The sequence below is a fragment of the Sitophilus oryzae genome, unplaced genomic scaffold (genome assembly GCF_002938485.1).
Source record: "Sitophilus oryzae breed Bouriz unplaced genomic scaffold, Soryzae_2.0 scaffold_1720_pilon_pilon, whole genome shotgun sequence".
NCBI classification, from domain to species: domain Eukaryota; kingdom Metazoa; phylum Arthropoda; class Insecta; order Coleoptera; family Curculionidae; genus Sitophilus; species Sitophilus oryzae.
Window position 1 is genome coordinate 855,995 of NW_022146414.1, and position 142,196 is coordinate 998,190.

Below are 142,196 nucleotides of genomic sequence, written 5' to 3' on the forward strand. Positions count from 1 at the left end.
TTTCTCGGCTGTCGGTAAACTGACACGAATCAAAAGAGCTCGTAGTGCGGCGTAGTCAACTTCGGAATTACTCCCATCAGACGCTACGCTATTTGTTTACGTGCTTTTTTGTTTTAGCGGCGCGCTCCTCTACGCGATGCTCTACTACGGGAAATATTTGTCATTGGACGCATTTTTACAAATAACGTAGCGTGTGGGAAGGTGGCCGAAGCCGCAGTACATAATTCGAATGTTTGCACATTCGCCAAATACACGTAGTGTCTGGGACCGGCTTCTGAGTTTTACTGCACTACATAAGACTTGTTTGAAAATTGGGGAAAAATTCAGTATTCTTTTTAAAGAACTAATCATGATAAAACCAAATTCTATGATTATTTTAGAATGACGTGTTATGGTGACTACCCCGTCGGTGGTGAAAGTACTCCGGCGTACTCCGTAGTAAAAATACACACGATGGTTCGCGCAGATGGTCCGCTCATTTCACATTGAGCACTAACAGCACTAAAATTTGGCAAATATATTATGTAACGATTTTTCTATGAATAACTTTTCATATTTTATCACGTAAATCACGGAAATAAAATCCACTCTGATCGTTTGATTTATAGCAAAAAAAACGGAAAGCATAAAAATGCTGAAAAAATGAGGAAATTAACTGACCAAAGGGGTCCAAATATAATTTGTAATGAAAAATGGAAAGGGGTTTTCACCAGGGTTGGAAAAAATAGTAATTTATTACCTACGTAACTTTTTGTTGTTGCACTTTTTTACATCTCAGTTTTCCTTCATCTTAAATCGGATAAAAAATATATAATAAATTATATTACAATTTACTACATTTATTTACGACGTTTTAACTATATTGTAAATGCAATAACAGAAAAATTTGTGGACCTACCTAAGTAAAAAAGAGAAATTTGCTTTTTTACTATGTATGAAATAAATAAATATTTTAATTATAATACATTAAAAATAGTAATTACTACACACTTACTGAAATTAAACACAAAAATGGTTTAAAAAACGTTTGAAGATAAGGTAGATTAACTAGGATTGGATAAATATATTTTAACATTTATTAGAAATAAATTGAAAAATATGGTTATCCAACCCTGGTTAATTTACCTTATCTTCAAACGCTTTTTGAGCGATTTTTGTGTTTTATTTTTAAATAAAACTGCACACCATCTAGTACGCGTACATGTAATAAAATTTACATAGCTTTTTAAACGAAAATTAGCTATCCCACCGGACCGCTTAAGCGTACATTATCCCGACCATGAGTAAAAACAACCCTTAAAATTACAAACCAAAAGTAAACGCGACGGAATTCTCTACATACACATACGTGCGAATAGTTTTTTTTTAGATTTTTTGCGTACTGTTATGTCGAATTAAATGATTAGTTGGCTCTGGTTTTAAATATAAGTGCGATTTTTTAATTTTCTAATTTGTTCTAAGCTGTGATTGGTTAAATAAATTCGTATAGTAATAATGCTACAGAAAAGTCAGTAATTGTGGGTTCAAAACTAGTGCCGTTTAGGAAAGGAATAGAGATTTATTCTTAGTTTTAAAACACTAAAATATGTATATTATCGTTAAATATTTCAGTTCCATAAGAATAAGCTAAAGCTAGATATTATAAACGTATTTCTCTGTAATCCGGCTTTTACTTATAAATACACACGCGAATACATATTTATCGTCCCTGATGCCAGCCGACCTAGAAATAAATCCTCTACGTTACCTAGACAACAAACCGCAGCAGAGCGCCCATTCTTGCAGCTCTTCTTGCCTTTTACCATTAGAACACGATAACCTAAATAGAATAGCAAATATTTAGTCGATGGATTACAGCCGGGGAACCTTTTATAATAACATCTAGGCCTTCTCTGCCTGAATCCATCCACGTTCCACACCCATTTACTGCAACAGTTTCTCATCTTTAAATTACATTTCGCTTTGTAATCAACCATTTCCAGAGCAATACAGTTACACACAAGAACAAAGGAATATTTAGCCATGGAGTTTACGTATTCGATTGTGTGTACGAGTTTGGACGAATTGGAGTTATTCGTCTATCGGTAAATTATGAGACAAAGAGATTTGCATAGCTGGTGGTGGGAGTAAATTTTCGTGTAGCGATTGAGAATTATGCGATTTAGTCGTTTCATTAAATGATAATTATTTATAAAATTCGTTCTGTTAAACTAGATTTACCTTCTCTGAACGTAGAAAACGGTAATTCTGTATTTATTTTAACTTACACAACATTTCGGTTGAACCGTTAAATATTTCAGTTCAATAAGAATAAGCTAAAGCTAGATATTATAAACGTATTTCTCTGTAATCCGGCTTTTACTTATAAATATGCACGCCAATACATATCGTCCCTGATGCCAGCTGACCCAGAAATAAATCCTCCACGTTACCTAGACAACAAACCGCAGCAGAGCGCCCATTCTTGCAGCTCTTCTTGCCTTTTACCATTAGAACACGATAACCTAAATAGAATAGCAAATATTTAGTCGGTGGATTACAGCCGGGGAACCTTTTATAATAACATCTAGGCTTCTCTGCCTGAATCCATCCACGTTTCCCACCCATTTACTGCAACAGTTTCTCATCTTTAAATTACATTTTACTTTGTAATCAACCATTTCCAGAGAAATACAGTTGCACACAAGAACAAAGGAATATTTAGCCATGGAGTTTACGTATTCGATTGTGTGTACGAGTTTGGATGAATTGGAGTTATTCGTCGATCGGTAAATTATGAGACAAAGAGACTTGCATAGCTGGTGGTGGGAGTAAATTTTCGTGTAGCGATTGAGAATTATGCGATTTAGTCGTTTCATTAAATGATAATTATTTATAAAATTCGTTCTGTTAAACTAGTTTTACCTTTTCTAAACGTAGAAGACAATAATTCTGTATTTATTTTAACTTACACAACATTTCCGGTTCAATCGTTAAATGTTTCAGTTCAATAAGAATAAGCTAAAGCTAAATATTATAAACGTATTTCTCTGTAATCCGGCTTTTACTTATAAATATGCACGCCAATACATATCGTCCCTGGTGCCAGCTGAGCCAGAAATAAATCCTCCACGTTACCTAGACAACAAACCGCAGCAGAGCGCCCATTCTTGCAGCTCTTCTTGCCTTTTATCATTAGAACACGATAACCTAAATAGAATAGCAAATATTTAGTCGGTGGATGGCGCTTAGAGAACATTTTATAATAACATCTAGGCTCCTCGGCCTGAATCCCTCCACGTTCCCCATCCATTTACTGCAACAGCTTCTCATCTTTAAATTACATATCGCTTTGTAATCAACCATTTCCAGAGCAATACAGTTACACACAAGAACAAAGGAATATTTAGCCATGGCGTTTACGTATTCGATTGTGTGCATAGAGTTTGGATGAATTGGAGTTATTCGTCTACCGGTAAATTATGAGACAAAGAGACTTGCATAGCTGGGGTGGGAGTAAATTTTCGTGTAGCGATTGTAAATTATGTTATTTAGCCATTCTATTAAATCATATTTCGTTTATGAAATTGGTTCTATTAAACTAGTATTACCTTCTTTGAATGCTAAAGACAAAATGAGCCAAGTTGAGCACAGCCGTTCTATCTTTTTTTCAAAGCAATTCACTGCACTTTTGACTCCTTGTAACTTCGTTGTGAATAAAGCAAAAATCGTAGTTTTAGTGATCAAAATGACAGGAACTGTGTTATACACTTCTACTCTATATAGCAATATTGTTAAGACTTCAATTTAGACCAATTTGGGTTTATATCAAATTGGGAAAATCATAATTACAGTAAACTAATTTGATATAGGCACAAGGGATCAGTTACATGTGAAGACTTTAGACGTATTAGTCTTATGAGTCATGCACTTAAAACGTTCCTCAGAATAATTCACCGAAGGATCTATAATAAATGTGAAGAAATGAGCGTAGAGGTGCAGTTTGGATTTATTAAGGGACTCGGAACTAGAAGACGTTGTTTTTGCTAAAGCTTTTGGTGTAGAAATGTTACGACCAACGACAGGATGTTTTCATTGTTTTATTATATTTTACCAAACCAAACCATACCAAAGGGCATTCAGATAATGTCAAGTATGATTTACTTTTGGCCCTAAGTAGATGGGAAAGATATCCAAATCATAAAATAACCATATTGGAATCAGACAGCCGAAGTGAAGATGAATGACACAGTCTCGACCGAAGCCTTTGAAGTAACCAAAGGAGTACGGCAAGGATACATTTAACATCTATTGTTAGAAATTAATTATTATTTTTATTATTGAAAATGAGTCCAGGGGTATTAAGGTCAATGGAAAGCCCATTAATAATATCAGATATGCGGACGATACTGTTTTATTGACCTCCAAGAAATATCTTCATGAACTGCTAAATAAAATAAATAATGTGGGACAACAGTCCAGGCTACGTATTAACACTTCAAAAACAAAGACCATGGTGATTAGTAGACAAATATAAAATGTTAATTTCACTGTAAGCGGCGAGATCATTCATCAGGTGGATAGGTTTAAGTATCTCGGCTCTGTTGTCAATAACAAATGGGACTGCGACGCGACTAGGAAATTAAAATTTGAATCGGCATGGCCAAAACAATAATTCGAAGGCTTCAGAATATCCTCCTACAACAGCGCTTACCATTAACCTCCATCTAAAAGCTCAAACGCACTGACGACCAGGTCGCTGCTACCTCTAAAACCATTAAATAAAATGATACAACGCGCAATAACGACCTGGCCGTTGGCTGGTCTCTGCGACCAATAGACTGCACTAAAATATTATTATTTTCTGCCACTTGTTGCCGGTTTTCTTCCAAATTAATAATTTTTCAGATAAAATCCATCAAATTCAATGCAAAATATTTTATTTTCTATAAGATATAGTGTATATATATAATACCTGTTATTATACTTTCGAGTTTCGATGTTAAAAAATAAAAAAATCATATTTAAAGTTTCTTTTTGATCTGCCCTGTAGAATCTTTTTTTTTGTTCCTCTACAATGTGTGAAAATTGTACTAATTACTCCATTGTAATTACCATTAACATTTTAAATGCATTATTTAATATTAGAACATTTAATAAGTTCATGAATAGGAACTTCGCTTTTTAGTTAACTCGGATATTTCAAAATTTCTGAAAACAATATTTTCTAATTGAAGAGTGGAAATACCAAATGGGGTAAGTGCCAAATTTTTCAATATTAAGTTATTACTATTGTGATGGAATATTTTAGAGCAGACAACAAACCTAGCTTGTTAAAAGTTTGTCATGTGTTTCCGCCCTTCAATTGTTTTTTTTTTCAGAAGATCGTAAAAACTGTTTAGAATGAAGGACCCGTTTCTCTGGGAAAAACTAAATATTTTTCTGTTGGGTTTAAAATCCCACGTCCATAAATTAATATAATACTTGCTTTGAAACAGCTAGAAACGACTAGCATCAATCATTAAAGCTGTAAAACCCTAAATTTTAACTTCGAGATTATATAAGCAAAACCCCTAGAAAGCAATAAAACACCTAAGACGACACTCTTCTCACGATAGACCTCCCACGGGCCAATACAAACAGATTTTGGATAAAAACAAGTAGAATCGTTAATTTAAATATTAAAGTAAAGTTCACGTAATGATATTCTGAAAGTTAATGACTGTCCTCCTTTTTTTATCCAAAATATCCAAAATTATGTGAAATAAATAAACATATAAGATAAAACAGCGAAATCTAATGAAATCAAATTATAAATGTGATTTGTTTGGTTTTTAAGGACAGACCTTAAAATATACTTTAGTTAGGGTTAGATTTAATCATGTGTAATTGTGTTTACGGTAATTATAATATTTACACGGATATTAGTAATAATTTGGAAATAATGTAGAAATGGTCATAATAACGACATCTGTGACAAGTAAGGCAAACTAGACCGGGAACGACAGGGTAGTTGAGGTTTTCTCAGACCAATCAGACGGTTCCTGAAAAGCGAACCCGAAGAGGATTTGAGAATGGCTCGGCTTTTGGTGGTTCCCTATTCTTTTTACCCGCCCATTTTAAAGATTTCGAGGTTTAGGAAAATAGTTTTTTGGATCAGTTCGGTACTGACTTTTAAACTAGACGGTCGAATTTACTCCGTGTAGATCTTATATTATCCAGTGGTTTCTTTTTAATAATTTTAGTAAGTTTTCGATTTAAAGATTTTCTTAAATATTCAATTCTCAAGTTAGGAAATTTTAAAAATTTCATCTATAAAGATTTTTAATTTATTATTTTGATTTTCCTTAATATATTTTATTAACGATTTAAGACTTTCTGTTTGTTCTAAAGGCTTTAGTAAAAGTTAGATATCATCACACAAATGATTATTTTGCAATTGTTCTTTTTATTAAATTCTAATTTAAATCCAATTGTTCAGTTAATATTATTTTTGACATATTAATTTTCTGACAACGAAAATTCTAAGAGAGATTTGAATTGTATGCTTATTTTAGATAATTTAGATTAGACTAATAAGAAGAATATTTTGTATTTTTAATTTTATCACTTCTGAATTTTAATATCGTTCATTAATTTTTTTTGATTAAATTTCTTTCCTTTTTTTATATATTTCATTAATTATAAATGTCTTGTTAAATCTTTTTTTTTATTTCTATTTATTTATTTCTTTATATTAAATATAGTTAGGTGTTGTGAAAAATCGGCATTTTATTTCTTAATCTCACCTTTTCACTAAAATATGAAGCTGATTAAAAAAACACTTCGACAGGTTCTTGTTGTTGATGAAATGCTGACGGATGTTGACGTAATAAGGTAAGTGGCAATAGAGTTTATAGTAACTGAATTTAGGAAGAGCCCTTACCATAAAAGTGCGATACCTCAATTTCTATTTTTAGCTGGTTATATTTTGTTTTTATATGTAAACGATAAACTATATTTACGCTCTGGAAAGTCGGTGCCATCATTAATCCAAGTTCTGCCTACCGCTCAATAAATTATTTTAATTGTGATAATTATACAGGGTAAGTTTCCTACGATGTTCTCTATGGGTATCTCGGAAACTACTGGATATAGAGAGTCGGTTAAATGGCGCAAGAATTGCAGTTTTGTGGGGTCATAAATATGCGCCTTCCAGATTTTTGAAAAAGTTCATGGCTTACTAGATATTTCAAAAAAAACAAATTTCGGCTATTTTAAAAATTGTCCCTAATTCCATTATAAGCTATTTTAGACAAAAGGTTTTCAGATAAAATTTGTAGATAATCACATCCTTAATGAGATTGTGTCCTCCGTTTTTTTTCTAAAGCCTGTCATTTTTGATATATGACACAAACATATGTTTTTTTAAATGGAAACCATAGTTGGCCATGACTTTATAAAAAGCGCCATTTTTTAAGCTTTTCAGCGATATAAGCTATAATATGTTTTCTTCGAAAAATTATCGAGTTATAGCCAATTCTTATCATTTTTAAATAATTTCACTTAGTTAGCCGTGGAAACAAGTTTAATCTTAAATCTTAAATCTTTGCTCTCATAAATGTCAAGCTGCCAAATCCAAACTTTGTAAATTAAAATAAAAAAAAATTGTAAATATGAATTTTCCAAATGATGAAAAGCGTGTAAGATTATTGGTTCAACTTTTCTTGACCATACATTTTCGAGAATACGTGAATGCATGTTATGTTTTTTAGAGAACGATTTTCAAGACTTGTTAGAAAAATTAAATTTAGTTATAGCCAATTCTTATCTTTCTTGACTAATTTCACTTAGATTACATAGCATTCTGATTGATTTATAACTTATAAAATGATTTATAACTTATAAAAAGTCAGAATATATTACTAAACAGTTCTTTAGAATTTACATTGCACAAACTAAAACTTAAAAAAATATCACTGAAGTCACTGCATACACTTTAAGTTATTTTAGAAAATGTTCAAAAATCCGCCATTGTTTTGAGTTACATCTTTTTAAAACTGAATTATTACCTATTCTCACAGAAGAACCGGTGGACTTAATTAAACTTCTCTCGTACCGCCACTTCGTTCTTCTGTAAACCTTATTATTAACCATACCGCATAAAAAATCCAAAAAGGATAGGTCAGGTGATCGAGGAGGCCCATGCAATTAGTCCACCTCTTCCTATCCCTGAGTTTATATTATTATGATATAAATAATTGTTAACATTTCTTTCATTATGGGGGGAGGGTCATAATGAAAGTCATGTTGGAAACACTCTATTGATGCGCGAGTATCTACACGCTTTTCTTCGTTTAAAAAATTCATATTTACAATTTTTGTTTATTTTAATTTACAAAGTTTGGATGCGACAGCTTCACATTTCTGAGAGCAACGGCGATTGATCTTGTTTCCATGGCTAACTAAGTGAAATTGTTTAAAATGATAAGAATTGGCTATAACTCAGTAAGTTTTCGAAGAAAACATATTATCGCTCATATCGCTAAAAAGCTTAAAAAATGGCGCTTTTTATGAAGTCATGGCCAACTATGGTTTCCATATAAAAAAATATATGTTTGTGTCATATGTAAAAATGACAGGCTTTAGAAAAAAAGGAAGACACGATCTCATTAAGGATGTGATTATCTACAACTTTTATCTGAAAACTTTTTGTCTAAAATAGCTTATAATGGAACTAGGGACAATTTTTAAAATAGCCGAAATTTGTTTTTTTCGAAATATCTAGTAAGCCATGAACTTTTTCAAAAATCTGAAAGACGCATATTTATGACCCCACGAAACTGCAGTTCTTTCCCCATTTAACCGACTCTCTATCTCAAGTAGTTTCTGAGATACCCATAGAGAACATCGTAGGAAACTCACCCTGTATAAAGGCCACGCTACCATGATAACGGACAAAATCTTGAAAGTTTTGTCACACTATAACTTGCATTTTTAATGAATTTTCTATCGTCAAAAATAACACAATTATACTCAGTAAAAATGGGTCAAAATAGAATGAAAACACTGTACAAAATTCCACTTAACACAAAATTGTGTAACTTCTCCCTAACATTTTGAGTTATTTATCGTGTGCCCCTGCTTGTTTTGTTTACCCCAGTAATAGATTGTACTCCCTTTTATCTTGAAGCGACAACGGTTTTTGTCAGGCCGAAGAAAAAGGTCTCAATAGACGCTGAATTTCGTTGAATTTTAAAGTTCAATCAAGTTTTAGAGCTTTATATATAAATTTCTTTTGTTCCTCTTTAGCCTGTCCTATATATATCCTTGTTAAACGATTGATTTAACTTTGTAAACATTGTTAGGTTTAAGAAGAATGGAGAATGATGAATGCACATGTGCATGTGAACTCCCAAACTTGATGCGTCTTCTAAAAAAATATAATTGAAACTTTATATTTTTTTTGTTAATTTTATTTATTCCAAAATAAAATAACAATAAAATACAATTCGTTATAATCACAGTCAATATACTAATCTGGCGTTAGGGCTTTAACCAATCTATTACTCTTTAAGAGTCTATTACGCTGTACTTTGGGGTCGCTCTCAGGGGTCGGGTATACACATGTGGCAAAATTTCATTAGCAATAGGAGCTTTTCAATGCGATAAAAAAAGATGGTAAGCCTGCAAAATACACTGCAGTACAACAGAGACGGATAAAGTGTCTTTTCCCTACCATTGTATAGGGGAAGTGATCATAGAAGTGTGATACGACGAGAGAGCTTCTGCGTGAGGGGGCGGGTCTTTAAGACGCTTGTGTGGGGGCTACCAGCTACTAATAGAATAGAATGGAAAAAATAGAAAGACGAAGGACAGTGTTGCCATTCTGTTAAATCAAAATTATGTTGGCTTATCCTAAATCCCGAATCTTCTAATCCCATTATCTTGCCTACTTAATGAAATATTAAATAAAGTACAAAACAATTTTAAGAATGTTTTCTCTAGGCACATAACAACTTCTTTCTAAAACAAAAAGTAACATGCAGAACTTTGAAATAATTTCTAAAATAGCAAGTGCAATTCTATGAAATGGCAATACTGTACGATCTTCCTTCCAGTCGCCCCGACATCGACCAGTCTGTCGGCGGCGGCTGTTGCCGGGTTTGTTAGATTATAATTCCATACGAGAACAAAATTCTCGGTAGATCTTCAACAAAAATCAAAAGTACAGAAACAAAATAAAATATAATATTTAAGTCCAAAATTAGCATTCCTATGTGTCGTAATACTTGATCACTCAAATAAAATACAAATATAGCAAATATAACAAGAATTAGAAATAGGTAGGTATATTATATTCAGTGCGAGATTCTGAATCATACGTTCTACTCGCCTGGGGTAGTTTTGTTTTAAGGTTCGACATTTCGTGGTTTAGAGGTTTGGTAATTTCAAGGCCACGCTTTTGATTAGAAAATTTTGAGGTTTGGATATGAGAATGGGATGGGACAGTGATTTCCCAGTATGGTCTTGGGAGATAAGCTATAAGGCTCGCGTGGGCAGGGGCACGTCCCTGCGTGACATTAAGGAAGTGGCAGGTAAACGGTGGTTAAATATAGCACAAAACAAGGAGTCATGGAAAAGGATAGGAGAGACCTATATCCAGGAGTGGATGAATCCGGGTTGAGGTAGTGGTATATTATTTAATATTAAAAAAAATATATTGAATTAAACAATATTAATATATGAATAAAAACTATAACATGTAGGGATAGCAGTCCCTTTTTACCTTTGTACACATTTTGATCAGTGATATCTAAAATTAATTTAATTTCAATGGGAAAGCTGTAGCAACTCTCAACTCTTTTTTCATATTAATATATTTTTTTGACAGGAAAAGCACTAAAATATTTATTCGTATTCAGTTTGTTTCTTAACTTAGATTTTGTTTTATGTTTATATTTTTTTTGGGGAAAATATGGGTTTAACTTTAGTAGATGAATGAAACAAAATCTTTTCAAAAGATATCAACTTCTTCGGGCATATCGCCAATACCGCGCCTAATAAAGAGTAATAAGGATTTGTAGGAATATATTTGTCACTCTGCAACTAGACAGAACGATGACCTATGATTACTAAATAAAATTTAATAAACAATAATAAAGTCAGATTAGACTAAAGATGCAGTTGAACATATTGTTAGATTTTTGTTTAAATCGGTAGATCGGTAGCTTACAGACGAAACCGGTAGACCTGGCAACTCTGTGATGGACTGAGGTGATGGCGTTTTGCGGAGGCGCGGGAAGGGAAATAAAATAATGGCGATAAAGGGCAGGTGGATGGGTATCATAGGTGGATGGGAGTCCAAATGCGGCGGAATTTCCAAAATTTGTTATCTTATTGGAGTTTGTCTAACTCGACAGTCGTAGTGGAAGTGGAAACGGGGAAGTTGTTGTCCATCTCTGTATAAGCTTAGACTTTTTATAGGCGTTTCATTCCAATGCATGTAATTCCTATGCCTAGATATCCTATTACCGAACCTGTATATTATATTTCAGAAGTCTGCCTAAGACTTAGCCCAATCCTGTAGTGTTAAGCCACACACAAATTTCAAACACACGTGCTTTGATTAAGGCTTGATTAAGGTTCGCAGAGCTTCAGCATTTGCCATAAAATAGAGAGCAATTTGTTATTAAACCATATAAATTACATATCACTATAATCACAAAACTTCAATCTATTTCCATATTGTAACGGAATTTTAAATTATGTCTTTATTTTCGAGAAAATTTAGTCCAAATATAAGGTATATTTTGTTGATGTTTTACCATCAAAATCTTAAAAAATAAAGAAGTTATCTAACAATGTGTCACAATACGAATAGAGTATAATCCTTTATCTTTAATTTCCTTCTTCATTTGTGGTAAAAATACCTAGCCAGTGTTACATAAACCGTTAATTGCCGAAGGCTTATTTTACTACTTTTTCGGACTAGTGAAATGGACTTTTAAACTAAACTCGATAACTAACTAACTCTAACTTTGAGGTCACTGCTCATTTGTTATATTAGATCTAATTGATTAAACCTTTGTCACCGCACTTTTTGTTTCCTGAAACAATCTAGCAATGTTCGAGGTATTAGGCTGGCCTGTGTGCTCATGTAATCGGTGCACATGCAGCTTGCTATTTGGAATTATAAGCGTCGGATTGGAACTTCTGATGCCACGACTTACAAAAGTGACATTAACGCGCAGTACTTAAAGACAATAAATTTTAATAGACTAAATTTTTTGTTTAAAAAAAATAAGATTCTTTAATTTACTTAGACTGGTGATTTTATAGCCCAAAAAAGTCATTTTTGGGCGTGACAATTTAATTTTTTAATAAAATTTTAAAAGCGTAGTGATACTAAAAAATTTAATAGAAATTTACGATGTTTTTTACGAGATGCGTATCATAATTTTAAATATTATGTTTTATGTTATATCATTAAATGCATTACTAGAAAAACGTACATAAGAAAAACTGAATTAATATGCAATTTGCAATTGAATAAAAACCTGCAATATCTATCTAAATTTGGCACAATTCCTGTAATATTATTTAATGTACAAGGTGTCCCGTTTTCGTGTGTTTTATGGGCTTTTTCGTTTATGAGTGAAATAGTTGCGGTTTTCGCAACACTTCTTTGTTTTGTTGTTTGCTTTCATATTGTTACGGATTCCGTGGGTCCACTAATTTAAACTCACGATAAAATACTTAACGAATTTATTTTCTCACTTTATACACAATTACTAACTTATAACACACAACAAACTAACTATTTATAAGATTCCTTCACCAAATTGTCCGATTTTCAATTTCCACGCGGTATATTCAAATTTCAAAAACTGTCTCAGTTGTCGATGGCTCCGGCTTATATACTCTATTGACTGCTTCTCGAAATTTCCCCAATTCTCGGAAAGCGTACTTCTTCATACCAGACAATTCCATTGTCTGATTCCCTTACTTCTCGACTTGACTAAAAGATGGCGCCTGAAAAAGTCTTTTAATTTCTGGCGGATACGTTGCGGTTGTGCAGGCAACCAGTAATACATTTTTAATTTCTGGCGGATACGCCATTTTTCTTGACAATATCTTGGTTATCTTACAACTCATCGAAAAACTGTGTTCTGTAGAGTTTTTGACATAAGATCCATTGGCATATCTAGTTTTTTTGCTGGGAACTGTCATTTTCAAAATATGACTCAAACTTATGTTTTTTAAATGAGACCCTGGATATTTATTTTTTATATTATTTGTCTTGTTGTGAGCTTTCTAAAAATATAATATACTGTATCATCGGAGGGCAGTCGTGGATAAGGTATTTTACTAGAGAGAAAACTAATCAATAACAATAAACAAAAAAATATAGATATTGGGCGCCAGGCATGTACAGAGAAAGAAAACACAGTTGTATATTACTTAAAACTAATGACTATATTTATTCATGATGTTCTTTGCTGGTACATGACATTGTAAAGTTCTAGTAAATATATAGTGGTTATATGTTAAAGAAAGTGGTGTTAAGAATTGTACTAAATATCTATGAAAACAACTATGATAAAATACAAGACATGTAAAGTTTAACAGAATATATGAAATGTAGCATTACTTGAATTAATTTGATATATTTTATATGATGTTAAATCGAAGATGTTACAACCCGTAGATTCTAGAGTCTATGTTTGGTTATTCATCTGTTAAAATAGTGCAATAATAATATCTATGAAAGTAATACCATTACAAGACGTAATGTAATGAAACCTAAGATCTAAATCATATTTTAAATATTAAATCGCCATGAATGTTCTTAACAATCTAACCACTAAGCATAGTCTGTACAATATTACTTAAGATGTACGTTATTGTTTAAGACTGAAAATGTTTTAAATGTTAAATGTAAAACTAGAACTTAAATCTACACTTAGCTGTTCTTTACGTAATCTTGCTTCAAACAGTAACAGCGTGAGGTGGGCTCGCATCTCTGTACTCGGTCATCCAATACAACAAAAGGGGCCAGAATGAGGACACCATGAATTGGAACAGCCGTCACTACTAACTAGCTTATAGATGGGAACGAAGCAGCATGGGGCTCAAGCTACATCCAGGCTGGGGCACTTTATATGTAAGAAAAATCATTCCTACTGGGGACACTCGTCCACAGGACATCCATACATAGGATAATGGTACAAGAGAACACTACCCGTACCTTGGACCATAACTTAGGACCCTAAAAATACGAAACTCTTGTTTAAAATCAAACAAGGTCTAATAAACAAAATGAACCTACCTCGAATTACTTCCGAGGGCTCACTAAATAATAAAGAACCTGTCCTTTCTTCCATGTGACATTCTGGAGGACAAAAGAGAAGGAACGCCAACATGCCAGCAAAATACAAATACAAGTTAGGTTGGGGCATCCGTAACTCTACCCTAAAAATACGCAGTAATAATAACGAATCAAAAAAGATAATATCTCATTTTTACCTGTAGCTTCGAAATAGCAGCTGATTCAAATTATACAGCAAGATTTTTATAATTGCAGTTTCTCGAAGCAAGGATTTTTTGATGGTGACAGTAGGACGATCAAAGCCAAAGTGAAGTTAAGCACGGAGAGGCGCCTTGAAGCGATGTTGACAGCGCTCCACAGAACAGTGAAACGATAGCAGGGTTGCTGACTAGAGAACGTAAAAATTACGCTAAGCGCGTCAAATAAACTATCCGGCCTGAACGAGAGGGAATCCGGTGATGATAGGCCAGACATCATATATTACATATAAAAAAGACATGTAACGAACTAAAAACGTTACAATACTTTAATAAGTATTATGATAATTCATAAATACTTATTTTCATAAATAAGATAAAAATATACATTATTTTACTTTTTTGTTATAAATTAACTTAGTTTAAAAGAATATTATTTAATTACAATTTAACCAGATAATTTTCCCTTCCTTATAACACACTATCAATCAGAGTTATTGATATTTTTGGTGGTACCTCTACTTATAAACAAGATTTTTTACCCTATAAAATGTACGAAAATGGGACACCTTGTACTATCCTAGAATTTTTCTTAAAGAAGCTGAAGTATGACTTATTGAAAATTTTCCACAATTCAGCTTATATAAAACATTTTCGTATCATACAAAAGTGATTCTTTCACAAAAAAACTGAATAAAAAAATAGCGTCGAGAAAGCCTGATGAAATATGCCGGCCTAACGCCGCACGACACTGACAAATTGGCAGACTTCGGCAGTCTAATAAGCGCCGCTGCAGCATAGAGAAATTGAATAAAAATGGCGTATAACATTGGATAAGCCTCCGTGATTTGTTGCTTTACTTTATTTAGCAACATGAATTTATAACCGAGACCTTATTATGCACTTAGCATATTTCTATTGCGCATTAAAGGGATTTTTACGTCTTGAAGGAACTATATACAGGGTGATGCTGCTACGAAAAAACTTTGCTGTTCGAATTAAAACTGACTTTTTAATTCGAACCGCGATCCTCGGGCGTATTACTGTCAATTATGCATCAATGCCATAGAACAACAGCACGATAGAGTTTCCAGACATTTACCCGTCCCTCCACTCGCCTCATCTAACGTCGCTTAACTTCCGTGATCTATTGGGAACCGATCTATGGTCATAAAGGTCCATTGGACACTCGCCAAGTCGGTAGACCATTATATCGTCCTATTGCTGCCAAAAGTCACTAACTAACATTTTTCCGAACAACCAAATTCAATCACTAACTATGTTTTGAATCGGAGAATCGATTGCAAATATTATTAACTACGATTTCTGGCTATTTATGTTTTATTTTAATACCGAATAGTTACTAACTATAACATCTTTATGCAATGCAATTCATCTTTAGACGCATTTTTCTCGGAAGTAATAAAAAGGAAGTTAGTGACTTTTGGCAGCAATGGAACGATATGGTTTATGACCGCGGTTTAAATTCCGCGTAAACAATGTAGATAATAGCAGTTAAAACAGATATTAAAAGTCAATATAAAATATATTCAGAGTCGTATTTTGAAAAGACAAAACGTCCATGCAGACCATGTATGGTCTAAGCAGCACAATATAAAATGGTAGAAAGCCTGGATTACCCACAAGGAATCTCACTAGGAAAAAACCAACAATATGGGATTTGATAGCTGAAGATGTAGCAATCCAAGTACGGAGATATACAGGGTGAATCTTAAATAAGTGCAAATATTTTAGGGGTAGTATATTATAGTATATACCCCAGTTTTTTTTTTTAATTTTTAGTTAAGAAACCTAATATCGTCATAATATGGCAACATAGATAGTACATTAAATTTACAAGAATGCAAATCTAGAAAAGATCTAGTGGTTTTCAAAATTTAAACAAAAATATTTTTTTTTACATTTTGAAAGTAAAATATGTCGGTTATTTTGGACCTACTTGAAATACGGTAAAGAGAAAATATGTTTCTTTTATCGAGATCTACCAGCCCTGAAAATATATGCACTTATTTAAGACTTACCTTATATACAGGGTGGTCCGAACTATATTCCGGAAACTTCGGCAACATGTTCTTTAGGTAAAAATAAGTAAAAAAGTTCGCATAAATGTATGTCTTAAAATGCTTACTTTCAGAAATACAGGGTGCAGAAGTTTCATTTTTAATTCAATTTTTCCTAAATAATTTCTGAAGTGACGTCAATATTTGGATGAAAATTGGTGTCTGGAAGTTTTTTGATATGAGAAATTTGATTTTGGTGTCAATATGACTCCTACTGGTAGAGGGCGCCACATACATGTATTTTAACTGTTTTGAAGCGTATAACTTTTTGCCCGTACCTGTATAAAAGTACCGAGTGAAAAAATATACATCTCTGTGACTTTTTACGTAAAAAATATATCTTTGTAAAAATCGCTATGAGCAACCGTTCTTAAGATATTTAGAATGGAAATTGACAATACATATTATTATTGACGATAAACACGTTGAGTAGATAGTTGAACTGAAATAATAAATTTAGGAAATTTTTATTTTTTTTTAAATTAATCATAAATTTTTCTGGAAAAAATGCTGATAAAACAGTTTCTGTTGAACTTTTGGCACAAAAACATTTCAAATTTATGATTTCAGTCTAATAACTATTTAGTCAACATGTTAATTTATGTCAATGATGACCGGTATTGATAATTTCGATTCCAAATATCTCGAAAACCATTACTCGTACCGATTTTTACCAAGAGACCTTTTTCACGTAAAAAACGTCGTAAATGTATATTTTTTTACTCAGTAGTTTTATACAGGTACGGACGAAAAGTTATTATATGTAGGTGGCGCCCTCTACTAGTAGGAGTCATATTGTCATCAAAATCAAATTTCTCCTGTCCAGATACTAATTTTCATCTAAATATTGACGTTACTTCAGAACTTATTTGGAAAAAATCGAAATAAAAATGAAACTTCTATACCATGTATCTCCGAAACTAAGCATTTTAGGACATACATTTATACAAACTTTTTTACTTATTTTTATCTGCAGAATATGCCGCCAAAGTTTCCGGAATACAGTTCGGACCACCCTGTATACAATAAGCCAACCACTTATCAAACGTATCAATGCTAGCGTCATCGAATGACAACTTCAAGTATGACTGCTCCCTTTGACTGCTCCCAACTCATTTAGGAGTATTATTTGGTATTATATTTTAAATGATAATATAATAAGATCTGTTGTTTTAAGATTTAGTATTGTTTACACTTACTTAAAAAAGGTCAGTAATACATTTGACTGAAATGTTGGCGTAAGTTATTTAAGTAAAGTCAATGGAAATTCAAAATCCTTTTTCAATTAGACTTAATTTTATAAATTTGTAAAAGAAATAATAAAATAAACGTTATATTGAATAAATATCTCTAATTTTCTCATAGAAAATGGACGAAAAAGTAAGCGAAAATATGTTTATACAAGAGAAAAATAATTCGTAATTTAGAACGTGCTATTGTGATTTGTGTGCGGATTTTCACCTCTCGTAAAGTACGGCTATCTCATTATATTTTATAGTTCTCTTCACGCTTCTAAGCTCCCTTTCCGCTGGTTCATACGGTCTGAATATAAAAATACTTAAAATGAGCGATAAATTTTAATATCTGCGAGGCAATATATTTATAAGATTTTCCCAGAAAATAAATAGTATTTGTGGTTACTCTTTCTTTCCATTATGTACCTACCCAAGAATTTTTTTATTATTTTATACTATACCGAGTGTTTCTTAATAGTGACTCACCCCTAAAACTTTTTTATTTTTCCAGATAAAAAAGCGAGATTTGGTGTGTTAGAGTAGAATGAGTACCCTGGTGGGGGGGGGGGTTAATCATTAAATATCTATTGTGTCCCCTTTCCTCGAGTAATATATCTGATACAGGGTACAGGAATAGAAGACTGGTTGCAGATATAGAAAGGGGACAAACAAAATAGGCCTTACAGGTCGCACTGTTTCCTGCATAGAACGACCCTTTAATATTGAGTAAAAAAAATTTAATTGAATATTAAAATTTCACTTCCATTTTCGTTTCTATCTTCCAAAAAAAGGAAGACTAATGTTCCAAATCAACGTTTTGTATTTGGGATATGATAGCATCAGCTTGCTTAATTTAGTAACTGAAAAAATATATTCACATAAATATAAATTTCACAGCATATAATTTGGTTATTTTGAGAAAATCGATATAATTCAATAAATCAGTTTTTAAAGTTATTTACAAAAAAAAATACCTTGCGTAGACTCAAGACTGTATTTTTGATAGAAAGCATTAAATTTGAAAACAAATTTTATTCCTGCATACCGAAACATGAAATATAACTCGTATTCTGGTATTCGAGAGACATAGAGACAAGGAATGCGGATTTCCTATGGCTTAAATCCAAAACAAATTGGCATTGTTTATATCATTTATAACAGGGTAAAGTAAAATATAGAAATAAAGCGGTATAGGAAAAAAACATATGAAAGACATGGGAAACTTAAAATATTGATATTTTATAATTTTAGAAAATTCCTATTTTATTTTCATTTTTATTATAAAACAGAAGAGAAAAAAAACATAATATTTGAAAATTCAAAAATAAATCTTAGCAATATGACAGTTACAAAAGATTCGTCTGTATATATACAGAGAGGTAGAAAGAAAAAGGTTGTTTAACAAAAGCACCATTCTCAATATTTATTTATTTTGCCATGTTCTGCCTTGGTAAATACCATTTTCTTCAAATAAACATGATGAAAGATTTTTTCATTGATATATTTGTCAATATAATGTACGATAAGACAAATAAGAAGTTCTTTGTGCCATTTTTTATTGAAAACTTTCTTTTCAATTTGTTTTTTCAATCATTTATGTTATCGAAAAATACATAATATATGTATTAATAATAATAATTAATACATAATTCTTACTGCTGTTATAACACTTAACTGCTGTTATAGAAATTTAATTCTACGCTGTGTTTGTCATAATGTGGATCAACCTGCTCTCATTACCGGTTTCGGAGCCCTACTCCATCATCAGGTGAGCTTGGGCAGATCCACAAAATGACAACCACAGCGCAGAGATAGTTAATTCCGACTTGTCGGAAAGTATCGGTTAGATATTAAGTACCGAACGGGAGATAGCGGCCTGCGTGCAATGGTAGTACTTTCGTACCACCGAGGCGCAACTATCAATAGTAAAAGGATGGTAAAAGGCTTTTTTTCAGGCAAGCCAAATTATAAAATAGAAAACAAATTTCTTGCAGTATAGGTATATAATAAAATTATATAAGGATTCTTGCCACTTAACTGCTGTTATAGAAATTTAATTCTACGCTGTGTTTGTCATAATGTGGATCAACCTGCCCTAACTACCGGTTTCGGAGCCCTGCTCCATCATCAGGTGAGCTTGGGCAGATCCACAAAATGACAACCACAACGCTGTGGTTGACAACAAAATGAGTTTGTGTGGTTGATAACAAAATGACAACAAAATGATTTTGGTGTGGTTGACAACAAAAATGTGGTTGACAACAAAATGAAAACCACAACTATCTCTGCGCTTTGGTTGTTATTTTGTGGATCTGTCCAAGCTCACCTGATGATGGAGTAGGGCTCCGAAACCAGTAGTGAGAGCAGGTTGATCCACATTATGACAAACACAGCGTAAAATTAAATTTCTATAACAGCAGTTAAGTGGCAAGAATCCTTATATAATTTTATTATATACCTATACTGCAAGAAATTTGTTTTCTATTTAGAATTATTAACATAATATATGTATTTTTCAATTAAATAAATATAGAATCTCCATATGACATCAAATTTTAGTCTTTATTTCCTCCATAGACTGTCACACTGACTGACGAAAAAATACTATCTGAAACTTATCTAGAAAGAGTACTCGTATAATTTCTCATTGGTCAAAAAACTTTTCACTTTTGACAATATTTAAAATAAAAAAAGATAATTTTTGATTTATATTTGTATTTTTCTATATGTTTAGTCACATTGAAAGCATTCTTTATAGAAAAAAACTTATTTGGGTCTAGCAAGTTCCATGATTCTCCTTGACGCTTGATACGTCAAGGCGCTAGGGCTGACTTTAGTAATAGACTTACTCAAGTCACTCGTAGGGTCTCTATCGATCTTCTTAGGCACCACGTGCTTTGGTTTAGCTAAGCTCTGTATTCTTTTTGAAGCTAGAAAAACAACCATCAATATCATTCAAAAATCACAATAAAGGCCTGTTCTGGCGAGTCGATTTTAGTTGAACGATGTCTATTGATCAAGCAAGATAGTTTTTGATTTAAGTTGATCAATTTCAGTTGAATCGAAAAAGTTTGATACATTCAAAACTTATCGATCAATAAATGCGCGATAAATAGGTGAATTTCAGCCAAGCTGAAATGCATTTAACCCGTGTGCACATAGTCAATCGTGTTCTGTGTTCTGAGTAATCGATGCCTCTACTTTTACATATTTCTCTTTGAGCTTTTAGAGCTAAATTATTATACCTTTGTATTTTATATGTGGTTTCTTCTCAATTAATTCTCTAGAAAACTCTTCATCAAGATTTACTCGGTGTTTTGGTTCAGCCAGTTGGTTGATACGGTCAGAATCTGCTACTGGAACAGTTCTTTTCTAAAAAAAAAAGAGTTATTTTAATCTTTAGGCCAACTACTATATGAACAGTTTGATAAAGTGATCAAAATAAAAATAATTTTTCAAAAATACCATAATCGAAAAAAAACGGCGTCAAAGACGATTGGTGAATGACTTCTTCTTCTTTACGTGCCGTCTCTTTCATGGCGATCACATTGGCAAAATCTTCACGATTCTCGACTTTCCTTATGAGTTCTTCAAAAGTTAGGTGAGTCCAATTTCTGATGTTTCTCAACCAAGATAGTTTCTTCTTGCCGAAACCTCTTTTTCCTTCATTTTTACCCTTAACTATTAATTGTACGACGTGGTATTTTTCATTCCTCAATATATGCCCTAAGTACGATGTTTTTCTTATTTTTATTATATTGAGCAATTCTCTTTCTCTGCCTATTCTGTTATAAACTTCGGTATTTGTGATACGGACTGTCCATGGAATTTTAAGCATTCCTCGATATATCCATGTTTCGAACGATTCGAGGCAATTCATCTCGATGAACTTTCAGTGTCCATCTTTCTGCTCCGTATAATAGGATTGACCAAGCATAACACCTGACGAGCCTAGTTCTTAACTCAAGGTCCAGTCTGGGATTCTGGAAAACGTTCATTTTTAAAAATGCATTTCTCGCTTGTTCTATTCTGGTTTTTATTTCCACGTCGTTGTTCAAGGCGTTAACTATCCAGGACCCCAAATATTTGAACTTGTAGACCTGTTCTAAGGTATAGCCCTCTATTTTAAATGAATGACAATCGATGATAATTTTGGAGAGGTTGAGCTCTATAAGCTATTTACTGAAAATCGATATAAAACTTGTCAAAAGAGAGTTAACACTAATTATAGAAAGTTTATAAAAGGATACACAGATCTACTTCTAAAAAAAATATTTTTTTTCTCGAATTTTAAATTCCAAAAAATCATTTTTGCTCTATATAAAAATAAAGTACAACCTTCTTAAGGCTTTAACTGGTAGTAAGCTCCATTAAAAATACACAAAGGTATGGGCCAAGTAAATAATGTCTAAGGCTTGACCTCGCTAAAATTATCATCGATTTTCATTCCTCAGACATCTTTGACGCCATTTTTTTTTCGATCATATGGTATTATATATTTTGTATTTCTTGAAACGCCGCTGAAAGTAAAGTCTACAAAATGTCTACAAAATAAAAGTTCTTTTTTGTAACACCTCTGAAACTATGAAATATGTACTGAAGTTAAAAAAGATTCAGTCTTACCTTTAGAGGATTTTTCTGAAATGTTCTCTCCATTGGGGCTAAAAATACTAAAAATTTCGATTTGATTCAAACATACGTCAAAATCATAATCTTCTTGACAGTTAAGTATTTCATAAGCCTGATTTCTTCTAATTCTCTATACCTGCACATATACCAACATAATTCATTATAAATAAAAAGAAATTAAGGATTTTTTATATAAACATATCGAATATTTAACAGTTTAATTTTTTTAATGTAATTTCAGGTAAAACAATGAAAGGTATTCAACAATCCCTACGTCAAAAAATTCAAAATTTCAAAATTTCTTTTTCGTCAACACATCTCAAAATTCTCCGTTCGGCAAAACCAACATTTTCAACATGCAGCAACACCCACCGGACAATGAGTTCGTCCACGTGGACATCTCAGTTTCACCAGTACCACCACCCGTTTCCGCTGCGCCCAGCGGTCCGAAAATACCGCCCAAACTCTTGGCCATAATGAAGAAATACAAGTACAACTGGAGACTGGATCAGTTGGCGAAACCCAAGATGCCGATCAGGAAGTATGTTCCTCGAGAGATAGGTCTGATTAAAGCAGGAAAGATACCGCTGAAAAGGTTGAGCGATGAGATCCAGTATTATTCAGATCAAATATCCAGACCACCCTTAAGGTAAATATGACTTAAAATATTTAGTGATTTATGTATTCGTAAGACCAAGACTTTTTTGGTCTTGATCTTGGTCTTGGTTTTGCAGTCAGAGCTGCAAGCTTACAGAAAACTTAAGTCTTTTTTTGATTTAAATCATTTTAATTACTTATATCATTTGAAAAGAAGTATAAAAAAGACTCTTGGTCTTGGTCTCAACGTTTATATTAAGTTAAATAGTGACACGTGTACGGGGTGGGTCAAATTCGACGCTTTTAAATGGAAACACCCTTTTCTATGGGAGATAGACAAAAACTAATATCGGTGTCTGGAGCTCAATTTTTGTCAAAAACATGATGGTGAAAACCGCATATCGATATCTGTTACCGTTTCGGAGTTACGGGGTGTTTTTCAAAAATATGCATTTTTAACAAATCGCTGTAACTTTTTTGCTATGGAAAATTTTGCATTTTTATGAAAACATTTCCAAAGCACCTTTTTACGTAGAATTCAATGGTTTAAGTATAATTTTTTTAAAATTAATAATTTAAGAATTATAAATAGAAAATTTGATTTTTTATATGGGACACCCTGTATATTTTTAATTTACTGAAAGAATTTAAAATTACCTTTCCAAAAATATAACACACTTGATATGTTGCTCGATTCCTCTTCGAGATATAGGGTATATAAAAATTCGCCCGCTTTAAATAAGTAGGCTTTGAATGGCACCGGCTGTAATGCAAAAAAATTCTAGCTGAGCATCAATTAAAACGAAAATAATATTTGCTATGAGAGATGCAGAATTTTATAACAATTTAAAATATATTTAATCAACATCAACACATTTAAAATATATATGATAACAATAAAAATAAATAGCAAATCAAGACATGAGAATTTGCTACAGGTGTTCGACATATCGACCGTCTTCTGTTATGGACAGACGGGGCCCTTTTTGGACATTTCTTCATTAACTCAGTGGGGGTGAAAGATACCCTCTCTAAGTAACTGCTAAGTATTTCTAATTCTTGTCTAGATTATACGGAAGAATAAGGAACCTTTATTCTTCCGCAAATATATCCATAGGATTAGATCCATGGGCACTAAGTCAGGCGGCCTCGACGGCCAGCGGCTGGGATCTTGGTTAGCTATTCAATTATTCTTGAAATTGGCTGCAAAAATTTGCTGATAACAGCGTTCTGAGGCGGTGCGTCGTCTTGCTGGAAAAATATGTTTTCGAGTTCCATTAAGGACATATCATCAATAAGGGGTCCAAAGCCTACTAGTTAAAAGTGGCAAACTTTTAAAAATTCTGTATTTTGAAGGGGATTATAACAAAATATCAAGTGTGCTATATTTTTGGAAAGGTAATTTTAAATTCTTTTCAGTTAATTAAAAATATAGAGGGTGTCCCAAATAAAAAATCAATTTTTCTGTTGATAACTCTTAAATTATTAATGTTAAAAAAATTATACTTAAACCATTAAATTCTACGTAAAAAGGTGCTTTGGAAATGTTTTCATAGAATTACAAAATTTTCAATAGCACAACAGTTACAGCGATTTGTTAAAAATGCACATTTCTGAAAAACACCACGTAACTCCGAAACTGTAACAGATATTGATGTGCGGTTTGCACCATCATGTTTTTGATGAAAATTGTGCTCCAGACACCGATCGTCTATCTCCTATAGAAAAGGGTGTTTCCATTTAAAAGCGTCGAATTTGACCCACCCTGTACACAGTGACACAAATACAATAAAAGTCCATCAACTCACACGTTCATAGACCGAGACTTTCAGTCTTTATATACCTACTTCTTTTTAATTTAAACCAGGTCTCTTTGAGAATAATGGACGCTTTTTTTAAATTTAGGAAAAAGAAGAAAAAAAAAATTTCAAGAAAAGTAATAAAAAATGTCTATACCTATGTGGCGGATTCATCTCTCCAAAAAAATCCTTTATGGGTATTTCGCCACTGCACTGCAAGAAAAATCTACAAAATAAAATAGTTATTTTTTGTAAACACTTCTGGCGTTAAACCTAAACGGACACTGCTTGTCAGAAGTTATGTTTACAGTAATAAAAATTTGCCTAACAAAGAAAAAAATGCTTAACGTTTGGTGTCCGTTTAGGTTTAACGCAGACAGCAACTCTCTGTATACGGTCAACGTTGGTATATCTGCACTGCTTGTCTGTGAAAAGAAAAAAAATTCGTGATATTTCTCTATACCAAAGACATTATAAATATAGACCGAACATCTCATTAATAAATACTCGTTGGTAGTGTATCAAACATTCCAATGTGTCAAACAAGGACAGAAGAGACAGAGAAGTCTAAAATTTCCGGCAACTAGGCGCATTTGGATTGTTCTAATGGCCAGTGGCGTATCGTTTTTTGGAACGAATTTAATTAGTAAAGTAAAAGTAAAGTAATTAGTAAAGTGTTTACTCCATATTAATATACTACATTAACACCTTTTCGTCAGATGAGTTTTGTTATAAGATCTAATATAATAATATAATTAATATCCCACATATACTTATGTTGAAACGTCAGTAGGTAGTTTTCGAAAATCGCTCCAACGTCGATTTTCAATTTAAACTTTCAGTTAATTCTATATAAACTTTCAGTTACTTTTGAACATTTATAGGGTGACTCAGGCTTCCAAAACAGTTCTATATTAGGTTTGTGGTTGGTGACTTTTCTTTCAATTTTTTTTCAGAATATGGAGGCAATGATAAAGCACATTTTAGACATTTTTGTAAACATAGGTGGCCGGAACATATTTTCAAACTGAAGTTGTAGATTTGCCATTAAATTTCCATTCCAGAAATACCTAGGGTTGCCACCTGTCCTTTTTTGAAAAGGACAGTCCTGTTTTGGAATAACTTGTCCTTTTGACCTTTTTTGACTTAAAAGGTCATTTTTATTTACGTATTTTCCCTGAGAAAATTACCTACAGGAAACAGAAATATTAATTTCGTCCAAATTTAATTAGAGATGTTATAAAACTTATAAATAATTTTTTCTTGTTTAGAATAGGCAACATTATTTAGAACTTCCCGTTTAATCTCAAATGATAATTTAGGTTTTAGTTTTACCTTTTTTGATCTTAAAAATAACTTTTTAAAATTAGTAATTAGTAACTAATTTAGTTAGTTCGCAATCGATAGCTTCCTGTAAAGTACTGTGTAATAGTAGTAATAACTTCCTATACCTAAAATCAATATTTAATGAGAAAATTGTGTTTTTTTTGAAAATATAAGATAAGATTTGACTTTCGGTCTTCTTCTTGTATTATGATGGCTCTGATACGAGGCAATTACCTTTTAGTTCTCAATAGAAAGCATTTATCATCAAAAGCATCAAATCTGTGTGCTACAGTATGGGATTTCTGTCGCATAATAATGAATATTACGTTTATGTACAAATCCATTACTTTTAAAGTAGTTTCATTAGAAAATCAAATTTTAGTTAAATTGGGACATTAACTAAAATTTGATTTTCTGATGAAGCTTGATTTTCTGTATTAAGCATATGTATAGCGGTTTGAATCACCCTGTATGTTGACAAAAATATTTTGAAAATGTGCGTTACAATGGCCCCCATCTTATGTAAAAAATTGAAATAAAAATTACAAACCAAAAACGTAATAGGTAAAAAGCTTTTTTGGAGGCCTGGGTCACTCTGTATATAGGTTTGACGAACTGTAAATAATTCTTTGGCTACTAGTTTTATACATAACTAGTAGCCAAAGAATTATTTACAGTTCGTCCCATTCTAAAAAAAAAGGTAAACACACCGTACAAATAACTCTAGGAAGAGGTATTTGTACGGTGGTAAAAAATTGTTTAAACGAGGCCGAAGGGGCAGATATAATAATGCAATAAAATGTAAAAAAGGGCGGGTAAACACCTTTGTTTATTTGTTGAGCAAAATTCCTTTAGAATATCGTATATAATGACCAAAATATGACGCAATTTTAAGAAAAAAACATGTCACTTTCTGGCTTATAATAAAGTTTCAAATGCAACGCTTATATTCAAATTTGTTATGATCTACAACACCTACACAGTAGTAATTGAGACGAATTATAATTCAATTACCGGCTACTACGTTCTTGTTTTAATAGCTCAAAATTCAACAAATATAATTAGAAATTATTTTAATTGTGAGAGGCTCCCTTGTGGGACGCCTATGTACGGCGATTACGGCGCGGCGGAAACAATACCTACCTGTGAAAAGACAAATTTAATTTGAGCTTATTTTTCCACACATTTGACACTGTCGTACCATATTGAAAATTCAGATTCAAAAGTACGTTAAACAAAAGCAAAAACTACTGAAAAACAGTGAAAAGTTCACTTCGGACTTGATTCCGACTTCAAACACATCGTAAGCTAAACGTAGTACGATAAAACGGACCAAAGGCCGTCGCGAGGGGTGGTGGGACGGACGGCTCATTTCAATCTGGAAGACTAGCAGCGACGTTGCCAATAGTTCTAGACGTTTCAGCACATTAAACAGTAAACATGTCCTTTAACAGTAACGCATATATCCTCTGGTTAATAACATATTATTACTTATGCTTCTTTAAAAATAAACTATTAATTTAATTAAGAAATTGGGATTTATTGATATCCGGTGAAGGTTTTAAAGTCACCTTTTCTGCAAATCAAACTAAGTAGATAGGCGCAAATTTGAGATGTGGCAATGTCGCCTTCTCTATCTCAGTTGGTTTTTACAGTACGTAATCAACCTCCGATTGTTTGATCGGGTTAAAATGCAAAATGTGATATCTGTTCTTCCTAAATCTATGCTCTATACCTAATATCGATGTTATGTTTTTTTAAATGTAAGTGTGTTATGTGTTTTAAAAGAAAAAAAGGGATAATATATACCACTTCCCTCTATACCATCCGTGTATTAATGGATATGACTAAGAAAGTCCAGATTTAAATTGTCCTGAAGATGCAAATAAATTTTGCGAAACGTCGACAAATTTAAAACAAAGGACTTCTGTTGATTTCTTTCGGTCCTAATCCAATTAAAAAAAAACACATTATATATTAATGGATCGACAACAATAAAAATTAGATTTAGTAATATTAACATTTAAAAAAAGTACTTAAATTGAATTCTGTTTTTCTTGACTTGAGGGTAATTATATTGATTTAAGTCATTTTACTAACTTAACCCATTAACGCCCAGCGTCCTCATTTGAGGACAGCTGATATAGGTGGGGATAGCTTCAACACCGTCGAAAAAAACAACAATAATTTCACGGGGAATGTTAGTGCCAGTCATAACATGATTCTAAGGGCATTTTACGAAGTCCTGTAGTTAGGTATTTGGACTAAAATATCGTCAAATTTGTTGAATTTTTTTGTCACTTTGGTTCACGTGTGGTGGATTTTTTTTATAAAACAAAGGTATGTATTAGAATTTAATTTTTCTTGTAGTTAAATTGTTAGGTTTTGTGAATATAATACGTAAGAAAGCATTAGAGACATGATTTATGTACAGGGTGTAACCAAATTCTACTCTCCTCAAATGAGGACGCTAGGCGGTAGTATGTATAAAATTTGATTATTTCCTATTATTGTTCTAACTAGACTTTAGGTATTGTTGATGACAAAAAACAAATGTTATTCACAGATATTCTGATTTTGTTTAGAATTATGTCTAGAAAGGCCTTCAAGACTTTAGAAGATGCTGTTGAGTATTTATATTCAGAGCATATTGATGCTGATTGCCCCCAGAAGTCGAAGAATTGAGCGATGAAGATGATAAACGAACGAATTAGTGCTAGAAACAATACGATATGCTAGAACACAGAAAAATAAATTCGAGTTATCAACAAATAAGGAAGAGATTTCAAGTACATCAAAAACAATTATACCAGATGAAATAAAGTTTGACGGGAGAAACCACTCCATTGGCAAAAGGGAAATACAAAGATGTCAAATGATCAATTGCAAAGGAAAACCACGAACATTTTGGCAAAAATGTAATATAACGCTTTGCATGCCTGCTTGTTTTAACGACTTTCACTTACTTTTTTACAAAAATGTAGCTTATAAACTCTTATTTTTATATAGATTAAAATAAACATACAAAAACTTTTCTTGTTTTTATTTATATCATATTATCCCAGCGTCCTCAAACGAGGACAGCAGTTTTTTGAAAAACTTGATAACTTATTTTCATAAAAATATTTTTCTACGTTAATTTACATAACAAGAACTAGGAATCTCTAAAAAAAATAGTCAATTTCGAAAAAAAAATAATTTGGCCGTTAATGGGTTAACTTGCAGATCATCATGATTTAAGTCAAAAATATACACTTAAGTCATAAAAACGACTTAAATAACGTTGTATTAATTTATATCTTCACAAAAATTACTTGAAAATTGACTTGAAATAAAAGGACTTAAGTCAAGGACTTTAAACTTATTCATTTCAATTTAGTGTTGAATTTGACTTAAGACTTAAATCATTTTAATTTTAGAAATGACTTAAGACTTGAGTCTTTTTAAAACAGACTTGTTGCAGCTCTGTTTACTACTACTAGTTCAACTCACACATTTTTAGAAATTTGAGCCTTTTTGATGGACTTTATCCCTGCGCATGTTCACATATTCATTCTCCCTAATACTTATATATCCCATGTATTACACAAGTTGTCAAAGAATATCGAAACAAAGAAAAGTTGTGCGATTTTTTCTATATATAAACAAAATGTTTTTCTCATTACAGGAGTCTATACTGTAACAAGCACTACTTCGAAAACATCAGCAAAAACTACAAGAAAAAAATTACTAAGAACATTAATAAAGCCTGGGATTCGATTTATAATTATTACAAGAAAAAGGAAAGAGACAGGAAGCTCAGGTAATAGAGTTTAATGTAATAATGCATTAAAAAAATTAAGAAAGGTTTGTTTTACAATATATACAGTATGAAATAAAAAATTTGTTATTACTCATGTCAAAACAAAAAGTTGTCATTGACTTCTTATACGTTCATAAATCATTATAAGTTACGAAAAATCAACTAAATAGTTTTATGTTTAGGTTATTAAGAAAACAGGCTACAGGTAAAGAGAAAAAGCGTGAACTGGACATGAAAAGACATGATGAACTTGCCAAGCCTAAAGCTCTCTTCAAACCGGAACCTATCAAACCCGTAAGTAAATCTATCCGGAAAATGTCAATAAATAAGTTCAATTCGATATTTTTTATTTTTTAGAAAAAGCCACCACAAATATTCTCGAATTATGGCCGGTTGGACACATTGGCAACTCCAAGACCTTGTATCATGCAAACGCCCAAATCTCTGGAGGTAAATATTCGTTTTTTTAGGATTTTGTAAAGTACGTCTACTCGATCTGTGTCATAATACATCGATGCGGTGACGATATTGAAGTGTGATTAATTTACTACAAAACACATTGGAATAAGGAGCAATATACAGGGTGTCCCAGGCTGAGCGTGCATTAGAAGTTTCTAGAGAACCACAATATCTAGATCGGAGATTTTTTGCAACAAGATCTATCGATTAAAAATATTTTCAATATGGCGGCATTTCCGGAAATACCGAAAGTTGACAAGAACTTTCTTATTTTAAATGGATGCCCCCATTTTTTATTACATACTTAAATTCTATGTAAAATTCTACGAATGTTAAACACTCTATACCTAACACTAACCGTTTTTGAGAAAAAAAAATATTTAAAATTTTTGGACGAAAAAACTACCTGTCAAAAAAATGTGTATAGCCTAAAAGTCAAATTTAGTGATTACCACAGCCACTGTGACCTAAAGAGAAGACATTTGGCTATCTATTTCAAAAATTAAATTTTTCAAATGACATATAATAATGGCGGTAGCTGTCATAGAATAGAGCGATTAAAAAATTATCTTAAACCATTTTTTTCAAATGGAAACCCACTTTTTGTATTTCACTAATGAAAGGGTTTTTCAATTCGTTACTTTTTGAATATATGTTCCTATACCTAAAATAAATCGTTTTTAAGTTATTTAAGATTTAATTTGAAAACGTATATTTTTCTTGATTTTATCTAGCTTCCTTTGACATTAAGTGTCAAACGGTCAGACGATTTATTTCCATCTGTCAGAAAACAAATTATTTGAATTTCCTATATTATAAATACTAAATACTGCCTGCCTTAAGAGTTTAAAAAGTGTGTTTATAAAAATATATCTCGTATTTTCGCTCTTTAGTGATATCTAATAGTTGATATTATCCTTATATTATTAATAATATTCCGTATAATCGAAAAAAACCGCGTAAAGTTGGTTCGGAACTGATGATGCTCTTTCAACAAAGCGTCACAATATGACATGGCCAGATCTATTGTTTTACATCACTTGACGTTTAAAGTCATAGGCTACTGGTTAAAATCAAGAAAAATATACGCTTTAAAACTAAATCTTAAATAACTTAAAATCGATTTATTTTAGGTATAATATATATATATATATATATATATATATATATATATATATATATATATATATATATATATATATATATATATATATATATATATATATAAAGTGAATGAAGTGAAGTGAATGAAGTGAAGAAGAATAGGGAAAGGTTAAGGGCAGTTCAAAGGCGATTGGCGCTGCGAATATGTCGAGGGTACCGCACTATATCAGCAGATGCGGCAGAAGTAATTAGTTGCATGATACCGATAGATCTTCTAATACAAGAGAGGATGCAGAGAAAGGCGTGTCCGGATAGATCGCGAGAGTATAACCGGGAAAAAATACTGAACACATGGAGCGACAGATGGAAACACAATGTAGACGGGAAAGCGCAGTGGACAAGACAACTTATACCACATATAAGAAACTGGATAGACCGGAGCCATGGAGAAGTTACCTACGCTATGACACAATGTTTATCAGGACACGGATGCTTCAAGAATTACTTATATAAAATGAAACTTACCGATAGTCCAAAATGCATCTACGGTGACCACGATAACGACACAGCAGAGCACACAATCCTGGAATGCAAAAGGTGGACCTATGAAAGAAATAAATTAATGGAGAGTCTAAATACAGAGAAACTAACTTACACTAACTTGGTTCCAACGATGCTTAAGTCAAATGAGAACTGGAAAGCAGTCCGGGAATATATGGAGGCGCTGATATCTGCAAAGGAAAACGAAGCCAAAAGGTTTGGAAAGTAAAAAAAAAGAAGAATAATTTGAGTGTACTTACCATACTGCTCTAGTACTGCTTTGTACTTACCACACTCGCTAGTGTCCAACTTTGACTGAAGTGCTCAATTACCTGTAACATCACAATAAAACTGCCTCCCCCAGAAGTAATGCCGAAAGGTAGTTCCTTGGGGAGATACTCAAAGCGGTTTGTGGAGGTTTTTTAGTCGGTAAGGTACCTCAACCACCCCGACAGTACCACTTACGGTCTCTGGTTTGCAGATTTTTCCCCCAAAAAAAAAAAATAGTGAAAAAGTAACGAATTGAAAAGCCTTTTCACTAGTGAAATAGAAAAGTGGGTTTCCATTTGAAAAAAATGATTTATGATAATTTTTTAATCGCTCAATTCTATGACTACTGCGACCATTATTATATGACATTCGAACAGTTTAATTTTTGAAATAGATAGCCAGATGTTTTCATTTTATGGCACAGTGGCTGTGGTAATTATTAAATTTGACGTTTAGGCTATACACATATTTTTGACAGGTAGTTTTTTTCGTTCAAAAATTTTAAATAATTTTTTTCAAAAACGGTGAATGTCAGATATAGAGTGTTTAATATCAAAATTCATAAAATTTTACAGAGAATTTAAGTATGTAATAAAAAATGAGGGCACCGATTTAAAATAAGAAAGTTACTGTCAACTTCCGGTATTTCCGGAAGTGCCGCCATACTGAAAATACTTTTAATCGATAGATCTCGTTGTAAAACTATGAAATCTGCGAGCTAGATGTTGTAGTTCTCTAGAAACTTCTAATGCACGCTCAACCTGAGATATCCTGTATTATGTAGATCACTACCTATATACAAGCGGCAGAGAGTTCACGTGGACTTGACGAGTATGTCACCGCAAAACACACTCCGCCCACTAATTACATTGGTTACTTACAAATTTGTCAAATTTTTATTGACGGGACGCATCGTCTAATATTTTACGAGAAAGATCGATTAAAATGGTAGTAGACTGAGCTTGGAGAACAGTGCAGTCGTTATCGGTAAAATAGTTGTGTGATTTTATTAATTTTTTATTGTTTTTCTTCTCAATTTTTTAATTTTTATAAGTATTATGTCTCATTCGCGTGGAAAAACGTTGAAAAAATAAAATCGATTAGGTATTTTTGAAATTTTTGTATAAGTAATGTTATGTAAAGTATTTATTGCACGCCCATGTATTTCTTGCTAACAAAGAATTTCGTTTTCCCCTTTACGAATGTCCCTAGCTACAGAACGGATTGACGTACTCCTTTTTATATCTTATATACATATACAAGATTATACTGAATTTCTTTAAACAGGTTAACCCGGCAGCTCTGACGTATGAAGCCACAGAAACTGTCATACGTTTAGCCAAACTTCCACCAAGACTTCTAAATCTACCGAAACCACTCGAACCAGGCAAAGTTAAGAAGAGTGCTCTTAGATACAATGGTAATACATAAAATAATATTTTGAAAAAAAATAACTCAGACATCCATTGTTGTTTATAATATATAGTATACATACACGGTCGGTAAAGCTTGCCTTATGGTACCGATATTCGTGTGAACGAAGAGTACAGTCAATGTGTTCAGTATAATAAGATGTACCGAACTAAGAGAGAAGAGCAAGTTATCTCTAGCAGTCAACCGCCATAGCGATTCACTGCTACACATGTAAATACCGACCCAAGACTCTCTGTTGCCGACACTGTATAATATTTAGTACTCTCTCTTATTAAATAACTGGATTTTTTTCTAGCTACACCAAGAATTATAGAAATAGCTATGCCCAAACAGCGTAGCGATAAGTCAAAGGAAGACGAAGATTTTGATCCGTTTGCTATATCTAAGAAGGCTTTGACCTACAAACCAACTCCAAGAATAATAGAAATGGCCAAGCCTAAAGAAAGAGACTAAGATTTGTGTTGCTGCATACTTATACAAAAAAATATAATAAGACAAAAAAGTGTGTTAAAATGTTAAGAAAAAATGTAACTGATGAAATAAAAGAAGTACGTTTTAGTTTATTGTTTATATTTTATTTCAAAAACTATTAAAACTTAAGCTAAATATTCAGTAAAATTATTATATCATCACTAAATGTAATGTAATGTCTATAGAAGCATCGTTGACCGTTACGTCACATATTAGACAGTTAAAGTACGGCACAAAATCAGACGTTTATCTTGAGTAAAGTGACCAGAAAAAAATACACTGAGAGGGAAAAGAAAAATCAAGCCTACCAGGTTATTATTGAAAAGTTCAAGGACAAACGTTTACCGAAAAGAATTATCGAACCCTAATCGAACCTTAATAATTCATAATTCTATTCATTCGGATGCTTGAGATGAAGATATTTATAAACCCTCTCTATGAATGTTTTAATTTAGTAAATTTTCTGAACAATAAAGACACCCCAAAAAATTCTAGTAGAGTCGTAGTGAAGACATTTAACTTGCCTTTATTTAACTTATTTAAATAAATAACAAAAACTAACCATAACAGTGTTTTCTCCATGATGATATGACAAAATACAAAACACTGACTGACAAGTCGTTGTAATACAGACATAGTTTAGTCTGTACGTTTCATCTGCAATGTTTTGTCGACGCAAGCAAATCGTACGATAAGTCGTTGCGTGTGGACCTCGCTATAGATAGATAATGATGACGTAACGTTAAACGATCGTTGTACATATTATACCTTACATTTTTTTAAAACGCTATAGACTTTTCGAGTTCATATATTACGTGTGTTATGAAAGAATTAAATAAAATAAAAAAGACAATGGCATTTTAAAATATAGTATTTATTAAGTGTCTTTCAATCACTCTAATAAAACTAAGACTAAAATTTCAGTACAATAATTATTATGTCAAGCAAATTTTATATTTTTTTGTTGCTTTGTTTTAGAAATACCTTCGCTCAATCAAATATTAAAAAATATAAATGATATTTATTTTTCACGTAAAAAATAGTGTCGATATTTTAAAAAAAAACTTAATTGACATAAAACAGCTTCAAAAAAGGGATCAGAATTTAAATTTTAGGGTCTGAGGATTTCAAATTGACCAGTTCTTCTGACAATTCCCATAATTTCTTGGCTTTGGACATATCCATAGCTGCTCTACTTAAAGTAGTTTCCTTGCAGTCCATAAAATATTTTCCAGTTACGTTTTGGAGGTCCTCCGAACATGCCAGATATACACTCGTTTGACAACCTACAAAAATATAGTATTTTTAAAGATAAATGATAATACCTTTTAACTCAGATAAATCGTATAAATAGACAAAGTAATACCTAAAGAAGATATCAACGCGTAACATAAATATGTGATAAAAAACACAAAAATATTTGTGAAACAATTAAAATTTTCAATTTTTATTTGGCACGGCACTGGCCAAATATATTTCATATCAATTAAATTTTTAGTTACGTTATCGAAAGCGCGATTTTTAAATTCATTGTTGCCAACCATGGCCATATTCGGCGCCGTGTTGAGTAACTGGAATTTAAATTTCCCGCTGGATATTCAGGTGGTAGCTCTGCTGTAAAAAATGTCAAGTTGCCGCATTTATTTATTTATTTCCTGACATTGTCATTCGTTTTGAGACTTTAGATTTGTATTACGAGTTTCTGGTTTAAATAAATAGTGTTGTGATACGTATTTAAGCTTGAAAATATTTACTAGGAGACCTTGCAGTTTTTAGAACATATTTTACTGCGAACTATACAAGATAGCTTAAGAGCTGTAAAAAATCATCGCAAATTTTTATTAGAATATTTTGAACGGGAAAGCGGTAGTAATGGCACTTTATGTCCCTTAAGTCCTGTTAAGGAGGTGAATTTTGTTGATGTAAATAATAACTGTTTATATATTTATAATTAATTTTTGTTTCCTAAAATATTTTGATTAAAAGAAAATATATTGTTAAGGTGTATGTGGCACTAAACTGTATTGCTGGCTGCCTACGTGTCAAGAAACATGGCGAATTTACCAAAAAGTGAAAGACGTTTTTGTTGAAGGTCGTCATCTCTTTGCTAAGTGCAAAAGCGAATCGGGCAGCGGTGGAATTTTCCAGTAGGAAGTAGAACGCTCTCGGAGAGAGGTTCGAGAAACAGTCAGTAGAGTATATAAGTCCGCGTAATAGGCAATGGACGGTTTTGAAGTTTGAATATACCACAGAATATACCGCGTTTTAAATTATTACGAATCGGACAATTTGGTGAAGGTATCGTGAGTTTAAATTAGTGGACCCACGCAATCCGTAACAATATAAAAGTGGGCAACGCTGTGCCGGTCAAGCTTAATTACACGACTAAAAGTTTATTTGGTATAAACTGTAGCTTTGGTGTCAACTGGTAACAATTTGGTTTCTGGTGTTATATTTATCGGTTCTTGTATTTTTTTAGCTAAAGATTTAAATAAATGATAGTTACCTTGGACTGGAGTCTTGAAGAACAACTTAATAATCAACTTCATAGGCCAGTTTAACGGTACGGGTACGTTCCTCCAAATGCCAGAATCAATCATACCAGGATGTAGACAATTCGTTGTTATTCCAGATCCTTCCAACCTTCTAGCCAGCTCATTGCTGAAGTAAATATTCGCGTACTTGGACACGTAGTATAAGTATGGTGGAAACCACGAGCTTGAAGGGTTCAGGTTGTTCAAGTTTACTGAGGCCAAACGATACAGCTCTGAGGCCACGATCACTATTCTCGATGGTGCAGATCTTTTCAGCAAATCTAGATAAAATAATATATTTTTTAAGCTTGCTTCATCTACGTAACCGTAGGTAGAGCTGAAAGCAAAGTAAGGTTCTATATAAAATAAAATAATATACAGAAGCGTAAAAAGATCTTTTAGCCCCTACAAGTGTGCTAATTTCTGCATTAAGTTCATCAGGCCGAAGGAAAGAGCCATACGACGACCGACATCCTACTACAATGACGAAAAGACAGTGGGATACATGTTCTTCTTTAGAAAAATATTCCAGTTATAACCCATATGCACGTCCCTGGTGAATCTTAATTTACTTATGTACTCTTTAAATACTAAAATGTATAACATTTACAGTACCTTTTCCACAGCTTTTACGCTTAAAATTTCATTTCAATCACTAAAAGCACTTCGAAGGAAAGTATAACAAATAGAAAATAAATGAAGATTTTAACCCCCTATAGCTTCGAAACAAAGAAAAATTGGACCCTGATATAAAAAATAAATTTTATTTTTACGTGGGGAATCTTCCACGAAAGATGGCACATATTTTCTGAAACATGTATATAAAATAGCTTTAAAGCAACTAAAATAACACAAAATAATCGCAGAAAAGCCTATCAAATTTGCAAAAATTAAAATGAAATTTAAACGTGTCAAATGAAACGTCAAAAAATGCAAAATAATGGCGACTCATGGCGTCGTCGCGTCGATTGAGATTGAGACTCTTAATACAAAAGTATAAAAATAGTATAAGAGTGTTATACAGGGTAGTCCGAACTGTATTCCAGAAACTGCGGCAGCATATTCTGCAGATAAAAATAAGTAAAAAAGTTCGTATAAATGTACATATGTCCTAAAATGCTTAGTTTCGGAGATACAGGGTGTAGAAGTTTTATTTTTATTTCGATTTATTCTAAATAATTTCTGAAGTAACGTCAATATTTGGATCAAAATTGGTGTCTTGGAGTTTTTTGACATGAGAAATTTGATTTTGATGTCAATATGAATCCTACTAGTAGAGGGCGTTTTGAAGTAGTAGTTTTGAAGCGTTATAAATGTTTATCCCTACCTGTATAAAACTACCGAGCGAAGAAATATACATCTCTGTGACTTTTTACGTAAAAAATATCTGTTTGTAAAAATCGCTACGAGCAACCGTTCTTAAGATATTTAGAATAGAAATTTAATAGTCAATACATGTCATTATTGACGAAAAATAAACACGTTGAGTAGATAGTTATTTCACTGAAATAATAAATTTGGGAAATTTATGATTTCAGTCTAATAACTATTTAGTCAACATGTTTAATTTATGTCAATGATGTCGGGTATTGATAATTTCGATTCCAAATATCTCAAAAACCATTAGTCGTAGCGATTTTTACCAAGAGACCTTTTTTGTGTAAAAAATGTCGTAAATGTATATTTTTTTACTTAGTAGTTTTATACAGGTACGGACAAAAAGTTATTACTCTGCAAACCAGTTAAAAAATATGTAGGTGGCGCGCTCTATTAGTAGGAGTGATATTGACATCAAAACCAAATTTCTCATGTCAAAGTACACTCAGACACCAATTTTCATACAAATATTGACGTTATTTCAGAAATTATTGGGAAAAAATGGAAATAAAAATGAAACTTCTACACTCTCTCTCTCCGAAACTAAGCATTTTAGGACATACATTTATACGAACTTTTTTACTTATTTTTATCTGCAGAATATGCTGCCGAAGTTTCCGGAATACAGTTCGGACCACTCTGTATAGTTTCGTTTCTTACTATTATTTTTATTCATTGATATAGGTATTTAAACAAAATTACTTACCGATTAGTAAGTGGGTTAGTAGAAATGGACCGAAATGATTGGTGGCCATTGTCAATTCCAAGTTATCTTCAGTCTTTACGATTTTGTTTTCAGCAGTGCCGGCATTGTGTAACAGAACGTCTAACCGTTGTTCAGTTCTCAAAATATCCTGGGCAAAGTCTCTGATCGATTTTTGAGAAGACAGGTCCAGTTTTTTCACGACTACGTTTTCGTTTTTGGTTGACTCGACGATTTCATCTGAAAAAGAAGAAAAAAAAATAAAATTAGAGATGAAATATCGATATCGAAAAAATATATCGATACATAGTTTAAAAATATCGATATTGTAAAAATATCGATACTTTGAAACGTCCCTATCCAAAATCAAAAAACATTCTTTTTTATGTTTTGGGTGTTTTACCTCTAACTGCTTTTCCGGAATCCGGATTTCGGCATGCCATAATGACTCTGGCTCCTCTTTTGGCAAGCTCTCTGGCAGTTTCTTTGCCTATTCCCCCTGTAGCACCGGTTACTATAACTGTTTTTCCGTTCATTTTCACGTTTTGCCTTGAAAAGTAAAAAAATTGCAAATCTTTAATAAGCATACAACTTTTATGGCATAGATTCATGCACATCACCATTTTATAGAAAATCTAGCAAAATAATCTATAATTAAGTTCAAATATTGTTTTTGGCGTGGCTTGTGTTATAGCAGAGATATAAAGATATCAAAACGAGAAAATTGAATAAGTGTACCAGTAAATAGTAAAATATCTATAAACAATCATTAAAGTCAATATTTATCATACTTCGGCGCACAGGGCATGTGCAAATATATATTTCTTATTTTATTTTGCTGTTTGAAAGTTTATAAATAAGTATTTTTTATTTGATATTTTATTTTCCTGTTTGAAACCACCACAATACTCTTCAAATTTTAGGGCACCAACGAGCTATGATAAAAATACCGTATGATCGAAAAAGAAACGGCGTCCAGTTGACTTGGAAATGAACATCGATGATATTCCGCACATAAAATGATAACCATCTTCATTTCATAGCCATCACTGACGCCGTTTTTTTTCGAATACACGGGGGTCACAAAGTGGAGAGATTATCAGATTTTTTGGTAATTAACTATTAAAACTTACCTGAAATAGCCGCAAGTAATACAATTATAAAATTTAATCAATGAAACAACAGTGATAACAACAACTAAAAGTACAACAGCTAATGCTTGTAGAATAGGACAGATATCGTGGCCTAAAATGTTCATTCTGAAAAAAGAAATACTTATTTGCAAGAACTACAATTTAAAACTAAATTACTTGTTTATTTTCTTGTTAATAGGTTCTTGAATATCCCTTTTAAATAATGAATTAAATCGTTTTTAATGAACCTAAGTCGTCATACAAAGCAAAAATATATTTTTCTAAGCATAACTAATTTCAAATGAATTTTACTCAGTTGATATTATATTAGGAAATTATGTTATTCATACACAAAGCAATTTATGGCCTAGAATAAGGTTCAGTTTTACTAAACTCATTAATTGTTAGAAAAAAAACCTGTTGATTATTAGTCTAATAGCATTCTCATTAGCAAATAAAAATATAATTATGTATGTAAGTATGTGAAAAATAATTAAGTTTAATTTTAATTTTTTTTCTGGTTATTTCACACCTAATCAAAGGTCTTATAACACTCTTATTTTAATATTACAAAGAAATTCAAGAATTTATAAATAAAATAACTGTATTTAGCAGTAGGTATTTTGTATTTTTATGCATACATAACATAAAATTAGTTTATATTTTCTATGAATATATAAACATTTTACTAGGTCAATATATATGTATAGTCAATCATTATTTAGTTAATAAACAAAAAATCCTAACATTAATTATATTATTACTTAAATTTTATATACAAAGTAGAAAAGAATGTAATAAAACTACACCTACCTCTAAATTACTGAAGAAGAACTAATTTTCAACGTTAGTGTACTCTCTAACTAATTTCTCTGAATAATATTTACTAGAATTTCATAATTTTCATTTCTTGGCACTGCCAGTACTACCAGTTGACCGCTACTTACTGCTGACCTCGGCAAAGAAGACTTAATAAGTCTAGTGGTACTTTCTCCTGCAAAGGTACGCTCAACCCATAACACGTTTCCACAAAGATGTCATTAATTTTTTGCGTCATTCACTTAATACTAATGAGCAAAGTTTAAAGCCATAAAGAATATTATGTATTATTTATTTCTTGTGCGAGTTTTTAAAATACAAAAATAAATTTCTATATTTGCAGCTTCCAGGAAAATATAATGTCTGTTATTCACCAATAATTGGTTCGCAAGTATACCAGAAAAGTTATTCTTTCAGTCGGCTAGTCACAGATCTCGTCAAAAATTTATTCTTTTATATTTTCAACTGGAAATAACACGAATTTAAATAAAATCTGTTTCTTAAAAAAACATGTTTTTTGTTACATAGTACGCTCCTTGTAAAAAACAAATTAATCCTAATTAAAAAGTGTCTTGTTTCCTATTAAGCCGTATTTTAAATTATCAATTATCTCCATTATATTATTAATTAAATTAATTTAAATCAATTTAAATATCTTTTTATTTTTAAATATCTTCAAATTAACTGCACAGGCAACCAGTAATTCACGTGACCTATAATTGTGCCATCTCTATACAATACATAGAACTAGCAGGGATTACAGAAAACTTTACAACGAATCGATAATGACGTAATTCATGTGACAAGAGACAAATGAAATGGCAAAAATATATTTTTAAATTTTGGAAAAAATGGCTGCTTTGAAAACAGAAATTAAGGAAGAGGATGATCAGCACGAGAATCAAAATGAAAAGGAAATCGACAATATAGATGATTCGGCCGCGGACGCGAAGAAGAACAAAAAGAAAAAGAAGAAAAAAAAGACCGGTAAGTTTTTATTGACGATAATTTCCGTCAAATATTAAATTGCTTAATATTTTCAGGTAGGGCAGAAAATGCCGCAAACGGTGAAGAGCCTGTAGAAACGCCGGTACCTGACGAGAACGGTGTTGCCGAGGGAAATGAAGACGGGGAAAAGAAGAAAAAGAAACGTAATCGCAAAAAGGGTGGCAAGACCACCCAAACAGACCCCCCTTCTCTACCTATCGTTGAACTGTTCCCCACTGGAGCGTTTCCTATAGGGGAAATCCAAGAATATGGTGCTAACAACGATAATAGAACCGCAAAAGATCGTTTTACTTCAGAAGAAAAGAAGGCAATTGATAGAATGCATAATGATATTTATAATGAAGTTCGCTTAGCGGCTGAAGCACATAGACAAGTAATATTTATATTTTTAACCACTAAATCATGATATAATTGCATAAATTCTATTTCAGACTCGAAAACATATACAGAAATGGATCAAACCTGGGATGACAATGATCGAGATTTGTGAGGAATTAGAAGGTGTAGCTCGCAAGTTGATTGGCGAAGATGGTTTAAAAGCGGGTCTAGCATTTCCTACTGGGTGCTCCAGAAATCACTGTGCGGCACATTACACTCCAAATGCTGGTGATAAGACAGTTTTAGAGTATGATGATGTAGTAAAGATTGATTTTGGTACACATATTAATGGGAGAATAATAGATTGCGCTTTCACGCATACTTTCAATCCTAAATATGATAAACTGGTGGAAGCAGTTAGGGATGCCACTAATACTGGCATAAAAGCTGCAGGTATCGATGTACAGTTGTGTGAAATAGGAGCACAGATTCAAGAGGTTATGGAATCGTATGAAGTTGAATTAGATGGTAAAACTTATCAAGTCAAATCTATTCGCAATCTTAATGGACATTCAATTTCACCATACAGTAAGCAAGGTTATAATACAGGGTGGTCCATTAATATGTGGAAATTCAATATTGTTGATAAAGTCCCCCAAGAACCCAAAATTAAATAAAAAAAACTTAAAACTTTATGATTACTCTTTTTGGGACTCCTTATATACAACAAAATATTTTGAGAATATGCTATCTTTATAAACTATGCATCATTTATATAAAAAAACTTATATCTTTGTCAACAAAGACGATATTGGACTTCCGCTCACTAATAAGCCACCCTGTATATTATTGGAAATTCTTATGTGTCTAAACTGAGATGTTTTTAAGGAATACATGCAGGCAAAACTGTCCCTATAGTTAAAGGAGGTGAAGCAACTGTCATGGAAGAAAATGAATTTTATGCCATCGAAACTTTTGGTTCGACTGGTAAAGGAGTAGTCCATGATGACATGGAATGTTCTCATTATATGAAGAACTTTGACGTACCTTATGTACCTTTACGGTAAGTTGGTTTGGTTTGGTTGTTTTTTTATTTTACAGAACAACTAAACTAAATCACTTCTAATTTCTAGTTTACAGTCATCCAAAGCCCTGCTCAATGTAATCAACAAGAACTTCGGCACTTTGGCGTTCTGCAAACGATGGTTGGATAGGGCTGGTGCTACCAAATACCAGATGGCGCTCAAGGACCTGTGCGACAAAGGTATAGTAGATGATTACCCTCCTCTGTGCGACATTAAAGGTTGTTACACTGCCCAATTTGAGCACACTATCATGCTGCGTCCGACTTGTAAGGAGGTGGTGTCTCGCGGGGACGATTATTAGTATGTGAACGATTTTTTAACCTATTGATTTTCACCTGATTAATAAAATATTGTTGTATAACCAATGGTATTTATTTATTTTCAAAGTATTACAATATTAAAACTAAAAACTTAACTGTCAACATATTTTAACAGGTGGACTACAAAACATCAATTTTTTTAAGATTGGACAATATTTTAGGTGGGTTTTTTAAAATATTGATATTTTTGAGGATCCATGGGAACGTTATTTTGTAAACAATGATAATATTGTTTGGCACGTTGGATGATATCATCGCCTAGAACAGCTGAGGCGATTTCAAAGGCAAAACTCTTTGAAGTTCCTGAAAAAAAAGAAACTCATACTGTCTTATACAAGGTGTTTCATAAATAGTCTAAAAAATTAGGACATGATTCCTCATTATGTGTTCAGTTTAACATGGGGTCTAAAGTACTTCCTTTCTAATCTACAGAGTGTTACAATTTTAAACAAAAGTCGAATTTTTCGCAATATGTCGGAAAATACTTCATATTTTTCTTCAATTTTAGTATGTGGTGTCCAGGTATAAAAGCAGTTTATTTCCATTAACTATTGTTTTACTACTGAAACCAGTGACGTACGCACACACCTCTCAATTATTTGCTAAACCAAACAAATGGTACGCCACTGCTTTTTTAAGATTTTATTTCTCTTAATTGTCAATGATTTTTTAACAAAATTGATCTCTTGAGTTTTCTTCTTGTACATCAAAAGGTTTTTCGAGAAAAATTATACAGAAAATTAAAGCCATGTAGTTGAGCATTGTAGTTGATTTAAATTTTTTTTCTTGACAACCGTCCAATGCAGAAGAAAAAACTATCAATAAAAAATATTTTCTTGGAAAAAGCAGTAGCGTACCATTTATTTTTATCAGGAGTGTGTTTGTACGGACGCTAGTGGTTTCAAATAGGAAAATAAACTGCCTTTATACCTGGAAACCAGATACCAAAATTGAACAAAATATCTGAAGTATAAAAAAAATGTTTCTTTAAATCAGGAAGTAAGTACTTTAGACTGCGTTTAGGCTGATATAATTAGTCCTTCTGACCTTTCGATATCTGGTACAAGAAACAAAATGTGCCGTCGCGGAAGGCATGGTCTGTTTTGTAATATTCCAAGTATCTATTCTCGGGTAGTAAGGTGGCCAGTTTTGCGAAATGCGTGGACACAATAATATGGGGACACATTTCGTTTTGGCTGAGGAATTTCTTCAAAAAACTTGCCAGCAAAACTATGCCGTCTTCAGCCAGGGTACTTTTACCAAATTCGTCCAACAAGATTAAGGAACTTGGCGCAGCATAGTGAAGTATCTGGGAAGACTAAAATTAAGAATAAGTTTATCTCCATAATTCGAGTATTTCATATAATATAAATAAACAAAACGAAATAATCTCTGAAAATGAACGATTTGTTTAAATTTTACTTGTATATACTGGATCAAAACAAATCAATGCATATGGTTCGTCTAATACTAGATTACCTGAGCTATGTCAATCATGAAAGATGACAGTCTTACTGCAGCAGACTCTTGAGATTGTCCACAACAATGGATACTGTGTACCATGCCAATGTTGGCTCGTTCTGCCGGTACATAACAGCCAATGTGAGCCAAATAAACTACTAGAACCACTTGTTTCAAGTAGATGCTCTTTCCACTGCCATTCGGACCTGTGATAATTTTCATGTGGGAGTGGGAACCCCCAGAATAGTAATCGTTGGGTTCAAAACTGGTCAGAATGCGCTCCATAAGTGGATGACGACATTTCACAAGTTCTTGTACGTTGTCCTTGTTTAAAGTTGGTTTAACGTAATTGTTGTGTTGGGATACTTTCGCCATAGCTATCAAACTAAAGAAAATATAAGAATTGTTATTTTAAAATAAATAATTTTCGTATTTTTGACATTAGGACTAATGAGTGTCAACCAGCCATTGCTTAGATGTTATAATAGACTTTGATTTTGATTTTTTTTTAATTGGTATAAGATTGGAATTAAAATATGCAAAAACATTGGGTTAAAGAGTTGTAGGACAGTATATAGAAGTTACCAGTCCATTAGGGCAATTAGTCTTAAAGGTTCTCTTATATCTCTGTTATATTTCAGTACAAATCCCGCCAAACGTCTTAGAATTCTATTTTCGTGATCAATAATTTCTCCATTTATATCTCCCAGTCTTCTATCCATTTCTAAAAGGAATTATATTTTCATACCGTACGATAAAAAAAAATGGCGTCAAATACGGCTGGGAAATGACAATCGATGATAATTTTGGCAGGGTCAATCTCTAGACGTCAATTTATATAAAACTTGTCAAAAATTAAAACTAATAATAGAAAGATTAAAAAAGAATCGAACGTTTCCAGACGCACAAATCTAATTCCAAAAAATTATTTTTTGTCGAATTCTACACCATTTAAAAATTATTTTTACTCAATATAAAAATAGATAAACCTAACCTAACCTTTCTTAAGGCCAACTGGTAGTAAACGCCATTAAAAAGTAAAAAAGGGTACGGGCAACGCCTAGAGCTTGAATTCGTCAAAATTATCGCCGATTGTTATTTCCTTGCCGTCTTTGACGTCGTTTTTTTATTGTAATTTTAATACTCCTAACTTATTTTACTCTTTTATTCAATGTATTGAACTAATATTGTTCAATTTAAAAAAAAATAAGTTGTATTCTACTTACCTACACAAATAGGAGTTTTGTAATGAATTGTACCTCCAATAGAAAACTAGAAAAATACAATAAGTTCCAACATGACAAAAAATGTTTCTAAAAAACAATTAAGCGTTTTACCACAACTTGGTATCCCAAGTCCTGAAAAGCAGACTGGTCGCAGTTAGGTTCCCATTCCTTAATAGCCACCAGGTGGCCCATTTCCGGTAAGTATACAACCTTGCACTCGCTTACAAATTGAGGTAAATCATTTAGAGCACATCTAGCAGCTGCATTGACATGTTTAGAGATATCCTGTCTTCGTAACAGCTCTAAATAGACCAATTTATCGAATTCATTTTTGTATTAATCCAGGGATATAGAGGTAAGGAGAATGAGCTTCGACGAGTACGCATCCAAAAATGTTCTTTAACTTAGGTCTTCAGGGGAGATCAATAAGTAATAACAGCTGATAAATCTTATATGATCATTCGCCCTACCTCTATATCTGTGCGTTGGACAGACTATATCCCTATATTAAAAAATAAATAAATAAAATATTCATACTTGCGTCTAAATCATCATCTAAACCAAATTTTATAGCAGGTCTACCCCGTCTGACATCAACACTAAAATCCAGTGCCTTGTTTATAGTGTCTTGCAAACCATATAAATTCTCTGTCACAGTTTCGTTCAATTCATTTAATAAAGTATTTTTGTTCCTGTACGATTTACTGATGTCGTTGATAAAAACAATATGCATCATAGTCTACAAGGCATATTACAGAAGAAATATATTCAAAGACAATATGTGCAGAAACCCTGGTCCTATTCCAAAAAGTGTTGATAGACATTACTTACGTCGTAAAGTGTTTTCCAATTACTGCTACTAGCTCTGGCATTATAAATTTTCTCCAAAATTTCACTCAAAGTGTTCAAATTTGTTAAATGTTTAACATTATCGTGAATATTCGAGATAAAATCACTATTGTTCGGGTCCTGAACAAAACTTATGAAGTCCAAACGTTTGTTGAGCTCCTCGATTTGATTGATTGGACATAACAGAATATTCCTGTAAATATTTATATACAGGGTGGCCCATTAGTGCGAAGAATTCCAATAACGTCTATATTGAAGAAGATATGAAAATAGTTTTTATATAAATGTTGCATGGTTATGAAGAGGCATATATTAAAAATATTTTGTTTTATACAGGGCGTCCTAAAAAAGCTAATGATAAAGTTTTATTTTTTTTTAAATTGTATTGGAAGGTGTATTGTTTCGCGCTTTTATGTTATATAGATATGGCTCTTTCAATAGTAAAATATACAGTGTTGAAAGTGTCATATGTAATATAATATCGCGAATATCTGCAAAACCGTTAAAAATTTAGGAACGCTAATAAATACAAAAAATGTTCGTTTTTTAATTCTGCATCTCAAAGAACAATAATATACAGAGTGTTGCATTTAAAAAAATTGAGATATAGCGTAGGAAATAAGCCACGCCATATAAAATACCCTGTATAAGATAATGTGAGCTTTCCTTGACGGATTTAGTTTGTTATTCTTAGTGTTTAGAAAAATATAGGCATATAGGCAAGTATTAATAATGTTAAATTCACTCCAGTTTTTTACCATTTTCCGGATATACTGCTTTTTATGAAAGTTTTAGTAAATAAGAAATAGCATGGCAACACCGTATAGTGCTTCAAACAAAAATAGTCGTACTATATGCAGTATTTTATGCTGAACCTAGTACTGGACAGAAAAATGGGGCTTGCGATTTAAAAAAACTTACTTTATCTTTACTTTTTTGGAACACCCTGTATACAACAAAATATTTTTAGGATATGCACCTATATTATCATCTATATAAAACACACATTTATATAAAACTTTTTTCATATCCTTGTCGACAACGACGATATTGGACACTAATGGGCCACCTAGTGGTCAACTGTATAATAGCAGGACAAAAAAATGTTGAAAATAAAAATTCTGAATGGTTACCTTAAATGAGCTTTCCCCAAAGTGGATTTACAAGATGACAAGAACAGTTTATAAATGCTTAAGCCTTCGCGAGAGCTTGACTCTTCACCTCTTTTAAATGCAGCGTCGTGCGATTTTTGGCAGAAAATTTTTAGAGTCTTGAAACTGGCATTGTCTATTAGCACGTGATTTTTCCTAAAAAAAACGTTGTTAAAATATAATAAGACTACTGAAAAATGGGCCACCCTATATATGTAGGTTACATAAGTTATATGTTTATCCCTAATATTGTATTACCTACTTATACAGGTTGTTAATTTGTTTATTACTCGCGGCAAGAGCTTTATGGTTGAAATATGGCAATATCGGCCCACTCGTCGATAGACGACGCGATGGGACGAGTCGATAGAGAACCCTATAAGTGCATGCGTTCTCAATAGGCGGTGTTGCCATTCTGTTCCCCTATAAGTAACTGTCCAGTTAACAACCTGTATAGGGAAAAGCAAAATAAAACACTGATTCACCAGAATACACCACAACACCTTACTTCTACCAGTGTTAAAAGTAAAATGTTTGGGTGTATTGTGGTAAATTAGTGTTTTATTTCCTGTTGTAACACCAAAGATTCTCAACTGTAATTATGGTTGAAATTAAATCAAGCAAAGGGAAGAAAAAAATAGAACTCTGTGTGTAACATAGGAAGATAAGAGTTTACTTAACTCACAGTGTAACTTGATTAATATGCATGATGCATACACTGCCCGCCTGAAAATTGAACATGGTGGAATGTGTTTCTATAAATTTATACAATGCTGCCAAGGCCTGTATGGACAATCTGTGATCCCAGTTAATTATAGAGTGAAAATACAATTCTTGTTTTGCGTCATCTGATCGTTCCAAATGATTCGAAGCCACATTGATATTTTGGACTATGGTTTTACATACTTCGTACGCTAAAATATACAAAAACATATTTTAAAATATTTCCCTCATACTGTACAGGGTGTTCCATTTTCGTGTGTTTTACAGGGTTTCTCTTTTATAAGTAGAGGTACAAAGATGCGGTTTTCACTTTACTACACTACTTTTTTATGAAACTAAAGATATGCTACACTCAGATTCAGAGCCCTTTTAGTTCCTGAAATACAGGGCGAATTTTAAAATGTTGCATTTTTTGAAACTCTTCGTATCTTATAACTTATCGAAAAGGTGAAGACTGTGTCCCGTAGAGTTTTTTACGTAGAATCCACTCTGGCTTAACTATTTTAACGATAGAGCCTTTTTTTGGGAGCTGTCCCCTGGGAGCTGTCATTTTCGAAATATGACTTAAACTTGTGTTTTTTAAAATGGGACACCCTGTATATTATTATTTTTTTATTTTATTTGCTTTGCCAGAAGTTTTCTAGGAGTTTATAGTTTAGGAGTTTCCTTGTTAGGAGTTTTCTTTCTAAACTAATAAGGTAAATTAGATATGAGAGGTGCGAAAAAAATGTAACATTTTTAAATTCACCTTGTATTTCAGGAACTAAGAGGGCTAGGCCAAATCTATAGCTTTGTTCGGGTTCTTGTTATTACCGATTCTGAACCGTCCTAGAACTCTGCAGCGCACGCGCAAATGAAATAATGTCTTCATATTTCCTTCTGCGCATACGCATCATAGTTCTAGGACGGTTCAGAATCGGTAATAAGAGAAACCCGAAGTAAGCTTTTACGTAGCATCTTTAGTTTCATAAAAAAGTAGCACAGTAATTTACGAGAACAGAACAAAATAAACGAGAAAACCTGATGTAAAAACAGATGAAAATGAGACACCCTGTAAATTATTCCCTCTTCTTACAATAATCGTTCATTGAAGTCAAAAACACGTTCTCAGGCAATTCAAGACTGTCAGAAGTAACAACCGTTTCATTAGCAGACTGAATAAAATGTACAATGGCTTTGACATATTCCTCAGTTAAATTGCCAAATGTCAACAAGTATTTAGGCGCTACCTCTCTCAAAATGGATGCCGATCTTAAATACTGCGGCTTGGTATCGCACATTTCTTCGTACAAATTCAACTAAAATTTCATATACAGGGTGGCCCATGAGTGCATGGAAGTAGAATATACAGGGTGGTCCGAATTTTATTCCGGAAACTTCGGCAGCATATTCTGCAGATAAAAATAAGTAAAAAAGTTCGTATAAATGTATGTCCTAAAATGCTTACTGTCAGAGATACAGGATGTAGAAGTTTCATTTTTATTTCGATTTTTTCTAAATAATTTCTGAAGTAACGTCAATATTTGGATAAAAATTGGTGTTTGAGAGTTTTTTGACATGAGAAATTTGATTTTGGTGTCAATATAACTCCTACTAGTAGAGAGCGCCACCTACATGTATTTTAACTGTTTTGAAGCGTACTAACTTTTTGTTCGTACCTGTATAACATTACCGAGCGAAAAAATATACATCTCTGTGACTTTTTGCGTAAAAAATATATCTTTGTAAAAATCGCTACGAGCAACCGTTCTTAAGATATTTAGAATGGAAATAGACAATATATGTCATTATTGACGAAAAATAAACACGTTGAGTAGATAGCTATTTTACTAAAATAATAAGTTTGGGAAATTTTTATTTTTTTAAATTAATCATAAATTTTTCTGCAAAAAACGATGATAAAACAGTTTCTGTTGAACTTTTGGCACAAAAACTTTTCAAATTTATGATTTCAGTCTAATAACTATTTAGTTAACATGTTTAATTTATGTCAATGATGACGGGTATTGATAATTTCGATTCCAAATATCTCGAAAACCATTACTCGTAGCGATTTTTACCAAGAGACCTTCTTCACGTAAAAAACGTCGTAAATGTATAATTTTTTACTCAGTAGTTTTATACAGGTACGGACGAAAAGTTATTACTCTTCAAACCAGTTAAAAATATGTAGGTGGCGCCCTCTACTAGTAGGAGTCATATTGACATCAAAATCAAATTTCTCATGTCAAAAAACTCCCAGACACCAATTTTCATCCAAATATTGGCGTTACTTCAGAAATTATTTGGAAAAAATTGAAATAAAAATGAAACTTCTACACCCTGTATCTCCGAAACTAAGCATTTTAGGACATACATTTATACGAACTTTTTTACTTATTTTTATCTGCAGAATATGCCGCCGAAGTTTCCGGAATACAGTTCGGACCACCCTGTATATTTTCGACGTTGTTCTCGAAGATGCGAAAAAAGTTTTACACAAATGTTACATGATTTATAATTTTAAGGTACATAATATATCGTAAAAGATTTTAATTATACAGGGTTTCAAAAAAAATAATAGTAAAGGTTTTAAGTTTTTTTTTAAATTGTAAAAGCACCATTTTTCTGTACCGAATTGAATTCAGTATAAAATGCTGGTACTGTGTGCTGGTATAGTTCACTATTTTTGTTTGAAGCACTATGCGGAGTTGCAATGCTATTTTTAATTAACTAAAGCTTTGATTAAAAACGGTATATCCGAAAAGTGATAAAAACCTGGAGTGAATATAACTTTATTAATACTTGATTGCTATATTTTCCTAAACAACAAGGATAACAGAATAAATCCGCATAGAAAAATTTACATTATCCTCTATAGGGATACAGGAATTTATTTTAGAGGGGGGGGGCAAATAAAAAGTAATGTAGAATATGCTTTTTAGGACGCCATTTTTAACCAAAAAGCCTAATTTTTAATTTAATTTATAGATTTTAGAGGGGCCTTCGGCCCATGGCCCCCCCCCCTCTGTATCCGCCACTGATCCTCTACATAGTATTTTTATGGCGTCACCAAAATCGGAATATTTAAAATGCTATATATCTTATTTTTTTCAAATGCAACACCCTGTATATTATTTTTCTTTCAGATGCAGAATTAAAAAGTGAACATTTTTTGTATTTAAAGTATTTCTAAATTTTTTACGGTTTCGCAGATATTCGCGGTATTATACCGTATGATCGAAAAAAAACGGCGTCCAGTTGGCTTGGAAATGACGATCGATGACATTTCCCATATAATTTTACATATAAAATGACAGCGATCTTCATTTCATAGCCATCGTTGACGCCGTTTTTATTCGATCATACGGTATTACATATGCCTCTTTCAACAGTAAATTTTTACCAAAGCCGCCTGATTTTTGTCTGGTATTTTACCGTTGAAAGGGTCATATGTAGAACAAGGGTAGAACGTAAGAGCCAGAATAGCTGCAAAATCGTTAATAAGTTAGAAACACTTTAAATACAAAAAATTTTCATTTTTTAATTCTGCATCCAAAAGAAAAATAATATACAGGATGTTGCATTTGAAAATATAGATATAGCATTTTAAATATTGTGATGTTGGCGACGCCACAAAAAATACTCTGTATAAGATAATATAAATATTCCTTGGCGGATTTATTCCATTTTTTCTGTTTTTGGTATTTAGAAAAATATGTCTATGACAACACCATAAAGTGCTTCAAATAAAATTAATAGTGTACTATGCAGAATTTAAAAAACCTTACAACTTCACCATTACTTTTTGGGGGCACCCTATATACAACAAAAATTTTGAGGATATGTACCTTTATACCTATAAACCATGCAACTATGCAACATTTATATAAAAAATTTTATCCAATCTTCAACAACGACGATATTGGACTTCCTCGCACTAATGGGCCACAGGTCTACCCTATAAAAATGTATACATATAATTATGTATATAAAAAACATATATACAAACCGTTTGTTCTTCGGAATTAAAATACGCGGCCCCAAGTTTTCCATGTCTGTATAATAAACACAACAAATTGGCGTAACTGCGTTCCGCAATATTTTCCATCGTTTCTTGATCAATTGAAAAATTTTGGTGGCCCCTTATAGTCAGCACAGTACTTGGGTCGTTTGTAAGATTCATAATTAAATGAAATAATGTTAAAATTATGTTTTTTAATAAATTTAGAGAAATAAGCAGACAAAATTATAGTCTATTAACAATTTACAGTTTTTGTTAAAACAAATGAATAAATGTTTTGTTACAAGGCGTTCTAGAGAATTTAAAAAAAGAACATGGATTTATTTTAAAAAATCGTTTAACTTGTTTTATTAATTATGCTAGATTTATAATTTTATTACATTTCAAATATATTTTTAACATATAAATATCATTATTGTCAAATATATAATTTTTAACTAGGTACTTAATTTTTCAAAAAGCTGGCAAAAAAACTCTATTTTTTACATAATAAATAAAGGATAACACTAGGACAAACTAGGAGCTTACGTGCAATTTCGAGACGGCCGATTATTTGATCACCCAACTTAACCGATTTGTCATTACAAAAATAGATTTTAAATAGTTTGTGTATGTACTCTGGAAATAAAAAGAAAATATATATGCATTAAAAACAATATTGGATACATTGCGTAATAAATTAACTTTATTAAAAGGTAATTTTTGTAAATTGGAAGAATTAAGGATTCAGATATAACTCATGCAACGAAATAATCCTTCAACTCAAAATTGCATGTGAGACCATAGTCTAAATGTATTGAAAACAAATTCCAAATTAGATAAATATTGACTTTAATTATCAAAACGATATCTATTTCAGCAATCAGACTTTTTTTCATACTTAAAAATAAAATTCTATTCGTAGTCAATACAAAACAAATATTCTTATCTAGATTTTGAAACTTAACTAAAATCTAACTACTATCATCTGCCGGATCGTACTTATGCAATTTTAACCTCCACTGTTTGATAAGTCCGTCCCAGCCTCTTCTTGAATATTTTTTGTACTTATTTGGTGTTTGTGGATCTTCTGGTTTTCTAGCCTCCCTAAAAACACATATTGATTCATTTATGATTTTATGTACATATTATAGTTTATAGTGTTCTACCTAGGAACTGTTTTAATATAATTGTCATATCCAATAGTGTTCTTTCCATATTCAATTTGTTTTTCCCGCCTTGCTATTACTGCCAAATCTGTTTCATAGTTCCGATTCCTGGATTTGTCGGTATTATCAACTTTAGGCCCCAATCTACTCATTGCTGACACCCTCTGTGCACCATCATCGCATCTTTTATAAGGAGAATTCCTAGTAAAAACCGTTCTTTTGGCACTTTTCAAAGAATTTCTTGAAACTAAATTTGAGTCTTCTACTTCAGACTTTATTGGTGTCTCTTCTTTGATCTGGAGCTTACTGAAAATTTCCTTGTTGTAAGGTGAATCGTTGAATAAATTTTCTGGGTCTGATTTAAATTTTTCAATGGTCTCTAGTGAGAAAAGTGATGTTTGTTCCTCTTTAATAGTAGTTATTAGAGGTGTAGGCGGTGGTGGTGATGGCGTTCTTAATTCCTCCTTTTCTTTCTTGATAGGGTTTAAAAGAGTCTTTTCTAACTCACCTTCTTCAAGGCTATCATCTACAGAGCCTATGTTATCCTCTGGTTCCTGTTTGATTTCCTTTTTGATTTGAATACCATCTTTTTCTTCCCAAGCATCCTAAAAATAGTAGGAGTATATGTTTATTGTAGTGGAATGAGACTTCAGGCTATTTATTTCAACTTACATCATCAAATATTCGTGCATCTTTTAAAGTGGTACTCAAAGACAACCTTTTCACAGTTTCCATAATAAAAACTAGTCAATTATTAGGCTAATAAATTCTTAATTTACCACATAAATAGAATTTGATATGCTTTATTTACGTTCTTAATTTTTAACAAAAAATAGCGCCAAAGTTAAGAAATTTCAATCAAAATTTTAGGTTATAGTTTGTGAAGCTAACTTCACTTTAAACCAAGGTTATGTCATATATAAATGTTGTGTCATATATGAGCAGTATAACCAATTTATTTTGTACCCTACTCGAAAGCGCCTGCTGTTGTAATAAATGTCACAAGTGTCATAAACTTCTAAAAAGCCGATTTTAATGAATCGACGTGTCCAAAATGGATTTCCTCGAGTATTAATTTATTTTTCAAATGAACTGGTATTAATTCAATTATATATTTTATCGTTAAGCAGGTACAGATAAGATTAACCAATTTTACTCACCCCAAAATGCACTAATTCACTGTTGACAATTTAACCCAAATGTGCCATTGTTCGATTGTTAATTTGCAAAGTATTTTTAGTATCTAAGAGAATATAAATAATGGAAGAAGAATTACTAGGATCCGGAAGTAGTAAAAGCAAAATATCTCAAATATTTACGAGATTATCACAAGTAAGTACTAAATATCACAATATTCATTTGCAGCCCATCCTATTATCAAAATAGTTTTATCTAAGGTTTAAAACAAAGCTTACTGTGACGGATACTCCCCTTCACATAAGTTTTTGTAATGATTTTATTAGAATAAAAGACGGTTCAAACTTATAAAAGTGTGTGAATAGACACGATTAGTTCATATTTATAATTGCCTTACTATGTCAGATACATCAAGCTGCTCTAGACCGATGGACGCCTCACAGCAGAGCTCGTTGGTCTTGTACCATACTTCTGTTGCTGCTATTCGCCTTGCGCATCATTCTGAACCAGGTACCATATGATAGTAGTGTTTTCTGTGTGTTTTAGTGGTACCAAGGAGTGGTGGACCGGACGGTGCCTTGGCGCAAGGCCAGGTGGTTTTTTGCATTTTTACTTCTCATGGGTTTTATGGCTCGAATTATTATTGCTCAGGTATAATTTTTTCGTAAATATTCGTACATGGGTGAAGGTTTAACTATCGGGTAACGTTATATTACTCATACAGTTATTCAACTGAACGTCTTGACAGATTTTGGAATATGCAAATATATACTGGGTTAAATATTTTAATAAAAAATGTAAAATTTGAAAAAAAACAATTTTTAGGCTATTTTATTAAATAATTATTCCACCACTTCTTCCAGTAGTTTATTAGTTAGTTATTGCATGGAATTTGATATACTAAAATAATTTGTTAAAAACTAAATCTTGAAAAGTTGCTTGAATGTACAGGGTAGTCTGAGATGTAAACAGGATACTTCGGCAACATATTCTGCAGATAAAAAAAGTTAAAAAATTTGTATAAAATTATGTCCTAAAATGCTTTTGAGATACAGAGCGTTGAAGTTTCATTTTTATTTGTTTTTTATTAATAATTTCTGAACTACCATTCATATTTGATTGACAATTATTATTGATGTCTGGGAGTTTTTTGACATGAGAAATTCGATTTCAATGTCAATATGTCTCTAACTTGAAGAGGGCGTCACCTACATATTTTTTAACTGTTTTGAAGAGTAATAACTTTTCGTCGGTACCTGTATTACAATACTGAGTAAAAAAATTTACATTTAAGCCGTTTTTTACCTAAAAAAGATGTCTTGGTTAAAATCGCTACGATGAACGATGAATGGTTATATTTGGAATCGAAATAATCAATAAATGTTATCATTGACAAAAATTAAACATGTTGACTAGATAGTTATTAGACTGAAATAATGAATTTGTAAATGTTTTTGTGCCATATGTTCAAGAGAAATTGTTTTATACCTTTTTCTAGAAAAAATTATGATTAAAAATAAGAAATTCTGAAATTTATCATTTCATTCAAATAATATCTTGAAAACAGTTGCTCGTAGTGACTTTTACCAAGAGACTTTTTTTACATTAAAAATATTGCGGAAACTATATTTTTTTCACTCAGTAGTGTAATACAAGTACGGGCGAAAAAATTATTATTATAGTACTCTTCAAAACAGTTATTAAACATGCAGGTGGCGCCTCCTACAACTTGGAATCATCGATAATCGATATTGAAATCAAATTTCTCATCAAAAACCACTCGGATACCAATTCTTATCCAAATATCGACGTTGGTTCAGAAATTATTTTGAAAAATCCTAAATAAAAATGAAACTTCTACAATTCTACACCCTGTATCTCCGAAACGACGCGTATTAGGACATAAATGTATGCAAACTTTTTTACTTATATTTATCTGCAGAATATGCTCCAGAAATTTCCGGAATACATTTCTGACCACCCTGTATAGTAATCAAAAAAAACTTAGATATGCGTTTTATATAGAATAACTCACTAAAATTATATCGATTTTTTCTAATAAAACTATTTTTTCTATAATTTTTTTCTGTTGAAGTTATATAATATCATCCCCTTGCTGGACATAGTATGAGAGTGTATGCCAATGACAGTGACAGTTGTTTCTGTCATTTTAATAAAAAGTAGATTGTTTTTTTTTCTTCTGTAATTTTTTTGTATGTGGTATTTTCACCGGACAGTCTATAGTTATTAAATTAATAATTAAATTTCAGGGATGGTACATTATAACGTACGCATTGGGAATTTACCATCTTAACCTATTTATAGCATTCCTCACGCCAAAAATCGATCCAGCCATGGACTTCGATGGTAAGAATTCAATTTAAGAAAAAAAATACATTATAAAAAATGATTTTTTTTGTTATTATATTATGTATTAACATGTTACAGCTGAAGATAATGGTCCAGAATTGCCAACCAGGGCTAACGAAGAGTTTAGGCCGTTTATTAGGCGATTGCCAGAATTTAAATTTTGGTACTCGGTAACGAAAAGTACAATTATTGGAGTCATATGTACATTCTTTGACTGCTTTAATATACCAGTGTTTTGGCCAATCCTAGTTATGTATTTTATTACGTTGTTCTGTATAACCATGAAGAGGCAAATCAAAGTAAGTCGCCATCATAATAGAAATAATTTGACCAACCTAGAGCTAACCAAAGAATATTTCTCCTCTATGTTTACTTGTATCTATTGTATGTTTACTTGTGTCTATTGGTTATATACTTGTTATCTGAAAAGTCATGCCATTTTTAACCATTTTCTAACAACCTAGTATCTCTTAAAAAGAATTCTGGAGTTTTTCCCAAATTTGTCACCATTGGATTAAAGGCAGTGGTGTTTACAAAAAATACCTTTTTTATTTTGTAAATTTGGATCTGGTACCTTTTAGGTACATCAAAATTTTAAAATTTTCTATTATATCAGAATTGAGAAGAGGAATACTTATAATGATATTTTCTAACGAAAAAAGTGTGGATCGTCCATAAATAACACCAAAAACAAACCCCCCCAAAAAAATGTTGTAACCAACGCAATCAAAACTGGGTTACGGCGAACGCTTTTAGCATCGTGATCCTCTTCTCAACTTTTAACACAGATCAAAATGTAATATCTATTCTTATCAACTTAATATCGCTATCGCTATTTTTCAAAATTCATAAGAAATTACCGTATGATCGAATAAAAACGGCGTCAGCGATGGCTATGAAATGAACATCGCTGTCATTTAATATGTAAAATTATATGGGAAATGTCATCGATCGTCATTTCCAAGCCAACTGGACGCCATTTTTTTTCGATTATACGGTATAAGTATAAATAAAACAAAATCCCGATTATCAATGGGCGCATTCAGTAAACACACCGGTATTAACCGGTAAAGACCTACCGATAACTTTTCATTGAACGATCAAGTTACCGGTACGTAAATAAACCGGAAACAAAATACGGTAGGCTCTCAAGTGATCGGTGAATCAACCGGTGAGTTACCATTGGCATTCAATTTAATTTTCTGCACCGGTGGACTACCAGTGTGTTTACTGAATGCGCCCAATATTTCATTGTTACCCCCAGCGATACGCGCAGACGCGAGCAAGAGACAACTAAACTAATTCTGTGTCTTCTTTGTCACTCTTATTAAACTTAATAGAGAAAGCTATATTCTAACCTCAAATTTGGTCAAAAAATAAATAATTTTATTGAAGTGATCTCAAACATTTAGCCGACGATCCGTACTTAAAACGTTAGAACATTAATTGTAGAACATATTAATATCAAATTTACATCAATAACTTCACGATTGGCGATATACCTAAAAGGTACCATCACCGTAAATTTTCTTCCCAGTGGCGAAAAAAAAACAGAATTCTTTTTAAGAAATGAACCCGCCATAAAGCATCCATAAAGATTTTTTAACCTAATATTTAAAGACATTTTTTAACCTAATATCTGTTTTAGCATATGATCAAGTACAAATATTTGCCGTTCACTCACGGAAAACCGAAATACCAGGCCAACGAAATAGGTAAATCTTCAAAGTGACACACGTAAGCCTTGTTTATAATATAGAAAAGAGTTTATATTAAAATAGTTTTTCTTTTGTAAAAAAATAAATAAGTAAATTAAGTTTTTTACTTGAACACTCCCAGAGTTCTTATCTGTAGTTTCTCTAAAGCTTGCTTGCTGTTGGTTTTTGATTATTCGTATAAATAATGTACCTCAGTAGTATTAATTTTATCAGTTCATATAAATAAAAAGTAAATAAGAACTATTGCTAAATCTCTCAGTATAACATGCAATGTCCTTAGGTAAAAAATTTATACGTATTGATTTACGAAAAATTAGTATGTAAAAACATTTCTTGTAAATATTAATAGATATTTACGCCAGTAATTTATTATTTTAAATAATAATTCTTGTTATTTATGATGATATGAAATATTCTGTGAAAGAATGTTTTCATTTTTTGAATCTTTTGAGTCTAATTTAAGCCCTGTTGTACTGTCTCGGGCTAGTTCTCATCTATCAGTCACACCGGCGCAGTGAGACTGACAGGTGTGGACCTGCCTTAAAGTTTAGAAACACAATTTGTACTAAATGTTACCGAAAAAAGTGGATTATAAGTGTGTCACGGGCATTACTGTTTATAAATTGGGCTTGTGTAAAAAGACATAATGTAGTTTTAAGATATGTTTTAAAAAATATATAAATATAATTATAGAAAATTTATCATTTTTCATTTCTTGTTGCATGAACGATTTTAAAACAATTTTTTTGTTTAAAAATGTACCGGGTGATAAGAAAATATATATTTCCTTACCAATCTCCTACAGAGTGGCAGAAAAAACTCCTAAAAAATCATGTTTTCTATTTGCCTTTTTCAAGTCAATATTTTTTATATTTATATTGCAATGGATGCGCATGCATATTTTAGAAACATTTTCTTAGATATTGTATTATTTCTTAGAGTTTTGCCAACATTGTATTTTATGTAGAACACCTTATACCGGGTGCGTCTCAGAAGTGGCTCACCCCTATAACTTTTTTATTTTTTCAAATAGAAAAACGAGATTTGGTATGTTAGTATACGACATAAATTAGGATTGATTGGTGTATTCAATTGTTTTTGGTCACTTCCTATTTCACCGGAAATGACTACAACTTTTGATTTTTAAATGGCACCCTCGGTATTTTTATACTTTATTCGATAGAAAATGACATTCTGAATAGAATGACATATAGTATGTCAACTTTTGACATTCTCGCTTAATAAAAAATTGCATTTTAAAATTCAATCTAGAGTGCCATGGCTATGTTAAAAACACTAATTCTTCATCAAGGAGCCTTGGAAAAGTAGATTTGGTCGTCTAATGTTTTTAGTGTCTTGTCCTGGCCAGTTAGAAAGTGCTCAAATCGTATTTTTAATCATATCTCAATTTTTTCAAATGGAACGAGGGTGGCTCATTAGCATATTTGGAAAAAGAATTACGAATAATTTGATACCACACACTTGGTATTTCGAGTCAAATTTTCGTTACGAACCGCAAGTTATAATTTCAAATAAACCATATGCGAAAGGTCAAAAGTTGACATATGATATATCAGAGTGACATTTTCTATCGAATAAAGTAAAAAAATACCGGGGTGTCATTTAAAAATCAAAAGTTGTAGTAATTTCCGGTAAAACCGGAAGTGGCCGAATACATTTGAATACGTCAATCAATCCTAATTTATGTCATATACTAACATACCAAATCTCGTTTTTTTAACTAAAAAAATAAAAAAGTTATAGGGGTGAGCCACTTTCGAGACTCAAACACTATATAACTTTTTTAAAATGTGCGCTGTCCTTATCAGCATATTTTTTTGAAAAAGAATGTAGTGCAAATCTTGTAGAGCAAATCTAACCTAACCAAACCTGATACAGAGCTTTTTGGGTCACCTTGTATGGGCATTTTTTTATTAAAAATACTCTACCTTATTTATGAGACACCCTGTATATTGACACTTTCTTTTTCATATAAAAATAAGTGTGTGAGCCTGCTTAATAATACAAGTTGCATCGATTTTTAGGCGAAGTGCAGAGCATGTGATGTCACTCTCACAATCCTTGTCGCTGGATACATACACCGTTATAATTTAAAATTTTAACTTATCTCCACCTGTCACTTATCATCCATTTTTTTTATTTAAATTTATTATAAAATTACAATTCACTTTGTACTTGTAACTTATTAGAAAGACAAAAAATGAACGCTGTATTGTATATATAGTTAATATATGTAATTTTTGTGTAAATTAAAAACAACTATTTAACATAACCGTATAAGATTTTTTTTTTAACATTATAGACTCCATTATTTAGAGAATTTTTAGGTTTTTAGGAGTTTTCACATTAGTATATTTTTGTTGGTATGTGGGTATTTGTATTTAAATGTAATATGAAAAAAATATTCATTTACCCCTATAGTTCTTGCCACGATATTTTTACTCATGTGGTAGAAGCCACCATCAGAGATAATTACTTATTAGTAATTTTTTAGTTAATATATTAGTAATTATCTCTGCCACCATGATTAACTTTGTGTAAATTTTTTCAAAACTGTAAAAAATGTATTTTTTATGTTGGGTTTTTTACTCGGCCATGCTTGGTTACTAGATATCAAAACGACGAATAGTTACGTGAGAAGAACTATTGACTGAGAGAAAGAAAAAAAACAAGAAATTTTATATGATAACTTTTACTAAAAGTATAAAAATAACTTATTGCATTTTTGAATTTCAAAAATAAAACTTTGCTTAAAAAACTACAACTATTTATAGTTTATATATTATATATAGCCCAAATTATAGCGCTGCTTAATTTTTCAGTCCTTTCTGATGATATCATACTTCTCTATTGAGCGGATGATACTGATACTTATTCCAACATATTATTTTTGACCAGTTTTTCAAAAACCCTCTGTTGTGTATTCTTTTGGTATTCAGTCCAAGACACAGCTTGGAAATGATTGACAGTTTATTCCATTCTTTTAAAGACATGCCAATAGACACCAAAAATATTTGTTGCAAAAGAATAACTGTTAATAATATTGCTATGGCAATACTATATATTGCTGATACAAACGATAATGCCAGCCTAAAAAATATTACTTTCATAAAATATACATTCAAGAAATGCATTAAACATTACTTACTCGAACTGGTAATATACATCAGAACAATCATCTGGCAACAATATAGTTTTGTAAAATTCAAAAGGATGGCATACAGAGGTTAGTGTTAAGTTTGAACTATAAAGCAAGGCTGCAATAGCAAAAAATAAGGCTGCAATGAAGCAGCATTGATTATGCTTACTTATGCAACAGTCAAACCTAAAAGAAAGTTAATATTTTATTATATAAAAGTTTTTTTATTGAAACACATACCAAACACAATGGTGATCTTTATCAGGGATTTTATTATCACAAATCCTACAATTGTAAAAACCACCAACTTCTTTTCCTACTGAACTTTCACACTCTTCTGTGCCCAGTGATGTTAACTCATTGGCTCGAATCTTTGTTGTATATAAACAAATAATAAATCCAAATATCAGAGCACTTAGTAAAATATTCTCTTCTACCAGTATTTCCAGAAATGGTATTACAATAAATTCAAAAATAAAATAGAGTAATACCATCGAAGTTACCGTCCAAACAAAGAAAAACTTTGTGTTGGGAATAGTCTTTATGAGAAAATTAAAAATTAGAGATAAAAATATTGCTACTGTTGTAAATGAGAATACAGTCCACCAAAGACTTATCGATCCTAACAGTAGCATACTAGGTAATATTATAACTGGTAGAATTGAATCAAAAGCCACCTGCTTGGCACCACCTCGCCACGGTACTCTGAGCCTGTCTTGCATAGTGTTTAATAGTCCAGTTTTATTGTTATCTGAAACTTTTTTACCTCGAATCAAGCTAAAATACATAAACTAATGAATACTTAACTAATTATCTTAAAAAAATGTATCATTCTTGATTACAGAGCCAAATATTTACACAAGTTACCTATCCACTGCTTCATCTAAATCTACACAGTTGCAACAGCAAGCTAATATATGGTTTCGCTCTTTAAACGAGTCATAATATTCACAGCAACATAAAGTTTCATCGTCCATTACTATTATTCTCACAATTAGAAAACGATTTTATAATAAGTACCACATAAAATCCCATAAATTCTTAAAACATTGTTGGTTAGAAAAAAGCGACATCAACATCAGCTGACTGTCTAGTTTCTTGTGAAGATAGCAACATAGTCATATATAAAATTAGGAACATAGTCATTAATACGCAATCGATTCAAATGAAAAATGAAATTGAAAGGGCCTAAAGTCTCTCCTTGTCAATGTCATTTCAGTCGTTTGTCAATAACAGATGATAATTTATCAACATCTTGGTTGTCCGAATAAAAATTCAGTGTTTAATTTAGCGATATGGAATCCTATGAAAGTGTATTATTAGTAAAACCTGAAGTGTTTGTGTTTAACATTCCTCCCAGGTCTTCCAACAGAGGATATCGGTAAGTAGGTGTTTTGTAAATAAGACCCTGTTTTTATTTACAAAAAATCCGCCCACTTCCGCTAATGTTTGTCGAGTTTTCTTCGAATTATAATTGAAAACAAACAATATTTCTTGTAAATCCTAATAACGTCAACAACACTTTAATAACACAACTGAGCACATTAATTTTTATTTTGTATTTTAGTGCTGCAGATTGGAATTTAGCTGAACCCTCATGGACTGGACGAATGAGGCTGATTTCAAAAGGAAACGAACTCGCTATTAAGTTGGAGGATAAAAACAGCGGAGAATTGTTTGCAAAATGTCCTATTGAGACATATCCAGGCATAGCAATAGAGGCAGTTAGCGATTCTTCAAGATATTTTGTGCTACGTATACAAGATGACAATGGTATAATTTCTTCAGCCATTGTTTGTTTTTTAAATGTTATAATACTCTTAACTTTTTAGGCAGAACTGCGTTTATTGGTATTGGGTTTGGAGATAGATCAGATTCTTTTGATCTCAATGTGGCATTACAAGACCACTTCAAATGGTTAAAGAAAGAAAAACAGATCAGCGAAGAACCTGCTGGCGGTCCTTCTCTGGATTTAGGCTTTAAAGAGGGCGAAACTATAAAAATCAACATGAAAATTACGGTAAGTACATAAAGTTATTGTTTTATAAGTAATTACGATGCATAATTGTCTCTAGAAAAAGGATGGTGGGGATAATAATTCAAAAAATAAGACAAAATCACCTTCCGGTGGTTTAGGGTTATTACCACCACCTCCTAGTGGTAAACTACCCCCTCCCCCTGGATCTTCTCCATCGGGATCACCCGCGCATGTACCAAAAAGCGAAACAACAGTGTCAGGTGATTCTTGGGGTGAATTTACATCGGCTTCTTCAAAGTAAGTAATTTATGTGTATAGGGAACTCAATAAAAATTGGCCTGTACCTCATTAAAGATGTTGAAACTATTAACAATGTTGCCAGTTGTCATGAGATTTTTGTGTGCAAATCTTCATTTGTCATTTTCAATTTTATTCTTTTGTTTTCTTTGACAAATTTGACTGTAACTTATCTCGTCTCTACTCAATTATTTTTAACAGGAAAGAGATCATGGTAGAATAGTAGAGTTTCTTTTGTTGTTAAACAGAGGTAAAAATTGGCATTGTTTCTTAATATTTGCTTTGAAAATATCTATCAAAAAATATATTTGCTGTGCTCATTATCAGTTTCCAGACTGAATAGCTTCTCACAAAAAGTGAATACTATATACATTTTTCAGATTTCATTCAGAAAACTTGCTAATAATTTCATTTAATTAGAATTTGTGTAATAATCATTGACAAAGTAATAATGTAGATTAAAAAAATTTAAAAAAAAATTGAAGGAACAGTCAGTGACAAAATTATGAATTTTGTTTGACTTTTTTGCCAAAAGTCAAAGTAAAAAAGTAGCTGTGGCAACATTGCCACGTACATTTGTCAAATATTTTGATGACGTGCACGCCAGCTTTTATTGATCTTCTTGTAAAAGTCTGTTCAACGTGAAGATACATTTTTTATTCACAATATATTATATATCATATAATATAGTATTTTCTGTCATTTTTTGAATGTCATCTGTTCAAAATCTTCCCTGGCTCGTTAAACAGTCTTTATTTATGGGTAGACGATTAAAAAATATCAATTTTTTTCTGCTTTTCAGTGCATCGTCATCAAACAATGCAAATTGGGTACAATTTTAGTTTTCTCCTTATTATTTGTATGTATGTGTATAAAGTAATAGATGAAAACTAGGTGAATCATCTAGTTTCGAAAAAAAACTGTATTGTTACTGTAAAATATTTAAGAAAGGTTACTTATATATTTATTTAACGTAGATGGGTGAGGTATGTTTGTTGTTGGGGAAAGTATATAGCATTAGAAAGATAGAAATTTATTATTTTGAGAGTTTAGAAAGTGAAATTTTAGATTTATATATAGTTAGAGTATCTGCAATATCGATATATCCCCAATTATTGTTGTTCAGCTCAAAATTATTTTATACAAGTGGTTTTTAAATAATATATACTTTTAGTAGTTGCAAGAATATGAGATTAGTACCAATATGAATTGTATGACAATATGTATATGTATAATTGGCTTTCATTATTTTATAGATTTTTTTATATATTATATGTTATTTTTTTCCTCTTAAAGCAACTGATACTTAAATTTTTTCGTCTCTATTGTTTTTACTTATTAGATTTTATTATTAAGATCTAGTCTTAACAAACTAACGTTCAGATTTCGTGCTCGACTAAGAAATTACAGAAAAGTATTCTGCCTAATAGAGTAGATTAAAAATATATTTAAGTAATTTAAGGTAGATATTATCATATCCTGTCTACATGTCATATATTTTAAATATGTTGCTGCACTTATACATTCCATGCATAAAACGAAGAAAATAAATTAGTATCATATTGATTTTTGTTTTGACATATATTTTCCAGAGCTTAGTATAGTCCTAAATGTTTACTATAGTTTTTCTCACAATACTTTATCCATGCTTTATCTTATTTTGACGTTTGATATCGTGTATGGTAACGCTTTTACTCAAACGAAAAATACCTAGACAGTGGATAAAAATGTGCTGTTAGGTAGACGCTACGTTATTGTCTGAATTAAGAATATTTTGGTTTTTCAAAATATGTCCCAATATTTTTTTTTAGTAACTGTGCTTGGACAGGGTTAAATAAAAGATTTTTTCGTCTCCACACAAGTTTTTACTTGATAGATTTTGAACATGTAAAGCCCCGTTCTCAGAACAGCGACTGCGCCAGCGACACATCAAAAGAACCAATCAGATTTGTACAAAATTCAAACAGCTGTTAATTTTAAATTTAGTACAGCTCTCATTGGTTGTTTGAAACTTGTTTGAAATGTCAAACTGCGTAGCCAGCGACACGACGCAGTTCTGAGAACGGGGCTTAAGAGTAAGGTAAAACGTTAGGTGTAGTCGGGGCTCTATATCTATTTCAATATAATGCCCAATATACAGGGTGGCATATTAGTGCGAGGAAGTGTAATATCGTCGACGTTGTCGAAGATATGAAAAAAGTTTTATGCAAATATTGCATGGTTTTATAGAGGGGCATATCCTAAAAATATTTTGCTGGGTAATACCTTTTGCTGTATACAGGGTGTCCCAAAAAAAGTTATGATAAAGTTTTAAGTTTTTTTTAAATTGCACCCCCAGTTTTCCTGCACAGATTTGGATTCAGCATAAAATTCTGCATATAGTATAGTATTTCTGAAATCAATTAGAAGTATTAATACTCTAATTCCTTTGTCCCAACAATGCCGACAAAGACCGTGCCGAAATTAAGAGTTCCAATCTATTCCAGCTGACTTGAGATATACCATACGCGCTATTTTTATTTCTAGTACGATACGGTGTTGCCATTCTATTTCATATTTACTGAAACTTTGGTTAAAAACGCCATATCCGAAAAGTGGTTAAAAACTAGAGATATTTTCCTACATCATAAAGTAACTAAAATAAAAAATTATTTTATATTTCTCTATGCTAAACATCAAGGTCAACGCAAAGGAAAAATAACTTTATCTTATACAAGAAAATTTTTATGGCGTCGTCGCCGATATCGCAATATTTAAAATATCATTTTTTTAAATGCAACACCCTGTATATTTTATTTTTCTTTTAGACGCAAAATTAAAAAATGAAGATTTTAATAATTAATGAGCTACTCTGTATTTTTAGTAATTTCATTTTAGCTGCATTTAAAGAACAATTTAAATAAAAATTGTTCAAATAATATGGTCTTATTGCATGCTTATAGCTCTGTTTTTACTTAGATAAACATATATTTATTTCGAAAATTACCTTTTTTTATTGCTTAAGCGAATCATGGAAAAATACATGGTACAAACTATATTCATTGGGGATGACTAAACAAAAACTCTTTAAAGAGAATAAGGCAATAAAACACAATTAATCCTTTTAATAATAATAATGCCATATGTATTTTAAAAATAAAATCTCAATTATGCACAATAAAATATCATCAGATACAATACTAAATTATAACTCAATAAACATCTCTTTAGTTAAAATATCACAGTAACTGTTAGTTATTTGTACTGATTAAGGTAGAAAAAAACAGAGAATTTTAAACGAGATAATTTTTTTTTGAAACGTCACAAAAGTATTAATTTCTGCCACGTGATAATATAAAAAGGTCATTTTAACGTCTAGGCATAAAATTAAAGCACTTTTACGCATAAGCACAAAAGTATGAAAATATATTATTAAACTGACATTAAATAAATGTTGAATCCAACAATTGTTGCTCGATATATACATAATTATTACTTATAAGGTACTTTTTATATTATTTGTGACGTTTGAAAAAAAATAGATCATGTTCTATTCGGAATAAAAACGTCCTTTTTGTGCCTCGCCTGTCAAACGTACAGCAGTAATTTTTACTCCTAATAAAACAATATACTATTACAGCCCTTTTACAAAAAATAAAAACGCTCATAACTATGCCAGCTTGTCAACTTTGCTACTGATTTGGTCCTGTAAGAAATATTTGTTATATAGAGATCTTAGTTGATCCCAGAACACTAAACACAGCACAGTATGGGGCCCTAATCTTAAGTACATCGGGCCAAGGCCTTTGTAGAAAGCTAGCAGTCCTTCTGATTTGTAAATTTTCGTGACACAGTCCAAGTAACCATTGTAGAGTATACCTTTCCCATTTGAATCAATAGCTGTAAATATTTTAATACCAGATTAATATTATTTACTATAATAGTATAGTTAGTTTTACGTAATTTTTCCTTTTTTTTAGATTATCTAATAAACTCAGAAATATAGAGCTAGGGAGAATTAAAGTTATAATGTCAATCAAAGATGTCAATGTCATTGATGACATTGATGAAATTGAAAATTTGTCATTTTCGAAAAAAATTATTTTTTTTTAATTTTTAGCTAAAACACATATCTAAATAATATATTTTTTTAAATTTTCAAAGTAAAATAACTCAGTTATTTTAAACTTATTTAAAAAAGGTAAAGAGGTCATATGTTACTTTTATCAAGATCTACAAGTCATGAAAATATTTGCACTTATATTTAATCTCACTCTGTTTTTACTTATACATGTTGTTAATTTGTTTATTACTCGCGGCAAGAGCTTTACGGTTGAAATATGGCAACCTCGGCCCGCTCGTCGATAGACGACGCGACGCGACGGGACGAGTCCAGAAAACCCTATAAGTGCATGCGTTCTCAATAGGCAGTGCTGCCATTCTAAGTAATGCTATATATAAATCCCTATAAGTAACTGTCCAGTTAACAATCTGTATAAACTTAAATTTATTATAAAAGCTGCTCTGGTATCGCCTTGACGGACCGTTTTAAGCCATAAAGGAAAAAGTTACGCGAGAAGAACTATATATACTTACGTTGATTATACAGTCTTGTTAGAATAAGATCAAACGGCGTCATTGCCACACTTATAACAACCCCTCCGACCATACTGCCTAGAAATGATTTTAATAGGAAATTTTCGGTGATTCCCGCGTACTCGATGAATCTTTTGGCATAATCGAATGAAACTAATTGACTTGAACCCCCTACAAATGCTCTTGGCACTGATGCCAAAGCACCTCTGTATAGACCTCTGACCTGAAATGTGTTTATAAGAAATTTAAAATACCTATCTGTCTAGTCGTCCACTAAATGAATAAATAAAATTAAGTATGTCCCCGATTACAAGAGGAAAAACTTTTTTATTATTGACATTTTGAAAAAAATGCATTCTTCATAAAAGATTTTGCTTGTTTATAATGGTTAATCCCATTTATTCTTTTCCAAATTTCCATTCCGTCTTAGAGAAAATTATTATTAATTTTTTGCTTTTTTTTAAGACAATCCGGGGACATACTCTAGAAGATTATTATTCTAGATTATTGTCTAATAAATAAATTATTTAATTATCAAACTGATTTTCAGATTCTGATGTAAAAACTGAACAGAGGATTAATTTATTTTATTCATCATCAATTTAGGGGACAGCTAGCCAAATTTAGAATATTTCAACATACCCCATTTTTTCTATAAATGTTTGCTAATGCCTTGAATGTTCCTTCATGATTATGCTGATGTCCAACCGCTATAGTTTGTGTCGCTTGCGACTGTAAATGAGTCTTTACCAGAAAGAAGGGACTAGATAAGACCTGTCCTAGGACAGCACCACAGCCAGTTATGACAACACTCTGTATGAATATTGTTTTTCCCTGTTTATCCCTTAAGTATCCATATGTATCAGCTACCCCGTAACAACCTGTAGAATACTATTGCTTTTAGCATGTTATATATTTTAAATATTTTTAAAAAAAATACCTAATCTCGCTCCATTTAATACCAACTGAACAGCTAGAGCAGGAACTAGCCCTTTTTGAAGGGCAAGGATACCATCGTTCTTTACAACCACGTAACCGGCATGAAAAACATTTTTATAATGCACTGCGTGTGTACCTTTTTCTTTTAATTCACCCTGTAGCTGTAGCCTTGTTTTTAATACTTCCAAAGGGTTCGTGAATATGCATGCACCCATAGCGGCTGTTCCTCCAATTAGAAATTCCATTTTGCACAGGATAGCACAGAGACTGGAGTAGTATTAGAATAACTCTATTGTAATACAAATTCTTTAATTTGTCATTATAATTTTTATCTCGCAATACTATTTGTAAAGACTTAATTGGCATAATTTATCTCGCGTCTTCTAAAGAACACAGTAAATGATGAAATTGTCTTGATTACATCAATGTAAATAATATTGGATTAGATACAATTATGTATGTCCATTCTTCTTATACGCAATTAGTTAAAACAGATAAGAAAGCTGTTGCGTTATTTTCTTATTAGCAAGTAGAAGTAGATTAGTTAAGTACTGCTTTACGTATTTTAAGTGTTAATTTGTTAGTGATAACTACGAAATCGAGAATATGTAAAATATTTACGTTTACTCTGTATTATCACTGGTATACCTTATCACTATTGCATAAATTTATAGTTTTTTAAAATTACAAATCAGAGTTGAAAAACTAATAAAATTTGAATAAAATAGATTACATCTTTTAATACTTAACTTTATGGATCACATATCACATCACTATCACCACAGACTATCACATATCACATCACATAACCTAAAATTTTAATCACATACTTAATTTGGTTCATATAAAAATTTTGATCATATATTATTCTATAATTTAAAATCCCATAGACATATAAAAGTTGACAATGGAAAAATCTATAGGCAACCAAAAATACGGCAGTGGCGACTGATAAGCAAACATCTAGTTCAAGAAATGACATTTATGTTGGTGTCATTTCGTGATTGTTGTGATTTCCGGTGATTTTAGAATATGTTTTGTGATTTTAGATGTGTTTTAGGTTATTTATTATGGTGATCGTGATTATTTCCGCTTCAAATTTCAAATGCGAAGAAGTAAATAAAAAATCTTAAAATTAATTAAAAATAAAATTATTGTGTTCGCCTTTCCTGGTAAGTCTTGCCTAAATTTGGTTTATTTATCATCTCACCATAGTTCACCAACAAGTAAATAAATATTTAAAGATCCTTTTCATAGCTGACTAGGAATTACGGAAATAATACCTTTTTCGGTACCCCTTTTTCTACAAAATGTAGTAAATATTGAAAATATAGGTACATTTAATAGCAAAATACAAAGATTCATGTGAGAAAAAAATTAATTCTTTGTAAAATAGTAGAGAAACATTTTGTTACTATTTTTGTTTTTTGTTTGAATTGTATCCTAAAAATAAGAGAATAATGAAAGAAAAGAATATAAAAAATGATGAATAATGAATACAGGATTTTAAATTTATTTCTTGTTATTGATAAATTGATTTACATACCTAATAATTATTTGACCAGTTAAGACAATACAGAGTTACAATAACAAACCAAAGAAATATAGATATAAATACTCAAGAAATATTTGTATTTGTAACAGAACACTAAATTTGTTTATTATTATTGAATTAAAAAAATGGATCTTGTAATATAATAAAATGAAAGCCTAAAACTATTGATCATATAAACTAGTTCCTAAATAAAATAACAAAAACAAAATGCAATTTATTGTAGTGAAACCCGCGCGGAATACCAATCTCTATCACTTTGTGTATTTATATACTATCCAAACGTTATGGCGGAACCTGTGTATGATCCAAAATTGGAGATTCGGAAGTTGCCTCCAAGTGTAACGAGGGAATTAGCAAGACTACTAGATTTTGCCGATTATTGGAAAGATCTAATGGCTATAATACCGAAGCAATTGAGTTCTACAACTTTTGTAGCTGATGTAAAACCAGATAATCTGCCCAAGTACAACTCTGAACATTTCAAGTTAGTTTTCATTTTGTTTAAACCATTTTGAATAAAAAAAACTAATAAAGGAATAGGAAAAGAGTCAATTTTATTATTTATATACCTGTTATAAATTATTTAGATCCTTCCTGAGTCTTTTTACTCAAATGTTTTTATATAAGGTCCTGCAAAAGTGTGTCAGGCATCTCTAGGAAAAAACGAACTCAGAAATTTGGTTTAATTGCATACGTATAGTATGTATTTTCGTGTTTTGCAAGGTTTCTGTTCATAATTTTTTAAAAAAGTTGAAAAATATATATTGTTTATTTACTTATTATTATCTTTGAAACTATCAAAACTTATTTAATAATTTCTTAGGATTATGTGAAGTAATCAATAAAGACGCAAAAATGCAATAATATACAGGGTGTCCCATTTAAAAAAAAATACCGATCCACTCACATTTTTTTGAGCCACCATGCAGTAAATATTCTCCTGATAAGTAATAATAAGGTTTGTACAAAATTCAAGGTTTTTTATTGTAGGAACTACAAGTGCCCGACATACTGTTGCAGGACCCTGTATATTCACGTACTAATTCTAATCGTTTTAGGATCATCGAACAGGCTGGTTCTGAACCTAACAAATCCTGTACAGAAATCTTAATACAGGAGTGGGGTACCTCAGGAAAGATCAGAGCCAATCTAGGCATTTTGAGGTACTTACTGGTTAAAGCCGAACTGTTTCAAGCAGCAGATTACGTATCGAAATTAATAAACCAACCACCTCCCCCGAGACCTGTCAATGGACCGGCAAGGGCAATAACTACAAACTTGCCGGGACGCGTTGATCGACATTTGGAAGAAATCGAAAGAGATTTAGATAAAATTAATTATCCCGAGATTGCTATTAACAAGATTCGAAAAAAATCTGATGAAACAGTAGCTCTTCCTGCACAAGGCATCCCGAAAATTGTTATTAGTGAAGTAGATAACAATGAAGGAAGAGATTTTAATGCGCCTGTAGTTATCCAGAAAGAAAAACCAAAGGAACCTGTGAACCATGTTCAAAACTCGGATGTTATGCCAAATTTCTCTGTTCTTCTACAAGAGAGTGAAGTTAAAAACGAAATTTCTTCAGTTAATTTACCTAACATATCGGAAATTCTAAATTCTCTCGATTCAATTTCTGATAATAATGATCAGTCCACTAGTAACTCATTTACACCAGCGTTTAGTCAAATTTTAAATAACTCTGCAAGTTTAATAGAGAGTAACGCACCAATACCACCTTTATCACAATTATTAAGTGACCAAACTGGTGACAGTATCCTAGAAGGTTCACTTCCCGACTTAGATGTTCTTAACCTAAATGAGAACATATCTAGTTCAAATATTATTCCGAATTTGAGTCTGTTAAACACTCAAAGCGATCAAGCTTCAGGTTCAGTTCAAATATATGACTCGGACTCGAAGAATTCGTCTGGCAGTTCGAACAAATGTCCATCTCCGTTACCAAATCTTTCGTTAAACACGGAACTACCTCATTTTAGGTACTGTGAGTTAGAACATGCAACAAATAATTTTAGTGATACTCCTTTTAAAAGTATAGAAGATGAAGGAAGGTTTCTGGGTAAAGGTGCGTTTGGTTCGGTGTTTTTAGCGACTGGTCTGGCACACGAATTTTTGGCAGTTAAAAAAATATTTTTGGAGAATGTTGAAGTGGTAAACGAAGATGATCAAGTGACGAAACAATTTAAGAATGAAGTGGAGTTTTTGAGTAAATACAAACATAAAAATTTGGTGTCTTTATTGGGATATTCTTGCGATGGTCCGACGTATTGTTTGGTATACGAGTATGTTCCAGGGGGTACACTGTGTGATATATTAAAAGTAAGTTTTTTAGGCTAAAGCGTAGTTTACACGGGATAGAAAATTGCGATAGAACTTGCTAGAGTAACTTGCGATAGTGTTTACATTTAAGCAAATTTTAAAGCAATTTCTTGCAACAAGTACTTTCTAGGCATATGCTTTGAGCAAGAAATTGCATGCACGTATACACGGTATAGTATATATTGCACAAGTATATCGTTTAGAAGAAAAATGTAGCGCCGTAAAAAGAGAGCTGCAGCCACTGCTCTTCTTGTTGCAATTTTACGCAAACAGTCAAGAAAATCTAGAAAAAGAATATATGGGTTAAAGAATGGATTGCCAGAAGGCCTAGTCTTGGAGCTTACGCGATGTTATTAAAAAAAATAAGAAATGAAGACCCAAAGCATTTAAACAATTTTCTGCGAATGTCAGTAGTCGATTTTACTTTTTCTTTTTATAATTTTGTTCCACTCCTGGTTTGCTTGGATACGAATATTATTTAGCTTCCGCTGAATCTCAGCCTCAGTTGTGTTGAATTTGTCAGCTGTAAATTTGATTGCTTTTTGCTTTTTAGCTTTATCTCTGTAAATTTTCGATTTTATTGCCACAATTCCGGAAATCCTTCAAATAAATTAATCAAAGTGATGGTATCTTCTTTCAACCACATACTCCATTTTAGTATCGTTATTTAACACGCCTTCGAAAATCACTTGCACCAAAAACTTTCAACAAGACGGAAATAAATTTTAACTTGCCAGAGCACTCTCCCAGCGTGTTTATACTTGCAAGCGTCTTTCGTCGCAACCACTTCCCCGCCAGTTTTGTGACTTGCTGGGAGAGTGCTTTCGGATACTGTTTACATGATGCAAGTTTGGTAGAAGTGCTCTCAGACATATACTTGCGATAATTTACTTGCCCGTGTAAACTACGCTTAAAGTTTGGTATTTTTTTGTATTTATTGTGAGTGTATTTTTTTTTTTAGGAAAATCCCCAGAAATTACCATGGCAGCAGAGGTTAAAAATATCAATAGGAACAGCTGAGGCTATAGCATATCTTCATACAGCCTTTTCAACTCCGATTATACACAGGGATATCAAGTCTGCTAATATTTTATTAGATGGAGATAATAATCCAAAGGTAAATACTTTGTCACATAACCCCACTTTTTGCATGTCTAAAGTCCTTGGTTGCCATCTCTCGGAAGTTTAATACACGTTAGATTCGTCTATATAAAACCGCTAGAATCGGCAATGAAACTGAAATTTTGCTGTGTCGCCTATTTTAATATTTTTTGGTAAGGCTCTCGTCACGTGATTTAATGTTACTTTCTAGGCGATTCTATGCCTAGGTGCTTTAAGAATATATTAGAATTATGTGATTATTGATGCAAATTTTGAAAAAAATTGTTGTTTAGAATATATAACATTTTTGTTAGATCTAGTGGGAAACCGCCGGGTTGGCAACAGTGCTAAAGTCCCGTCTACATTTAGCATTTTACTTGTCAGTTAAAACGGAAGACCGTCTAGAGGACTGACGGCAGTTCTGTAGGCGGTCTTGCGCCGTGTTGTCAACTCTTCGCTAATCGTCAAAAGTCCAAAAGTCCGTCAGAGCAAAAACCTACTAAATCTCAAAAAAATCGATTTCATTAAATAAATAAAAAGGAAACCATATTTTATACATTTTGACCTAAAAGGTAAAGTACGGTCCACACGCAATGACTTATCATACGATTTGCTTGCGGCGTCAAAACGTTGCAGATAAATCGTACAGAACAAGTTGTGTCCACATTACAATAACTTGTCTTTGTATTGTTTACTTATGTGTTCTGTAGTATTTCACTTTTGTATTCTGTCATATCATGAAGAAAACACGTTGTGGTTAGTGTTCGCTATTTTTAAATAACTTAAAAAGTCAAGTCAAACGTCTAAACTACGCCTCTAATAGTGAATTATTTTTTTTTTCGTTACTTTATCTCTTGTCGCTTCAGAGTCCACCTCCTTGAACTTTTCAATAATCATCTCGTAGGCCTGACTTTTCTTTTCTCTGTCACTGTATTCTTTTGATTTTACTCGCCATAAGCAAGAAAGACTCGTACAGGTCAAGGAGCTCACTGAGAAATTCATGTGAACACTGCCGTAGGCCTGAGATTATTTGTATTTGATTAGCTGATTAAAATTAAAATAAAACCACAAACAAATCGTTGTGAGTAGCTGAAACTTTTAACTCAACCTTCCAAGTTTGTGCAGTTCTAAAATTTGTTCAAACTTGCTGTCCACACTCTATGTTTTATCTGCAACGTTTGTGTTGAAGATGGAGCTTTAAGGGAATAAATTTTTATTCAACAATTCAATAATCAAAAAAACATTTCTTGCAAACTGTATATTATGACACACACTGTTTTTAGCTTGGCGACTTTGGAATCATAAAACTGCTACCCAATCAGAAAACTGACACTTATACGGCTCCGTTCGGTACTTCAGCATATATGTCACCGGAATGTCTCAGAGGTGACATTTCCATTAAACTGGACACGTACAGTTTCGGCGTCGTTCTAGTAGAACTGATGACGTCATTGCCTCCAATTGATACAAAAAGACAAGGGATAGATTTGGTAAGTAGAAATATACGTTCTATTCAGAGATATAGAGGTAAAGAGATTGAGCATGAACGTGCGCAGAAACACTAATTATGGTAGCTGCCATGTTTGCTCTAAGGTCTATAGGGGGAGGTCAGAAAGTAATAGTGATTATAAGTTTTTTGACTTGACGGTCAACTTTAGTTAATATTAAAAATATCGCGTAATATTAATTAAACTACTATAGTATACCGGGCGTTTCTCAAAAGTAGCTCACCCCTATAACTTATTTTTTCATATAAAAAAACGAGATTTGGTAGTAGTATATGATATAAGTTAGGATTGATTGATGGGTATGCAATTGTTTTCGGCCACTTCCTGTTTCACCAGAATTGACTACAACTTTTAATTTTTAAATGGTACCCTCGGTATTTTTTTACTTTATTCGATAGAAAATTACACTCTGAATAGAATATATCAACTTTGTATCAACATGTCATATGTCAACTTTGACTTTTATTTATAAAAAAATGTACCTAGGTAACATACATGCTGGATAAATGTGAAGAAGATATTGAACCCATACTAGATAGGACGATAGGATCTTGGGAACATGACAATATTAATTTGCCGAAAAGCTGTTTAAATTGGCGTTAAAGTGCCTCGAAGACAATAAAAGAAACGACCAGAAATGGTCCAGGTAGTTGACGAACTTAGACAGATTGTTCAGTTACTAGACTGATGTGCCTTAATGTTTGCAATTTGTGATATAATTAACTATTTCGGTCACTTTTCTGAATGTGGTAGCAATAATTGGTTTTGTTTTACCGCTAAATGAATTTTGAACTTTCATTGCCTTTATATTTCATTTGACAAGTATTTTCCGACCTTTGATGTTTAAAATATATTTTATCTATATATACGCTATTGAAACAAAGGGGTATAATTTATGAAATTGATATATCCTATTTATTTTTTTAGTAATAAACCCCCAACTGTTATTATTATTATATTATATTATTATATATATTATATTCGATCGTGTTGTATATAATTAAATGCATGATTATATTTTTACGTTATATTTTAATACGAGTCTATAATGACGTCATTTCTAGCATGATAACTAGAAAGATAGACTTTATGCACAAAAAATATCCGTTTTTTATGCACTAAAAATACGGAACTCACGAGCCGCCACTGCAAAAAGGTATTACCTATATGCAAAATATTTATTTATTAGTATCTCATATAAAAATAAACTTGAAGACAGTACTACAGTGCCTTTCTAAAATGGATGTATTTCTTCTGTAATAACTATTTTGATATTGAATCATTATTGTATATTGTATATATTTGTATAAGTAATAATTGATTTTGTATATATTTTTTGTACCTAAAAATAGACGAGTTTTTAACGCTGTTTTACATAAAATAAACAAATAATAAAAGAAAAAAAGTAGTATTTTTCCAGAAACATTTTTAAAAGAAATTAAACAGAAGTAAATTACTAATAAGTGACATTTTTGACAACGAGGGAATTTCGACAGTGACAATTACCTGTCATTTTAATTTAAAAGTAATTTTTTCTGCCATGTTCTGCATCGTCGTCGTTGCTAAATTACTAATATTCTTGAGTAATAAAAAGACAAATTAAAATATGAAATATATTAAAATTACTAAATCTGCAACCTCCCACAACCAAATATAAAGTATATTTGTTAAACAACACACAAAATATTTATATATAATAAGCATGTGAAAAGATTGCTTCAAAAGGTTTTTAAGTAAAATGTTAAATCCAGTTCAATTAAGTTTACATAAAATATCACAGTTATGTAAATTTAAGTTTCAGGATTGCTTAATTGAGACTTGACAAGCAGACTTTTTTTCTGAAAAAGTAATTTAAAATGTATATAACAATCTTATAACTAAATAATAATTTAAAGATTTAATTGTTAATTTAAATAGGCAAGATCTGAATATATATTCCAACAAATATTAGTTTTTTCGAAACTACAAAATAATTATTGATTAATATTGGTATGGTCTGTACAAGGATTGTTCAACGTTACGTCATCATCATTTATCTAATATCCGTTTTGGAGTGTGTCTGAGATTAGTTCATACTGTTCAGAAAATTTCAAGTAGGTTCCGCAATTAGTTTTAGATTTTTTTAACTTCAAGTCGGTATTTGGCCTTTGATCGTTTTTTTGGTTATGTTTCAATTAATAATTTTATCAGTACATACCAGGTTTGGTATTAAACATTTTAGTAACAAACAGAATTCAATTTTGTCTGACAGCGCATTCGATCATAACCTCAAAAATGAAATGACAGTTACTAGAACAGCTAGTTACATTTACGTCTATTTCATCCCGTTTCTATCTGAAAGAAAGAGTACCACAGTGTATGACATAACGTTGAAGAAATTTTGTATAGACTTATTAAAAAAATGGGTATGAAACTTATGATATTGGAGGTTAATGTTGAACGAATCTAAAAATACTTTTGGCTGAGATTTATAAAACATCTTTGTCGTCGAAATGAATACTTGGATTAATAACAATGTGTTTCTGTAAAGGCCTGGATTTGAATCCATTGGACACAAGATTATATATCTCACAAGCTTCTCTTCCTTTTGTTTCAGGAAGGTAAATCCTATAAAAAGTTATCGTATTAAGACTATTAGTTGACTTATAATACCGTATGATCGAATAAAAACGGCGTCAGCGATGGCTATGAAATGAAGATCACTGTCATTTTATATGTAAATTTATATGGGAAATGTCATCGATGGTCATTTCCAAGCGAACTGGACGCCGTTTTTATTCGATCATACCACTTTACATAACAATTTGCAATATCAGATATAGAGAGTTTTATAAATTATCTTACCTTACAAAAAGTAATATGGCGACTGCTATGGAAGCGAACATAAAAAACGAAGCAGCACCAATATGGGAAGCCATAGTTGGAAATGTCAGTCCAATGACGAAGTTCCCGCTCCAATTGGCCATACTGCCCAAGGCCATAGCACTTGACCTTGGCCCCACTTCGAACAGTTCCGAACCGATGAAGTAGGGAATCGGGCCTAGGCCTAAGCCGTAACACAGAACATAGCCTAAAACTCCGAAGATACATAGGTAAGGCATCCATGTGTATGAATTCTGCAAAAAGAAATTCGAATTTGAAACGATAAAAAAACGCTCAGTGACAATAGGCAGGTTCGTTCGTTACGTCAAGTCAAAATCGTTAGCTTTGCGCATGTTTCAGCGATTCTAACCTACAATTTTTTTTCTGTTTGAAATATTTTTATTTTATGGAGGGCAACGGCCCAGGTACGTCGATACACCAGTTCCCGATAAATCACTGAAGTTAAGCGACGTTAGACGATGTGAGTGTATGGACGGGTGACCGTCTGGAAAGTCTGTCGTGCAGAGTAGTGCTGTTTTTCAAGGCAAGAATGTAAAATCTATTTTTAGCATTTTTTTTTGGCAAGAGTGTAAAATCTATTAACACCCGCTGATTATTCACGCCGGCTCGAGGCCGGATGAGGTCGGATATCTCTTGAGTAAGGGTCAATTTAGACACTCGCCAAGTCGGTAGATCCCTGACACTAATATGGCAGAGGATCGCGGTTCGGATTCCCCGTAAAAAGGAGACGTTAACTCACCATGTAACTTTTATTTTTTGTAGTACTTACTATATAACTGATTGAAAGTCCCAATATCACAAGAAAAAGAGCCGACATGACTATACTAATTTGAAGAATTGTGCGCCTCTTGAACCAAGACATGGTTTGAACAGACATCAGAGCCATGAATATGTTACAACATCCAGCGCCAATGGTTGCTAATTCACTGCTGGTCGTCGACAAGCCTGCACTTTTGAAGATGTTAGAAGAGTAATAGAAAACCTAAAAAAGTAAAAGATTAAAAACGAGTATAGCTCATTCAGTACCTCGCAATTAGCGGAATAAATTAGTGGTTTCAATTAGCGTAGAAGTTTGTTTCTCTAATTTCAATGTAAGCATTCAGAAAGTTAAAATCAGTGGTAGTAATTTTCAATTAGTAGAAAACAACTTTTTCAACTAATTATACTTCAAAATTTTCGAGTAATGTCATTTTGGTCTTTGATTATCATCTGTCAAGAGAAATTCTGGTTAGAAATGAAAAGTTTATTGTTATATAACGTAATTATTAGGTTTTCTCTATGGATACAACTGACAACTGGAAGCTGTTACCGTAGATAAAGGAAATAAATTTAGATTGGAATGCTCGGCTTCCCGCTGAAACGTAATATAACTTGTTTTGGATCGCATACATTGTACGGGATCTGGCACTGCTATAGCGGTGGCTAAGAACAACCGCAAACAAGAACAGAGGGAATATTCGCTTGTCAAATTCAGAATCTTCAAAAATTATAAAATCTTTCAAAATTTAAACCGCCCACATTGAAAAATTACCGAAAAGTGTTTAAAGCGTCTATTTTCAAAATAATTATTGCTATCTTGTAAGTTTAATTTAAATTTTATTTACTCAAACCCCTGATAATTGTGAAAAAATGGCATTAAAAATACTTAAGCTGTGTGAACTGTGAACTACAAAAACCATAGTGGCATAACGTCGGTTTACAATGTTCCATAGGTATTTCATACATGTCCTTATATGAAATAAAGTTTCTTATATGCAACACAAAAAAAATAATAAAAAATTTGAATAAATAATATATTTGACGACATAATTCCAGAAGAAGCCGAACCGCTCCGAAATTATCAAAAGATTTGGGTCGCGACCGTTGCAAGAATAGCGCCAAATAGTATTTACATTGTCCTTATGGGCACTTTCTAATCTAAACTTGTTTCATATATCTACGGCTGTATTTTTTTACTGAAACAATTAAAAGTGATTGGGCTATGTAGAAAAAAAATGGTAATATTTACCGCGTTAACACCGCTAAGCTGTTGGCCAGCTTGTAAAATACAAACTAGAACCAGTGGCAATAAGAGGTCGTGGCTTTTTAACACTCTTCCTATACTCCATTTTTCACCCTGCCGTACATTCTCCTGTTCTTCGAGTTTCAACAAATCGATTTCACCAGTTAGCAGGTCCTCGCTTACATTCCTAATCCTTTTTAGTTCTAGAAAAAAAAATTACGGTAAGTAAAGACCAGCCAAAGAATGGCTACAAAACATTGGGTGGTCAACAAATCTCTAAAATATTGTGAGAAATGCGAAAAAAGACATGCGAAAAGTTCATAGTAGAACATTCGCCAAAATTAAGGGTAGGTCTGATAAGCAAAGACAGAAAGACAGTCAAAGCTGTAGTAGGTCTAACAGAGCACTTAACAATGTAAGCTTAATAAGCATCTAAAGCCGATAGGATTGACGGACGAAGCCACGTGTAGATTTTGTCAATCTGAAGAACGACAGATCACGTTTTATGTCGGAGCGGTTTTATGACAGCCTGACAAATGTGCGGTTCTTTGTACCAGGCAATAATAAGCTATTGACAAAGCTATATGGAGTGTTTAGTCTCCAAGTTGCTATACTTTTTGAAAAGGCCTGGACTGAAGAATATGTAACCTAGAGATCAGAAGAGAACCATAATACATCTGAAAAAGTCTCAGTGGAACAGGCCGATAGTATCTCAAAAACGTAATCTAAAAACCAGCCAAAAAATGCCATTCAAATTTGTAGAGGGTATATCTTTTTAAATACCATACGTCCTAGTAGAAAGTGCTTCAACATAGGAGCTAGAGATGGTCGACGTACTGTTGCAAGACCCTGTAGAAAATTGCATGTCGTAGAAATCGACTTTTTAAATCTAAAAAAAACGCGAAAAATTACCTTTTACAGCTAGACTTGGTTCCTCTTTAATAATAAACAAATATTTGGGGCTTTCGGGAAGAACTGCGATTGTTATGGTGTATAAGGCCTGAAGAATTGCAGCCAATGCCAAACAGTGAGGCCAGTTGCTTTCGTTACCTAAAAATGTTTTGTTGTTAATAATAAACCGAATAAATATGAATTTCTTATAAAATAAATATACAGGATGGTTCTTACTGTCATGCTAATATTTAAGGGGTTAAATTCTGATCAATTCTAAGAAAAAAAAACGTCATATGAATGTATATCCTAAACATTTTAACTTTGTACCTAAAATGTTGTACATCGACAAAATCTGTCCAATAAGTATTCCTAAAGTGACTCCAAGAGGACAGAGGGCGCCAGTAGCACCTTTTAGATGTGGCGGTGCTAACTCCATTAAGTACATAGGCATTATGGTAGTAATTAAGCCTACAAAATGAACAATATTAGCATACTTCCAAACCACAGCTTATTTACTAGACAGCCAGTCGACTTTGGTAGTTTTTGAGTACCCGCGTCAACGAGCCAAGTTTGTTTAAACCGCGAGATTTTCATTAGTTTAAATTTCGATTTTCATTGCATTAAAATGCTAAAACTACTAAATAGTCAGCATCAACAATTTGTCTCGTCTCTACTCATTTATTTTGAACAGGAAAGTGATCACGGCGAGTCTTTTTTGCCGTTAAACAGCGCTAGAGAGGTAAAAATTGATATTGTTGCTTGATTGTGAGGTAAAAATTGATTAGTTTTGCGACTTTTATTGAAAATACATAGATCTTTCAGCGTGTTTCAGTTGCTCTCAATATCAGTTTACGGATTGTGAGTAAAATCTAACAAAAAGTGAAGACTAATGTTAATCAATCAGAACTTTACATTTTTTCAGCTTTCATTCAAAAAATTTGCCAACAACTTTATTTAATTAGAATTTGTTAGTGTAATAATCATTAGAAAACATATAATAATGTAGATTAACAAAAAATATTTGTATTGAGTCTAAAAATAGGTGACAAAATTACGAATTTTATTTGACGCTTGTCAACAATCAAAGTAAAAAAAGTAGCCGTGGCAACATAGTGACGTGCATTCGTCAAATATTTTGAAGACTTGCACGCCAACTTTTATTAATTTTCCTATTATAGGTAGGCGCGGTTCCGTGTAAATGATCGCAAATCGACTGGCTGTTTAATGAATAGGCTGTGACAAAGACTAGCAAAAATCAGTATAACATACGATCGAAAAAAAAACGGCATTGAAGACGACTAGGGAATGACAATCGATAATAATTTCGGCGAGGTCAAGTCCTAGACCTCATTACTTGGCCTCGTAATCTTTTTTGTTTTTTAATGGCGCTTACTGCCAGTTGGTCTTAAGGTTGTAAATTATTTTTATATTGAGTAAAACTTATTTTTAAATGGTGTAGTTTAAAATTGGACAAAAAATATTTTTTTGGAAATAGATTTGTTCAATCCTTCCAAATCTTCTATATTTAGTGTTAATTTTTGATAAGTTTTATGTCAATTTTTAGTAAAATCTAGAGCTTGACCTCGCCAAAATTATCATTCCCCAGCCGTCTTTGACGCCATTTTTTTTTCAATCGTACGGTCGTACTTCTTACCTGCAGAGAGGCCTCCAAATATACGACCAACCAGCAACATTTCAATGGAGTTTGCACTCTTGGAACACCAAAAAAAGATACCAGCTACAACTCCCAATACGGAGGCCACACCCAAGCCTCCTTTCCTACCTATTTTGTTGGCTAATAAGGAACCGCTCAGGGATCCAACACAACCTCCGATAAGAAAAACGGATACAATAGAAGACCACAAAATGTCTAACTGACTGTCGCGAAGGGCTACGTTAAATCTTGTAAAAATACTCTCGTTACAAAAGTTTTTGATTATCTAAAATATATATTTTTTCTTCAAAAACATCCTTTTTTATAGTTCGATTTCTTATTATAATATGTCCACTATATCTTCAAAAAATTTGGACGTATATAAACTCTATCCAACGAGAGGATACATGACAGTGACAGCTGTGTGTTATTTTAATTCAGAGACACATTTGCTATCCTCCATTCGCGAATTTCAAGTTCCAGAGCTTTACGCTCTGGGCTACTCGAGAACGGTTCTGAAAGGAGCTGTGCGCGATAGCCTGGCGCCTCTATATGGCGCGGAACAGTTCTGAACTGTATGACTCAATTGAATGGAGTTGCAGCACAACTGCGTGAATGGAGGACAGTAATTGTATTTTCTGTCATTTTTTGGATGTCATCTGTCGAAATCTTCTCTGGCTCGTTAGACAGACTTTAGTGTAGTACAGGGTAGCGCTTCTCATATATGCTGTGGAATCTCCAAGGCGAACGACAGTTTGTATTAAAATTAAATTTAGAAGCATATACAATATATAGGTTAATTTAGAGTATTTTTAAAAAATATAGAGTTCTATAGGGTGTCCAAAGAGAAAGTTACGCAAAAAGTTTAAAACCGATTCTTCATTTTTAGAAAATGTTAAATATATCAAAAGAAGACTTTTTTAGGGACAACCTGTAGAACTGTATATATTTTTAAAAAATTATCTAAATTAACCTAAATATGCTACCAAAATTTAATTTCAATACAGATTGTCGTTCTTGAAGTTTCTCCAGCGAAGGACCACCCTGTTATACATATCTGGTTTAAAATTTTAAGCCTAATTAAACAAAGCAATAAAGTTGTGGTTATATTTTTTCCTGTGACTAAAAATAGTAACTTACATAACCTGGAGTGTTAATAACTCCAATATTATATCCTACGGGAGTGGAAGAACCAATGACAGTAGCTATACCAGTTAAGAGCAACAGCCTAGTCCAACCAGGGTATCTAATTGAAGTTTCCTAAAAGTGCATTCTCAATAAAACTGCTTTTTAAATGATACACAATAAAATTATTTAGAAAATTTATTCAAATGACTAGAGAGAGTTACAAAAGGAACAAAAAATATTAAATATCTTATTTCTTAAAATAAATATTTTACAATCTAGTATAGTCTGTCTAACGAGAAGGTACATGACAGTGACAGTTGTGTTAAATTCTATTTCCTGTCATTTCTTGGACGTCCAACTGTTGAAATATTCCTTGGTTCGTTTGACAGATTATACTTAGAGATGATTATCATAAATACATGCTCAAAATTAAGTTTTTATATGCCCGTATGCACCATCTAAGTCAAGGTCTTATTCAGACCGTGTAAATACTGAGATCAATATTTCTTATTAATTAATACACTTATAACCACAGTCAAGTCGTAACTGGATGGTAATGCAGAACCGAAACCAAAAATCCACCAAAACCAATCGCAATGCCAACGATCCAGTACAAACAAACACAGAAAAAAGCATGCTCCCGCATGAGCGCCTATAGCTAGTTTAAGGATTAAGGAAATACTCAAAAATAACTGTCAATTAATATTTTTTTTGTTAAAATTCCCACAGAAATAAGTAAACGACGATCAAACATCTATAATGGAAAAAAAGACGGCTGAGGAATGACAATCGATAAATTAACGCCACAGTTATATGAAGAAATATTTTAAATACCTCTCTCCGTTTACTTATTTCTCTAGGAAAAAAGCTTATTAATAAATCAACATTAAGTAAATTAGTTACTACTCTTTAGAACAGGGCGCAAAAAAATAAAGATTTTTTATTTAATTATTTTTGCTTTTATCAAGAATTTAAAAAATCATTTTTTTGTTTTAATCAATTTTCTATTTAAATCAGATTTCCAGCTACTTAAAAACTTATTTCCAATTTCCAGTTAAAATCCTATCATAAACTTCTGTATTCTATAAACTATACCGATATAACTTTTCAGTTATTTTTCGATGTATTATAAGTTTTTAAACAAGTAGATTTTTTTTAATTCACGATTTTAATCTTGATTTAAGTCAAATTGATTAAAATCTCTGCACCCTGCTTTAGACTTTTTATACTTTTTTTAGCAAAAATAAAAACAATTTATAGAAAAAGGATACACAGCAAAGCGGATGTATTGTTAAACATGGTAAAGCCACTGATAAAACAAACAAATTCAAAAACAATCAATGCTAATGCTATGCTAAGACCTGCAATTAGTCTGAAAAGAACATTTACAAAAATCAACATAATGGTAATTCTAGTCAATTAGTTAGTTAATAATAATAGATTACTGAAAACGCTATACTGGTAAGGGACGCCCATTAATTAGGCTTATGAGGACTTTCTTAACCCCCCCCCCTTACCCCTTCTTTGTTAAGACTATACCGAGTGTTGCAATATTCCGTGGACATAGAACTACTACGTATTTTTGGAGTCTAAATAAGTTCATTGGGAACAATTTACCTGTATACAAAAGTGCTTAATGCTTCTTTATCCGTTAGAGGGCATCAAACCATTTTTTTAGATATTTTAAGAACCATTGTTCTGATTATTGTGGTGCCTATAATTTACTAAGTGTTTTAACATTTGACTTTCACAAAAAAACAAGAAAAAGTATGTGAAGAATGAAAACATAGGCCATATGCACTCCAAATCTCATTCAAATCGGAATATCAGTTCTTAAGATATCTTAAAAAATGTATTTATTTTATTAACTTTGATGCCCACTAACGGACAAACAAATCAGTTTTGTATAGAGGTGGTACTCTGTGTTTTACTTTGAAGCATCTTATTCAAAAATAATATAAACAAATTTATCAGTTCAATGACCTATCCTTTTATCAGAAGAATACATTTATTTACTACTTGAAACATTATTATTATTTACAATTATTTATCTACAAAACTAAAATGTATTTATTGACTATTTTAATACCAATTGATTAGTAACTTCTAACAACTACCAACCTCTATTGTAACTTTTATAAAAGAATTATATAAATTTTTATAATGAATTCGACTTACCCTGTAGGGTGAGAGTTGGTACTGTACCCCATCTCCGTTACGTTCAAACAGGACTTTACATTCTCCTTGCTGCTCCATAATAAATCAACACAAATGGCAAAGTGGGCAATCAAAATCAAAAATCTACAAGGGATCAAGCCTGTGTTATTATACATAATCTAACACAGGCACATCTGAAAAAAATCACATTTAAAAATGTCTATTATTATCCTAAAAATAATACTAACAAAGTATTTTAAAGGTCACTGAAAGTAGTAAAATTGTTCTGTACTATCTGTCCATTTTTACTGTGTGAGGAATTGGCAGGATTTCAAACAATACAAACAAGCAATTCACGGACTATGCCCTTTTAACCATCTTTTAACACAAATAAACAAGACATAACATAACCTAACATTTGAAATCACTTGTAATTTGAGACCAAAAATGTCATTAAATTTCAGTTTTTATCTGGTTTTTATAGCACTCTAGAAAATTAGAAGGAACAAATTTATTTTTAAACATTTATTTTCAAATTAGTTCATTGATTTGTACTAGGCATTTAGTTTGCTTTTGAATACTGTTTGACTTTATAACATTTAACTCTATTGTAGACAATTCTTTTTGCAATTTAATTCGGATATGTGGAACAGTTTGCCAATATTTGCCACAACTTATATTTTCTCGAACATTATTTGATGCCAGGCCACCTTCCACCCATGTGGTAGTTAAGTTAGTGATTATTACAGCGATGCTATGTTTCTGTGAAATATATCTTAAAATATTGGCTAAATTATTGAGGATATTGTTATTTTCTATAATATCAGACGATGTTAAAATTAGACTGGGCAGTGAGTCGATTATTATAGCTCTATAATTTGTTTTGTTTTCATTCAGAATATCATATAATGCACTTATTAGTTGATACTTCGTCTCAATCCTTTTTACTAGCAATTTATTCATTAAATTTAAATGGTTATCCTAAAAAACACATTTCTATACACAGTCTTTATGTTTAGACTTAAATTTCTTACCTTATTAACTTTTTTGAACAGTGATCTAACTGCTTTAGCAGTCAATTTTTGTCGTGTATCCAAGAAATAGGCAGAATTATCTGTTTTGAGGACTGCACTGACCATGGCTAAACTAAATAGGGTTTTTCCAGAATTTGGGGGTCCACAAATTTCATATATTTTGCCTGTCATAATACCCCCATTTAAAATGTCGTCAATACTAAAAAAAATATCTTTTTACTTGCTCTGTATTTTTTTAAAACCCACCACTGGATTCCTATAGGTATTATTGCTGAAGTTTGTAGCATTTTCTGATAAATCTTAAATGCATTCTGAGGACGAACTGAGAATTTCTTGAAAAAATGTTTCTTAAGTAAAATTATTTCCTACAATTTTTTAATATTAAATTTAACACTTTTTCTAAAAGAACAAATATTAAAAGTAGTATATTACCGGAAAAGTCAGAGGTGATATTCTTTCTAAATATCGATTATCTGCACGTAGGACATCGAGGATATTGTTAATTCCTTTCGCTTGTAACATATTTAAAACATCTTCAGTCAAAAGTTCGTGGAGATCGGTGGAAAGCTTGCTCATTTTAAATATAACACTATATCAGGAACTTTATTAAATATCTCTATTACCTAAATATATTTTATTCTATTTTGTATAAACTGTTCACTACATTTAGTGTTATTTTAACTGATTTTAACCAATTTTAACCATATTTTAACTTTGTTTTTAACAGCAGAAGCCATCAATTCGCGCCAGTTTAAAATCAAATTTGACAAGGGAAGGGGAAAAGTCACATCTTTGTTTTGACAGATTATATTAGAGATGTTTCGCAAACTTTACTAGAGATGTATTGCGGTGATTGTATGCTATGAGCTATGATTGTATCATTTTTGTCCGTGAATTGCTTGTTTGTTGATTGTATACGGGGTCACTGTTTCTCTCAAAAATATATAGTATCAAAGAGTATTTTACCACAAATTATCGAGGTAAAAATAAGTGGTGAGAATGTTTTTTCTTCACTATTTATTGGTAGAATCATGTAGAATATTAGAAGTGTATACAAATATTAGGAATTAAACGTTTATTTTATTTTATAGTTTTTATATAATAATTTAACTTGTGTACAACTAATTGCTAAACACTGAGTATAGTTGACAAAAAGGTTCGAGAAAACAAATATTTTACTGGTACATGATATAGTAATATATATACAGTAATCAAAAATCTCACAGACCGTTTTTAGAGCAGAACATTAAGTTTTAACCCTAAAGGTGCGTTCCCAGCAGCTGCGCCGCACCGCGCAAATTATTTTTTAACATATACTTTTGTGCGCGCTAAAAAAATACACTTTAAAAGTACATGTTAAAAAAATGTTTTGCGCGGCGCGGAGCGGCGCAGCCGGTTTGGGCGCACCTTAAGGGCTATTTTATAATGCCATTTACTGAATCCTAAACCTGAATCAATTTCTAGGACTCAGTGTATTGTTGGTTATATAATTATTAAGTACTATTCTGAGCTAGTTATTCTGGCACTACTTATCAAATCTTACAATTTTTTTTCCAGATTTCGGTTTTATCTTAAACGGTACACTAAAAGAGACTGGATTTTTAACGAAATAATGAAAATACACAATTTCGCCTATTAATAACAAAGTTCCCAATAAATATCCAATTATTAAAACCACTACAGCTCCATAAAATTTTTTGATGTTCATTATAGCTTTGGCATCGGTTTTAGGGTCCACTTTATCCCTTAAAATCTTCTGCATAACATCGTTAAGCCATTTCTCCACTAGACCGGCTTCTAGAACTCGTCGTATTATTTTGTCGATGCGCTGTTTGATTGGAGAATTTCTCTGGAGACCTATGGACACGGGCATGTTTATTATGCATTCCTTCATTATGTGGAGATTTCTGTCCGATTGGATGAGGTGTCTCACGTCAGTGTTTAGATTGTTCGTTGTATTTTTCGTAACGTGTTGCTGAAATCTAAATACGAGAATAATAAAGATTTATTCACACATGTTAGGCACGTCTCAGTGACGTCAAACAGCCCCAATTACGTAATTAATTTCAACTAGGGCTGTCCGATTTTTCTAGTTAAAGCAAAAAAAGGCGACACTCTTGAAAAACGATAAAAGAAATATAAGAAAGGTTATATATTATACAGGGTGGTCCAAACTATATTCTGGAAACTTAGGCAGCATATTCTGCAGATAAAAATAAGTAAAATAGTTCGTATAAATGTTATGTCCTAAAAGTGTAGTAACTTTTCGTCCGTACCTATATAAAAGTACTGAGTGAAAAAATATACATTTCCGTGACTTTTTACGTAAAAAATGTCTCTTGGTAAAAATCGTAGCGAAGAAATCATGATAAAATAGTTCCTGCTGAATTTTTGGTACAAAAACATTTCAAATTTATGATTTCAGTCTAGTAAATATTTAGTCAACATGTTTAATTTATGTCAACGATGACAGGTTGATAATTTCGATTTCAAATATTTTGGGAACCATTACTCCATTACCCCTTTTACGTAAAAAATGTCGTAAATGTATATTTTTTACTCGATCAGTAGTTTTATAAAGGTACGGACTAAAAGTTAATATTCTTTAAACCATCAGTTAAAAAAATGTAGGTGGCGCCTCTACTAGTAGGAGTCATATTGACATCAAAATCAAATTTCTCATGTCAAGAAACTCCCAGACAGCAATTTTCATCCAAATATTGACGTCACTTCAGAAATTATTTAGAAAAATCGAAATAAAAATGAAATTTCTACACCCTGTATCTCCGAAACTAAGTATTTGAGGACATACATTTATACGAACTTTTTTACTTATTTTTATCTGCAGAATATGCTGCCGAAGTTTCCGGAATACAATTCGGACAACCCTGTATAATAACCAAAATAACATAAATGAAGGTAAATAACTAGATACAAACTTGATCTAAACGAACAAAGCTAAATCCAAGAATGATGGAATAATATTGTGTGTATTTTTTACTTTGTGAACTTACTTTGTCAACAAATACGAATTTAATGTTAATATGCGACAAACGATATTAAATTTTTCTTTGTGTGTAAATTTTTAAACAGATACAGTCTCTTTATCTTGAATTTGATAATTCCTTACTTAGTTTGGCGTTTAACGACAGCTTCTTTCAGAAAGTACACATTTTCATAGAATGCGAATCTTCCTTCGGCCACTTTGTCTACGGCAACTTCGGCATTATCGACGATTTCGAAGTTTTCGCCGATCACTTTGATCATCGTGTCGGGAGATGACTGGAAGAATTGTTTATTGATATCTCCCCAACCACCGTAGGTTAGTTTACTGTCTGAAAGTTCTTGCAGAATGTCGATCAAAACCCTGTAATTATTGAAAACAATCTTTTATCACATCTGGTAAAAAATTGGGAAAGAGTTCCTTTAAGAGTAAGCGACGCTATTGTCTGTCCAAAGAGTAAGGGCGATTTCGACAGATAACAACCAAAAAATGACAGAAAGCACATTTTACCTGTGATTAAAATGGCATTGTCATTGTCACGGATCTTCTCTTTAAACAGACTATGGTAGTAAATTAGTTAAACAATCTTAAAAATACAATATATAATTTCTTGAACTTCAGCGTTTACTCACCCTATATATAAAAACTAATGATATATATTATAGAGGTAGCTAAAATTGATTTGTATAACACGAGAATAAATTATTACAATATTTTATATAGGGATTTATTTAATTTTTGCCTATTCATTTTTATATTCTTTCTTCATTTCTATCTTTTTTACCTGGGCATTGGTCTAGATAAAATAGCCGTCATGCTAGCTCTATAGGTAACCACAACCAACAGACAATACAGCCAGTACCACCCTGTGAGTACTCTTAAAGACCATCCTATAGGAAGTTTGGGTAATGACACTAAAAAAGGAAGTGATTTAATATTTTGTCGAATTAGTAAAGTTATTTACCCAACAGCAACATGCTATAAGTATACAGAACTGAATTGACAGGTTCAGAAAACTGATATAATCCATCCTTTTCCTGATTTACCACATACTGATCCTAAAATATAACAAATAAAACCAGAGAATAGGTACATTAAAGAAATGCTAACTTCATGTTAAAAAATGGAAACAGACGCCACCTGGTGTCGCCTGGCAGTACTAGCTAAATTGAGGGGAATTGGAGGGGCGGGGCTTAAAAGTGGGGAAATTTTTAAAAAAATATTTTTATAAGAATCACTGACTTACTGTTTAAAGTTAATAAACATATTTTTTATTACTTTAATATAATTTAATGTATTAAAAAATATGTCTATTAACTTTACACGGCAAATCAATGATATTATTAAAGGTTTATTATTTTCAGAGAAAATTCATAGTAAATAAATTACACATTAGTAAACAATATCATTTATTTTTTAGAGCTGCGATTTATATTACAATAATATTGAAATATATATATTTTTTTAAAAATGAAAAAGAACATCCCGGAACCTGAAAAAGAAAGATGATCAATTAATGACTTAAATTAGTTCAAAATACATTTTGCAAATAACTAGTGAATTGGAAAGACAAACATACTATTAAAAAGACATTTTAGTAGTATGTTATCATCTATTTACTGATAATACATAAGTATATAATGACACTATGATACAACTACCTGTATCATGATAACACACTAATATCACAAAAAATATATGCTAATTTAAATTCCTTTAATGATCTAATGAAACACTATCTAGCCTCAATGCATGCCATTCAACATAAACCAAGCCAACGTGCATAAACAACCAAAAAAATGCATCAAAAAATACTTTTATCAGATCATACCCTTGGATATATTATGTATTTTATATATCGCACATCCCGTTCAAAAGTTTACTAACTCAAAATAGAGAATATAGAGAACATTGTCAGGAGAAGTAAAAGAAAATTTAAGTTAAGGCAATATGCTCCTTTTTGCATATTAATGGCCAAATAATACCTATAATGTTGATTTAATAAAATTTTACTGGCATCCTTCTGAGGTATAAATCAGATTAAAAGGACATTGTTTTTGTAATAATTGTTTGTTTTGTAAACATTTTTTGAAGACAATACAGTTTTGAACGGGCTGTGCGATATAAACAAGGATCTTACTATTATTTGAGGTTAGAGAGTATTTAAATAATATAAAACATAATCAAAATCATTTTTCATCATAAATTATAGAGGTACTTACGTGTTTTGATATTATTATCAGGAAATAATACATTTAGTTAAACAGGTACGCTGCCAGGCAAGTTCTATCGGCGTGTCTTTGCAAAAGTTGAAATCTAAAAATACAAAAATACGTTTACATCTTAGTTGTATTTACGAATAAAGTATTTGTATGTAATTTCTGACTTACCAGTTAACTGAATAATCGCATTAAATACATCCAAATGGTAATTTAATATTGTAAAAAAGCAAAATTGTTTTAAATCACTTGCCAGGACAGCCCGATCAGCTTCTTTGTTGGCAAAATGGCCGCGGTATTATGATTTAAGCAATGTGAGTGAAAAAGAAAGCCAATGCCTGGCAGATGTTGCTTTCTTTGTCGTTGGTCCTGGCACGTTTAAATTTGACTGTTGCCTGTTTTCCCATACAAGTGACACCCCCGTGAATAAAACCTTAAATCTTAACGTGGATAAGTAAATTCGCTTCATTCTTGTTGAAAACATATCAGAGACATTCAATTATCTCACCATCTTTGTATTTGACACTATGACACTGACTTGATCGATCGTTTGTCTTTCATTTGTGTATATGTCACTTTAGAAAACAAATTTAAAATTTGTCCCGAAAATCATATGAATATGGACAACAAATTATTGTTATACGAGTATGTATTTGTATATATTTTGTAATTACTTATAGCTCCACGAAGTTTATATAGGATTAAAAATAATAACATATTTTCAACTACCAAGATAAAATTACCTTTAACAAAGCATATTTTACATCAGGATCGACATTTTTCACTTGAGAAAAGAGAGTGAGATTATCAAACGCTTTTCTTTTTTGGGTCTTCATTTTAAGCATTTTATCGTAAGCTTGTATTTTATCTTGTTCTTCTGCTTGATTGAAACGTAAGTGAAATTTAGCTAGAACGTAGAATACTGAACTAGAAAGAAGTAAGCAAATAACGACACATCCCCACATGATAGACCTAAAAAATATTAAGTTTAAGTCTTTAAAAAAAATAGTAGCTTCTAAGTAATTAGGCATACACAATACCAAATATTATCTTAATCTAATCTTTGGCGATACTATAGTATTTTTGACATCAAGTACAGAAACACTTTGGTGAATTTCATATCTGGCGTTAAGCTTAAACCTATCTATTAAATTCTAACTAAAAACTCCCAATCGCTATATTTTTAATAAACGCAATAACATGTCCACGAATGTTGTCATCTTTCATCTGATTTAATCTACCGCGTCGCTGATCGGTTCGTTCACTGCTCATCAGAATATTAGATCTGATTGGCTAGACCATTGCCTTCCGCACCCTTTGTTCCCCGCTACACTCCAGCGATGTTCGATGCATGAAGCTGGCTCGAGTGCACATATAATCTGTGCACTTGTAGCTTGCGATTGGAATTACCAGCGTCGGATTGTGACTTTTGATTTCATAATTTGTAGCCTTAGATTAACGATTCTATAGTCCAAAAAGAGTAATTTTTGAGCGTGGTCTTTGAAGGTTTTTCTCATTGTAACTCCCATAAGCATCGTGTATCCCTTTTAGAGATGTGTTTACTTACGAGAAAGGGAGTATAAGGGTTTTCCATGATATATCAGTTAAAGATTCGGGTGTTAAAAACGTTAAACACTCTGTGTTGTAGGGAATGCTCAGGTCCATGATGTCCAGCATGAATGGAATGTAGTAAAGATCACCTAAAGCGATGTCAGCTGTACCATCATTCATTTCACCTGAAATATTGAATTTCGTAAGGCAAAAAAAAAGAAAATTCACAATTTATGAGTATCTGAACGACATTTTATATAATAAATCAATAAAAGTTGGCGTACACGTCATCAAAATATTTGACGAATGCACATCGCAATGTAGCCACGGATACTTTTTTACTTTGACTTTTGACAAGAGTCAAATGAAATTCGTGCTTTTGTCACCGATTTTTCACTTCAATTGTAGACACGTAAATTTCATAAGACAAATGAAAAATAGAATTCACAATTCGCGTGGATATGAATCGCATTTTATATAGTAAAATCAATAAAATTTGGCGGGAACGTCATCAAAATATTTGACGAATTCACAATTCGCGAGGATATGAATTACATTTTATATAGTAAAATCAATTAAAGTTGGCGCGCACGTCATCACAATATTTGACGAATGCACATCGCAATGTTGCCACGGTTACATTTTTTTACTTTGACTTTTGACAAAAGTAAAAGAAAATTCGTACTTTTGTCACCGATTTTTCATTTCAATTTTAGACACGTAAATTTTATGACAAATAAAAAATAAAATTCACAATCCGCGGGGATAGGAATCACATTTTCTAGAGTAAAATCAATAAAAGTTGGCGCGCACGCCATCAAAATATTTGACGAATGCACATCGCAATGTTGCCACGGTTACATTTTTTTACTTTGACTTTTGACAAAAGTAAAATAAAGTTCGTACTTTTGTCACGGATATTTCACTTCAATTTTAGACACGTAAATTTCATAAAACAAATAAGAAATAAAACTCACAATTCGCGAGGTAATATGTGTGGTTTTATAAAATATTGCATAATAACAATGTCAAATTTTTTATCAAATATCTTTTATAAAAGATCTTTAACAAAGAAATTTGATAGTGTAATACTGGCTTTAGAAATTCTAATTTGGTAACTGTTTTAATGCTTTTGATGACATGTACGCCAACTTTTATTGATTTCTATTGTACCTAATAATCCAGTATAGTTGCTCTCATGTACTTTATTTCCCCATAATTCAACATCTGCATCTGCAGTTTCATAAATCTCACAGTGAAAATTCATAAAAGAAGCTATTGTTTTTACAATCTGAAAAAGATTGCTTAATAAGAAATTTTCGCTGCCGAAAAATAGTTAAAATAGTAAGTACTTCAACTTCAGTACCAGAGAACACTTTATAATCGGGAGATACCAAAGCCGCTCTGGTTTTGTCGTTTATAGTCTCGTTACTTTTGACAGTTCCAGGTGTGTGAGCAAACGTCACTATTTTGAGCGTTTGGTTTTTCAGATTAAAAGTTTTGTCTTTGAATAAATCAGCTCCTGTAAGATCATAAATATCATAAAAACGCGTTTTTACGAATCAAGTCAATTGATCAAGTCAGTTGAATTCATTTAGCATGAATGTAATAATGTAAACTCAAGCAAACACCGATAGAATTATTCGGTATGGTATCCTAAGCAAGTTTTATGTATAAAAATACCGTATAATTGAATAAAAACGGCGTCAGCGATGGCTATGAAATGAAGATCGCTGTCATTTTATATGTAAAATTATATGGGAAATGTCATCGATCGTCATTTCATAGCCATCGCTGACGCCGTTTTTATTCGATCATACGGTAGTTCTATTAGTGAGAGATCTTGTGCAGTTAAGGTAAAAACATAGTCTGGCTAATTTGTGAGAATGGGTAATATGTCTGGCAGGTAAAAAATTGGATAAAAATTATTGAAATCATTGCTCTTATTTTCGCAGTCCTAACATTTTTTCAAGTGATAGTTTCTATTATAATTACAGATGCAAATATAGTCTGGCTAAATGTGCGTTCAAACCGGCGCCGGTCCGCGCCCCGCCGCACAAATCATTTTTTTTAGCATATACTTTTGGGTGTGCTAAAAAAATACACTTCAAAAGTACATGTTAAAAAAATGTTTTGTGCGGCGCGGCCGGTGTGAACGCACCTTAATGTGGAACATCCCGAAAGCCTTGCCAGTCTCGTCCAACGCTCGTCAGGCGCGCTAAATACGGCATATTAAATGATACAGTCGATTGTTGTCATCTCTACATCTTTTTATTTTTCATAATTTATGATAAGAAAAAAATATTGGTTTAGCGCGAAATTTGACCATGGCTAAAAACACGTTTCTCAACGTTTTGAGACCCCACAAATACAAAAATACTATATTGTTTTATTAGGAGTAAAAATAACACTTTTTGTGGCGAGGCTGTACCTTGGCTGTACGTTTGACATATAAACGAGACACAAAAAGTCATTTTTACTTCGAATAGAACATGCCATTTTTTTAATATGAATTATTTGAAATCGTCAATAAAATAAATTGAATTCCTGTGACTTGATCAGTTCACATGACTCATGAAAACACACTATTATCTGACAAACGAATCTAAAACAGCGGAAGGAATTCGGGCAAAAAAAGTCGATGTTGTCACGTTTAATTATAGAAAAGCAAAGTTGCTCGATATTACCTATAAATTGACTATATTTTAGTTCATTTCATCATACATAATTATATATATATGCTAATATGTTGACGTAGTTCTTATTGTAATAATGTATATTTATCTAATTAACAGTTTTCGTTCATTCTGCCTATTATAAAAGGTCAAGTACCTATTTCCTTAAGATAATGTCCGCTTAGGGTAAGCTGGCAACGCTGACAAAATTCATCATGGCATCCCGGATTCAACCAGTCTGATTGGTCAAGATCCTCGCACGTCTTGCTGCCATTACCCCCAACTTTATGCCCCTCTCTAGGAATAGTAGAAACAGTCTCTACTATTGAAAAATCCAGTGGCGGGGTTATTGTATTGTATTTTATATCTTTAACTTGATTTGTGTTTATTGTAATTAGTACATGCGTTTTAACAAATTACTATATTTGGCAAATGACTAAACAAAATGTAGGTACATTTATAGTAAAATATTATTATAAACTTTACTGGAAAATATTATAAAAATTCCTGATATATTTTTATAAAACACCGCACGCTCGTGGATATTTTATGAATGAACTCGGTCATGATTTTAGAAAATTGCGATCCCCTCACCGTTGCCCCGTTGTTTCAGATCCGTTTGTCAGATTGTACGTTTGTTTAACCTTTTCTAAATTTGCTGCCTGTCCATATATCTAAACGTCTTGGTACCAAAATTCCTTCGACATTTATCGGATACGGGACTGTAGTAATTTCAAACCAAATGGAGTTTTTATGGTGCTGAACATTTTTTCTACTTTTGTACAGTTTGATGAAAATGACGTTGATGATACGTTTCCATATGTAGAAAGAATCTTTATCAAACAGATCTCTGTCGTAGATTATGATATACTTTGATTTAGTGTCAAAAAGTCTACGTCTTTTGAAGGAAAAAAACAAATAAAATAAATTGAATCATATTCTTTAGACATTATAAACTGTTTTTTTTATTATAGCAGGGAAGCCCAATGGAGTATTTTGCGAATTACTCTAGCGTGGCAGAACAATATATGAGGGAAGAAACCTTGCACCCTGTTAATACATGAACCTTTTTACAATGACGTGAGTGTAGAGCTCCCGATGAGAATAGTAAAAAAATGATCGTTAGAAAAAAGCGCGACAGATTAAGGCAAGGTGAGTTAATTACATGCAGAAAAGTACCTATGCATTTAAATAATCTGACTATTTAGGTGCGATTCCCACTATAACGTCTCACCACCGTCACGTCGCACAGTAGAACGATCGTATGTTTGATGCTGGACATAACACTTAAAATCGTATTTAAACTTTTAATACAAATTTCTTCAAATACATATTTAAAAAGCCATAATTTAATCAACTAAAATCGAATTTTATTGAAAAATTCACCCAAAGCTATATATTATGGTATATAATATTTGCGTTTCTTATTAAAGATATTTAATATGTGGGAAATTTATAGAGCAAATTATGGATTAAATAAATGACTTAATTCATGTACCCCATACAAAAGTTTTAGCCCATATTTGAACGAATAATTTAAAAGAAATTTTGAAACACTTGGGTGTTTATTTAACTCTATTCTCCGTGAAAATATACATTTTTCAGCGAAATTTATTATAGTTTGCGTCTTTCTTTCGTAATTATCAAAAAGTCCCACCGAGTCCCGATTATTTGTTGGCGGGTATGACTTCTCTATTTTATGCTAAACTTATGAATACGAAGTTTTATTGCAGCCGCTTGCAGCAAAGATGGCTATGGAAAATTTTGTTTAAAAATTAATTTTTTGTGATACACTATATTATAATTTGAAAATTATTGTTATTTAATACATGTCGGTATTAAAGAACTAGACAAATCGCAAGGTCATAATTCATGTAAAATAAAAATATGATAAAAAATTCATTAAGTTTTGGAATAAGTACGAAATTATGCAGTTTAATTTGTAATAGTCAATTTAATACGGAAATTCAAATAAAATATATATTCTGGAAAAACACCCCTGCACTATTCAGTAAGTTATCTATAATAAAGTTATGACTATTCTTAACAAATTTGAAGATTTTAGAACACATTTATTCAACAAAAATGTCTTAAGTTAGAAATTTTGCATAATTGCTGAATGTCTAGCAAATTGCATTGCGTCGATCCACTGTGCGTCGTGTCGCCATTTGTATCAGCCACTTACCGTCTAGACCAATGACTAAAGAATACAAGGACACGTAACGCCCATATACGGGCTGCAGCAGAATTTGTGACGTTAGAGTTAGACACCATTTTGTTGGTGGCAACGAATGAGTCATCAGCTGGTCATCAGCGACAATTTTAGAGATTTTTAATAGTTTGTGTATAGTAAACTTTATATAAACTTTATTACAATGGTGATTAGTTGTTCAGCTTTCAAGTGTAGTAAGTGTAGTAAGCCTCAGCGATAACAAAGAACCAGGAGTTCGGAGAACCAGGAGAACGTTTCATAAGTAAATAAACAGTCCACTCCACTTTTTTAGCGTTTTCTTAGTTTTCTTATTGAATTCGATAATTATTTTTCTGATATTATATGAACTTGATGTGTGCTATACGTCGATACTAGTTTTGTACCTTTGATTAACATTTTAACACGTTTTTTTTTTGTAATCAATTAGTTTGATACCACCATAGGCGTTCTCAAAACATTTATCGAAATATATAAATATCTCTTCAAATAGCTAAGTTAAGAAAAATATGTGCCACGGCACTGTTTGATGGCATTTGCTCTCGGGTGTTATTTGTCCTTCGATTCTTTAGTCATTTTGGTCTAGACAGAAAACATGAAGTAAATGGGAGATTGACGTTGCCACGACGCGACGGCGACGTTACGGGTAGTGTGAATATTGTTGGCCATTTAGGAATATTTGCAAGTTGGACACGACGCCGACGTTTCGTTTACATCTTCATCAGGGTGGGACTAACGATTCGATGTTGAAGAAAAATGTGACGATTTCGGCATAATTGAGGACGGGCTACAAGATGATGTCCTCGACGTTTCGAACCGATGCCACTAAATTGATGAAATCATCAGGATCTTTCTCTTAATTATGGGTCGATTGGTACCAAACTCGGCATGCGGATATAGGAACCCGAATAGAGTCCTCAGATAGACAGACAAAAGTAAGAAGAAGTTGCACTTCAAATATTCGCACATAGTGCACACACAATTTTTATTTCGATTTTTTTTTATTTTAAAGTAAATCTTTGAAGCATCACGGGAATAAAATAATTTGCCGATCCCTACAAGCCGAAGCAACTAAAATCATCAATAAAGTATGGTGCTGAAAATGATGTATTTTTAAAAAACCTGCCATGGCTTTTGGTTACGTCTAAATCGTCAGTCTTTTTAATAGAAGCTTCACTATAGTTCAGTTAACATCCCTCTGGAATATCTAACGCGCTCGAATAATTTTTTTCCTTTTGTATTTTTCACCCTTTCATATGGTCACCCCTACCATCCAAACAGGTAGATTAAAATTCCTCCGTTATCAGAAAAACGCTTAAAAACCTGTACACGCTTTCTCCACCAGTAAAATACATATCCATATTTATAACTTTTTTTTTCTTTTCAGCATCTAGTTTTCACGATACAATAGGTCCCCACGCTCGAGTAAATCCCTACCCAGTGAGCATTTTATTTCTTTAAGGGAAATGTGAAGGAAAGGTGACGTCGTTGTTACGTTACCAGGCTCATCTTTTGCCTAATAAACAAGATACAATACTAATAAGCAATAAAACACAGATACGTAACTGTTCCCTAAAGTTGCCTAAATGTGACAAAACTTTGCTCACTGCGTATTTAGCATCTTGGGCTCCCATACTACCTATTACGTACTCGTCTCCATATTTTAAAACTCTGGTAACCAAAGATCCAGAATCTAATAAGATTAGGTATGTGCCACATCCATCTTTTTTTGAGAGAATTAGAGACTGTTCGGTGTCATTCAAAAAATAGTAATAATCTTCCAATTCGTCTATGTTTATCTATATAAAATGAATTTGAAATAAACATATATCGTGAAATAAATAAATTAAAAATCGTGCTTACTATTATGAATGAAATAAATCCACGAAAGTTTTTAAACCAAACGTTCTGAAACAGGTCTTTGTAACTAGTATCAGTGATTATAGTGATGCAATTGTAGAAACGAAGAGTTTTTATTAGTATCTCTTGTAATAGTTCGACATAATTCTTCTGTACCTGATCCACCATTCTTTTTTCTACTTGCTCTTCTAAACTAAAATTGTTTTTCAACAGCCATATAGTTTTTTTGAAGAGCTTACGCAATAATGTAATATTTAATAATTAATTTATTTTGCTTACTAACTGATTACATTTATTAAATATTTCTGAATAGAGATAATTTACAAGAAAGGATTTTAAAGTATGAAAAAAAAAGTATTTAAAGTATGAAATAAAATAAAGTATTTTAAGTATAAATAATATAGAATAAAAAATTGAAACACATTTTTATTATTTTACCAGGTAACACCTAAAAATTTCATAATAATGATTATTTTTTTACAGATGGATGTAAAAAGATAGCTTTTATTTTTACTGTTTCAGTGGTCCAGGGGGGGGGGGCAAATGCACCCTCTTGCCCCCCCTCTCCGGCGCCCATGATCCCCACTATTATTTTTAGCCGACCATACCGACAGGTATGGTAGGCTCTCGGGTAGGCTATTAAGATCGGCAAAAAAAGTTTTTTTAATTTCACTCAAAATGAGTTATTTGGGTCATAAATGACCTAAATACAAAATATTTTCATGGTGTCTGTCTGTCTGCCTGTCTGTCCGTCTGTCTATCCGTCTGTAACACGATAACTCAAAAACCGCTAAACCGATTTTAACCAAATTTGGCACAAAAATACTGTGGCACCCAAGAATCTGGCCATTAGTTTTTGGTGGGGGTAGGGGGTTGGTAAAGGGGTATGGGAGGGGGTTAAAAATTTTAAAAAATCGTAACTCCAAAATTACAGTAGCTAGCGAAACGCGGTTTTCAATTTAAGATTAGGAATAATATTTGCAACAACATTTATAATATCATCAAAATCAGTCAAAGTCGCAGTTTTTGAGATAAAAAAAAAATATCAATTATGGGCGGCTATACGTGCCTCCCGGCGCCAATTTTTATTTTTGTTAAACAAAAAAACGGGATCAGTTATGTTTGTCCCATTTATATTTTTTCAAAAATCCATACCGTTTTAGAGAAAATTGAAAAAAACCTGAAAATATGGTATGATTTAGTTTTTGTTTCCTAAAAATTACTAGTATAAAGTATAATTACTAGTAAAAAGTCCTAAAAATTACTAGTGCCATGACCATCAGATTCTGATTAACATATATAGATGTTCTCTTTCTTTGTCACTCAGTATATATAAAATAAAATAGTATTTTTATATTTTTTGATTTCACCTTAAAAATTCTGAAGGTTTAACGATTGCCAACAAGAATAAAGCTAGATATACATGGCGAATCATTATGATTTAAATAAACTACACTTCAAACTACGAGGATTAAACTAAACATTTTTAGGGCAAATTAGACTGTATAATACAATTAACTTTTTAATTGAATAAATTAAAGTTGTCAGGAGTAAATAAAAAATCTAATCAATAGTTTAATTGGATTTGAATGTTTTATGAGTCGAAAAAAGTTCAGTTTCTTAAATCTTGAGTCAACTTTACGTCTTTTTGGACAACTACGTAAATAATAAATTTTCTATCTTGACAAGTGAGAGATTGGACTTTAATTTATTAAATGGATAGTAGAGGTGGGCAAAGATTGAGCGAGTCGTTCATTTGAACGAGTATAAAAAATGAATCGTGAGATTCGATTCACCATTTAGAATACGGTTTGTTCAATTGAATCGTGACTAGCACGGTGTTGTATTATTTTTCACAGACTCGGCTTGAGAATAAACCAGAAGTAAACGCAAAACTTAGTAAAACCCTGTAAAACTTTATTGAAAAACGGCAGATACCAGACACTATAAATCGAAACTACAACTACAGCTAATGAACTACAGATTATCGTTGTCACGACATTTAGACATAATGCAACCACCAATACATACATACAGAATTATCTGGTTATCTACCCACGGATCCATAAAATTTGAACGAACTAGTTGTAAAAAAGAGTCGTGAGAATTGAATCGGATCACAATACGATCGTTCGTTTCTAAATACATAAATAAATGCCTTTATTGTTAAAAAATTTTACAATTTGTAGACAAAGGTAAAGTAAACAAACAAAGTAAACAAACAAACAAACAAACAAAAGAGAATACAAAACATTAGACACAGTGGCGGATAAAGAGGGAGCCCCATGGGGCCCGGGCCCCCCTAAAATTTGTAGATTATGTTAAATAATAGGCTTTTTGGTTAAAAATGGCCTAAAAGGCATATTCTACATTACTTTTTATTTTGGGCCTCACCCTAAAATAAATTCCTGTATCCGCCCCTGATTATACAAATTACATTGTCAGACTTATTGTTTAAAATCAACATTTATAAATGTTTAAAATGTCAAAGCATAAAAAAATAAAAATAAGATTCAAAAATATTTAGTAAGTTTATAGTAAATATTAAATATCAATGAACTCTAAATCAATTCATTTCGATGTAATTGGTAAATATAGTAATAGCAAACATTAGACCAGTGTTTACAAGATCAAATTCGATTATCGAAATATAAGTCATTTACGGCGTAGAAAGCCTTGTCTAGTAAATAAGATTTCAGTGCTTTGCGAAATGAAGAAAATTATTACAGTTAAGGGTTGGAACCTTTAGTGTTACACAGCAAAATAAAACACTAAATCACCACAATAATACACCAAAACACTTTTACTTTTACACTGAACGCGCGTTTCGCTAACCATGTTAGCATCATCAGCAGATGATTATATACTGAGTTTATAATCATGGATATGATATAACATGGTTAGCGAAACGCGCGTCCAGTGTAAAAGTAAAAGTGTTTTGGTGTATTGTGATGATTTAGTGTTTTATTTTGCAGTATCTATTTATTAATTGGATTGATAATTTAATATTACTGATAAAATAATCAATCCAATTATGTGCAGTCAGTATTAAATCCAGTGTCATAAAGTGTTGAAAAACAAATTAAAGAACTGTATATTTCTTTTTCTGGTCCCTTAAGTAATTGTTCGACCAAATTATCGCCGGTAGTGCCAGTTGCATTTCTTGTTTTTATTAAACATAAAATTGTGCATGTAGTTCGTTCAAAGGAACGAATCGTAGGAGTCGATTCAATATGAGAAATCGAATCGTGCGATTCAATTTACTAAAAAGAATCGTACTGCTCATCACTAATTCATACCTTTTTTTTGCTTGGAAAATCCTGATTCCTATACTTTATCATAAAGCAAACATTGTTTAGCGTATTTGAATCAGTGAAGCAAATAATAGGGGAGTTTAAGCGGGGATTTTGGGATTAACTTAAGCACGGGAGATTAACATAAGGGGAGAAACCTTGCACTTTGTTAATAAGTACCCCAACCATACATGAACCTTTTATACAGGGTCGCGCGTGTAGGACTGCCGATCAGAGTAGTAAATAAATTAATCGTTAGAAAAACTCGAGTGTGTCAGATTTAGGCAAAGTGAGTAATTAACATGCAGAAAAGTGTACATTTAAAAAATTCGACGTTATAAGCGTGTCATATGAAAATGGAATATCTTACCTGGATATTTTAAAGGAAATCATTCAAGAATCACGAAAATAACATTACTACATTCGTGGTTTTATATTTCTTTCATTTTTTTATATGAAATATAAATCTTATAAAAATAATCCTTTAAATCGAATACCTCGGATGCAAAATTACAAGCACAGGATTCCTGGAAGAAGAAGTAAGGAAACAAGGCAATAAAGCTGCCGCAATATCAGGACATCTTAAATATCCCATATGGAAAAACAAACATTTGAGTACAGAATGTAAGTCAAGAATATACAAAACCTGCATACGACCAGTGATGACATATGGTGCGGAAACCAGAGCTGAAACATCAGTAACAAAGAGAATCCTACGAACTACTGAAATGAAGACCTTAAGAATGATAACTGGATACACATTGAGGGACAGACAGAGAAATGTAGACATAAGAGAAAAGTGCCAACCAAACGACGTTGTCAGATGGATAAGGCAGAGAAGAAGAGAATGGAACCAGCATGTCAATAGAATGGGCCCCGACAGAATGGCCATAATAATTCGCAACAACGTACCCCATGGCAGAAGACCTACTGGACGACCACCTAAACGTTGGCAAGACAGTTGGCAATCAACCTCGCAAGAGTTGCTTAGACGAGGAGGAAACCGGAACTAAACAGGCGATACGCCTTATAAAAGAAGAAGAAGAAGAAAAAGATATTTCATTTTTACAGTAAATTTTTATCAAAGCCTTTCAATGATTTTTCTTTCGTGTTTTATCGTTGAGAAAGCCATATGAAATAATACTGCGTGTGTCAGTGAAAGCATTAGAAATTTTGAAATACTTATACAAAAAATGTTTATTTTTTAATTCTCCACCACTAAAAATAATATACAGAGTGTTCCATTTAAGAAAAAAAAACAAAGAAAAGTTTTTTTTATATTTTAGAAAGTTTGACGTAGAATTTTGAACATCCTGTATGATTTAAGATTACGATATTTTTAGCAAAGTAAGTACAGGCCATCTAAGCCATCTAAAGTAAATACCTAAAATAGTTTTTATGTCAGGACAATTCTTGTATTTGTAATAATTTTTTAATGAAGGCTAAAAAATATATTTTATATTTATTTATTAATATCTCTGAAACTATTGAAATATATTTATTCATATCTTAGGATTATGTAAAGTGATCTGAAAGGAAGCCAACTATGCAATAATATACAGGGTGTTCTGTTTAAAAAAACCATCCCGATCCACTCACAATTTTTTGGGCTACCCTATAGAAGGTAAATTATTTTCCTGAAATACATCCTCGTACATATTTTAGGTTTACACTTAAATAAAATTCCCAAGTTTTTTAGTCTAGGAGCTAACCCTACCTATGTACCCTACCTATGTATGACCCTGTAACCTAACCTTATAATTTTGGGGTGTTTTTATAATATATTTGAAGTAACAAATAATAAACATTTGGCAAAACTCACTGTTGCTTTTTTTTCAACCATAATTTATCGAATAAAACCTATATCGATTTTGAGGAAAAAAATATCTTAAAAAGGGGGTAATCAAATAAAATATTAAAACTAGGAAACTCGTAAGCTTTTCTTCAGTTAAAACCAATTACTTTACGTCGAATTGCGACGATTAGTCATGTTTATTTAATGTAGAAAGCCAGATAATATGTTTCGACTAATGTCTAGGTGGTTTTCACGAGGCTAGCGAAAGTTTTCTTCATGTTTTACTGTTTTCCCCGAATTATTTATTAGGAAAATATTGCCAAACGATCGGAAAACACTTATCAAGTTTTAATATTAATGATCTAGAGTTTATAGTTATTTAATAGAGTGTTGGAATCTTCTAGTCTCTAGTCTAGTTAGAATTTGTTGTCCTTAGTGTAAAGATAGTATAGAAATGTATAAAATGTAAAAATTAATATATGCGGTAAGATATTTATTTATCATTTAATAAAAATATAACTAGGTTAGATTTTTAATGTTCAATTGTTAGTTTAAAGTAAGAATCATCATCATCATATCCATCTTTCATCATATCTAGGGGTGGATGGGGAACTGGAAACCGGCCCGGGAAAAACAGACAACCGGCCCAAATCCACAAAAAAATTACCATAATGAAAAAACATATTTTATTTATTAATACAAGGTGTCCCAGAAATAAGTGCAAGTATTTTAACTAGTTGAACCCCAGAAACACGCCTATGAGGTTTTTTTCGCAAAAAAAACTTTTGAAAATTCGGAATTTTTTGAAAAATATTTTGGAATTTGTTTAGTTTTTAGTTAAAAAACAGAATTTCTTAGATTAAATTTACAAGAAAGAAAATCCAGAAAAGATCCAGTGGTTCTCAAAATTTGAGCAAAAAAATATTTTTTTTGGATATTTTCAAAGTAAAATAACGGCGTTATTTTGAAAACGACGAGAAAATATGTTTCTTTTATCGAGATCTACCACTCCTTAAAATACTTGCACTTATTTCTGGGACAACCTGTATATAAGTAAGGGTGTTTTTCGCTCGTGCGAAAAAGTTCTTTTGCCACCGGTTTTAAAAAAAAAATAAATTTTCCTCTATACTTTTGTACATTTGGCATCTTGTATGATAATGTCATGACTCAAACGAAAAAAACCTAGGCAATACCTAGGCAGTGGCTATAATTGTGTTCTGATGTGATGTTACCTATGTTACAGTCCATAATAAGAATAATTGGATTTTCGAGACATATTAATATTTTATTATCTAATCTAGTTTAAACCTTATTTAACTCTTCTCTGCTGTCTCAGTAATTTTTAGCGAATTCATTTTAGCAACATTTTAAACAACAATTTAGACTTGGCTTTTAGTTCTCCGACTTGGCTTTTAGTCCGTCCCCAATTCAAGCCAAGCATAGATATGTTTTCTCCGTGAACCGCAGAGTTCGCGTCAAATTCGTCTACCTTTTTACAAAGGGGAGCTCGAAAAATATTGCACCGAGGCCCCCAGTTGTCAATCTATGCTCAGATAAGATATGGTAGACCGGATAAATATTGCGTTGCCGAACATATTGTTGATAATGAACATTGTATAGGTCTTAATAATTTAAAATTAATTAAACAAGTCTCAAATTACAGGCAATTAGATGCATATGAAAGCATCAGAATCAATAAATGTAAAGATAGTATGAACAGAGTCAACGGTCCAATTCCTTCAAGTTCTTTGTTCCTACTACTCTAGTGGCGGAAATCTAACTGTTACGCTCAGTGGGCTCTGACTCGGTTGACTAGATTTTGCCACGCCCACTCGGTGCATACTGGGCGAGTATATAAACGCTCAACTTGTAGATTGTACTTTAGTTTATAATCATCTGCTAAAAATATTGTTAAATTGTAGCTTTAATAGTCCTTCAACGAACCCAAAACTTACAATTTCTAAAAATCCGATCGTTTAGCTACAATACTCCGTGTCGTATGTGGTGAACAACCCTGTATACAGAAAGATGCGTCACCTACTAATAATTTTATACGTTTTAGAAGCAGATTCATTAATTCATTAGTTTTCTATGTTTATTATTAAAGAAATTAACATTGATAAACCTATTACAATATTGACCGAGTGAAATGTATTTACTCAATTTAAAATAATAGTCGTTTGTTTCAATACGTATGTAATGGTAATGTTTATTTCTCGGATGTGTAGGTATAGTGAAGCCTTTGATTCTAGTCTTTTTAAAATTCTGCTGACCTGATGAAAATCCGTTATCGCCTGTTTATCGTGGGGTCGAATTGCTTATAATAAAACCTGTCATCCGGTGCCCGCAGACAGAGACGAAAAAATCACCGCGAAATAAGCGGACACTTTGTTTATTTAAACTAGGAAACCAACAAGTGGAGCTTAATTTTCTTCGAATGTAATTTTATATTATGTGGTTACGATCTAGGTATGTTATTTCAAGTGTGTCATCTTATATGGTCTGTTTGCAGTGCTTTTTGACGTTATTGGAACTAGCAGTAAAATTTAAAATATATCTACCAAAATCCGTGTGTTATCCTCTATACTCTATACCTACAAGGTTGTCCGAACTGTCTTCCGGAAACTTCGCCAGCATATTCTGCAGATAAAAATAAGCAAAAAAGTCTGTATAAATGTATGTCCTAAAATGCTTAGTTTCCGAGATACAGGGTGTAGAAGTTTTATTTTTATTTCGATTTTTTCCAAATAATTTCTGAAGTAACGTCAATATTTGGATGAAAATTGGTGTCTGGGAGTTTTTTGACATGAGAAATTTGATTTTGATATTAATATGACTCCAACTTGTAGAGAGCGCCACCTACATATTTTTTAACTGGGTTGAAGTGTAATAACTTTTCGTCCGTCCGTATAAAACTACCGAGTAAAAAAATATAAATTTACGTTTCTTGCGTAAAAAAAATCTCTAAATGGTTCTCGAGATATTTAGAATCGAAATTATCAGTACCTGTCATCTTTGACATAAGTTAAACATGTTAACTAAATAGTTATTAGACTGAAACCATAAATTTGAAATGTTTTTGTGCCAAAGCCTCAACAGAAACTGTTCTATCGTCATTTTTTTGAAGGAAAATAAAAAGTTTCCAAATTTAGGACTTCAGTCAAATAACTATTTACTCGACATGCTTATTTCTTATTTTTAGTCAATATTGACATGTATTGACTATTTCCATTCTAAATAGCTTTAGAACGGTTGCTCGTATAACCATTTTTATCAAGAGACATTTTTTACGTAAAAAATCACGGAAATGTAAATTTTTTTCACTTGGTAGTTTTATACAGGTGCGGACGAAAAGTTATCACTCTTCAAAATAGTTAAAACACATGTAAGTGGCACCCCCTACAAATTAGAGTCATAATGACATCAAAATCAAATTTATCATGTCAAAAAACTTCCAGACACCAATTTTCATCCAAATATTGACGTTACTTCAGAAATTATTCGGAAAAAATCGAAATGAAAATGAAATTTCTACACCCTGTATCTCCAAAACTAAACATTTTCGTACATACATTTATACGAACTTTTTTACTTATTTTTATCTGCAGAATATGTTGCCGAAGTTTCCGGAATACAGTTCGGACCACCCTGTATAATGTTTGCATTTGATCTCTATTAAATTATACCAGCGGAAAAAATAAAGGTGTAAATAAAAATAAAATGTTTCCTCTAGGAAATGGTAAGTAGCTGAACAACCAATCTGGCCTCTATGGATAGACAGAGCTAGTGGAACTCTACCGGGTGTTGCATCGTCGGACGGGACATAGGAAATCCCATGTAAATTTTAATGGGGTCAATTATTGGCTTCCCTAATTATTTTAGAGAATAATTCTATTTAGGTTTATTGAAGAGCACTAAAACCCACATTCAAAAGAATAACTTTAGATATTTTTGATTAGCTCGTTTACGAGTTATCCGGCCCACCGGCCCACCGGGAATTTTCCCGTTTTCCCATATGGCCCATCCACCCCTGATCATATCCATCATATCCAGCTCCATTCAACCATTTCCAATTATGGTGTAGCCTGCCTCGCATATTTAGATACTCCCTTTGTAATTGGGCCCATATTGTTATCTATTGTTGACTATGCGGCCCAAGTTATCTCTGCTAGTTTCCTAATATCATAGTCCGATCTTAGGTTTGGTCTTCTTCTAGGTCTCTTAATTACTTGTACCATGCTGTAATTTTTGTGGTCCATCTGTTTGTTGATGACATCTATTACCTAGATTTTTTGTCATATCCACTGTATCCTTATACGGTCTTTCTTGGTTATTTTCAACATATTTCGTTCCGTTGAGCGTTGTGCGACCTGTAGTTTCCTTATAATGTTCTTTTTAAGTGTTCAGGTTTCGCATGGATAGGTCGCGACTGGTAGTAGGTACACATTGGTCAAATGTTTTCTTCTTTAGATAAAGTGACATTCTAGATTTGAATATGATTGAGTTTCTTCCATAAGTACTTCATGCTAACTTAACTCTTCTGTTGATTTCTGATAGTAGAGATCCCAAGCTGTGTATTATTAGTTATCCCAAATATATATACATATAGGTACTAGTGCTGCACAAGAGTCTTGAAAAAGTCTTGCAAGACCAAGACTAATGCAAGAAATTCAAGACAAGACTATCAGAATTTCTTGTCTTGAATTTCAAGACAAGACAAGACTTTAATATGCAAGAAATTTCAAGAGTCTTGCAAGATTTCTTGAATTCAAGATTTCTTGAAAGAAATGCTACATTTTTTTAAGTGATAATTAGGTCATTGCGCAAGTTATGCCGGGTTTATACAACGTTTACATAGCCGTAATCACAATCATAGTCATCATAAAAGTTAAACTATCCACTTCTTATAAACCTGTTGACATCTACCATGAACTTCCCAAGCAGCATTTGGACGTCGGGACAACGTTGTGTCACGCGACCAAACGTCGGGGCGCAACGTCGGGGCGCAACGACGGGGCGCAACGTCGGCGCAACCTCGTGCCAACCCTAGTCTGCACTAGTTTGGAGAATAATTTTTAGGTCGAAACGACGTTGGATACCGACGTTGGCTAGAAGCCTAATTTAGGACAAACTGCAACGTTGTTTAAAATCCTAATTCACAGAAATACAAAACTAATATGGCGTCTAAGTCGCGTTTTATCCTAAATTGGGATAATTATAGTAAAAATATTATTTTTATGATTTAGTTAGAGACATATGTCAGATGGCAGTGAAGGAAAACAAAACAAAAGTATTTAAGTGGAGGACTCTGACTTAACCGACTCTGTAACTCGTTACCCAAGGCAAAAAAGTTAAACGCAAACAACTTTATTGATAAATGTATTGTTTCTACTTTGAAAAATACTAATGGGCCTTAAAATTAAAGAAGTTTTAAAAATTTTCTTGAATTTTTTTTTAGTAAAATGAGAATAATTTATTCGCAGTCGAAAAATTGTTTCCGCGTGTTTTTAGGGTCAAATATTTCAAGTTAATGTATTCAAAAAGCAGGAATTGCTATTTTAGGAACGAAACATTTTCTTATTTAACAACATGGCGGCTTTCACTTTGTTGTTTTGGAGATTAAGATGGAGTAGTTCGAGTAGTCGCATACTGGACTAATAAAGTCGCAGTTCGGCCTTGACAGGTAGTATACTAGTCGCAAGATTACCTAATTTAGTCATCCTAGAGTCTAGCTTGTGCCGCCCTCTATAATCTAAATAAACGAGGGTGTGGATAAACTATCGGTAATATATGTCGATGTATATTTAAATTTAGTTTTATATGTACCTTTCTTATGTCCCATTTTAATTAAGTTTTTTTTATAAAAACAAAAACAGCACTGAACTGTCTGACTGAACAGAACAATGAAGTGAAAATTTAAGATTTAAGGTTATGATTCAATACAGTTGCAAAAAGGTAGTGACTCGACGTCCTACCAACCTAAGAATAAGGAAATCTAAACAACGTTGGAATTAGTAAAACAGACGACGTTTGCATAACGTTGGAATAGGTCCTGAAACTGGCGTCGGAAAACTCTATATTGTCCAACGTTGTAACTACGTTGTCCGAATCACCTATATAAAGATCACTTAAGCAAAAAAGGTTACAATACAACGTTTATTCGACGTCGCAGAAGCTTCTACTTTGCTGTAGTACTAGTCCAACGTCTGCACAACGTTATAAAAACGTTTAAATTTATTTTAATACCCAAGATAGGGAGCTAACTATTTTTTGTAACTAATCCAACGTTGTGTTTAGTAAACATGTGGTCGCAAGTCGTATGCTACTTGTGTTAGCCTTTAATTATGTTACCTAACTTCACTGATATAAAAATTATGATTATGAAAATGTTCTATAAACGCACATTAAAATTGCGTTGTGATTATGACGATGATTAAGACTGTGATTATGATTACGACTTATGCAAATATTGTATAAACCCGGCATTAATATTGACCAGTGTTCTTTTTTTTTTCTACCATAGCCAGTGTTTTAGAGTTGAGAATGAAATAAAATAAAGTCGAAGCAACAAACCGTATATTGGTAATTGGTATTATACACAAAATTATATTAGTATAATGGTATTAAAAAAAATAAACGGTAGTTGAAACCAATAGTGGGTTCATGGAGCACGCTATTTGCACTATTTGGTACTACTTTTCATGCACGAAATTGCTCCGCGAACAAAAAGTAGTATCCAAATAGCGCAAATAGTACACATATTATTACCTTTTTGTTAGAATGTAAAATTTTTCAAGACAAGAAATTTCAAGAGCAAGACAAGACAAGACTTTGCCATTCAAGAAATCTGCAAGACAAGACTGAAAATTTCTTGTCTTGAATTTCAAGACAAGACAAGAAATTGATTTTCAAGACAAGAATTCTTGTCTTGTGCAACACTAATAGGTACATATTCTTCTCATATTTCCAGTATTATTTGTTAGAATCCCTTCTGTTTTCTAGTTTGTTATACATTACTTTAGTTTTTGCTCAATTCATTTTAAGACCTACTTTATTGCTGGCTGTATTTAATTTGTGCTTGTAGTTCTTGAAGACTATTGGCAATTATGACTATGTCACCAGCGAATCTTAGATGGTAAAGATATTCTCTATCTATTTTTAATCTTCTATTTGTCCAGTCCAGTTGACAGAAGATTTCTTCTAGTGTTGCTGTAAACCTTTGGGGATATCGCGTCTCCCTGTCGTACTCCTTTACTAGTTGGGAACTCTGGAGTTGTTTTATATATTATTACTCTTGTTTTGGCTTCTTTTTATATATTGGCGAGAGTTTCTATATAAGGCCTGTCAATTTCTTGTTTTGCTTGGGCTTCTATTATTGCCTTAGGATATATCGAGTCGAACGGCTTCTCAACGTCTATAAAGGATGTGGCTAGTGGAAGTTTGTATTCTTTTATTCGGATCGACGGATTTGTTGTTGAATTTGGATATATCACCATACAATTTGAATTTTTCTAAATGTGACGAGCAATATGGTACATTTACGTAAATAAGAAAGCGTCAGTGATTTGTAATTTGTAATACAATTAAATTTACAAAAATAATAGATGATAATAAATATCACATTTTTTTAAAAAAACAAACATTCTCCCAATTTCCAAATATTCAAATACATTATCGTTGCATTTTAATTCTAAACACCCTGTCTATTGTATCGTATCAATTTAAAGTTCAGTTTGTGTAGGTACAGTACAAACGATTCTATTTTAATTTAACGCGACTATTTAAATATTTATATTTGTGTATATACAAACTAAGTAAAGTGTGTAGATAAGTGTGAACATATATATGTATTGTAGTCCAGTAACTTTAAATCATATCCGAGGTTGTAGCGAACATATCGTCGTCTTTCTTATTAAAAGGCCTAACTAGCATTTTCTAAACTTTATAGAAGAGATAGCAAAATATCTCAATTTTTAAAATTTTGTTAGTTAGGTCTCTTCAAGTATTATTTCTCAATGTTGAATAAACTAGAAGATCAACAATATCTAGGTTTACAGAGGATATGTAGCTTAATTAATATACCGGATGCGTCTCAAAAGTGGCTCACCCCTATAACTTTTTTATTTTTTCAGATAAAAAAACCAGATTTGGTACGTTATTATATGACATAAATTCGGATTAATTGGCATATTCAATTATTTTCGGTCACTTCCTGTTTCACCGGAAATGACTACAACTTTTGATTTATAAATGGCGCATCGGTATTTTTTTACTTTATTTGATTGAAAATGATACTCTGAATCGAATGACATATCATTTGTCAACTTTTGACATATTCGCTCAAAAACAAATTGTATTTTAAATTTCAATCTAGAGTGCCATGACTGTGTTAGAAATACTAATTTTTAATCAAGGAGTCTTGGAAAAATAGATTTGATCCTTTAATGTTTTTAGTGTCTTGTCCTGACCGGTTAAAAGATGCCCAAATCGTATTTTTAATAATATCTCAATTTTTTCAAATGGAACGAGGGTGGTTCCTTAACATATTTTGAAAAAGCATTTTTTACGAATAATTTGATACCACACACTTGGTATTTCCAGCCAAATTGTCGTTATGAACCGCATGTTACAATTTCAAATAAACCATATGCGAAAACGTATGCGTTGACATTTTATCTATCGAATAAAGTAAAAAAATACCCAGGGTACCATTTAAAAATCAAAAGTTGTAGTCATTTCCGGTGAAACCGGAAGTGACAGAAAACTTCTGTCATATTCTAACATACCAAAGCTCGTTGTTTTATCTGAAAAAATAAAAAAGTTATAGGGGTGAGCCACTTTTGAGACGCACCCGGTATGGTAAAGCAGATAAATCTTGTGTTGTTCAACATATTTTTAATAGAGATCATTTTATAAATGTTAATAATTTAAAATTATTCCAATATGATTCAATTTGTAGACATTTAGAAGTATAATATTAGAGCGTCAAGATGAAAAAATTTAAAAAAACTATGAACAGAAATAAAGGTCCAATTCTTTCTAGTTCTCAATTGCTATTGACCTCAGTAATTTCTTGTTAGACTCTATTGGTTTCGACACGCTTGGTTAATAACAATCCAGTGCCTATATAGACTACTGATGATGCTAACCTGGTTAGCAAAGCGCACATCCAGCGTGTTTTGGTGTGTTGCGGGAAACTATAAGATTTAATTTTGCTGAAATTCATTTATCTAGGCGACAAATCAGGGGCGCATATACCGGAGGCATAACGGGGTAATTACCCCTCCCATGAAGAAATTTATAAATAAGGTTAACGTTTTAGAATGTAGTAGAGTTGTCCGGTGGCGTAGAGGTACCGCTCTCGTCTACCAATTCAAAGGTTGTGGGTTCGAATCCTACAGCCGGCATTTCATCAGCCGACTATTTTTAATAAAATAAAAATAATTTGGGCATCTTGGTCGACTCAGCCTTAAATGCGTACTTGGGATTCACAATCCTGAGGTAATAATAGGCGGTTGAAGTGTAGTGCTAGCAACATTACCTTCCTTGTATACCAAACGGCTCTAGTATGGCAAGCTGTATCTTCATACTCCATGGCGTTAAACGCTATATACGGGAGCTATTATTATATATGTTACGGTTAAGGTTCGATGTCCGGTTAATGTCGACATTACCCGGTTAATCTCGTGAATAATACACAACAAAACAACCAAACCCAAACATTAACCTGTTAATGTCGACATTAACCGGTCGTCGGACTTTAACCGTAACATATATATTAGAATGTAGTATAAAATAAAAAGTGTCACAAATTAAATTAATAATACCAATCAAAATAGAAAATTCAGACCAATCCAAATTTCCTTTTCACAGTCACAATACAGCGTAAATTTGATTTACATCTAGTACCTACCTTACTTGAATAGATTGCCCCTATCCATCCTAGACTTAATCTCTATAGATGCACCACTGGTTTAAAGTAACAGGTTTTGGTGTATTGCGGGGAACCAGGGGCGGATACAGAAATTTATTTTAGGGGGGGCCCAAAATAAAAAGTAATGTAGAAAATGCTTTTTAGGGCGCCATTTTTAACCAAAAAGTCTAATATTTAACACAATTTAAAAGTTTTAGGGGTGTGCGGGTCTCATGGGCCCCCCCCTCTGTACCCGCCACTGCGGGGAACTATATAGTGTTTTACTTTGCAAGAATATATCTTGGCGACGAACATAACTAAATTACTTACTACGAAAGTATGTACTAGACAATTTTTTGTTTGAAATTGTCTAAAATGATTGGGCTATATTATGTGTCTACGTTTGCCCTCGGCCATTCGATAACAAAATCCAAGCAAATAATTGATTAGATAACAGATCTCTGTCAAAATTACATTTAAATAATATTTTTAGGAATCAATGTAACTTGTAAAATGTGCTGGTTATAATACCTCAAGAAAGGACCCGATTTGAATCATGTTCATTTAGAATATTTAACAGAATTGGGGGTGCCATGACATCTAATCCTTGATATATACTGTACAGAGTAGTAAGTATATCTTTATTATATTCTAATTTTAAATTATTTTTATTGCTATAACTTTGTTATGCCGCATTCTTTTAATTCTTTTCATATTTGAAATGCTTCCTTTTGAAGTTTTATTAAATAAATACATACCTACAGTTTTCGTGGAATATGGATATAAATTGTATAATTTTTGATTAGGTATTTCTTATGTTTAACATTATTGTAATCTCTCTAGTATTGTGTGCCTATATTGTAAAATATAGGTATTTTTATTGCTAGAATCTATATTAATACTAGAATATTTACAGCATTTTTGTCATTCTTTTCATAGTAGAGTAATGATATATAACTTTATTTTTATTTGTTTTGTTTATTACTGAAATGTGAAATATCTTTTAAAAATTGTAGAATTATATTTTTCCGAAGAAATTTGAAAGTGAATAAAAATGAACAGAAAAAATAATAAAATAGGTACATTTTTACTAAATTTGAAAAAAATACAAATAAATAAATTAAAAAAATATTACCCTAAGGATGTATAGGATATGGGGAACGTACAGATTTATTAAGTTTTGATAATTCTTTTCTGTAAATAGCCCTAAGTGATTATTAGCAGACCATACCGACAGGTATGGTCGGCTATGAAGATCGGCAAAAAAAAGTTTTTTTCATTTCACTCAAAATGAGTTGTCTGTCTGTCTGTCTGTCCGTCCGTCTCTCTGTCCGTCTCTCTGTCCGTCCGTCCGTCGGTCTTTCCGTCTGTCTGTCTGTCTGTCTGTCTGTCCGTCTGTAACACGATAAAAACCGCAAAAACCAAATTTAACCAAATTTCGCACAGAAATACGGTGGCACCCAAGAATCTGGCCATTAGTTTTTGGTGAGGGGATGGTAAGGAGGTATGGGAGGGGGTTAAAAATTTTAAAAAATCGTAACTCCAAAATTACAGTAGCTAGCGAAACGCGGTTTTCAATTTAAGATTAGGAATAATATTTGCAACAAAATTTGTAATAACATCAAAATCAGTCAAAGTCGCAGTTTTTGAGATAAAAAAAATTGGCGCCGGGAGGTAGGTATAGCCGCCCATACTAAAATATGTTAATATCTATACAGGGTAGTCCAAACTGTATTCCGGAAACTTCGGCAGCATATTCTGCAGATAAAAATATGTAAAATAGTTCGTATAAATGTATGTCCTAAAATGCTTAGTTCCGGAGATACAGGGTGTACAAGTTTCATTTTTATTTCGATTTTTTCCAAATAACTTCTGAAGTAACGTCAATATTTGGATGAAAATTCCACACCTGTAATTTTCAACCAATCAAATGTGTTTTTTTGACAAATCACCATGGTAACGGATAAATTTTAGTTATTTTTTTTTCCTTGTGGGCACCCAACAGCAAATTATACTGGGAATTTTTTGACGTTTATAATGACAGAATATCTTTTTGAGAGTCTGGTTTTTAATTGTTTACATGATAATTTTGATTCATTTCAATTACAAAGCTGAGATGAAAGTTTGTAAACTGCTTCCATACGCTTGACTTCGATTTCCTAGTATTCGCGGGTGTCAAATGCTTAATCTCCTGGCGAATATTTTCTTTGCTTTCATGACCGAAGCGAAACATTTTTTTAAGCCGTGCCGCTTGACAGCTTCAAAACTGAAATAGTTTTTAGGTTTGGGTGTCACTCAGTTGTCATAGTAACTAAATAATCAATTCCACCTATTGCCTGGAAACTTATATGGTAAAATTTTGATAAAATAATTTAGTACTCACTAAAAACACGGTATGTCGTTAGTGGTAGGAAAAATAATTTTTAGAGGTTACTAGTTTATTTGGTTGCCTGTGATATGCATATACAGGGTGTTTCCTAATTAATCTAAAAAATAAAAAATCGTTAGAAAACGGATTAAGGCGGGCTCTTAATAAGTATATTTATTTTTTTCTCGACAACTGTTTGATGAACAAGAAAAACTCAAAAGATCAATTTTGTTAAAATAGGATGGCCAGTCAAGAAAAAATATATTTTCTTTAAAAAAGCAGTGGTGTACCATTTATGTTAAGCAAAAAAATCGATTTTTTTTAAAATTTTTAACACCCTGTAGATCAGAAAGGAAGTACTTTAGACCCAATGCTTATATAAAAATTGTTTTAAGAACACATGAGGAATCACACCACAATTTTTTGAGACTAATTAGAAAATACCCTGTATATTGTCAACTTGACAATGATTGCTGATAAATCAAAAAATACCTTTTTAGTGATATAAGCCCGATTTTCGCAAGAAAAATTTTGATTTTTATTGAATTTGGGCCTGCGTCTGCAAATACCGGTTTGTTTTTTAATTTTCTATCTATCTAAATTTTAAATATCATAGTCAGAAATAGTTTTATTATTTATTAACTGTAAAATTGGTGTTTTCTTGTTGTGTTGCATCTTGCAAAGAAACTAACAAAACTGCAAAAATGCACGTGTTTCCAAAAGACGATAAAGTATGTATCTTAGATAAAAGAAAAATATATGGTATGTATTCGTTGTTTGATTTGTTTTTTCTTTCGCTTTAAAATCTCGGTCTATTCATTAGACAGCCAGTCGACTTACGATCATTTACATGAAACTGTAAAATAAAGTGAAAATATATATATTCTTATGTTTTATTAAAGTTACTCTGATATACTAATATATCAGTGTAACTTTAAAAATAAATCCTTTGAATTCAATTATAAACATAAAAGCATTTACAGCAGAAAAGGCGAAGGCGCTGGGTTAAACATAGTCTCCACTAAAAACACGGAGGGGCGCTTTGACCCAAAATTTTACTATTAAGTTTCATATCTATCTTAATAGTAGATTATTTTCTTTTATCTAGTAGATTATTTTCTTTTATCTATGATTCCACCAAAAATCGAAAAATACATTTTAATTATTTGATTTTCAAACACAATTTGGTGTGGAATTTTCTTACCGAATACCACACGAGGACAAATTAAATCCGGACATTTTTTCGAGCTCATTAATATTTTGACCTCTAGTGGTATTACTAGGAAAATTGATGTCTGGGAGTTTTTTGACATGAGGAATTTGATTTTGGTGTCAATATGACACCTATTTGTAGGGGGCGCCACCTACATGTATTTTTCTGTTTTGAAGAGTAATAACTTTTCGTCCGTACCTGCATAAAACAACTGAGTGAAAAAATATACATTTCCGTGATTTTTTTACGTAAAAAATGTCTCTTGGTAAAAATCGCTACGAGCAACCCTTCTCAAGATATTTAGAATGGTAACAGCCAATATATGTCATTATTGACAAAAATATACATGTTGAGTAGATAGTTTTCTTTCACTAAAATAATAAATTTGGGAACTTTTTATTTTTTATAATTAATCATAAATTTTTCTTCGAAAAAATGATGATAAAATAATTTCTATTGAACTTTTGGCAGCAAAACATTTCAAATTTACGATTTCTGTCTAATAACTATTTAGTCAACATGTTTTATGTCAATGATGACAGGTATTGATAATTTCGATTCCAATTATCTCGGAAACCATTACTCGTAGCGATTTTTACTAAGAGATATTTTTTACGTAAAAAAGTTCATAAATGTATATTTTTTTCCTCGGTAGTTTTATACAGGTACGGACGAAAAGTTATTACTCTTCAAACCAGTTAAAACATATGTAGGTGGCGCCCTCTACAAGTACCTAGGAGTCATATTGAAATCAAAATCAAATTTCTCATATCAAAAAACTCAATCAATTTTCATCCAAATATTAACGTTACTTCAGAAATTATTTGGAAAAAGTCGAAATAAAAATGAAACTTCTACACCCTGTATCTCCGAAACTAAGCATTTTAGGACATACATTTATACGAACATTTTTACTTATTTTTATCTGCAGAATACGCCGCCGAAGTTTCCGGAATACAGTTCGGACCACCCTGTATATACTAATGGCCAAATTTTCGGGTGCCACAGTATTTTTGTGCCAAATTTGGTTAAAATCGGTTCAGCGGTTTTTGAGTTATTGTGTTACAGACGGACAGACAGATAGACAGACAGACAGACAGACACCATGAAAATATTTTGTATTTAGGTCATTTATGACCCAAATAACTCATTTTGAGTGAAATTAAAAAAACTTTTTTTTGCCGATCTTAATAGCCTACCATACCTATTGGTATGGTCGGCTAAAAATATCATGTATGGGCGGTTATACGTGCCTCCCGGCGCCAATTTTTTTTTTTAATAACCACTAAATACCGTATGATCGAATAAAAACGGCGTCCAGTTGAAATGACGATCGATGACATTTCCCATATAAATTTTCACTTATAATATCACAAGAGCTTAAATTATTTTCGGAAATTTTTTTGAGGGCACGAATATTTTAGGAAAATTATCCCTCGTCTTCGACTCGGGATAATTTTCAAAATATTCGTGCCCGAAAGAAAATTTCCAGGAATAATTTAAGCTTGCGTGGTATTCGGTAAGAAAATTTCACACCTAAATTTGAAAAAAAAATATTAATCCAACATGACATTTTAAAATAATTTCAATTTGTTAAGTTGGCCAAGGTATTGATGTTTTTGACATATTATGTGTTTTGTCATTTTTGTTTGCGATTCTGTCATTAAGCTATTACTAGTTTTAAAACGTCTGTACGTAGAGTAAGAAGTGTATAGCGAAATGTCGCGATTTGGAAAAATAAACCAACAAGTCATTAAAGAAGAATTTGAAAATATAAAACCAGATAACACCCGAAAATCAAAATCAAGTGTATATCCATCATATTTCGTTAAATAGAAAAATACCAGCTTTAGTTAAATAAAGGCGGCAGAACTATATTTTTTTAGAACATGGCAATTTCGAAGAAATTCATATGTAGGTATATCTAACATATTTCCTTAAATAAAAATATTACCAACCTTAGTTACATCAAATGCTAAAACTCAAATGGGTAATATTTCAATATATAGACATTGTAGTTCATTCACATTATGATTGTAGATCTTATGTTTTCCTTTTCAACTGTCAAAAATTTCCACTAAAGTTTCGTGGCGCCTCGAAAAAATTTCCGGAAATTTTTCAGTTGAGGAAGAGAAGACGAATCGTGTGCACAAGTGGTCGATTTATTACTTAACTCAAATAACAAAAATAGTACTTAATACTAAAAAATTACGTAGTCTAAGTGTCCTTAATCGTGGTCGACACCCGACTGCCGCCTCGACTCCTTTCGTCCGCTCGCCCCCCTCTTCACCGGGCTGGCGACCGCTACCGCCGTCGGCTCCTTTGTCTGGATCCTTCGTAACTATACACTGCCCGCACTAAACAGAACCGTCACAACTTGATGGAACTGACTCGGTATTAAAATAAATAATTAATTTCTAAGAATATTATGAAATTAAAATCTTGTTTTTTTCTGAAAACTCGTCTTGTACTTGATGGTAACTAGAAACAATATAAGATTTATTTTCGGTGAATCTTAAACAATCTTACTAATATCTTAAATGATTAACGTGCTTATTCCCAATTTTGTATTAGCCTTGATTAAAGGGTATTAATATAACTGGAGTGTACACGAAATAAGTTTTTAGATAATCTTTAAAGTTAATTATATTTATTTAAAAATAACTTCTAACAATATGTTTAACGTTTAAATATCAGAGAAATATTAGATAAATATATCTCGCCAAGTAGAAGTCTTGCAATTTTTTAATAGATTTAAAAAAAGGCACTTTCTACATGGAAAATTTTTAAAAAATTATATTTTGAGTAATTCATTGCAAATGAAACTTTTGAAGAATGAAACAATATTTGCCTAATGAAATTTTTATTTTTTAATATACAGGGTGTTTTAAATTCGAGTCTCACTATTAGGATCTAGGAAACTGTAAGATAAAACAGGTGGATTACATTGGTGTAGAATGTAGAATGTAGAATGGGGGAAGGGTGACCTTAAAGATCTCTTGTGTCCCCCTTTCTTGAGTTGTATGTAACTCATCATACAGTCTATAACTCATCATACATGGGGCTTCTCCTATTGTAGGGGGGACAGGGTATTTCCCATCCTCCTCTGACAACAGCTGTTTATCTCCAAGAAAATTAAGGTTTGGGGTTTAGCTCTGTGTGCCCTTCGCAGTCGAGGAGCTTGTCTCCGGCTGAAGTACCCTTGAGGTGGAGGCTATCTGTGTACATTTTCTCCACCTCTAACTTGGTCTCTCCTTAGACCTGATACCGGAGTTATCTCGCCAACTTCCTGTTTCATCAAAAAATGACTACAACATTTGATTTTTAAATGGCACCCTCGGTATTTTTTACTTTGTTCGATAGAAAATGAGACTTTGAATAGATTGACATATCATATGTCAACTTTTGACATTTTCGCTTAAAACAAAATTGTATTTTAAATTTCAATCTATAGTGCCATGGCTGCGTTAAAAACACTAATTCTTAATCAAGGAGCCTGGAAAAAAAATTGGATCGTCTAATGTTTTTAGTGTCTTATCCTGGCCGGTTAAAAGATGCCCAAATCCTATTTTTAATCATATCTCATTTTTTTTTCAATTGTAATGAGGGTGGCTCATTAGCATATTCGAAAAAAGAATTTTTTACGAATAATTTGGTACCACACACTTGGTAAAATTGTCGTTGTGAATCGCATGTTGCAAATTCAAATAAACCATATTCTAAAATGTCAAAAGTTGACATATGAAATGTTGTTCTATTCAGAATGTCATTTTTTATCGAATAAAGTAACAAAGTACCGAGGGTGTCATTTAAGAATCAAAAGTTGTAGTCATTTCTGGTGGAACAGGAAGTGACTGAAAACAATTGAAAACGTTAATCAATCGTAATTTATGTCATATACTAACATACCAAATCTCGATTTTTATCTGAAAAAATAAAAAAGTTATAGAGGAGAGCCACTTTTGAAAAGCACCCTTTATATGAAAAAATAAATAAACTTGCTCGCATGCATGAATAAAAAATTAAATAAAAGAAATAAAAAACAATTAATATAAAGCTTTATCATTAGAGGGGGGTCGTCCAGTATCTATATTTCACTGTATTACAGAAAAAAACAGGGTTGGCATGATTTAAATCAAGTGATTTTTTTAATTTTAATCGGGTGATTTAAATCAAAAATTCAACTCTTTTAAAACTTTAAAATAAATCGAAAAATAACTGTAAAACTTATAAAATTGTGTCCTAGAAAACTATAAGAAATATTTCTATAACATATATACCCTATATCTATTCATTAAATAAAATATTACATTTGCTATTGTAACGTTTAAGTTTAAATACTATAAAATAAATCGAAAAATAATTGTAAATGTTATAAAACTATATAAAAATTTATTTGTATAACACATATATACATACTACATAATATGTAACATTTTAATTAATGAATAGATATTATCTATTCATCAATTTGAAATGTATGTACAAAAAAATACAAAAACAATACAATTTGAAATGTATGTCACGTTAGACCTATATCTTCAAATCGTTGTGAGAAAATATGCTGTTTTATATCTTTCATCAAGATAACTTCTGTCTTCATCAATTTATCTTCTAGTTCTTTCCAAATTTTTACCGACATTTCGACCTGGATCTGGAGTATTTTACACTTTGACAATAGATAATACTAATTTCATTCTCGATTTAAGACTATTTCCGAACAATAGTGTATTGTGTAAAATTATACTTCTTTTGACGAGGTTGTAAGTTTGACGGACTAGCAGAAACAGGGAGGCACAAAAGTACTTTTTAATCCGAGTAGTATATACTATATTTTTTCAAACATTACAAATAATGTTTTAATCAATTTCAAACTTTGCAAATAATATAAAAAGTAATACCTTGTAAGTAATCGAGCAACAATTTATACCTTTGTTGAAATTGACGCTTAATTTCAGTTTAATATTATATTTTTGTACTTTTATGCTTAGGCGTAAGTGCTTTACTTTTATGCCTAGGCGTTGAAATGCCAAAAATTAATACTCTTGTGACATTTGAAAAAAAATCCTTTGTGATCTGAAGCGAGCGACTTTTTTGCGGGATATATTGGTGACCCATGCGATGTGGGAAAATGACAACGCGCCGTAGATTGTTAATGTTATCAGTATCGGGCAGAGTTATAAAGATTTAGCCATTGAGGATAGGACTTTAATTGGAATTAAGTCCTAATTATTTAGAAATCCGATTTAAATAATGTTCTCTATTAAAATCAAAAAAATCTGATTTAAATAAAGAAATTCCGATTTAAATAAAAAAATCTGATTTTTTTTATTTTTTTTTAAAATCATAATTTTTTCCAACCCTTGAAAAACTTACTAATACTTCTCCATAAACTTATTTATTGTGCTCCTATCGATAAATCAATTTTTGCTAATCGTTGCTCTGTTTAACTTTCGTACCATCTGGCATACATTAGCTTCGATTTGTTCGGGCAAAATTAAATAATTTATTTCCTCCGGTAAATATTGAATTAGTTGTAGAAATTGACTTGGACTTGTCTAGTTCAGTTCCGTTTCCTTTTGCCAATTCAAATGAAATAGAATTTTAAAACAAACGTCACGGTTCTAGATTCGAGAAAATAATAAATTAATTCTGATAGATATTTCTAGAAGAGATGGAAGTGTTTTTCTATTTTGGAGTGTTTTTATGGGTGAGTTCAACAGCATCATCGTTGGCTTTGACAGAAAACAGTTTGACAGTGGTGCCCAGACAGGCAAACTACAGTGAAGTGATACCTGTAACGCTCAATGCGACTATAGAATATGTGCTGGTATATCAACAAAGTCCAGTAAGTATTAGATAAAATACATGGTGGTTTGTTTTTTAAAAGTAGCACGATTTGAGAAAAATAATTTTTGGTCATTTGCCAAAGTTGGACGACGTCGAGAATATTACGTCGACAATTGAATTGTTGACGCGTCGACCAGCGGCGTAGCATGGCGTCAATACAAGGGGATTAGGGTTCTTCTGAGACATCAAAGAACCGGGACTCGAAATTATTAATTCCTGGTTCTTTCGGTACTTTTGGTACTCGGTAATAATAATTAAAAACATATTTTTTGTTACGTGCGAAAGACTTTTGATACTATCTAGCGGTCGAAATCGAACTCTTCTAAATAAGTATTGGTGCCTTTGAATAAGAAGACTAAGGAAGGAGCATAATGCTATCCATGTATTCATGCATGGTGGGCGGAAAAAGCACCATAAAAGCACTCTAGGGTGGGGATCCTTGACAGTTCTGTTTGACGATTCATTTGACACATTTGAATTTGATTTGAAATTTTGTGGATTTGTCAGTCTTTACAGAGCTTATTTTATGTTATTTATTATTTATTCTACTACTGATAGTTGTATAAAGGTAGTAAATCTAGATGGAAATTGTGGCAGAAATTAAATTAACAGTGACACTATCGCGATTTATCGAAAAAGACTCTAAAACAGTTGGTTGTGTAGCGTGCGGTAGATCTCGGCAAAAATTGAGTGAAATAATGGAACAACTTTTCGCTAGTAAGTGACTATATAATATACATACGTGTAGTAAACCGATCATTTATGAAATTCACTTAAATTAACTAAATTATATATTTTTCTTGCATTTTAGCTTTTATTTATTACTTGTCAAAGATTAGATGTCAAAGAATTTAGATACGTTAATTTGACTTACCTGCTTCAGTAGCGTATCGGATGTTTGTGTTAATAAATACTTATTATAACTTATCTATTTTTATTAGAATTATATATTTTAATAACAATTTTAATAACTACCAACATTTATTCACAACGTAAAGTAAAACAGCAAATTATTGAGTCTACCCCACGTCTACCCTACATCATAGTTATACATTTTTTAAATAAAATTAGAACGACACTGATAAACCGGAATTTAAGTCGGCCATATTTGAGGCCCATCGCGGTGTACCTAAGATTTTTGATATGCTCCTTCCTTAGTCTTCTTATTCAAAGATTGGTGCTAACTCTTACTGTTCTTACTTCTGAAGTTATTTTGAAGTCTCTATAATGTTTATTAGCAATTATTGAAGTTTAAATATGATATTTTATTATTTAGTATAATATTGCTAAATGTATTAGTTATATTTTTTTGTGTTATGTTTTTATGGGCATTTGCATCTTTAATTGAAAATGTCAAGTTTTTTCTCAAATTTAGTTAAGTTGGTTTCGAGGTTGTTTTATGTAATCTTTAAGCTAACTTGTGTTTTCGTTTTTTTTTCACTTGTGTTCATTATTTGTGTTTATGCTTACTTTCTGATGACTTAATAATTTGATATTTTTTCTTTTGGAACTCAAATTTTTATCGGCTTTACTTGTGTTAATTGACGAACTTACTGTTAATTGACGAACTCCACAATCATTGAACGAAAATATTTTAGTACGGTTCCGGAAACTCTAATTAATACTACCAATTAGGGTTCAGATCTTTTTGGCCAGCACAGAACCGGGCCTAGTAACAATAATTAAAAAATTATATTTTTTACATGAGAAAGTCCTTTGAAACTTTCTAGAGGTCGAAATCAAACTCTTCTAAATAAGTAATGATGCTATTTCTTATTGTCCTTGTTTCTTTTCTCTTTTGAAGTTCCTATAATATTTATTATGTTATGTTTTAATGTTTATTTGCATTTTTAATTCAATATTTTAGGGCTTTTGTCTCAAATTCAGTTAAGTTGGTTTATGTTGTTTGATATGAAATTTAAGTTACCTATACCTTGTTCTTTACTTGTGTTCATGTTAATTTTCTCTTGACTGATTACTTAATAATTTGATATTATTTTCATTAAAAATCTCATTTCTTTTATACATTTATCATTAAAAAACCATCCCTTGCTTTCTGATTGATGAACTGCACCACCATTCAACAAATATTACCGAGAGAAAAGTACCGAAAAAAACGGGAAATCCCGGTTCCTAAGAGGCGCGATACCGAAATTCCCGGTTCCGAAAAACAGCTCCGGTTCCGCAAATCCTAAAAGGGATGAAATAATATCTGCATTTAACATTTTACCAACACAATATTTTTTTTTTCTTTTTTTTTATTAAAGTCTTTAATTTTGAAGGTACAAAAATAAAATATACAAAAAAATTATACCGCGATATATGAGATATTTTAATAACTTATTATTGGTAGACCTAAAGCATGTAGTCTGACGTACTACAATTAATTGAACAAAGAAAAATACTCAATGTCCGATTGGTTAAACCCTGCTACTAAAAGCTGGACCACACTATATAGTAGATACTTAAAGATGAATTTATTAAATTTTAGGCTATCAATCCGTACACAGTTAGGGCTTGGTGTGAAAATATCAACCCCAATTTACCCGTACAGATAGTAGTTCGCCAGGCTAAACAAGTGACGTCATGGACAGTACCGGAAATGATCGAAACAACTAAAACTAAACACATATTGTATTTTTATAATACGTCAAAAACCATGTGCCACGAGTCTATGGACGAGATAACGCATAACAATCCAGGTAAGATATACAGAGTGTAAAAAAAATAGTTTACATCTGTCTGTTATACGAGTGAAAATAAAAAGATATTTTGACGAAAGTTTGAACACTCTGTGGACTAGTTTAACAAAGTAAGGGTTTTAAAAACCACTTTTTCATCAAGGTGCTATCTTTCTAAATAAAAAATTAAAGTTGTCCTCTGTCAATTATACAGAGGAAAACAAAACGTTGATATTTTGGTAAAAGTTTGAAACACCCTGTGGAGTATGATAACAAAGCAAGAAATTTATAAATAACTTTATCATCTAGGTGTATATTTTCTCGCTAGTTTCTATTTTGATTCATCTCAATAGCTGTATTTTTGTTGGAGATATTCGCTTTTGAAGAAGAGAGTAACGATTTACAGCAATTTTACCATTAATGTTATTGCTTTTGCTTCTAATCGACACACATATGAATTAGTGTTTATTGTTTTTGTAATGTCAAATTATTTTTGTCTATTGGCAGATACCGTATGATCGAGAAAAAACGGCGTCAGCGATGGCTATGGAATAAAGATCGCTGTCATTTTATATGTAAATTTATATGGGAAATGTCATTGATGTTCATTTCCCAGCCAACTGGACGCCGTTTTTTTTCGATCATACGGTACTTTAGCAGGAGTGGATTTAAGTCTATAAGTTGTATCTGCTAATCTGAAAACCATCTCTTCTAGCCAATGGACACTAATAATATGATTGAAACGTCATATTACAGTTGCATTAAAAAACAATAAACGCTATTTCATAGGTGTGTTGATTGTGAACAAAGGCACAGGCAGGCTTCTAATGCTAAAATTTCTGTAAATCGTTACTGTCTTCATCAAAAACTAATATCTCTAAATAAGAAAAATCTATTGAGGTGAATCAAAAAACAAACTATCGAGAAAAGATGCGCCTTGATGATAAAATTGTTTTTAAATTCCCTACTTTGTTAAACAACAAAATAACAACATTTTGTTTTACTCGTATAACAGAGAGATGGTAACTGTAATTTCTAATTAAAAAAAGAGGCTAAAAAGTCAAATAATTTAGGCAGAAATTGCTTAAAAAATCATCAAAATCGGTCCAACAGAACAAAATATATTAGATGAAAAATGTAAAGTGTTAGCCTTTTCTAAACTAATATCATTATCTTCTTTTCAGATTTTTCAATGGGTCCTTTGACCGTATCTCAGAGTTTCATCATGGCACTGTCAACATCATCACCAGACAACGTTACGGTTAACGTGGAATTGAAAGAAGACGAGGATTTTTACGTTTTCAGGGATATCAAGTACAATATCACAGTATCTCCTAGCCAATCGCGATACGTTTACTATAAATTCGATAATTCTTCCGCTGATACCGTAGTTATCGAGGTAGATTCAGATGATGACGTTTGTTTGACAGTGTCAGTCCAAGACGGCAGGGTAAGATTATGTATTATTAATAGATTAGATTTTTTGCAACCTTTCTTTTCCTCAACAATATAGGACCGTCCTATGGCTACCTGTAAAGCCTGTTGTGTTTGTACCTGTTCTATATCTGCACCCAGTCTACTATCCCTGTGCCCTGTACAAGCTTGTGTAGGTCCTTGATAGTATAGGAGCATAGTTCCTGCGGTTTTAGTGATGGTTTCCCAAATAGAAAATGCCGCTTGCGATCCAGAGCCTCACAGTGACATAGTATGTGCTCTGCTGTTTTAAGTAAAGTTTGCAATTGATACTCGTTGAGCTTGTTTAGGTAGCTCTTGACAGCCATATGTCCTACCAAGAGACCTGTTGTAATCCACACTTTATTTCTGCTGACCATTAGCTGTTCCTTTGTGGTTTTATGATTAGGTCTACAAAACGGTACCGTAAAATAGCTGACATAATTTGGCGGCCGTTTTTGCCAACGTGTAGTACGGCCGCTTTGACGGTGAACAATAAATACGGTGCGATAAAATGTTGCCTCTTTTCACTTTGAGTCAGTTCAAATCAGATAGCGTGTATATTTACAAGATGGACGATCTAAATTTGGTCCTTTTAAGAGTTCTTCAGGATGAAAAATCGTCCGAAGAAGAGAGCAGAAGGCAAGAATTTGATATTTATAAAATCCGGAAGACAGAGGGTGTTTATGAAATTTTGATATGCCGTCATCTAATACCAAATATCAATAAATTTAAAGAATACTTTTGATTATTCCCAGAAAACTTCGAAAACTCCATTCGTAACCTGGAATGAGAATCCTCCAACAGTCTAAGACATTCGAAGAAATTTCTCAGAACTTACCACCCAGAAAAATCAAAGATTTTTCTTGAATAGGAACAATCTTCGGATATATGTCTCCTCAATAAGCACCTCCTCATGACAAATGCAGATTCTCTGGGGAAAATGGGGAAACACTAGAACACCTCAACATTGAGTACGCCGCGCCGAGACGACAACCATTCGTGCCATAGACTTTGGTACGACTGTAAAACCATCCTAGGTACTCGCTTTTGTCAAAGCTCTCATATTATATTATGAGTTATAACTTAAAATGGGGGATTTGTATTGTATTGTATTGTATTGACTAAGAGTGAGTCCCATGGGACCCTCCACTGCGGCCGCGAGGACCTATTGTGGCTCAGTTTCTACAAGCTCTAATATACAAGAGCGTCAAAGTTCACCCTCAAGACCCAGCCTCTTAATATAGGCCGTTATGTCTGAGGGCGATATGTCTCCTAGGTCTGATAGGTCTAACATGGGTTTGCCAAACATCTCAAACCTGGTCCTGCCCCCAGCGGGGCAGGTACACATAACGTGCTTCATTGTTTCGTCATCTTCCATACAGAGTCGGCATTCGGCGTTTTCCACCAGTCCCATCCTCTGTAGGTGAGATCTCAGCCGGCAGTGGCCCGTGTACACTGCAGTGAGCGTACGCGCTCCATTCCTACCGGCCTTTAGGAGTTCTCCTGTTCTATGTTTGGATGGCCCTGGTAGGATTTTCTTGGCATGTTCCATTCCGGGACTGTCATTCCAGTCCCGGAACGTCGCATCCCTAACCCATTCACAGAGCCTGTCTCTTGCGAGATTTTTAGGAACGTTAAGTGTCGGTTCTGGGTCCACGAATGGCGAGCCTGCACCAATTTTGGCGAGGGAATCAGCACGTTCATTTCCCTCTAGGCCGACATGTCCCGGTATCCATATTAGCGACACTTTGTTCCTATCTCCCAGTATATTGAGTAGTTTCTTACAATGAAGAATCGTCATAGACGTGCTTTTCGTTGCCTCAAGTACTTTCAGCGCGGCTTGACTATCCGAAAATATGCATATTGTTTTCCCGGTGTATTGCTGTTCTACCAGCAGTTGCACACAGGTTTCAATAGCATATAGCTCAGCTTGGAAAATCGTGGTGTGTTTTCCAAGACTGTGGTAGATCTCAGTCTTTGGACTGCTGCAGTAAATTCCTGCGCCAGATCCTTTTTCGTTTTTGGATCCGTCCGTGTACCAACACATTTCCGCATGTAGTAAACCGTTTCCCGGCTTATCCCACTCGTCCCTATTCGGAAACAGGACGTTGTAGGCTGTGGGGGATAATGGGGGATACACTAGATCTATAAGGTCGCTGTGATTAACTTCCCATCTCCCATACATTCTATATTCTTCTAGAATCAAACAAAATTAAAAGTCGATATCACCAGAACAAATGATATGCATTTATTTAAGATAAATAAAAGTAACTAGTAAAAATAATAGTATTATAAAATGGTATTATTCTAATCTCTGAATGTATTCAGAAGCATTCGGATGGTCCTAGAGAAGCATCACAGATGTTCGCATTACTCTACTTTGACTGTACTACATTCTCTACTTTGACTGTATAGTGCTAATTCCGCATTTCCAATCATAGTAGCAATCTCCATTCTGAGCCTAGCCTGTTCTGATGCAGGTAGTTTTTTACAATCGTGGCCATAGATGCAAAAAACAAGTCGTTCTCGTCTTGACCTCCCTGCACATGCTGTGGTCTCGGAGCGAATATGGCCAATGGAGAAGTTGTCCTACTGGTACTGGCGATGCTGGGGGTACTGTATATTTCGGATTTAATAGGTTCTAACGTGCAAACATTCCGGGAGGTAGTGTAGCTTTGTTCTTCGGCACTGTCTATTTTGGATATGATTGGTGTATCGATCTGGTCCGTGTCTTCCTGGGAGCTTTCGCTAGTCTCTTCATTATTTTCTATGTAACTTGCTGTTCTAAAATTAAAATAAGAATAATGCGGAGGCTTGATTTCTGAAACAATTTTATCTTTACCTCCGTTTTATTGGGCAGTCATCTAAAAAAGACAGTAGCTCCGATCTTTTTTTCACAGCCTCACCTACTGATCCAGGACTAGGTTTTCCCCTTTTCCTAATATAGTAGTCTCTTATGTAAGCCCAACGTTTATTGCAATCGGTATCTGAAACGTAAAAAAATAATTATCTTAGATAGGAACTATCAGAAAAAAAAAAATAGCTATCTTATCCGATAGTCAAGCATCCTTAATAGCGATCAACTCAGTAACCATCAATTCGAAGTTGCTCAAAGATGCCTAGTGAAGCTGAACAATTAGACGAAGAAAGTAAAGTCATCCTACTCTGCGTGCCAGCCCACCAAGAGATAGAAGATAGTGAAAAAGCAAACGATCTAGCTAGAAAAGGAGCGAACATTACACTAACTGGACCAGCATCTTTCTGTTTTCCAAGTGGAAATCAGCTTAAAGCAGAACTGAAGAATCTGGAAGACTCCATTTGTAACCTGGAATGGAAATCCTCAAATGGTCTAAGACCCCCGGATAAATTTCTTAGGATTTACGACCGAGAAAAATCAAATCGAAAGAAAGATGATTAAGAGAACATTGAAATCTTAGAGTGTATAATTATGTACATTAATAATAAACAAACACTCACCTGTTTTAGAAAGCATTGCCCCAATTTCACGCCATAAGCTTGTTTTCAGTTTCGTCTTCCTGTGCTCTGAAGATTTTACATTAAAAAGGGCTTCGTGATTCCGAACAAAGTCGATTAGAATTTCATCTTGTTGGCTGGACCAATTAGTTTGTTCAGCCATTTTTAATAATGATAACCAAACGCTAGAATCGCTACACTGCAGCACCGTCAAAAGGCGTGCTTGCAATATAACAACGCCTGTAAACTGACTCACCGCTCCGTAGCGGTCGCTTCATAAAATACGCTGCCGTATTTTTGCGCCGACGCACGACGCTTTGGAGAGACACATCGATTGGCAAGAAGTGGCAAGTCCCATTAAATAATAATTTCTATTTATATGGCGAGGGTCATAGACGCTTTTTAGCGGCGTAGCTCGTCGTCAAGTTACTGCCGCTGTTTTACTGTACCGCTTTGTAGGAATCCGAAGCTTTACTGCACTACGGGTCATCAACCCAAGAAGGAACTACCCATTTACTACCTGAGAAGTATATACATGGTGGTTTAAAAAACATGTGCCATTTCTCATTGGGAGATTCCTCACATGAAAATAAGATTTATTTTTTATATCAACATAGCTATTCTGCTTTATTTTTTAGCTACAGGGTGTTAAAGCCTTCTTTTTTTTTATTTGTTATAATTTGTTTGTAAAATTAGCAAACTCCATAAGACGACGCATGGTGTCATTGATGACGTGCAACGAAAGTTGTTTTAATTTCCCTTTATTAAAAAAGTGTCGACACATTTACCAGGGACGTACATATGGTGGTATGGGTTGTTACTGGAATATTTTTTAAAAAAACATGTTAGCCATTGATTTTTTTCTTCGTAGCAAAATTGTGTAGGCCATTTAATGTCTATTAAAAGTTGTATCTTGTTATTTTGTTAATTTCGATCACCTTGATGAGATAGACAGAATTTTATTAATCACAATTAATAAAACTAAAACAAAAATAAAATTAATAAATTATTTATTTAATTTGATTTTATTATTAAATTTTATTGAAATTTATAACAATGATGTTCAGTGTGACTTATAGTAAATTCAAGAAAAAATTAATGCTGTTAATAATATTTTTTAAGATCATGTAACTTGAAAAACTGTACATTTCCGCACCCATGTTTATAGGAACTTTTTTCATATTTTTGATGAGGAATCAATGATTACTGATTGGATTTTGGCCAGTTAATGACTTAAAAAAGCTTGCTGTTAATCTTGGATTAAGACAAATTAATAAAATTGTGTTTATCTCACCAAGGAGACTGAAATCGACAAAATATCAAGAGACAACTTTTAATCCGCATTAAGGTGCGTACTCACTGAGCGAACGAATGCCGAACGAACAACGAAGTCCGAACAACGAAGGTTCTGGGTTCGTTCGGCCGTAATTAAAACACGACCTCACCAATGAGCGAATCCGAAACGAATGCAGAAAGTTCGCTGTTTGCTTGGCTTCGTCGCTTTGTGAGTTTGTTTAGAGAAAAAATGTGTGATAAAATTATAGCGGCATCAGCTTTTATAATTATTGCGGGATCACTAAAAGCAAAAAAACAAAAAAGGAAAAGAAAACATTTGATGTCAAAGGTTTATCAAATACGGGATAAATATAGGGGACTGGACCTTTTAATTGATTTTAGAAGAGATCTGGGACAGTTCATTCATTTTTGTAGAATATCTCCTACAGATTTTGAATTTTTACTTGGAAGAATCAGTGAAAAAATCAGCTTTTTAACTTAAAAATACAGCGTCCAAATGCAAACAATACAAACTCGGATTCGGAGTTCCCCCAAAAAATTAAAAACCCGCGAATCTCGTCAACACTGAACTGCGAATCTCTTTGATATACCGCTCTCCTACCGAACGTAGGCGACGGCGAACCGAACTTAAAAATGCCATTCGATTCGCCTTCGCATTTACGTACACACTTGACGAATTATTCGGAGTTCGTTGTTCGTTCGGCATTCGTTCGCTCAGTGAGTACGCACCTTTAGACGGCCTACACAACTGTTTCACCGTACATGAAACTCACGTACTGTTCTGTCAAGTGAAAAAAGTCAGTGGCGCACATTTTTTTTCTAGAAAAATATTCCAGTTTATTCCTTGTGACGCCGTTTGTCTTTGACGTGGTTTTTTTCGATTGTATGGATTTTTTTTTCTTTTAGACTCTCTCTAGCTTTGATTTTTTTCAAATTTTTAGTGTCCTGTGCTTGATTCAAACAAAGATGTTAAATATGAAGGGGTCTTTCAAACTGTTAACAGAAAAGGAGCCATTACTGTAGCTGTAAGTATTGCTATCTTAAAAAAATATTTAAACAAGACAGCAATGAAGATAAAATATAACACGCGTCAACTTATCATTTTCTAATGTCGTAGTTTCTTGCTACTTTCAATATACAGGGTGAGTTTTAATTAAATAAGTCCAAATATATATGAGAAACATATTTTCTCTTTATTGTTTTTCAAATAAATCTAAAATAACCGAATTATTTTACTTTGAAAATTTCCAAAAAAAAAAATTTTGCTTAAATTTTGGGAACCACTGGATCTTTTCTTGTAAATTTAATCTATTATATATGCTGCATATTATCAAAAAATTATGTTTTTTAACTAAAAACTAGTTTGTTTGCGAGAGGCCCGCATAATCGTGTTTCTATACTATTCTTAAAAATATATGCACTTATTTATGACTAACCCTGTATAGGGTGTTTCTAAATAAGAGCTCAATATTTTAAAAGGTGATTTTTCTAGTATTTTAAAGGTGAAAAGTTTATAAAACATGTGTTCTAAAATTGTTTGTTTTCGAGATACAGGGTGTCAAAGTTTTAAAATAATTTAAATATATAGAATAATTTTTTTCATAATATCTTTGGAGTCACCCCAGATATTTTTATGAAATTTGGTACACGCTTTTTTACCAGTAAGGGGCATTTTTTGATGAAAAATGGTTTCTTAAATTTTCACCAATGGTGTTCCTACGGGGTTCGACTGAATATTTTTGAAGAAAATTTTTCTTGAAATAAAAAATCCACTTTAATGCGCATAGAAAAATTGTTAAAATATATATCGTTAACGAATAAAACGTACGAACGGCACTGGTAAAAATTTGAGAAAATATATTTTCTCTTTCTATATAAAATCGGAAAATAACCCTTAATAGTGAATTAATACAGGTCTTGTATAAAATTTCATAAAAAATCTGGATTGGCTCCAAGGATATTACAAAAAAATAATTTTTTTCTTAAAACATTGAAACCCTATATCTCAAAAACGAAGGATTTTAGAACACATGTTTATACAGGGTAAGTCTTAAATAAGTACAAATATGTTTTGGTTTAATATATTATATTTTTTTTCATATATTTGAGGTTTGTAGATCTCGGTAAATGAAATATATTTTCTTTTTAACGTTTTTGGCTTTTTGACTTATAAATCCAAAATAACCGAGTTATTCAAGTTTGAAAATTAAAAAATAGATTAATTTTTGAAACATTTCGAGTCACTGGATTTGTTCTGTATTTGCATTTTTTTTAGTGGCGTAACCATAGAATAAAGCCGTAACCATGGTAATATCAGAGATTAAGAAATTATACCGTGGGATAATTTGCGGTGAACAGACCGTTCTAAATGTTTTCTAAAATATATCGGAACATTTAAAAGAAAATGCACGATTTTCAACATAATATATTGTGAAAAAACCTTATAGATATATTCGTGGGGTCGAAATATACCACCCCTAAAAATATTTGCTCTTATTTAAGTCTCACCCTGTATAAACCTTTTACCTTCCAAATACTTGAAAAATCACCGTGAAAAATATTGGACAATTATTCAAAAACGCTCTTATTATTATTTTAATTTTATCAGTTACTGACACCATAATTACAGTATTTTTCTTATTATTTAGAAACGACACTATTCACCTGGATTTTTCCTGGTGTTTGTTGCCAAACCGGACAACTATGACTGCAGCCAAGAAAGCAACGTCATACCGCTGAGCAGACTCTCATCAATCATGGACAACAACATAACCACCTTGCTGACTTTTTCCATAAAGAACAGCATCAGTTTGTACGAGTACGCTTACGCTTCTATAGGTATAGCTATCGCAGTAGTCATTTTTGGGGTGGTCTCTTTAGCTGTCATTATAGTTTTTAATCGGTATGGAACTATATCCAAAGCCAGGACTTACGGTGAGTAGAATTAAATCAGAGAAATAAAAACATAGTTAAACTTATAAGTTCTAAAACAGTAATAAAACTAAAACAATTTCGGACTTCCATTGTCTTTATTTATTTTGCTTACAAAACGTTTCGGTCAGAGGTATCATTGACCGTTATCATGTGTTAACTAAACCAAATCCTAAGACTACTGAGCTTATATACTGTTTAGCTATTCGCCCGATCTTCTCCGATGTTACTTTCACATATGGAATCGTCAAGAGAGAGAGAGAGAGAAAATAAAGAGGAGTACGAGCCAATTAAATTACTGGGGCTTGACCTCACCAAATTTTTTACCGATTGCAATTCCCCAGCCGTCTGTAACGCCGTTTTTTTTCGTCATAACGAGCCATTGAATAAAAAGAATTAGGAAGCAATATATCAAAAAACTAGCGCGACCGCGATGGTAATTCAATATGGCTGACTTTCCGGTTGAAATTTAGGTTTGTCAGTTGAAGCTTCTTTCTAAAGCTACGCACACAGAAAGAGCAAAACCGTTTTAGACAAAAACGTATTCGTTTTTTTCTAGAGACATTATGTTTTGTAGAAAAACAAAATATTTTTTTACAATTAAACATGCAGGGTAGAGAGCATCCTCCTCAGGCTGGCACACCAATGAGTCAGACTTGTAGAATGTAGAATGTTTAGGAGGGGAGTTAGTCACCGCGACCTTACAGATCTGTTAAATGCACAGAGGCCAGCTCTCCATCATTGACATCAGCCGTACCAAAGTTCATGGCACGAATGGTCGTCGTCTCGGCGCACTCAATGATGAGGTGTTCTGGTGTTTCCCCAAATTCCCCACAGAATCTGCATTCGCCGTTGTTTCTCAGCTTCAGCCTACTGAGGTGTTCGTTGAGGAGACAAGAGTGTCCTGTTAGAAACCCCGTGACAGTCCGAAGATTATTTTAAATCAAGGAAAACCTTTGATTTTTCTCGGTCGTAGGTTCTAAGGAACTTTTTCGAGTGTCTTAGACCGTTGGAGGATACCCATTCCAAGTTGCGGTTGGAGTCTTCCAGATTCTTCAGTTCCGCTTTCAGTTGGTTTCCGCTTGGAAAACAGAACGGTTCTGGTCCAGTTAGTGGAGTGTTCGCTCCTTTTCTAGCTAGATCATTTGCCTTTTCATTGCCGTCTATCCCTTGGTGAGCAGGCACCCAGAGTAGGAGGACTTTATTTTCTTTGCCTAACTTGTTGAGCTTTTCTAGACATTCTTTGACCAACTTCGATGAGTCAGACTTTTGCAATTGGTTATAATATTGTCTAGGGATTTTGCAGAGTAACCATTCTGAAGCAAATCGGTTTTAATATTACTTAGTTCAGAGATTCTTGGACACTGCATATAGTGATTGCTCTATGACATAGTGTTTTAACTATACCTCTTTTGGTTGATTCAAAATGGTTCGACTGAGAATTTAAATATTGTCCCGTATGTGTGGGTTTTCTATATTCAGTAGTGCTAATGGATCCATCGCTTATAATTCGTTGAAACGTTGTGTAAGCAAAATAAATAAAGACAATGGAAACTCTTTTAGTTTTAATACTGAATCATTGTCTACCACATTCAAAGTCTCTAGTCAAATCTGTCCAAAGTGTTTCTATATAGTAAAAGTAGATTATTGGTTAATACTGAAACATCATCACCAAAAACGGGCACCTTCAAATTTTCATGTATTTTAAAGTTTTATATATTGTGTTCTAGTGGACCGATTTTGATGAATTTTTAAGCAACTTGTAGCTAAATTATTTGCCATTTTAATATCTCTTTCTAAATAAAAAATTAAAGTTTCTCTTAATTATACAGAGGAAAACGAAACGTTGATATTTTGGTAAAACTTTGAAACACCCTGTGGAGTATGATAACAAAGCAAGAAATTTATAAATAACTTTGTCATCTAGGTGTATATTTTCTCGCTAGTTTCTTTTTTGGTTCATCTAAATAGCTTTATTTTTTTGGGAGATATTCGCTTTTGAAGAAGACACTAACATTTTTTTGATTTTTGGTCCTAGTCAACAGACCTATAAAATAGTGTTTTTGATTTATGTAATGCCACTATCTTTGAAAAATTATATTATTTATTATTGTCTGTTGGGTAGATATGGCTTTAAGTCCTAAAGTTGATATCTACCATGATCAATTAGGAATCTTCAGAACTTAAAACCATCTCTACTACTTAGAGTAACCGCCAATAAATAATAATAATATAACTTTTCAATGACAGTGACATTCCAAAAACAATAAACACTATTTTAAAAGTGTGTTGACTAAAACAATAAACACTATTTTAAAAGTTGTGAGGATCCAAGATAAATGCTAAAATTGCTGTAAATCGTTACTGTCTTATTCAAAGCGAATATCTCGAATAAAAATGAAGCTACTGAGATGAATCAAAAACCAAACTATCGGGAAAAGACGTACCTAGACTATAAAATTATATTTAAATTCCTTGCTTTGTTAACATTAACATATTCGACAAGGTGTTTTAATCTTTCCCCAAAATATCAACATTTTGTTTTCCTCCGTATAATTGACAGATGAAAACTTTCATTTTTAATTTAGAAAGAGACACTAAGAAGTCAAATAATTTAGCTACAAATTGCTTAAAAAATCATCAAAATCGGCTCACTAGAACAAAATATATTACACTTTAAATTACATCAATATTTTAAGGTGCCCGTTTTTCGTGCCGGTGCCGGTGAGTGTAGATATTTAAATTGTTAGTTAAAACTTAACTGGGTTATTTTGGACTTATTTGAAAAACGGTAAAGAGTAAATAGGTTTCTTTTATCAATATGATCGATATCTACCAGCCCTGAAAATATTTACACTTACTGAAGGCTCACCCTGTATAACCAACCAACACCTAATATTTTTTTAATAAGACAGCAATAATGATGATTTAGATATAAAGATACAAGATTATATCGAGCCGAAGACCGATGAGGAGATCAATCGAATTATACTGTCAAAAGACCTGACAGTAGATGTGTTTGCCAAATATCCCAGAAGAATTAAACAAAGATCTTTCAATTATTTGTCGCATACGACGAGCATAGCACTGTTTTACAGTATACCTGTTATTCAGTTGGTCGTCACGTATCAAAGGGTAAGTTATACTTCTATAGAAACCACAGCTTATTCAGAACCAGTTGGTCGTCTTAGCTTGTTTTTGAGTACACGCGTTGCATCACCTACCGTTATTTTAAGGAATATCTAGGTAGGTTTGTCATTTTTATGCAAATCATCGTCAGTAGGCAAGCTAGTTATAAATAGGCTGTGACAAAAACTAAACAAACAGATATTTAGGACATTTCTTTGTTAATTTTTAGGTGGTTAACATGACAGGAGACCAAGATTTGTGCTATTACAACTTCTTATGTGCACATCCAGCGTTATCTTTTAGTGACTTCAATCATATCTACTCCAATATTGGTTACATATTAATAGGGATATTTTTTATTTTTGCTGTAATCGACAGACAACATATCATAAAGATTACCAAGGTAATAATAATTTAACATAGTCTCCTACATTGGATGGGTAGCATAATAACTAACGAAAAAATATAAACTTTAGGAGAATGGTATACCAGTTCATTATGGGTTGTTTTATGCAATGGGTGTTGCTCTAATTATAGAAGGCATCCTGTCGGCTTGTTATCATATTTGTCCAAGTCAATCGAATTATCAGTTTGGTAAGTTTAAAGCTCTGTCTTTTAAACACCCTGTATAGTTATACTACACACTGTTATATTGTATTTTCCAAGAATTAATAAACATAATTATTTGTTTGATACATTAAATTCCAGTGCTACTTTATTTTTCGTTTAAATATTGTAAAGATCAAATTTAAAGATATCAC

At 32.3% G+C, this 142,196-nt stretch overlaps 14 protein-coding genes across 25 annotated transcripts in view; 5 read left to right on the plus strand and 9 right to left on the minus strand.

Moving 5' to 3' along the window:
* Window positions 1-20,507: 20,507 nt before the first annotated feature.
* Window positions 20,508-22,678, minus strand: LOC115881429. The gene is made up of 3 exons (XM_030898902.1): window positions 22,427-22,678; window positions 21,049-21,175; window positions 20,508-20,733 (listed from the first exon to the last, which is right to left on the minus strand). The coding sequence occupies exons 1-3, from the start codon at window positions 22,457-22,459 to the stop codon at window positions 20,570-20,572; spliced, it is 324 nt and encodes a 107-aa protein (XP_030754762.1). The 5' UTR covers window positions 22,460-22,678; the 3' UTR covers window positions 20,508-20,569.
* A 13-nt stretch (window positions 22,679-22,691) lies between these two features.
* Window positions 22,692-34,326, plus strand: LOC115881428. The gene is made up of 6 exons (XM_030898901.1): window positions 22,692-23,081; window positions 29,822-29,956; window positions 30,139-30,250; window positions 30,314-30,406; window positions 33,617-33,749; window positions 34,059-34,326. The coding sequence occupies exons 1-6, from the start codon at window positions 22,789-22,791 to the stop codon at window positions 34,214-34,216; spliced, it is 924 nt and encodes a 307-aa protein (XP_030754761.1). The 5' UTR covers window positions 22,692-22,788; the 3' UTR covers window positions 34,217-34,326.
* Window positions 34,327-35,089: 763 nt separating this feature from the next.
* Window positions 35,090-40,988, minus strand: LOC115881427 (retinol dehydrogenase 14). 2 transcript variants are annotated; one of them, XM_030898899.1, is made up of 6 exons: window positions 40,795-40,988; window positions 39,982-40,107; window positions 39,252-39,397; window positions 38,852-39,088; window positions 36,741-37,049; window positions 35,090-35,520 (listed from the first exon to the last, which is right to left on the minus strand). In XM_030898899.1, the coding sequence occupies exons 2-6, from the start codon at window positions 40,104-40,106 to the stop codon at window positions 35,339-35,341; spliced, it is 999 nt and encodes a 332-aa protein (XP_030754759.1). In that variant the 5' UTR covers window position 40,107; window positions 40,795-40,988; the 3' UTR covers window positions 35,090-35,338. The 2 variants fall into 2 exon arrangements, with proteins under 2 accessions (XP_030754759.1, XP_030754760.1); XM_030898900.1 differs by lacking the exon at window positions 40,795-40,988 and adding an exon at window positions 40,159-40,528.
* Window positions 40,989-41,558: 570 nt separating this feature from the next.
* On the plus strand, window positions 41,559-43,576 carry LOC115881435 (methionine aminopeptidase 2). Its single transcript, XM_030898907.1, has 5 exons — window positions 41,559-41,787; window positions 41,844-42,181; window positions 42,240-42,714; window positions 43,015-43,189; window positions 43,260-43,576. Exons 1-5 carry the CDS (start codon window positions 41,652-41,654, stop codon window positions 43,510-43,512), a joined length of 1,377 nt encoding a protein of 458 aa, XP_030754767.1. The 5' UTR covers window positions 41,559-41,651; the 3' UTR covers window positions 43,513-43,576.
* Window positions 43,577-43,609: 33 nt separating this feature from the next.
* Window positions 43,610-53,555, minus strand: LOC115881418 (mutS protein homolog 5-like). The gene is made up of 13 exons (XM_030898879.1): window positions 53,473-53,555; window positions 52,933-53,083; window positions 50,017-50,239; window positions 48,904-49,132; window positions 48,201-48,374; window positions 47,050-47,260; window positions 46,756-46,957; window positions 46,330-46,520; window positions 46,219-46,264; window positions 45,578-45,716; window positions 45,011-45,377; window positions 44,579-44,849; window positions 43,610-43,834 (listed from the first exon to the last, which is right to left on the minus strand). Exons 2-13 carry the CDS (start codon window positions 53,029-53,031, stop codon window positions 43,689-43,691), a joined length of 2,298 nt encoding a protein of 765 aa, XP_030754739.1. The 5' UTR covers window positions 53,032-53,083; window positions 53,473-53,555; the 3' UTR covers window positions 43,610-43,688.
* Window positions 53,556-53,758: 203 nt separating this feature from the next.
* Window positions 53,759-54,965, minus strand: LOC115881422. Its single transcript, XM_030898890.1, has 3 exons — window positions 54,765-54,965; window positions 54,093-54,697; window positions 53,759-54,030 (listed from the first exon to the last, which is right to left on the minus strand). Exons 1-3 carry the CDS (start codon window positions 54,825-54,827, stop codon window positions 53,898-53,900), a joined length of 801 nt encoding a protein of 266 aa, XP_030754750.1. The 5' UTR covers window positions 54,828-54,965; the 3' UTR covers window positions 53,759-53,897.
* A 117-nt stretch (window positions 54,966-55,082) lies between these two features.
* Window positions 55,083-61,610, plus strand: LOC115881423 (protein RER1). Of its 3 annotated transcripts, none has more exons than XM_030898893.1 (7): window positions 55,083-55,222; window positions 55,333-55,424; window positions 55,776-55,880; window positions 57,500-57,596; window positions 57,678-57,898; window positions 59,248-59,336; window positions 61,363-61,610. In XM_030898893.1, exons 2-6 carry the CDS (start codon window positions 55,353-55,355, stop codon window positions 59,329-59,331), a joined length of 579 nt encoding a protein of 192 aa, XP_030754753.1. In that variant the 5' UTR covers window positions 55,083-55,222; window positions 55,333-55,352; the 3' UTR covers window positions 59,332-59,336; window positions 61,363-61,610. The 3 variants fall into 3 exon arrangements, with proteins under 3 accessions (XP_030754753.1, XP_030754751.1, XP_030754752.1); XM_030898891.1 differs by having other exon boundaries at window positions 59,248-59,314; XM_030898892.1 differs by lacking the exon at window positions 55,776-55,880 and adding an exon at window positions 55,635-55,739 and having other exon boundaries at window positions 59,248-59,314; window positions 61,363-61,562.
* A 404-nt stretch (window positions 61,611-62,014) lies between these two features.
* Window positions 62,015-63,598, minus strand: LOC115881420 (palmitoyltransferase ZDHHC23). Of its 4 annotated transcripts, none has more exons than XM_030898881.1 (4): window positions 63,345-63,598; window positions 62,718-63,254; window positions 62,487-62,663; window positions 62,015-62,428 (listed from the first exon to the last, which is right to left on the minus strand). In XM_030898881.1, exons 1-4 carry the CDS (start codon window positions 63,452-63,454, stop codon window positions 62,176-62,178), a joined length of 1,077 nt encoding a protein of 358 aa, XP_030754741.1. In that variant the 5' UTR covers window positions 63,455-63,598; the 3' UTR covers window positions 62,015-62,175. The 4 variants fall into 4 exon arrangements, with proteins under 4 accessions (XP_030754741.1, XP_030754744.1, XP_030754742.1 ...); XM_030898884.1 differs by having other exon boundaries at window positions 62,718-63,234; window positions 63,345-63,567; XM_030898882.1 differs by having other exon boundaries at window positions 62,718-63,268; window positions 63,345-63,563.
* A 78-nt stretch (window positions 63,599-63,676) lies between these two features.
* On the plus strand, window positions 63,677-77,385 carry LOC115881417 (MAP kinase kinase kinase mkh1-like). The gene is made up of 9 exons (XM_030898878.1): window positions 63,677-63,858; window positions 64,045-64,250; window positions 64,310-64,497; window positions 64,553-64,752; window positions 72,045-72,305; window positions 72,880-74,158; window positions 75,120-75,275; window positions 76,543-76,749; window positions 77,254-77,385. The coding sequence occupies exons 1-9, from the start codon at window positions 63,773-63,775 to the stop codon at window positions 77,368-77,370; spliced, it is 2,700 nt and encodes an 899-aa protein (XP_030754738.1). The 5' UTR covers window positions 63,677-63,772; the 3' UTR covers window positions 77,371-77,385.
* LOC115881421 (solute carrier family 25 member 35-like) lies at window positions 67,851-71,033 on the minus strand. 4 transcript variants are annotated; one of them, XM_030898888.1, is made up of 5 exons: window positions 71,017-71,033; window positions 70,268-70,533; window positions 69,970-70,208; window positions 69,328-69,550; window positions 67,851-68,631 (listed from the first exon to the last, which is right to left on the minus strand). In XM_030898888.1, the coding sequence occupies exons 2-5, from the start codon at window positions 70,509-70,511 to the stop codon at window positions 68,402-68,404; spliced, it is 936 nt and encodes a 311-aa protein (XP_030754748.1). In that variant the 5' UTR covers window positions 70,512-70,533; window positions 71,017-71,033; the 3' UTR covers window positions 67,851-68,401. The 4 variants fall into 4 exon arrangements, with proteins under 4 accessions (XP_030754748.1, XP_030754747.1, XP_030754749.1 ...); XM_030898887.1 differs by having other exon boundaries at window positions 70,268-70,555; window positions 71,017-71,032; XM_030898889.1 differs by lacking the exon at window positions 71,017-71,033 and adding an exon at window positions 70,888-71,010.
* A 979-nt stretch (window positions 77,386-78,364) lies between the features above and the next one.
* LOC115881419 (solute carrier family 2, facilitated glucose transporter member 5-like) lies at window positions 78,365-87,972 on the minus strand. The gene is made up of 10 exons (XM_030898880.1): window positions 87,734-87,972; window positions 87,507-87,679; window positions 85,341-85,460; window positions 84,201-84,486; window positions 82,874-83,014; window positions 82,565-82,702; window positions 81,659-81,855; window positions 80,420-80,632; window positions 79,612-79,883; window positions 78,365-79,374 (listed from the first exon to the last, which is right to left on the minus strand). Exons 2-10 carry the CDS (start codon window positions 87,582-87,584, stop codon window positions 79,236-79,238), a joined length of 1,584 nt encoding a protein of 527 aa, XP_030754740.1. The 5' UTR covers window positions 87,585-87,679; window positions 87,734-87,972; the 3' UTR covers window positions 78,365-79,235.
* A 1,674-nt stretch (window positions 87,973-89,646) lies between these two features.
* Window positions 89,647-96,679, minus strand: LOC115881438. Its single transcript, XM_030898913.1, has 7 exons — window positions 96,467-96,679; window positions 95,310-95,478; window positions 94,486-94,714; window positions 92,488-92,581; window positions 92,308-92,437; window positions 91,650-91,886; window positions 89,647-90,501 (listed from the first exon to the last, which is right to left on the minus strand). Exons 1-7 carry the CDS (start codon window positions 96,558-96,560, stop codon window positions 90,045-90,047), a joined length of 1,410 nt encoding a protein of 469 aa, XP_030754773.1. The 5' UTR covers window positions 96,561-96,679; the 3' UTR covers window positions 89,647-90,044.
* A 20,828-nt stretch (window positions 96,680-117,507) lies between these two features.
* The window catches only part of LOC115881425 (SID1 transmembrane family member 1-like), a 30,030-nt gene continuing 5,341 nt past the window's right edge, over window positions 117,508-142,196 (plus strand). Inside the window, exons 1-9 of one of the 3 annotated variants that reach the window (XM_030898895.1) lie at window positions 117,508-117,667; window positions 126,289-126,467; window positions 128,961-129,171; window positions 130,335-130,600; window positions 136,317-136,400; window positions 138,024-138,309; window positions 141,218-141,441; window positions 141,665-141,838; window positions 141,912-142,029. In XM_030898895.1, the coding sequence (XP_030754755.1) occupies window positions 126,294-126,467; window positions 128,961-129,171; window positions 130,335-130,600; window positions 136,317-136,400; window positions 138,024-138,309; window positions 141,218-141,441; window positions 141,665-141,838; window positions 141,912-142,029 (1,537 nt within the window). In that variant the 5' untranslated portion in view covers window positions 117,508-117,667; window positions 126,289-126,293. Of the gene's footprint in view, window positions 117,668-126,278; window positions 126,468-128,960; window positions 129,172-130,334; window positions 130,601-136,316; window positions 136,401-138,023; window positions 138,310-141,217; window positions 141,442-141,664; window positions 141,839-141,911; window positions 142,030-142,196 lie in introns of all 3 variants that reach the window. The other 2 variants (XM_030898894.1, XM_030898896.1) reach the window with 2 other exon arrangements.
* Window positions 132,837-134,593, minus strand: LOC115881426. The gene is made up of 3 exons (XM_030898898.1): window positions 134,083-134,593; window positions 133,448-133,592; window positions 132,837-133,389 (listed from the first exon to the last, which is right to left on the minus strand). The coding sequence occupies exons 1-3, from the start codon at window positions 134,240-134,242 to the stop codon at window positions 133,041-133,043; spliced, it is 654 nt and encodes a 217-aa protein (XP_030754758.1). The 5' UTR covers window positions 134,243-134,593; the 3' UTR covers window positions 132,837-133,040.

What these genes read in the sequence shown, in the direction of transcription:
- LOC115881429 (XM_030898902.1), bottom strand. Translation starts at nt 22,459, where the DNA reads ATGGAGAGAACATTTCAGAAAAATCCTCTAAAG. An exon ending in TTCAGAAAAATCCTCTAAAG is followed by an intron (nt 21,176 to 22,426) that starts GTAAGACTGAAT and finishes TTTTTTTTTTAG; the next exon opens with AAAAGAACTGTTCCAGTAGC. An exon ending in ACCACATATAAAATACAAAG is followed by an intron (nt 20,734 to 21,048) that starts GTATAATAATTT and finishes TTGTTTTTCTAG; the next exon opens with CTTCAAAAAGAATACAGAGC.
- LOC115881428 (XM_030898901.1), top strand. Translation starts at nt 22,789, where the DNA reads ATGCAGCAACACCCACCGGACAATGAGTTCGTCCACGTGGACATCTCA. An exon ending in AACCGGAACCTATCAAACCC is followed by an intron (nt 30,251 to 30,313) that starts GTAAGTAAATCT and finishes TTTATTTTTTAG; the next exon opens with AAAAAGCCACCACAAATATT. An exon ending in AAACGCCCAAATCTCTGGAG is followed by an intron (nt 30,407 to 33,616) that starts GTAAATATTCGT and finishes TTCTTTAAACAG; the next exon opens with GTTAACCCGGCAGCTCTGAC.
- LOC115881427 (XM_030898899.1), bottom strand. Translation starts at nt 40,106, where the DNA reads ATGAACATTTTAGGCCACGATATCTGTCCTATTCTACAAGCATTAGCT. An exon ending in ATTACTTGCGGCTATTTCAG is followed by an intron (nt 39,398 to 39,981) that starts GTAAGTTTTAAT and finishes TTACTTTTCAAG; the next exon opens with GCAAAACGTGAAAATGAACG. An exon ending in ACTAACCCACTTACTAATCG is followed by an intron (nt 37,050 to 38,851) that starts GTAAGTAATTTT and finishes TATTTTATCTAG; the next exon opens with ATTTGCTGAAAAGATCTGCA.
- LOC115881435 (XM_030898907.1), top strand. Translation starts at nt 41,652, where the DNA reads ATGGCTGCTTTGAAAACAGAAATTAAGGAAGAGGATGATCAGCACGAG. An exon ending in AAAGAAGAAAAAAAAGACCG is followed by an intron (nt 41,788 to 41,843) that starts GTAAGTTTTTAT and finishes TAATATTTTCAG; the next exon opens with GTAGGGCAGAAAATGCCGCA. An exon ending in GTACCTTATGTACCTTTACG is followed by an intron (nt 43,190 to 43,259) that starts GTAAGTTGGTTT and finishes TCTAATTTCTAG; the next exon opens with TTTACAGTCATCCAAAGCCC.
- LOC115881418 (XM_030898879.1), bottom strand. Translation starts at nt 53,031, where the DNA reads ATGGAAAATATTGCGGAACGCAGTTACGCCAATTTGTTGTGTTTATTA. An exon ending in TTAATTCCGAAGAACAAACG is followed by an intron (nt 50,240 to 52,932) that starts GTTTGTATATAT and finishes ATGAAATTTTAG; the next exon opens with TTGAATTTGTACGAAGAAAT. An exon ending in CTAATTGCCCTAATGGACTG is followed by an intron (nt 45,378 to 45,577) that starts GTAACTTCTATA and finishes TATTTTCTTTAG; the next exon opens with TTTGATAGCTATGGCGAAAG.
- LOC115881422 (XM_030898890.1), bottom strand. Translation starts at nt 54,827, where the DNA reads ATGGAAACTGTGAAAAGGTTGTCTTTGAGTACCACTTTAAAAGATGCA. An exon ending in ATGCACGAATATTTGATGAT is followed by an intron (nt 54,698 to 54,764) that starts GTAAGTTGAAAT and finishes TACTATTTTTAG; the next exon opens with GATGCTTGGGAAGAAAAAGA. An exon ending in TATATTAAAACAGTTCCTAG is followed by an intron (nt 54,031 to 54,092) that starts GTAGAACACTAT and finishes ATGTGTTTTTAG; the next exon opens with GGAGGCTAGAAAACCAGAAG.
- LOC115881423 (XM_030898891.1), top strand. Translation starts at nt 55,353, where the DNA reads ATGGAAGAAGAATTACTAGGATCCGGAAGTAGTAAAAGCAAAATATCT. An exon ending in TATTTACGAGATTATCACAA is followed by an intron (nt 55,425 to 55,775) that starts GTAAGTACTAAA and finishes TGTGTGTTTTAG; the next exon opens with TGGTACCAAGGAGTGGTGGA. An exon ending in CTCGAATTATTATTGCTCAG is followed by an intron (nt 55,881 to 57,499) that starts GTATAATTTTTT and finishes ATTAAATTTCAG; the next exon opens with GGATGGTACATTATAACGTA.
- LOC115881420 (XM_030898881.1), bottom strand. Translation starts at nt 63,454, where the DNA reads ATGGACGATGAAACTTTATGTTGCTGTGAATATTATGACTCGTTTAAA. An exon ending in AAAGATCACCATTGTGTTTG is followed by an intron (nt 62,664 to 62,717) that starts GTATGTGTTTCA and finishes ACTTTCTTTTAG; the next exon opens with GTTTGACTGTTGCATAAGTA. An exon ending in GATGTATATTACCAGTTCGA is followed by an intron (nt 62,429 to 62,486) that starts GTAAGTAATGTT and finishes AATATTTTTTAG; the next exon opens with GCTGGCATTATCGTTTGTAT.
- LOC115881417 (XM_030898878.1), top strand. Translation starts at nt 63,773, where the DNA reads ATGGAATCCTATGAAAGTGTATTATTAGTAAAACCTGAAGTGTTTGTG. An exon ending in TTTACATCGGCTTCTTCAAA is followed by an intron (nt 64,753 to 72,044) that starts GTAAGTAATTTA and finishes AATTTATTGTAG; the next exon opens with TGAAACCCGCGCGGAATACC. An exon ending in ATGGAGATAATAATCCAAAG is followed by an intron (nt 75,276 to 76,542) that starts GTAAATACTTTG and finishes CACTGTTTTTAG; the next exon opens with CTTGGCGACTTTGGAATCAT.
- LOC115881421 (XM_030898888.1), bottom strand. Translation starts at nt 70,511, where the DNA reads ATGGAATTTCTAATTGGAGGAACAGCCGCTATGGGTGCATGCATATTC. An exon ending in ATTAAATGGAGCGAGATTAG is followed by an intron (nt 70,209 to 70,267) that starts GTATTTTTTTTA and finishes AGTATTCTACAG; the next exon opens with GTTGTTACGGGGTAGCTGAT. An exon ending in ACATTTATAGAAAAAATGGG is followed by an intron (nt 69,551 to 69,969) that starts GTATGTTGAAAT and finishes AACACATTTCAG; the next exon opens with GTCAGAGGTCTATACAGAGG.
- LOC115881419 (XM_030898880.1), bottom strand. Translation starts at nt 87,584, where the DNA reads ATGGAGCAGCAAGGAGAATGTAAAGTCCTGTTTGAACGTAACGGAGAT. An exon ending in ATTTGGAGGCCTCTCTGCAG is followed by an intron (nt 83,015 to 84,200) that starts GTAAGAAGTACG and finishes TTCATTTTGTAG; the next exon opens with GCTTAATTACTACCATAATG. An exon ending in GCCATATTACTTTTTGTAAG is followed by an intron (nt 79,375 to 79,611) that starts GTAAGATAATTT and finishes AACTTTTTATAG; the next exon opens with GATTTACCTTCCTGAAACAA.
- LOC115881438 (XM_030898913.1), bottom strand. Translation starts at nt 96,560, where the DNA reads ATGAATTTTCACTGTGAGATTTATGAAACTGCAGATGCAGATGTTGAA. An exon ending in TTATAGCATGTTGCTGTTGG is followed by an intron (nt 92,438 to 92,487) that starts GTAAATAACTTT and finishes TTCCTTTTTTAG; the next exon opens with TGTCATTACCCAAACTTCCT. An exon ending in TTATCTAGACCAATGCCCAG is followed by an intron (nt 91,887 to 92,307) that starts GTAAAAAAGATA and finishes CAATAATTACAG; the next exon opens with GGTTTTGATCGACATTCTGC.
- LOC115881426 (XM_030898898.1), bottom strand. Translation starts at nt 134,242, where the DNA reads ATGGCTGAACAAACTAATTGGTCCAGCCAACAAGATGAAATTCTAATC. An exon ending in GGCAATGCTTTCTAAAACAG is followed by an intron (nt 133,593 to 134,082) that starts GTGAGTGTTTGT and finishes TTTACGTTTCAG; the next exon opens with ATACCGATTGCAATAAACGT. An exon ending in GACTGCCCAATAAAACGGAG is followed by an intron (nt 133,390 to 133,447) that starts GTAAAGATAAAA and finishes TTTTAATTTTAG; the next exon opens with AACAGCAAGTTACATAGAAA.